The sequence below is a fragment of the Halichoeres trimaculatus genome, unplaced genomic scaffold, assembly GCF_033239565.1.
Source record: "Halichoeres trimaculatus isolate MK-OKI-2021-1 unplaced genomic scaffold, fHalTri1.1 fHalTri1_scaffold_11, whole genome shotgun sequence".
NCBI lineage: Eukaryota > Metazoa > Chordata > Actinopteri > Labriformes > Labridae > Halichoeres > Halichoeres trimaculatus.
The window spans coordinates 19,792,636-19,936,814 of record NW_027437189.1 but is presented as its reverse complement, the minus strand read 5'-3'; the positions used below and the strand labels follow the sequence as shown (position 1 = coordinate 19,936,814).

At 40.2% G+C, this 144,179-nt stretch overlaps 4 protein-coding genes across 9 annotated transcripts in view; 2 read left to right on the top strand and 2 right to left on the bottom strand.

Annotated features, from left to right (window-relative positions):
* The window catches only part of casz1 (castor zinc finger 1), a 175,883-nt gene extending 135,126 nt beyond the window's left edge, over window positions 1–40,757 (top strand). For 3 of the 6 annotated variants that reach the window (XM_074681913.1, XM_074681912.1, XM_074681910.1), the window contains 18 exons: window positions 7,144–7,695; window positions 13,048–13,948; window positions 15,847–15,912; window positions 18,572–18,668; window positions 21,216–21,380; window positions 22,968–23,140; window positions 23,507–24,375; window positions 27,764–27,896; window positions 28,310–28,373; window positions 29,349–29,512; window positions 29,781–29,903; window positions 30,019–30,339; window positions 30,432–30,630; window positions 31,426–31,597; window positions 33,186–33,334; window positions 34,206–34,419; window positions 35,287–35,631; window positions 36,364–40,757. In XM_074681913.1, coding sequence (XP_074538014.1) covers window positions 7,188–7,695; window positions 13,048–13,948; window positions 15,847–15,912; window positions 18,572–18,668; window positions 21,216–21,380; window positions 22,968–23,140; window positions 23,507–24,375; window positions 27,764–27,896; window positions 28,310–28,373; window positions 29,349–29,512; window positions 29,781–29,903; window positions 30,019–30,339; window positions 30,432–30,630; window positions 31,426–31,597; window positions 33,186–33,334; window positions 34,206–34,419; window positions 35,287–35,631; window positions 36,364–37,631 — 5,931 coding nt within the window. In that variant the 5' untranslated portion in view covers window positions 7,144–7,187 and the 3' untranslated portion in view covers window positions 37,632–40,757. The remainder of the gene's footprint in view (window positions 1–7,143; window positions 7,696–13,047; window positions 13,949–15,846; window positions 15,913–18,571; window positions 18,669–21,215; window positions 21,381–22,967; window positions 23,141–23,506; window positions 24,376–27,763; window positions 27,897–28,309; window positions 28,374–29,348; window positions 29,513–29,780; window positions 29,904–30,018; window positions 30,340–30,431; window positions 30,631–31,425; window positions 31,598–33,185; window positions 33,335–34,205; window positions 34,420–35,286; window positions 35,632–36,363) is intronic. The other 3 variants (XM_074681911.1, XM_074681915.1, XM_074681914.1) reach the window with 3 other exon arrangements.
* A 17,015-nt stretch (window positions 40,758–57,772) lies between these two features.
* pex14 (peroxisomal biogenesis factor 14) lies at window positions 57,773–111,593 on the bottom strand. Its single transcript, XM_074682394.1, has 10 exons — window positions 111,499–111,593; window positions 110,255–110,305; window positions 90,810–90,894; window positions 81,520–81,645; window positions 78,607–78,692; window positions 76,590–76,692; window positions 72,815–72,912; window positions 63,109–63,200; window positions 59,508–59,964; window positions 57,773–58,127 (listed from the first exon to the last, which is right to left on the bottom strand). The coding sequence occupies exons 1-10, from the start codon at window positions 111,532–111,534 to the stop codon at window positions 58,104–58,106; spliced, it is 1,158 nt and encodes a 385-aa protein (XP_074538495.1). The 5' UTR covers window positions 111,535–111,593; the 3' UTR covers window positions 57,773–58,103.
* Window positions 111,594–112,033: 440 nt separating this feature from the next.
* On the top strand, window positions 112,034–117,390 carry dffa (DNA fragmentation factor, alpha polypeptide). Its single transcript, XM_074681600.1, has 7 exons — window positions 112,034–112,111; window positions 112,148–112,246; window positions 113,037–113,195; window positions 113,275–113,429; window positions 113,854–114,058; window positions 114,738–114,865; window positions 115,133–117,390. The coding sequence occupies exons 2-7, from the start codon at window positions 112,153–112,155 to the stop codon at window positions 115,358–115,360; spliced, it is 969 nt and encodes a 322-aa protein (XP_074537701.1). The 5' UTR covers window positions 112,034–112,111; window positions 112,148–112,152; the 3' UTR covers window positions 115,361–117,390.
* A 717-nt stretch (window positions 117,391–118,107) lies between these two features.
* masp2 (MBL associated serine protease 2) lies at window positions 118,108–123,954 on the bottom strand. Its single transcript, XM_074680650.1, has 7 exons — window positions 123,866–123,954; window positions 123,571–123,793; window positions 123,305–123,482; window positions 120,809–120,940; window positions 119,533–119,729; window positions 119,148–119,307; window positions 118,108–118,175 (listed from the first exon to the last, which is right to left on the bottom strand). The coding sequence occupies exons 1-7, from the start codon at window positions 123,919–123,921 to the stop codon at window positions 118,108–118,110; spliced, it is 1,014 nt and encodes a 337-aa protein (XP_074536751.1). The 5' UTR covers window positions 123,922–123,954.
* Window positions 123,955–144,179: the final 20,225 nt, after the last annotated feature.

Genomic DNA, 144,179 nt, shown 5'->3' with positions numbered 1-144,179 from the left:
ACTGCCTTGTGTGAGGAGGCTTTGTCAGCAGGGGCTTTATTTAATTTTTTTTAACGGCAGAGTGCCTTATATGCTGTCAAAATGTCTTAAGAGTCTTATTAAAGAAATGCCACAGCTCATTTCCTTGTAATGCAATTCATATGCTGGTGAATGGGGGCATGTCTAAAGATCTAAACAGCTTTGCTTTTTAGGCTTCACATTAGGGGTTATCTTTGAGGGCTTGTCATTGATTGACATTATCTGGCCTGACAGGGCCTCATATCAAGGTTAACCTCATGGACAACAGTGCCACCCGCACGGACACACATACACACTCTGTCACCCACACTGGTAGTCAAATAAGGCACGCTCTCCTCAACTTCCTGTTGATAGGGGTGCTACGTATGTGTACCAGCTCACTGTGTGTGTGTGCGTATGTGTGTGTGTGTATGTGTGTGTGTGAGCCAGGTGGAGATTTTCAGACTTAATTGATAACTAATGGAGCGGCGTGTGCTGAGTTTACCCTGGAGGATTGACACTGTGTGTGTGTGTGTGTGTGTGTGTGTGTGTCCTGTGGAGAGTTAGAGGGGGTAGGTGATGGTAACAGGATGGGGATAACTTACTCAGCAGTGTAGCCCCGGATTCTGGTGAATTAAATATGGCCCCAAAGATAATAACATGGATTGACACACACCAGCCTGGCTGTATCTGACCTCTTGGACGAGCCGGCCATTCACTTTGCCTGGACAAAAAGTGTGTAACCAACACTTAATTCAGCACAATACACACACACAGGCACACACATCACCCCCTCTCCTTCCCAACAAGCCACAAAGGCAAAGAGAGATCCCCGTGACCAAAATACAACTGAAGCAGTTAATCTGTACAGATATTAGCTCAAGAGCCCTTGAGAGGTGCACCGCTGAGCCCCTTCTCCACTGTACTACCCACACTGCCTTGCTGCCGAGCCACGCGCTGCAACCATGAGGGAGGGACACAGGGTCGTCTGCTCATTTACCATGGCGGTTTGCTTATCATATTGCACTCCTGGTGTCTTGAAAATGAACATGGGAGCAGAGCTTCAAAACAAAGCTTCTGGAATAAATTTCCCCTGTTCGGTCTGTCAGGGCATGGGCTTGTGTGCGATTGTGTATTTCTTCGAGCAAAGTTGTAGCCTCCTGCAACATTTATAAATTAAGACATCATCTGGTGCCAGCTGCGAGTCCAGATTTGATGTACAATTTTAACAAGTTAGCCGTGTGTCCCATGAATTACCCTGAGCAGCAAACTCAATAAAAAGTGGCTGTTTTGGTACGTGGCTGTCAGAATGGCTCTTGTCACTCATGTCGGTTTGTTTTTTTTTTTCCTCTCCCTTAGACCATTTTAGGCTGCTTGTCCTCTGTTCTGGAAAACACCATAATTACTCTGTTTGTGATGAAGCCGGAGGGCGTATTTGTCCTTAGATTTCAACTTTCCTGCCTGATTGCCCTCAAGTTCAGCGTCTTTCCTCTTCCGCCTGCACTTGAAATATACATTGTTTTCTTCAGCCATTGTCCTGTGCAGTCAGTGTGTGTGAGTGAGAGGGTGTGTGTGTGTGTGTGTGTGTGTGTGTGATATTGGGGCCATTTGTGTCTGCCTTTGTCCTGCAGCGTCTTCTTTGTGTTTAGCAGCGGTGTGAAGGGAGCGTAGCCCTCAGCTAAAAGACTGTGTTTGATAACAGCCCGTGGACTGAGCTGAAGTGTTATAGTCCAAACGGGTCCTTCAAGGTCGGCACCCCCAGAAAGACAGCACACAATGTGCAAGGTCACATTCTAGACTAAAAGCAATAAGTGCTTTATTGATAGAAAAAAAACAACAGGCAGGCAGATGTGCAACCAACTGATTAATAATAAAATACATTTGTGGGAGAGAGGGAGAGACAAGGGGAGGGAGGTTAGGGGCCAGAGAAGAGGAGACAGCTACCTCCTCACTCTCTGTCCATGTGTTAAAGCCAGATTTGAGCACCCACACGCATGCATTTACAGTACTTTTCACAGTAAAACATTGATCTCATAGTGGAACTTGAAAAATCAATGAGAAATCCTGTGGTTAAAAAAAGAACAAAATCTGACATATTGGTGTTTGTGGAAGTTTCATGAGTGCATAGTCACTCTCTTTATGCCTGGATGATATCTGTACATAACTGCAACTTTCTCAACCTATAAAGTAGAGTGTGAAAAGCCACTTCTCCTGTTTTGATAGTAATCTACGTGTCATATATATCTCATCAGTATCATGTTTTATGACAGAGACACCAGTCAGTGAAGGTTCCTTTTTTCCATTCGGTCACTTTATGAACAATATGCCTTTTGTACCGCACCTACACTGCTATTATCTTTTTATGAAAATAAGCAGAGGGCATCGGACTGTCGTCATCTTTTATGTGCCTTTATGATGCCTCCTCTCATGCTCTCTCTACCTCTTGTTCCCTCTCTTTTCTAACCCGACAAACCTGCCGAGTGAGTAAAGCTCAGAGTGGTTCAGTATGCTGCAGATTCAGATTTGAGGTGGAGAAAGTTAAAAACCTGTTTCCTCAGGAACACTCTTAGGGACAAGAGAACTGGGAGATTTCCATATTCTCTGCCGCCCCCTTCCCCTCAGTGATCACTTACTGTAGTCTACCCCCATCCGTGTAAACCCCACTTTACAGCCCTCTTTCTAAATCCCATCTCTACATAAACTTCCCCTCAGATGTGCCCACCCCTAAACCCCCATCTATCAACTAGTTGGCAATGGCATTGTTTTTAATCATCAGAACCTCAAAATTATTATTATCGCTTCTGATGCGGCAATTAAAACTTCAGGTCAGAGGCACAACGAGCGGTGATCAGCAGCCGAGCTGAGAAGTTTTAATTAGACGATCAGAACCATTAATGCACAAAAAAAAGGTGTGCGCTGGGAAATTAACGGGAACGTCTTAATCAGGGTTAGCGACTCCGAAGAGGAGTCAAGTGAACAGAGAGCAAAAAACAAATCATTTCCGCACCACTGGGACAAAACTCAATTAAATATGCATGCAGAAAAATGGAAATTTCTCAGCATCGGCAGCACCGACTGTTGGAAAACTGTGGCAAAATCTCAGTGCGGGGTTGACGACCTGCTTATTGTTATTCTTGTGTAATAAAAATGAGAGAGGGGCCAGATGCTGGGGTCTGGGTGTCGTGGCGTAGTTGTCCATCAGTGGCTTTCCGCTTGACTTCCTTGCGGCTGCCGCAGCCTCTCTACCGTGCAGTGAGAGAGAGGGAGAGGAAAAAGGGAGAAGAGGAAAACATTCTCTTCCTGCAAGTTGTAAATTTACAAATATAAAAACATGGTAATTTCAACTTTGTCTGTGTATGTTTGCCTGTGTGGCTCAGTGATTTCCCTGAAACACACATGCACACACACACTCACTTACATATACATCTCTCCTGGGAGCAAGAGACACAAAAGGTTCACTGAGCTACACACAGGGAGCTGCAGCCTTGTCGATTAATCTGCCAAAGGTTCATAAAGTTATAAGCAGGCTTTCTGTTTTTTTCTTTTTTTCTTTTAGAAGCTAAAGCAGCTCTGTGTTCCATATTGTAAAATAATCCTGAGCTGAACAGACATCTCCCAGACCCTGTTTGTATTAATTAACTCCTGATATTGCGGGGGGTTTGTCCCTGTGTCAGTCATGTAGGAACTCAGCAGGAATCTACAACAAGCCCGGTACCTGTGTTTGATTAGGTGAAGACATAAGCCACAGTTTAAACAGGTTATATCTACCTCTCTTATTTACGGACCCTCCTGTGTGCTTGCTCCATACAAACTGGAAATGCTGCAGGAAGTCGATGAATTTATGGTGCAGCTCTTCACTTGAATATATAACAAAGTCACATTATTAGTTTTTATTTAAATGTTTATCATAAAATTGTAACATAAAGCTTCTTGGACTGAGGTGCCCTGATCTTGTTTGTGAGAAAGAAGTAAAGTCCCAGCCATTGTTAACTCCCACATTCTTTACCCCAAGCTGCCTTGATTGCAGTCTGTGCACGTTCACACAAATAATGCACTTCCAACAGCGTTATTAGGATTTGAAACTCCACTTGATTGGGCATGATATCATTCTGGCACACAAACAGAGACTCTGCATCAAAAACCAACAAGACCTGTGGGGCTTTGAGCTGTGAAAGACCAAGTTTGTAAGCGGGGAGAGCTCAACTTGAACACAAGCTGTGCTCCCCAGCACTGAGAAGAAACAGGCGCAGAGGGAACTTTGATGCTCTTATTTTTAAGTGAAGATGAAAAAGAACCTGACCTATTCAAAATGGATTCAAAATAGTTTCTTGACTTTTTCCTCAGGTTTTGGCCTTATACAGACAATAAATGGGCTCCTTTGTGGCCCTGCACTGTTTCCAGTAAAAATAGTGTCACAGCTAACATAAGCAGTAGGAAAAATTAGTTTCAGCTGTTGTGCTCAAATTCAAACCTGTCTATTTTTTCCAGCTCCCAGTGCTTACTGAGGTGTCTCCTCTTTGACAATTAGCACACCAGGCTAAAACAGACTGTAAATAATGTCCAATGCGTGTGACAGTGTTGTTTTTCTTTCTGATATTCATTAATAAGGCAGAATGCTTACTGGACTTTCAGGGAGGCGGGGGAGTAAGTCCCAGAGGGAAAAGTTGTTCTTTCATGTAGGTCCCCACAGATTTTATCTCATTGTACGCTATCATGCACACAAACGACTTGAGGTAAACAGCTTAGTGTTACCATAGCAATCCCCATTGTAAGCAATGGCAATAAGCTGCTGTGGACAGAAACCCTCAGCATAAATAATAGTTTAGACAGCTTCCATAAACCACTGAACCATAATATGTTCCTCCTCACGGGAAGCTCACAGTATTGTATTTGTTTAAAGCACATCCCACTTTCAAAAATTAAACACTGATTGTGTGGTAAAGTTGTTAATTCAGTCACAAGCTGGCTTAGATACTTCACTGGTAGCACTTTGCCCTATATTAATGCTTCTTATTGTTCACAGAAAACCATACATGAATACTCAGTAATGGAAAAGAAACAACTGTGCAGAGGTCATTTCCTACAAGGAGCTGGAGATTTCAATGTAAAGGAAATCGGTAGTTAAAGCATGAAATACTGAACGCAGTAAACAGAAAAATGACCTCCACTGCAACACCCAAATGACCTCAATCTTCCTTTGTGGAGTATTTCTGAAAAAAAGAAAAAGAAAAAAAAAACACAACTTGAAAATTTATGTCTTCCACTTCCTAATAGTTTTTCCAGCTGATTCCAAAATTGCTGTCCTCTTAAAGGTGACCCTTTCACCTCCGCCTGCAATTGTCTAACACTAAATTGTACAGTAATGTGCCGCTGATATATGGCCCACTCAAAACTACATAATTCCTGAAGTCATTGTTTCAGGGAGGAAGTGTGCAATGTAAATACAGTAACTGAGAAAGCATGTGTGGAGAGCACGCGGTGCATTGTCTGGCAATGGGGTGATCTGTAAACTCCTTCAGATTGTATATCCTCTAATGATCCCACAGCTTTGCAAAAGAAAATGAAAACAGGATTTTATGTTGCACTGATGTGATTTACATAATGCTGGCAATGGCTCACACATGATTGTGCTGGGCTTTATGGCTGAGGAATAATGAGGAGGCTTGTACTCATTGTTATAGAGAGTGAATCGACTCTTTAAGATAGAACTCAGTTACCTCTGATAACTCATACTTTTTTCTGCTGATATGATGTGTTCATAGCACTGTGTAGTGTATTATCTTTACCACAGCGGGACTGAGTTATATTCAATAAAACTTAAAACAAAAAATATGTCAGCTGTAACATGCTGCTGGAGTCTTTTTCAGTGCCTAGCTGGCAGAGCTTTAAAACTGCTGAGTAAATACAGAGTGAAGTGTTTATATGTAAGTTAACGTGTATCTAGTCCTTTTGTCTCTACTTTTATTTTTTTCAAACCAGTTTTTCTTGCGGTCACCTCCTCCATGCTCGTTTAAAAATTGTTTACTACCTGATAAAGATCTGGCCTTGATTTTGATTCAGCCAAGTGCAGTTGGAAGGTGAACTTTGGTGGCTCTGGAAATAAAGGGAAAGGTACTAGAGTGCAGTTTCTGCCCTAAAAAGGCAGCTCTGGATATGGAATGCCACAGGCAGCTGTTCCTGCCTCATCAGAGGACACGTTATAAAGATAGCCCCACTTGGGTTAAAATAATGCCACCCATTCCTGCCCCAAAGCACACTCTATCATGCTCTATTGTTTAGTGAGGCCGCACTGGGAGAAAAAAATATGTTGAGACTGTGCAGTATGTCTTGTTAAGCAGAGATATGTTTAACAAGGTAACTAGAAAACTTTCTGTTTGGTGTATACTTGCTGCTGTCTTGGCTAGATCAGCGCTAAAACGCAGCATTTGAAAGAAGATTATGACCACATATACATGGTTTATTGTTTTTCTAATAAAGTTAAACCAGCAGCCTCTACAGAACCTGTTATTGAAGCTAATCCCACTTAATAGCCAACATGAGAGCACAGCTCAGAAAAGCTAAAAAAGTGCTCAGCATTTTCACTCCAAATCTTGACAGCTTTAACGCAGTGCAGCCCCCCACATAGTGGCAGGACCACAGCCTCTTGAGGTGAGAGTGAAGATAACATTTCACGGTGTCTCTATAGCGCTGTCATGTGAAGGATTATGTGGCCATGTTCTTAGTGCTTGTAGTACCATAGGGGGTCTGATATCTATCAGCTTGTGATTTCAGCTGCCTGCACTTTTTTTCCTCCTTTTTTTCCCCCCAGTGTTAAACACTGAGCTGACCGAAGAGGTGTGACTTAGAAAGATATGTACAGTATCTCTGTGTGTCCTTCCAGTCTTGTGCTGTTATTGTTAAGTGCCTTTGGATGTTATTAATAGCTGCAGCCACTGTTGTTCTTGGTTGTTTTTCCACCGTCATGAAAGCTGGTTCACACTTTGTTTCTTGTTGAACTGGAAGTATGTCTAAATCTTTGAGAAACTAGCTAATTGTAGAAAAATTACAATTGTATGTTTTTTTTTTCAGGCATTATGCAGATAGGCACGAAACTATCAATTTTTGACTCAACTTGAATCTGTGTTTTTTTTGTTTTGTCTTCACCAGCTGAAAGGAGTTTATGCACTGAAACGACCTCAGGAAAATCCAAGATGGCCGCCAAAAGAAAAGGTGGCCTAAAACTCAATGCTATCTGTGCCAAGCTGAGCCGCCAGGTGGTGTTTGACAGCAGCTCCCAGAATGCAGAAGGAGACCAGAGTTTAGCAGAAAACAGTGAGCGTGGCAGTTCCAACTACGATGACAATGAGACCAACTTCCCCGAGAGCCTGAGCCTAAATCAGAGCCTAGAGGAGGACCAGAAGAGACGCGAGGCCATCGAGAAGTGGGTCAACGGCGAGTATGGTGATGAGCCACCAGCTCCTGACGACGAACAGGAGCATGAACTCAAAGTCAGCAATGACGAAGATGGCCCTCCTGAGGGTGTGTACATGGTACAGCCCAAAGGCTGCAGTGATGATGAAGAGGAGGCCGAGCCTGCGGCGGGGTCTCATGATGGCAGTTTCCATGATGACAAAGAACTTGAAGACAGGCCTTCAAAAGATGACACCTACATACAGCCAAGCGAGGCCCAGAGTCGCCAAGCAACTTTCTCCTCCCCAGGTACATTTTGAGATTTCTTTTTTTTTGTCTTTATTCGTTTCTCTCACACTGGTTCCACTTTTGGCCTTGAAAACACTTCACTCCATAGTATCAAGGGGAAGAGGCTCAGATAGAGGGTCAGTGACTTTGGCACATCTACATAAGCTTAAGTGTGCCCATTATTGGAAAGAGAGGGTCTAGAGTTACATTAAGAATAGCCAGTGACATTATTACCCTAAAGACAGATTCAACTGGCAGGCCAGGGGGGGAAAACATGAACTTGTCAGTGTGTAGTTAACTCTACAAGAAATTCATAAATGGAGTAGGCTTACAACATAAGGCCGTCTCTGCTCCCTCCCAGCAGCTGTGGGCCAAGAGCGCCTGGCAGGACCAGGCTAAGCTTCATATTACACCCAGGATTACATTTTGAGTCTTTGATTTTCCCTAAGCTCACTAAACTTAGCCTCTGCTTCAAGCTCCTCTGTTTCATGGTGTTGTAGTCTGCCGTGGAGGAGCTTTTCGTTTTTTTTCAACAGCTGGCAAATCCAAGAGATCAGATCAGATAAAATCTGGAATAGAGAAGTTATATTGCACGGCCATATCACACTTAAGTGTGTTAATATCTGCTCACAAACAACAGTGGCTCTGTGAAATCACTGTTCGCAAAGATGAACACATTTCAATAAATTCTTCAACACTACGTGCTCTTGTAAATGACTTATAATAACCTCTGTTTAATTGTGATACGATGTTCCTTCGGTATAATACACTGATTATCAAACAGATAAAGCTGGCAGACTTTTAACAGTCGTTTTATAGCAGTAATAGTGTGCATGAACAGCACCCACAATCTTTAAAAAAAAACAGTGTTTACGGTTATATCCTTTGTGACCCTTGATACCAGATGCATTTTCACAATGAGGGGAATTGGCCTTTGTATAGCAGAACTGTAAAAAGAAAAAAAAAAACAGCCTGTTTATATGAATAGATAAAACCCTTTTCACAGACACCCAGAGAAAAAAAACACAGCGAAAAGGTGAGACCGGTTGTTGCGGTACAAAAACAAGTTTTGTTTTGAGGTTGCTCACATCAGTTTAACTGTTTTTTGGTCTTTCATCTAGGCTTAGGTATCTCCCTCAGTGTCATGTTCACATGCTCTTTTTGTCTTCATTTCTTTTTGTTTTCACCAACTGCACAGCAGTGGCTCTGGCCACACACACTATTGGGGGCAGGGGCTTCTGAGAAAATGAAGCAGGTTTCATATCAGAGCTAAACGAAAAAAGTGTTTGTGGTTTTAATTAGTCATTTTGTGTTTATTTCTTGGCCGCGAAAAAAGCCTGTCTGAAAATATGTATTACTGTTGTGTAGCAGGCCTACACCTTTCCCTGCACTGGCTCCCTCACTACTTTACATCTCACAACAAAGCCTGCGTTTGAAGACTGCGGGGAGAGCATACTGCATCAGTTGCAAATCTTGTCTTAAGAGTGTTTTTTTTTCAGAGTTGCTCTTTGTTGATTGTAACTAGGGCATCTATATTGCCATGTTTCTGCTCAGCACACAATTAAAACATTTTTCCCCCGCTCTCTCTCTCTCGCCGCTGTCTTTCAAAGGCTGATGCAGAGTGCACGTAATTATGCATATAAACATAGTGGCTTAATTATCTCTCACAACATCAGTGACAATGTAATTAACAAACATTGCAAGATCAATGAGAGAAACTGCGACCTTCAAAACATTTAACTCCTCACATGGAGGCATCGTGCGGATTTCCTATCAGTACAAAACCCCAGAATACTTTTCCTAGATAATTTAGATGTCGCATTAGAGCCCTCATAAGCAAGCCAATGAAATAACCAATGGAAAAAAAAATATGAAAGCAATGACAGAGATGCTCATAGTGATGGATCAAACAGGCTTGACCATGACTTCCATTTGCAATTCTGGGTTCACTGTAAAAGGTTATTGTTCATTTCAAGTAGTTTCAAAGCCCTCTCTATTTACTGCCTGTTAATTAACTAACCAAACAGAGAGGAAGTTTGAAGCTCCGTACAGTTTTGTGTGTGTCAAATTAGTCCAAACAAATTCACATAATGTCATTTATTCAAAGCAACTCTTTATCAGGATACCACTGTCCATTTAAACAGAACACACTTAACTTAATTCACTCACATGAACACAAATTGCTTTTTAAAACTCTATTTAGATGATTGCTTCAAATGAAATAATCCTGCTTTTCAAATCTTTCTCGAAATGAAATCCTATGAAAACACAGCACGTTATTAAATCATTTTTTAGCCAAATGATTTATATTGTGACTGTGTTGTTCACAACTGACACCCTATGGAGGGTATTCAACTTTAGATTAGTCCATATATAGCCACCAGAAAGCACCTTTATCATCAACGACACCTCTGCCTCTCAGTCCTGTGAGAAGAGAAGCTATGCCATGTCGCCGGCCATGTTTGGTCAGCCAAAAGGAGATAAAATACCCATCTGTTATCATATCAGGGAGGGTAAATGTAGCCTAATTGCCTCAAATATAGACAAGGCAAGTCTGTACTGGTGTTGGGGCTTGAAGTGTCAAGATTAGAGGCCAGTCTTCTTAGATTTACTAGTGGCACCAGAGAAAGTGCAGAGAAATGTCAGGTGTGTTAAAGAACAAGGGGAAAGGCTGGATGAAAAAAGAAAATAAATGGTTTTCAAATAAAAAAAGAAAAAAAAAGAAAAAAAAAAAAAAAAAAAATATATATATATATATATATATATATATATATATATATATATATATATATATATATATATATATATATATATATATGTATCATATATTGGATGGAATTAGTAGTTTGAACAAATCTCTTTAGCACACAGAGTTTCCTATCAGGTGTCACGTGACTTTCATCAAGAGGCAGCCAGATACTTAAGTAGAAAAGTCATTTATACGGTATTTAAGAAAGGTTATCTGTCTTGTCAGTGACAGTCATAATCCTTTCAAGTTCAGTCATTTGTCCTTCACTGATAGCACGTCACGTGACACTGCCGGGGAAATAGAAACTCAACTAACTTTCTTTTTTTCAGAAGAAACTGTGCAACCCAAGGAAACATACACTATATATATTTAAAACCTATACCCTCATACGAAAAACTTCCAGTCTTTCCCACAGTTATTATGAATTCCTGTTTTTGATCTACAGATAATATAGATGTTAAACAAAGTTACACTTAATAAAATAATCTCTTAAGCCTTTTTTTTCAGAGTGTGTAAATTCAACTCCTACTCTGTGTCAGGTCTGTTTAAATATCATTCCTATCCAAGTAACGTCGAGTTTGTTATTTTAATCAGACCAGCATGGGGGTCAGGACTAACTTTAGAGCTATATGATATACTTTGACCTGAGATGTCCCCATAAATACAGTAGCTGTAAAATGCCAGCAACCACTAAAGTTATCAGCACCTGAGAGCCATGAAAAGAATATTAATAGTTACTCAAACAGCCGATGGAAAGGGAATGTCTAAATACAGAACACACAAAGCTGTTCTGTAACACTGGCATGTAGAGTTTATCTGTCTGTGGTTTCAGTGTATGTAAAAACAGATTTGATAGAAGGATCTGAAGCTAACATGCAGGTATTTCATCTCAAATACCTGATCTATTTCTCTTAAATTTTTTATGCCCCTTCAGTCCACCAGCTCCTGTTTCATACTGATCTACCGTGCAGCAAAGCAACCCCAACACAGTGAATGGAAATTTAGGGATTATTTTACATGCTGCGTAGGAGATGTGAAATGCAGGGCACTGGGACTGATTTAGCAATAACTGAGACATTTGAGACAAGAGCAGAAATATTTGTGGATTAGTTACCCCAGTGACTTCTCAAGTGCTCATCTGTGCATTGGTGATAAAAAATATCAAACAAATAGTGAAAAAAAAAAGGTTTAGATCTTGCACGGTTGCACCCCCAACTCTCTGTATTAAGAATTAAGAGGGATAAAGTTTTACATGACCAAGGTAAATGATCATTAAGTGTGTAACTTGCATGTCTGTGCTCAGGTTTCCCAGCCAGCACCAAACTGACACAACCAGGGTGTTTTTTTAATTAAGTTAGATCAACAAACAACTGTTAGCAGAATGTTTGCATCTGACTCCTCTTTCTCTTTTTCCTCCCTCTTTCTGGTAATTCCCCTTTTCATGATGCAGAACTTTTTGCCTCTGCTGCAATCAGGCAAAATAATCTTCCCTTTTTTTCCCAACTCTCTGACCTCTTGCACTAACCTGGATGAAAGTTAATGGGCCAGAATTAATCTCCACATAATGCAATTAAACTATACATTGACGATATTTCGTCCATGTCCTTGGGGAAGTTGTCCAATTTAATGGACTCTTAAAATGAAAGTGATGTTTCAGTTCACAAATGTGTAAAGAGAGGAAAGAAAGAGTTTGTCCTTTACACACTTGGTGGTGACACAATAATCATCTTATTTCCCATTACCTCACTCATGTATCAGTGAGGGGTTGAATGATTGTCCTGAACATAACATAGATTTCATTAAATATTTGTTCTGATGGCTGGTTTAAAGTTTTTTATCATCAGTTATCATATAAAAAATAAAAAGGATAATTAAAAAGAAAAAACATTTTTATTAATTTTCCAAAAGTTGTATGAACAAATTTACAGCAGCTTCTTTTTTCAAAGTTTTTTTTTTCTTAAATGTTGATGAACTCATGCTGCTCCTTTGATAAAGCGTAATTCAGTCTGCTCTGTCACCTGCAGAGTCTGCAGGCCAGACGTTAGTGCACCCCAAACAGGAAGAGCCTTGCCTCAGACTCTCTGTAGATGTATAAATGCAGAGGCATGTACCAAGGTAGTTATAGCTTGCAGTGTAGAATCACTTTTCCTGTTTTTACATTTACTACAGTTGCGAAATTATGAAGACACCTGCTGTACCTAAATCTTTATACCTAATTCTTAAAATATAGATTCTAATTAGTGAAGTAGGCTAGCAGACTTACATTATTTAAATCTTTTGCTGTGTTTCCCCGAAAACTTGAGGTGAGAAGTTACTGTTTCAATAATCAGCCTCACAATATGACCTCTTCACATGCACCAACAATCTACTTTGACAGACTTATGTGTTCATAAAAAATGTTGATTATTCAGTTGTTTATTTTTTCTGACAGAGGAACTGATAAATGATAGAAGTATTGACACTTTAGCTTCTCTAATAGACTACATTAAAAACTTTCCCAGATAAATAGTTATTTCAGTGACCAAAACACTTCTAGTTTCATGGCAGCGTTCTCAGAAAAAAATCCAGTTCTGTGTATAAGACTCATATATACTAAAGGACCTTCCTTTTTTCTCTCTGTACAGGAGAAGCATCTGCCCTGCGAGACTATGCAGCCAACACCATGAATGAATTTTTGGGAATGTTCGGTTATGATGACCAGCAGGTAAGGGATGAGCTGACCAAGAAGATCAGCTTTGAGAAGCTCAAAGCTGCTACCTCAGACCCCTCATCCCTCAGCAGTGAGGAGGCCTCGCGGCGCGCCCGCTTCTCCAAGTATGAAGAATACATACGAAAGCTAAAAGCTGGTGAGACCCTACCTTGGCCCATGCATGCTTCCCCACCCAAACCAGAGGACCTCAACTCAAAACTGGCCCAAGAAAAGAGTGCTGCCATGCTCCAGACCTCCAGCTGCCTCCCAGGGCCCGAGGCACAGATCTACTCCTCAAGCCTGGACCACAAACCACCAGGAGGACCTCAGCTGGGCTCTTCTCAGCCACCAAACCCCTCTCACATCCAGAACATGGCGTCCCGAGCCTCCAAGTATGACTTCTTTATTCAAAAGCTGAAGATGGGAGAGAGTCTACAACAGCAGAACGGTAACGCTTACAAACGGCCCTCCAAGTACGACTTGGAGAACGTCAAATTTCTGCATCTATTCAAGCCTGGCGAGGGAAACCCTGACATGGGCGGTGCAATCGCTTTTAAGACTGGCAAAGTAGGCCGCCCCTCAAAGTATGACATCAGAACAATTCAGAAGCTAATGCCGGGAAATCCAGAAGCTTCGCTGATGCCCAATGTCCTCGCCACAGCACCAGGGAATCCGGGAGCTCCTGGTGTCCCCACTGTAGGTGCAGCTGGGGCCAGCATCGCCCCAGGGCTCACGATGGACCAGACAGGACAAATAAGCTTCAACGCCTCCGACTACCTAAAGTCTAGCTTTTCTAAGACTGATTCCATCACCACAGGCACAGTGTCATCTGTAAAGTAAGTCTGTTTAATTATTGTCTTTTAAAATTTCTTAAAGAGTGAAAAAAACTCTGAAAAGGCTACACAGTACTCAAGTGCTGAAATGCATAGTAATGATTCATTAGGATTTGAATGTAAAAAAAAAACTTGAAACCCTTTCTTGAGTTTAAAAAACATTTATTTTACAAACTCCAAGAAATTTGACATCAAAATCCTTTGGGGCACTGCTAGTTTTATTCATTGAAGGTTGATTAACTTTTGTTCGGTTGTACAAAAACTTTCTTAGCCCTTGAAGGAAAATTTTGGCATTTACTCCTTTGATGTGACGAAACTCCCCCCTTAATCTATGTGAATCAGTTGAACATGAAGCACATTTATGGGCAAGAGAAAACAGAATCCCTGTTATTGATCATCTTCAGATCTGTGCTTCTTGAGGAAACATTGTGACATACTGTAATGACCGAGGTGAACCAAATCATAACTTATCTTTTCTGCATCAGCTCATAAAAAAAAAAACACAGCTTGTCATTAAATTTCCAAATTAAAGTTTATGAGTGCATAGAAAAGATCCCAAGTTCCAGTGGAGCACCTTGGAGCTACTGTGAGGCTCACATACACTTAACTGCTTCTGTGAGTCAGTTAGCCTAACGCAAAGGTAATTGCTACCTCTACAGCAGCCAACAGGAATGTAGTGTGAAATAGCGCATAGCGCCCAATAGATCCACGACATGATGAGTTGCGAAGGCACATGAAGTGTTTACTCGCTGTAGCACTCCATGGAGACTGATTTAGCACAGTCATCGCAAAGTGACTGACTTCTTTCGTTTGGCTAGGGTGTAACAACTCTCCCTTTAATTACTTTGGAGCCATGACTAACCTCCCGGCGAGTCACAGGGGCCGACTCTACACTGCCTGACGAGTGCACTTTAAAGGAAGCAAACGAGGGGTTTGGGGAACTAGCCTACTGTGGTGTGCACTACCAGTAGGAAACAGCTCCCAGAGTCTGTTTGATTGGTTTTGACCTTGTCTCTAGTTAGTCAAGACCTATCAAAGACACTGTTCAAAAGCCCTCCGGCACCTCTCCCTCAGGCTTTGGCCTTTGTCTGGTTGGGACTCAGGGAAGCTGCAAGCTTGGCTAACTGACCTAGTCTGGTGCTTGTGTACAGGAATGAGAGGGGGTCCTGGGGAGAATGTCTGGCAGCATATCCTCCCCTCTGGGCCAGATTAACCTCAGGTCATCCCTCTGTGTGGAACAGCTCACATGGAGCAAAATACCTTTTTTGACAAAGACCAGCAGAACCAGTGCTGTCATTCTACAGACAGTACAGATATCAAGTTCATAAAGGGAATCACATCACAGGTGACAAAAGCACACAGGGTTCCTCAGTGTCCCTCTGTGAGGTGACAAATTGCTCTTGATTTCCTGTTTTGAATCAAATCTGACTGAGCAGACGCTGGTACCACGCTGATTAGCTTCATCCAGATGCATTTGAAGCTGCCGTGTTGTCTCACTTCTTTTATTGTACTGAGTCCAGACTGATTGGAGACAACTTGACATCAGTATTAGAGCCTAGGCCCTTAGAGGGTTCCAGAAAAGACCTTTTCAGAGCTTTTCTTCCACAGCCCCATTATCCAGTTTTGCATATGAGCACTCACCAAAATACCCCATAAAAGATTAATGTCCCCTTGCTCCTGCATTTTGCTGTTCATTGGGAGACTATGCATCAAAGTGTGTGCCTTCCTTCCCTGATTCATAAGGCACATGAAAATGCTGTTATGCTGCAGGAAAATGTATATTGATAGTCCAAAGTTTGGGAGCGGCTTGTAAGTAAATATTGTGTCAGTTTGTTTTTATTAACAACAGGCAGCCCAACCTCACCATTAATCTGTCTCTTTTGTGTTTGCTGTTGCATTAGGAATGGCCTGCCACCAGATAAACCCGCTAGCGACGACATCAACCTCTACCAGAAATATATTGCCAGGTATGCAAATCCTTCAATGAGCAGAACGGATAAAAAATATACCTAAAACAGAGATGAGCTCTTTTCCAATCCACTGATGGTGTGTTTTATTCTTCGACTGGTATGAAAGTGGTACGTGTGAAGTAAATTGATTCAAAAAGGATTCAGTTTATGTGCTTTAAGGAAGTAAAAGGATGAGGGGTAATGAAAGTGAAATGATCTGATGGTAGCTTACTGTAACTGGTTGGGAAAAAAAAAGCTCATGATGTGTATAGCACTAAAACATTAAAGAGAACATAATTCTATCCAAGTCTGTCGAGTTGGCTGTGGCTGACACAAAGAGGATATGAGCTTAGGCTCACAGGGTCTTCTTGTGCTCCACTATTTATTGTTGAACAAAACAGGAACTGACTGATCTAAAAAGTCAGTCATTCACACCAACAGAGACAAAAACATCAGGCGAGGGGAGGTATCTTGTGTTTCAATGGACACAGAACAATGTCCCCCATTCTGGATTCATTTTGAGCCGACACTAGAAAGGTGATTATCACTTGTTTGTTTATTCCATTTAAAAAGGGAGAAAAACAGCATTTGAAAAGCCAAAGTGGCTTTGGCGTTAATGATTACTTCTCCAAGCCATAACATGAAGGGCACAAATCAAAGCCTTGGCACTGACAGACACACACAGACACACACATACACACACGCGTCCTCTTCTGCACACACATACACACACAAAACCCCTTCCTTGGACTGATTACATTTTGCAAGAAGATTTAATTAAGGAATTTTTAATGAGGCTTCTGCTGGCACTGCCAAGAACTGTTTTGATATTTGCGCTGCATAATGCATAAAATTTGTCTAAACATCTCGGCAGTTGATGCACGGGGAGGCTGCAGATAAGCCCAGATACAGTTTCAATTTCCGTGTTGGGGTTGGAAAAAAAAAGAGAGAGGATAGAAGAGGAGGGAGGAAAAAATGGAAAAGGAGGGCTCATAAAAAGGGCAAATGTTGCACTGAGAGGGGAGGTAGAAGTGGGGGAGGGGCCTCTTTTAAGCTGGGGCTAATGAGTGCACACTAATACTAAAACCAGTGTTGTAAACGTGTTCGTAGCAATCTTTGTGAAAAGAGGGGGAAAAGTCAATCATCTCCTCACCATACCTCAGTTTGATGTTTTAAAGAGCTTCTCTCATAGTGGTTAGTTGCAGATTCACTCTTTAAATGCTTTCATGCACTCACTATTGCTTCGGCACTTTGATCTGTGTATCTCCATTGTAACTGGAGATGCGCTGCAATCTCTGTATCGTGGCGATATTAATATTTAATCTGCTGCTGAATAGCAGCGGCCCATTAGGCCCCCTGACGCGGCAAGAGGGAATTGTCCAGAGGCAAAGTGATACAGCTGGGCAATGAGCAGAGGGGTGGGCCATAGTCTCAGGGGGATGGGGGGGCTTTGTGTGTTCATAAGTGTAAATGTGTGTGCCTGTGCATGTATGGGAAAGAAGGGTATAGAAAGCATTAATGGTCGGGACATGTGTCGGCTTTATCATGCGCACACACATAGTTCAACTCCTGGTTTTGTCTTTGCTAAAAGAGTCATCAAACCTTCCCAAAACACCCCTCTTCCACCATCACCATTTGCACACACACACATACAGTCACACAGCCAACTTAAAAAGAGTAGTGGATATGCCGTTCAATTAGCTTAATGAACTCAGCAAAGTGATCTGTAAATGCAGCTCTGGGATAATCCTAACAAGGAAAAAAACGAAAGGGAGAAGGAAAAAATATTACTTAGCCCCCTTTTCCCCCTCTCCTCTACACTAGCAGATGGAGCTCTTGGCAGCAGCAGTGCAAATGTTTATTTGTGTGTTTTCACTGGTAATTGGAGGATTTTAACAGTCATCATCGTCAGACTTATAATCACCACCGTAAAAGTGGCTGTACTGTAGCAGGCAGCAAGCGTCTTTTTTTTTTCTTCTTTTTTCACAAGGGTCCAACTGAAGATTTTTTTGTACTCGCAGACAAGAGTGAGGAGTTTGAGGAAAAAAAAGTCGACAGAGCTTTTCTTACATCTGTTGATACCTGACCCCTCTCCTCACAGAGGATAAAACTGTGGTTAACCTGAAAGAACAGTGCATTGATTTGACAAGGGTTTTCACAGCATTTAGAAACAAAGTAGTCACTGGGTTCTTGATGCCTGAGTGGGTGTGTGTATGCGTGTCAAGGGAAAGGGTTTCAGTGTAATAAGTGTCTCTTACGGCTGCTTTGGAAATAAATGGAGCTAATTTGGCTGAAATTGGTGTGACAGACGGGTAAATTGTTGCAGCAAGTGTGGAAAGCGAAAGCCAGTTTAAAGGTGTTCCATCGAAGGTGAGACGAGCATAATGCCTTTGAAAACTCCTTCACCTGTTTTATTTTAGCTGTTCTCTGTATTTCAAATAATTTTCTTCACTAATCAGTTTTGATTTGCTGTTGATTACTTTTGAGTCACACTGCCGTCTTCCTGAGCGGCTTTATCTCTGAGCTTTTTCATCCCTGTGACTGTTCTTTGTGCGATAAGCTCTGATGTGTTTCCAGGTTGTGAACCAGACCTGACACCTTTTTACTCACTACTCTGAGCAGCTGATGAAATATCTAACTATCACTATTGCAATGTGTCTTTTAACTTGGTTTTCAGGTTTTCTGGAAGTCAACACTGTGGACATGTGCACTGTGCATACCAGTACAGAGAGCATTACCACTGCATGGACCCTGAGTGTAACTACCAGGTGAGCGTGAGTACTTCACTACTTTTTGAGCATTTCCAAAATCCTGCGGTACACTGCAAATGTCATAATAACAAAATATACCAGTTCATATTGTGACTTAATTAGAAAACAAGACAGTTTTGTTTTAAGAGTCAGAATTTCTTAGTTTTAGTTAAAAATTGTCAGCCGAAGTTTAACTGTATTTCTAAAGAACTTAAACAGTCTTAAAGGTACACATCCTCTTTTTCTTCAGGACAGGGCAAAGGGCATATGGGGATTTCACGATAAACAAACAGGAGGATGTGTTTTCTTTTCATTTGTAGTCACACCCAGCCAAAGTCTACTAAAATGAAAAGTGTGTTTGCCCTAAAAGGCTGTGTGTTTACACTGGTACAGTTTGCAGGCGCCTTCCAGGCACAGTTGGTCTTTGATGGTTGGCCTTTAATCACAAGGGTTAATTGTAAATATGTTTGAAATATGGCTCTTTTTTATCTATGAGCTCTTTTTTCTAAAGACATCTGCCACTGACTGGGGGCCTGCCTTTAATCCCCTTTCACGTTATTAATCTTGTCCTGGTCCCAGGAGTTGTCATGTGTGGCAAAGGAAGGAGAAAAAACACAGAGCAGATCATAACACAGGCTTTGTGTTTGCTGTAGCATATGGCCTGAGAGAGTTAGACAAACACTGGAAGATTTGTCAAAGATGTCAAAAATCCATGCGCGGCTAGAGCTGTGTGCTTTCCTTCCTTTCTCAACAATTTTCTGAATTAAGTCATCTTCAGCAGTAATCTTCTTTGTCTGCTCCCGATCAAGAGAGATTACCGCTCGATAAATATTGTTTATCTGGTGAAAAGCATTACAGATCCAGGCTTTTATTTTCTGCATGAATCACACTTCACAGTCTGATGAGACACATTCTTGGAGGAATACAAAGGAAAATCATTTCATGTCATTATTTAGAGTGTTAGTTCAGGTTATCATGGCAATTTCCACGGTCAGGTCCACATTTCTCTGTTGATTTTGTGTTGCGTGGAAACACAGATATGCTTTGGGGCTAGCTCTCAGGGATGTCAATACCCTGAAAAAAACAAGCAGGCAGTGATGAGCAGCCCCTTTCGAAGCGATAACTCATGAAATGTTACATGACACACTCTCCTGGAATATTATCCCACTGCCAGCCTCTGGGCGATTGGCTGAGTCTTAACATTCTCCTTTCATGGACTTGTACATGAGGGAGAGTGTGCATCTTGCCACACTAGTGGGAATCCTAAAATAAATGTAGCAAGTGGCTCCCAACCTTCATCACCACTCAACTGAAAATGAGATCTTTTTCCCAGTCAGCTCTCTCCATGGCCTATTTTGGACGGCTTGATGGATCGAATGTACCATGACCGCAGTTCAACTTTTCTTCCGGTCATCATTAACAGCTAGATGCCAAAAAGCATAAAGGCTCAGAAGTGTGCTCTGGATTTTTCAGGAAAATTATTCAAAAAGTGATAAATCAGAAAAAGTCATTAATTTGATTAAAAATTTTAATGGCATGTTTTCTCCTACAGGAGTCAAAGCTCTCAGAAATGTGCAGTGGGAAACAGGCCAAGAGAAAGGGAATGAACAGCTGTGTGAGATCTTAGCTTTTTACTTGTGCGCGAGTGGAACACATGACACAAAGCAATTACCCTACTTTGTACAGCAATTAGTTGCTTTTAAGAATAGCTCTTTCTGATGTTTTTCCCTCAACTGGAGATAAATATGGATTGAAGACAGAGCTGTCTCATTGATTTGCGCTTCTCCTGTTACAGCTTCTGTAACATCAGCTTAAGCCCAATTACAGCAGATTTGGTTGCTTCAGGTCTCTGTGGAGTGACTTTTCTGTTTTCTCTCCCTGACTCCTTGATAGTTTTTTTTTTTTTTGGTATTTGTTTTTTTATTTTGTAATTTAAGAAGGTGGGTCTCTTAGCATATTCACTCATTATTACAGCCTACGCGTTCACCAAAAGCGAGTGTTAATGCTTTAATTAAAAACGGAATCATATCTCAGCGAATTGAAAGGGAAAATGTTTTTTTGGTTGGCTTGTTTGTTTGTTTGTTTGTTTCCGTTGTCTTCTGTTTTCCCCTGTGCACGTATGAGAAACCATCTGCACGGAACATAATTTTTCCAGAGCCAGAAACATCAGAACTGTGATCTTGCATGTCAATTGATTTGTCTTAATTAAAAAAAAATACATTGTGTTGAAAGGGAAAAAAATAACGCGGAGACAGAGTGTGCATGGGGGAGTGTACTTCATGTGGAAGCTTCTCCGAGGCTCAGAAAGTCCCTGAGCCTCTAGTGCTGCATTTGGATAGGACACAACTTTGAGATATGCAAAGTAAATCAATAACCAAAGAAGACGTCATCATTTAGAGACACCCTGGCCCTCTACATTGCAGCGTCCACAGCCCTCCCCAACTGCCAATTGGCTCCTGCATGTTGCAGCTGCTGCTTCCACAGAGATAAAATGACTTGTTGCTGAATCTGTGACTGGTTTAAATAAACACCAACCTGTTGCCGACATTTTTCCCCCTCCCTTTTTTGCAGAGGTTTACCAGTAAGCAGGATGTAATCAGGCACTACAACATGCACAAGAAGAGGGACAACTCTCTGCAGCATGGCTTCATGCGCTTCAGCCCTTTGGACGACTGCAGTGTCTACTACCATGGCTGCCACCTCAATGGGAAAAGCACCCATTACCACTGCATGCAGGTACACTACTCATAACTACACCTCCTCTCCACCTACACATGTATGCACAATCACCCACAGACACGTACAGTAGACATATGTGCACATGACCACACCTACAGACGGAAACGGAAAACAATCCACAAGTGCATAAGCGTAACACAGTGTACAAATAACCCACAACCGGCTTGTGATGGTAAGAAAATGTGAAATGTAATGCTGTGGATAAATGCATAATTCATCATTCAATTTGCATACTAGAGCCACACAACGAACATGGTTGTTAGAAAACCAGATCACACGAAACCTGAGTAGCGCCTAGAGCCTGGTCTTTATCTAAAAGGAGCCTTAAAAGAACTATTTCTGTCGATGTAAATTTAAAATGGGATAAAGTTTGTGAACATTGAGTTATAAGTACCATTTAAAGGATGATGCTCAGATCACACAGACTTGTTTAAACTCTTTTATTTCAGTCTTACCTCACTGTCTTTCAGTAGCAGTTTGGTCCCATGTGATCTACAGTACATAAAAGATTATTGTAAGACTGAATACACGTGAGGCTGTCTGAGCTTCCCCCACCTCTTTGCTCTCTCGCTCCTTAATTGGCATGGACAAAATTCAGTCAGGTGTTTATATAAACTACACATTTTTCATCTTTTAGTACCAAGCAACCAGTCGAAGATTATTCTCCCCGCAGGATTTGTTTAATTTTTTACATCTGCTTATTTTCAATGTGTCATTGCACCGAGAGCCTCTTCCCAGGCAGGGCAGCAGCACGGCAGAGGATGGTTTAAGATCTATTCTTTTTTAAACCTCTCTAACAGTCTAATTGTTATTGGGATATTTCAGCCCTTGTTTTAACTGTCCCTGAGATTCTGCAGATGTTGGCATCGGGCTGCCTTGATTTAGGAGGGAAAAAAACAGAGTGGCATTTTTTTCATTGTTTGACTCAATATGGAGAAGTTGCCCAGTTTGTAGCAGTGAAAAGTGCCAGGCATGATATACAAGTGCTACTTTTAATTCAAACATTACCTGTTTTTTTTCTTTCTCTTGGCTCTGGCTACCAGGACATTTTAAACTGCAGACAAAGACAGTCATATTACTCCATCATCTCCCCTCAGCCCCCTCCATCTTTGAAATGTATTGTTAGAGTTACAGTAAGTTTGTGGCCGCTGCATCGTCACACTCCATATCTGAATTTCATTTTCTACGAAGCAGCTTTGCCAAGAAGGTACTGTAGTTTCAGCTGCCTAGCTGTGACCACTGCCTCTTTTAGTCACAGTAGTTTCAAATTGTCTCAATGAAGAAGATTGTTTCCAGTTGACAGGTTTGGAACATTTTCATCTCTGGTGTGCAGTAACACAAAGTGAATTATGGATGTTAGAAAACAACCTTCATTCACCCATTTCTAGGCTGCAAGCACAGTCTAAACCACAACGTGCTCATGCTCTACAACCCGTATCATTCTTCACATCTACTGAAGTGCTCTCCCTTTGAAGTTGTTGTTTTTTTTTGTTGTTTCAAACCTGTCACGCTAACTGAAACACTCATATCTGACAGAGGCCACAATCTTGTTTCCGATAGTTGTGCTTTTTCTGTGCTCTGTAGGTGGGCTGCAGCAAGGTGTACACAAGCACCTCAGATGTCATGACCCATGAAAACTTCCATAAAAAGAATGCTCAGCTGATCAACGATGGCTTCCAGAGATTTCGTGCCACTGAGGACTGTGGCACGGTAGGGTGTCAGTTCTATGGGCAGAAGACTACACACTTCCACTGCAGGTAAATTCTATTTATGTGAGGTTATTGTTTTTTTGTTGTTGTTTTGCATCATTTCTTCCTTTTTATCATCTATTCTGATTCCTTTTTTAAACATATTTTTTAGTTTCATTGTTTTGCTAGCTCATCCTTTGAGGAGATGCCTCACAGAGGTTTTGTTGACAGGTCTAAGGAATCTTATGCTTAATTCATCAACTTACTCCTTCATCCTAGCAAAGGTTGCTAGTAGTGAAGAGTCAGTGAGCTGCTTCTGTTACTGGCCCACTTATCATTTCTCCATAGCCTCAACATGACTGTAGCCAAATACCAAAGTAGCTTTGTAACAGAGTTTGTAACAGTGTTTTCCTTTCATTTTCTGTTTGTTTTCAGGCGCCCAGGCTGCACGTTCACCTTTAAGAACAAATGTGACATTGAGAAGCACAAGAGCTATCACATCAAGGATGACGCCTATGCTAAAGATGGCTTCAAGAAGTTCTATAAGTATGAGGAGTGCAAGTATGAAGGGTGTGTGTACAGCAAAGCCACCAACCACTTCCACTGCATCCGTTCCGGCTGCGGCTTCACCTTTACCTCCACCAGCCAGATGACCTCCCACAAGCGCAAACACGAGCGCCGTCACATCCGCTCCTCTGGCGTCATGGGCCTCTCTTCCACCTTTCTGGCACCAAAGGATGAGCCAGAGGAGTCAAGCAATGATGACCTGATGGACTTCTCAACCATCAGCAGCAAGAACTCCAGCCTGAGTGCCTCGCCAACGACCCAGCAATCTACCACTGGACAGCACCTGTTGGCCACACCCACCACTGCAGTCTCCTCCTCCCCTACACCAGGCCACTCCCTTAAGCCTGCATCTTTGCTGCAGAGTGCGGGCCAGCGTATGTCCAACCTGGTGTCCCAGGCCCTGCCCAGCAACATGCAGGTGGCTCTGGCTCTATCCAACAGTGCGCTGACCACCCCCAACCCGTTCTTCCCCCTCATGCCCAGGCTGCCTCTGCAACCAGCTCCGCCTGCTGCTAGCCTGATTTCAGCAGTAACATCTGGGACCCACTCCATGCCTACTGATTCACTGACCCAAGGGTGCACCACAGCGGGGGCAGATGGAGCAATGGCATCCACTCCGACTTCCTTCACTACCACCTCCATCATGGAGAAGATCTCTGCAAGCAAAGGCCTGATATCACCCATGATGGCCAGACTGGCAGCTGCTGCCCTGAAGCCCTCCAGCAACCCAGACTTAGGTCAGTTGAAGTGATACTCAAAAAATCGAGAAAATGTATTTGTGATAGAGAAGTTGAGTCAGCCAAATATTTGGAGAGTTTGTTTTTCACCTACATCATTTTATGAAGTAAGAATCTTAATGTTTGTGTTGCTGTCAGAAAAAGCAGGCAGAACTGTAAATATTAAATATTTCATCAAAATGTTGGTAAACTGTATGGATGAACTCACTCTAGCTAAAGACAAAAGCATTAAATATTTTGATGAACAACATTTGTTAGGGCAGCAACTATAACAGCATCGAAACCTTTTTTTTTAATTTGCTCTGTACCCCAAAAACCACATCCTTTTTTTGTGGACACTCCACCACCGCCTGAGAAGAGAGTGCACACACAGGTCATTTCTTTCACTATCCCACAGTGGAGAAAAAGGCAGAAAAAAACTGCTGCTTTCAGGCTTTGAGGGACATACCAGAGGCATGGTCCTCTGCTCTGGGCTTGTTATTGTGTTGATCGTTTGTTAGATACCCACAATCCATTTGGAGATAAATGCGCTGACAGGGGAGAGTAGAGCCTGTAAAAGTCTCTTATGATGTTCAGAGTGGGGGCTCCTGGGGCTTGTGTCGAACATGTTTCCTCATCATTGGTCTCTTATCTATGTCTGAGCCCGTTCCAAGCAAATGGAGGTGGAATGAAATTAAGTTCAGAAATTGCGAGAACAAAAAAAAGTGTTTTTTTTTCCTCCCTTTTCTGTATCCTCTATGCAAACTGATAAAACAACAGAAATTGCTCAGGCAGAAATGACTCAATGCACCCGAGCTGAGGAAGAGGGTTTTTTTTCTCTGACACAAGAACTCTGACACACTTGCATGCACCAGTAAAGACACAATTTTTGACTTTCTAGAAACCTCCTGTTTGCACAAAAACATGTCAATATCTGTTTAGCATAAACACAATTCACATAAATTTTGGAGGTAATTGCCTTGTCTTTGTTTATCATATGGCTTCAACCAAAGCTCCCGAAAATGAAAATGAAGTTAAAGCATTAAATTGATAATGCACTGCAGAGCACAGTTTTGCATTCAGAAGCAGAGGGGCCTCCTGTGCTGAGCCTGAGCAGGTGGGGTGCAGATTGTAAATGGGGCTGCAAGGGGGAGTGCTCCGGATGTTAGGACTGGGAAGGATTACAATTCCTGGTGGTGTTCCTGGAGCAGGACAGGCCCTGGGAGAGAGCTGGGGCAGCTGCTCCGGGGAGCCGAGCTGAGCGCGGGCTGTCAGGCTCAGCTCCACCTCTGGGCTTCCAGCAGGTAGTCTGAACACTGGGAAGGCCCCCACTGAGGGTGGGGCCTCTACAGATGGTGCTTTCACCACCCCTCCCGTTGTCTCACTGAGAGGCTGCATTTTAGATCTCTCTGCTGGATAACAAAGCTGGCTGAAATAAGCTTCTCCATCGCAAAACTACACTGTGAGCTAAAAGTTCAGTGCACTTACAGCTGTAGTTTTGTTTCTCTTATTTGTTTCATGAGATGTGTGAACAGGACATTTGGGGCTAAAATGAGGAGGAAGTGGTTTGTGCTTCTCTATGAAAAAGGTGTGAGAAAAGTCTCTGTGTTTGTGGCTATTTTTCACACTGCTAATTTTTTTGCAGGGGGTTGTGAAACTTCACCTCTGTTGTGGTGAATTTTGCATTTTTCCTGTTTCTGCTTTCAGTATGCTCTCAGTAGTAGGTTTTTTTTATTATTATTACAAGTGTTCCGCTCTAATTTACCCCTAAGTGTTTTTCGCAGAGATTCAAGCATCTGAAGGGTTTACTAATTAGACACACAGTACAAATGATCTTTCACTGGCTCTGTATCTTATCCAGGGTAATTACATGGTGATACATTATTCCTGGATAATTTCCAGAAAGAAGCTGCTTTGAGTCAAACTCATTTGTTCTCTCTCTCTTTGGAAAGTGAATAGAAGAAAATAACTTGGTGAGAAAGAAAAAAAAAGACTTCTGTGTTTAAATCAACCTTGTGAAATTTGCTCACCATGTGATGTTGAAAAGGCATCTTTTAATCTGACTGGTGATAATACGTAGATCATGAGTGAGTCCTGATATAATGTGCTCTCATTTGGTCTCAGACTTGATTTAATCGTCAATGACAAGGGAGGATCTGTCTGGCTAGTTAATTTTGGGTGTACTCATATGAAGTTGGGGGGAGGGAAAGCACGCTGGACGGAGACTTGGTAAGCATTCAGTGACCTCAAAGCTCAAACCAGACGCAAAATTGTTTGACTGCTGTTTTCCTTTAGCCCCACCCCAACCCCACCTCCAGCCTTTCCAACCTCAGCCTTTGTCAAACTGAAGTGACACTGACACTGACACTTCCCCATCTCTTGGCTTTCAGCTGACAAGGCCCAGGACTGGCTTTTCCACTCCTATTCTCTTTGATATGTCTTTGGGTCATCTTGTAGCAGGGGGAAGTCTGCTCAATTTTCCCCTTACATAGGCTGGTCTTGTTTTCTCTAGAGCAAGAAAAAGGAGAGAGGCCTCACCAGGCTGAGGGCCAAGGGCATCCACTTGGTTGCCCATGACCTTGCCTGTCACTATCCTTCAGCGCCAACCACCGTTCCTTAACAGCAAATTTCTCACCAAACAGAGCAGGGCCGCTGATCCTCTCCAGCCTCTAAGTGTCCTAGAGGCTTCACCACGGTCACCCCTCCCAGCCACACTCTATTTTTTTTAAATAAAACTGCACTTATTGCCAACAAAAGCCCAGCTCTCTCTTTGTAGCCCCAGGACAAATTAATATTTCATCCCTTGGGGATCGGGGGAAGGGGCAGAATTCACCTTCCTGTCAGCATTTTTACCCCAAGTCATCCCCTGGTCTTTATTTATCTCATTTCAACCCTTCTGTCCTCGCACGCAGCATCCACTGAATACCTATTTGGAGGAGAATGTGATCGAGAGGTCACGCTATTTGAACCAATCTGATTGGCTGTCAGCTCCAATCTGACCGACATAGCACCCCTGTTCCTTGTGGGTACGCTCAGTGGCATTGGCTGCCGTTCGTTGTCAGGCCAACGAGGAGCTTGGGAAGGTGGGAAGGGAGGGGGGTGGCCAATCTGAGGCTGCCACTTTCCCTCAGCATTAGCATCTCACTTAATGACCAGTTAAGAGGCAGCCCGGCAAATGAGTTGTGACAAGTGCTGCAGAAAAAGGAGTCTTTTTCCCTCATATCTCCCGCCTCTCAATCACCATTTAAAAGCTTTGACGGCCTGACATAATTTTGCAATAATTATCACTCCGAGTATTCTTTTCGGGCTGGGACAGGAGTCAGATTGGATCTCGTCATAGCATAATAATGCTGACCAACAATAACTTTGTTGTCTCTTCTCTCCTCTGCTTCTCTGGCTTGATCCTCAGGGAATGGACAGCCTTCTTCAGCTAGCCAGTTCAATCTGGTTCAAGTGAAGCAGGAGCCAGTGGATGCCAACTCTGGGGCCTCCCAAGACTCCACGCAGGAGCACAGCTTGGACTTGAGCAAAAAAGACCACAGGTAGACATCTTCAAAAGCATAAAGGGGTGTTTTTGCTTTGAGGAAAATTGACCCCAAATTTACAAAGTGTAGTCCCAGTGCTTAACAAGAAAATACATTTTCTCTTACTGAAATGGTTCCTTCTTTCTTGGCAGACAGCCTAATATCAGCTATTAGTTATCAAAAGCATCTTATTTAAAAATTAATCTTCAAATAATTAGAAAATCCACAACATCTTTCTTAATTTTCAAGCAAGAAGGATGTTTATATAAACCTGCATCTCTAATCTTCCCTCCAACTCACGGCAGATCTTATTTCTTAAGAAGACAGCATTTTTCTTCTTCATTATACAGGCACACCTTGTGTGATAAATAGTAATATTTACTGTTCTCATGCAAATCTTGACTAAACATTGTTCATTTTCCTTGTTCCAGTAATGAATCAAACGGACACCCTGTACCAGGGAATACATCTCTTTTATCCTCGCTTATGAATAAGGTAAGATCCATCCATCAAACGCCTTTCATCCAAAGACAAATTAGCGGGACACGGAGGGGCCTGTTTGTTTTTTAATGTTTCACCGCTAATAAGATGAGTTTGTATCATTTAAATTTTCCAGCCATTTTTCATACAGTGTAATTTTCACCGCACCTCTCACAAATTAATATAATGAAGCAGTAGCTGGGTGCCATGCCAGATATATAGAGATGTTTGTTTTTTGATGAGCTGTTTTGAACTCGCCGTCCATTTTTTCTCCTCCTTTATACTTTTTCTTCCCCTGCCTCGCTCTGCAGTTATTTATAGAGTTTGTAAATTATTTGATTAAAAAGTCAGAGGGGGAAAAAAACAGGAAGGCGCTACACTCATTTTTTACCAAGTCTAAATGGAAGCGTATGAAAATTTAAATGAGTATTTATTTTTTGTGAAGATTAAAATGGACATTGTCCTTATCATAAATCTTTCCTGATTGATACAAATGTGCCAGGTGGTTTCAATCACAATAATGATGTAATGGCATATCAGCCTACATTTTTTTATTACCCCAGCCAACTGATTAAGACCTCCCCCCTCCCCTCCACACATGTCATCTTTTCTAAACTTTCCCAGGGGGAGCTTTTCTTGATAGTTGCTCCCCTTAAAGCAGCTGTAAAACACAGACAGCAAGGGAGAATGTGGACCTGTTGCCCAACAGCTCTTTGTGTCATGTCAGCTTTTGGGGCTTTGATACAAGCCACCATTTTGCACAAAAGGGTTAACTGTTTCTCCCAGAGGATGCTTGGCAAACATGCTTGGCCTGCACTCAAGCAAAACCCTGGATGTTTGTAAATCTGGCAGTGCTTTTTTCGCCATGCCAAATGTTTGTGTGTGTGTGTGTGTTTTTACTCTCACACTCTCACTAACATATGCAACTGCCCAGTTTACCTATGCTCAGCTAACCCAGCAGCTGGTTGTTCATTTCTGTGTGTTTTGTAGATGACACAGGCGAACTCTGCCCAGTTCAACGCCTTGCACCTGAAGACAGAGCTGGAGTCTGGCCAGGGCAGCAGCTCCTCAGAGGCTGCACAGTATCTGAACAGTGTGCTGAAGAGGCCCATTGCGGAAAAACCTACTGAGATCTGGAGAAAATACCTCCGCAGGTATTAAATAGAAGAAAAGCTCAGAGAATTACTGTAGTTTCAACTCACTTATACTTGACTCATTTGTTTTGGTAATGAGAACACAGTCAGGCTTTTGAAAGTACTTTATCCTGACTTCCTTTTTTGTCAATACTGTCAAATACACACTGTGTATCTGGAAACTCCCAGGTATATGAAGAATTAGGGTATACAGGAAACTTTTAACAAGTACACAACATCAATCTGAGAGGCCAGGTTACTGACAGTCTGCATTCTGTCCCACTGTCAGATTTGACACTGATGACTTCTGTGAGGCTCAGTGCGACTTCCTTCAGAAAGTGCACTTCCACTGCCTGGTGGAGGATTGTGGTGCACTCTTCAGTACTGTGGATGGAGCCATCAAACATGCTAAGTGAGTGTCACTCTGTTACTTTTTAGTAATGAGATAACAAAAAAAATCTTCGTCCACATTTAACTTATTGGCTTTATTGATCTTTCTAAAAATGTGCCTGAATCTTGTTTTTCAGCTTCCACCTCCGAGCCACCTTGAAAGTGAAGTCAGAGCCTCAGCTCAGTGAGGGCAAGGACTCCAGTGAGGGAGCCTCACTGCAGCCTGCTGCCCCCGTCTCTATTGCCAGCAATCCCTCTATGGATGTGGCGCATCTCACCTCTTCTGGGGGCTACAGCTCTCCTCCTCCCTCCCTGCTGGCCTGGAAGCAGCTGACTGGCAGCATCCCTCAGATGCCGGCCTCGATGCCCAACCTGCCAGTCAACTCCCCACTGGCCACCACTTCTCTGGAAAATGCTAAGCCACAAGTCAAACCCGGTTTCCTGCAGTTCCAGGAAAAGTAAGACCAACATCGATTTGAGTGATATAACTTGAGTTTACAGTTAGTGTTACTTTTCAATTTGACCATTATTTCTCTTATTCTCCATCCAGTGATCCCTGTTTAGCTACTGACTGTAAGTACTCAAACAAGTTCCACTTCCACTGCTTGTTCGGGAATTGCAAGTATGTATGCAAGACGTCCGGCAAGGCTGAGTCCCACTGTTTGGACCACATCAACCCCAGCAACAACCTGGTCAACATCCGTGACCAGTTTGCGTACTACTCTCTCCAGTGTCTGTGTCCAAACCAGGTGAGTGCAGCTTTATAAATGAGCCAGAGGCAGATTCATGGACTGTCACCCTGCAGAGTTTTCTAAGCATGAAGTATGCTATCTATTAGACCAGTGTTTGAGGTTATTTGACTCAAGGCTTTCACAACCGCTGCTCCACGTCTTCTATCTCTGCTGAAAAAGACAGTCGACTCACCCCAGTAATGCCTGTTTATATGTCAATGATGTCATTTTGACTGCCGCATTCTCCTCTCAGAAAAGGCCAATTTAGCTGATATTACCCAATAAATCATTGTCACTCGCACAGTAAACAAGGCTGTCTGGAATAGGGCAAAAATCAGGGGAATGCTTCGCAAATGAAACCTAAATGGCAGCCCTTGCCTGCTCTCATGAGCCCGTATTTGGAAAACCGTTTAAATGAATTCATTAATGTGTCGAAAATCACCCCACTCACAAAAAGTCCCCCCCCTTCCTCCTCCTCCTCTTCCTCCTCCTCCTCCCCTCGCCCCTTAGTCTCTTCATTGCCTGAACAGAGCAGATCTTATTTTGCCCAGTCCTTTGGGATCTGGGCCTCACAAACAGATGGCGGTGTACAGACATGTTGGGAAGGAGGGGTGTTTGTGGAAAGCCTGGAAATAAAAAGTCATCATACTTAGAAATGTGGGATGTTCCAGCTGAGCTGTTGATGATGTTTATTCGGAGAATTCGTGGGCAGTGTTCACTTTTAGTTTGTATACAAAAAGGGGATTAAACAATCAGTGTGAGGATCGTCACATTTGACTCACAGAATTGGAAATGATGTGTTTCTCTCTGCAGCATTGTGAGTTCAGAATGAGGGGCCACTACCACTGTCTGCGGCCTGGCTGCTTCTTTGTCACTAACATCACCACCAAGCTGCCGTGGCACGTCAAGAAGCACGAGAAGGCAGAGCGACGCGCTGCCAATGGCTTCAAATATTTCACCAAGAGGGAGGAGTGTGGGAGGCTGGGTAAGAGAGAAAATGTGATCCTGTAGTATCAGTGTGTTTTCAACAGTTTTACTTCTATGTCCTTCCCTCTTGTTCCACTACATCCTCCTACCAGGCCTTCACACACGCTCCAGCTTTTCTGATATTTTAGCAGCGCAGAAAAGCTAATCAAAGAGTGTTAAATTGTGAGAGATATAGATTGATTTTCGGTGGCTGTGTTTACAAAGGGACAGAGACCAATGTTGGCAAACAGGGTGTCATGCTTTTTGAGTTGTTTCAGAGGCGTGAAAGGAGTCTGCCTCATAGTTTTGTTGCCGTGTCTTGCATATTCACAGTGGCACCTCGAATCCCAAAGGAAGTCTTGCCTGTACTATATGAGCAGTAACGTCAAAGGGGGCAATCACATCCAGGTTGTTTTCTTCTTCCTTTTGCCCCTGTCAGAAATGAGCAATTAGGTTTGTGTTTGTTAATTATCCGGCTTGTCTGGTTTAGCCTGTTTGTGTTCTGACGCTGCGCCTCACAGCCACCGCTGCCATCACACAGAAATGAATTAAAAGTGATCTGTTTTTTTCAGGCGGTTACACAAGCTTTTCAAAATGCAGAGACAAAGCAAACAAAAACAGGCCCTAAACAGCTGTTTTTTGTCCCCAGCCTGATCTGCCAACTGTATTGTTTGGGCTCAGGGAAAAAAATAGAAAGGATTACCATCGCTCGCACTCCAGTCATAAAGAATTGATGGGTTGCCAGTATCCATGGCAGCAACATTAAACTGAACACTGCTGATGATGTTACCTGGTTTCTGTCTCACAAAAGGCCCTCCGTGTCACGGGGGTTACTGTTATTTGCTCAACTTTGCGTGTTTAAAACGTTGTGTGTGCAAAAGCTATTTGATGACACAGACGTGTTGTGCTCTTAAACTGGGTGCCATGGTTACTGACATGCTAGCACCTGCCCAGCATGTTACTCTTTCAATTATTTCTGCCTGCTTTTATATAATGGTATTTGATTAACAGGCACAAAACGGAACATTCATTTAATTTGAAATCATAAAGCAATTAGAGCCAGACTGGTTAAAACACGAGAAAAAGAACAGAAGAATCAGCAGCAGACAGCAGTACAAGGAGAACAAAAGGCAAAATGACAATGGAGATACTTTGAAAAATGAATTTAATATGGTAATAATTGTATATTTACTTTGGTTTGCAGGGGTGTTTGCATTATTGGCCCACAGAAAATGAGAATTTATTTATGTAAATTCCTAATTGAATAAAGCATGTCAGTGTAATAAAAGAGCTCCACAGGTTTAGTGCACAGAAGCCCTGACTTGCTCAGTGTGACACTGGAGTGATCTAATATTCCTCCTACATGTACACTCGGAAACACTTTGAAACCCGATCCCTCTTTTGTCACAGCTTTATCATGAAATTAAGGAAAACTAAAAATATTTCAGTTTGTGTTTGATCTAATCTCAACAACGTCTTCCTGATGATATTGCCTTTAGTGCAAGACGCTGTTTTTTTTTACACGTCTCTCCATGAGTCACAGATAATCTAATCTGAAGAGTTAACAACTGCTTCTGTTTTTTTTATTTTTTATTTTTTCTTTGCAGGTTGTAAGTATAACCAAGTCAACAGCCACTTCCACTGCATCCGTGAGGGCTGCCAGTTCTCCTTCCTGCTGAAGCACCAGATGACCTCACATGCTCGCAAGCACATGAGGCGGATGCTGGGGAAGAACTTCGACAGAGTCCCATCCCAGGTAAAAATAGAAATCATATGACACCTGCCATTCTGGAAATTTACCTCACACACCCTTTTTCATAAGTGGTGCTGATTACATGGTACATAGATATTTAAGATTGAGTCTCCTGGCATTAAGACTTGATTGTTTTTGGCATGATCTTACTCTAATAAAAAAATTAATAGAAACAGAGATTTATTTACCTTCATTTCCAGTTCTACTATACATTTAACACCACCTCGTTTGGTTACAATATATATATATATATATATATATATATATATATATATATATATATATATATATATATATATATATATATATATATATATATATATATATATATATATATATATATGTTAAGTGAGCCGCAGCTTTTTCAATGCTAATCGTTTTTTTGTCAACAGCTAGATTTTCACACTAACCAAATGCTGATTTTATTTTCTATACAAGTATGTCAGTATCCAATGTCTACATCAATTAATGTAATTTTTTTTTTAATTATTTTTTGTCAATATTTAAAATACAACTTGTGCTCCAAGCCCCAACTTAAAAAGAGGGAACTCCTCATGTACTCTCCTACCAGTCATAAATCATGCACAGCATTCTCTTGATGAATTATGACTTTTTTTTTTACATTGGGCTGTACCTTATTACCCAGAATAACCTCAGTGGTTCATCATGTACCGAACGTGGATCTAAACATGTGGATTTTCTAGTTCTCTCTGTCCTTTTTTTTGTTTTGAAGGTTCATTCTTTCAGATTCCTTTTGTTGACGTGATAAATAGTTGACTCTACGCCAAGAGCCAACACCTGCATTAATGACAAGATTTGTGCAGATATGTTTTTCTCAAACATCCCTTTACAATGAGGATCCTTTGTTCCCCAGGCGATGCCACTTGGCCATAGGGCAGATGAGATGCAGCATGGAGCCGCCCAGCCCGGAATTCACTCCGGCTTCTCCACAGTCATGGATGAGACCGATGATTACATGGACTACATGGGAGGAGGTGGTGGCAGCCCCCTGGGTCTCTCTTCTGAGTCCTCCAACCAGGACCGAAGCTGCACCAGCACACCTGTAGGCCCCGATGGTTCCCCAGCAGGTGAGAGAACGCAAAGAATCTTCTCCCCAAAAATCCCCTGATAGGTGTACAAGTGTTAGCAGGTAGATGCCTGAAGTAGTAAAGTAGATAGAGCAGTAAAAGTTCTGTCAGCCCTCGATTCAGCATCAAACATTGAGCTTCACTCAGCCAAAAACGACCCCTACCAAAAAAAAAAAAAACACAACTTGTCATTTTGTCCATTATTCAATCAAGTACTTCATGATTACCCAGTTTGACGTCCAAGCAGAAGCATAATGACACATCAGTCATATATACGAGCCTGATGACAATGCTGTGTTCTTCTGTTCTGAGTCATAGATAAGATATCTCGCAGTTTGCCTGGTCATCGTCATAAAACATCCATTTTGCACATCAGTACTTTGAGTTATTGCCCTGTGTGTAGCTTATTACATTTGCCTTTGGCCAGAGATCATCCCTGTCGCTTTATGTCTACTTTACTGCTTTTAGTGGGTTGAACTGTGGGACAAAGTGGGTAGAGGAGAACCAGTCTCTTTACCCTCAGAGTTACTAAACAAAAGGGTTCCCCTCTGCATTTTTTTCTCTTAATTGGAGTCTGTTTTTGATAATCACATTTCTCCACGTGTTGCTGGTATTTCCGCTACTCTCATCATTGTTGTTTTGGCCGGTGTTTGGGTTACTTGTCTTGAATGGGCCTCATTTTGTATCATTCTCTTATCTTTTATCTTTCCCTTTTTACCTCCCATCCCTCTGTGTGTGCATGTGTTTGTGTGTATGTGTGCGTGTGTGTGTGTGTGATTTGGCCCCTTGTTTTTGTGTGTGTACCTGGCTGTGTTTCTCTTCCCCCTTGTCTGTCCTTCACCCTCTCTGGTCAACCTGTCTCTCCAGGACAAGGCTGCCCCGCCACCACTTCTGCTCCTACCACCCCTGCTGACACTAGCGCTACCCACAATGCACCTTCTTCTCCCCCTCCTCCTCCCCCTCCTCCTCCCTCTGCTCCTCAGCCTGGTCTTCAGTCCCAGGCCCCATCCCTCTCTCCCGCTCTCCTCCGACCTCCTCTACCCTCACTCCCATACCTCCTCTCTCCATCCTGTCTGTCATACTCTCTGCTCAGCGCCTCTCTGGGAGCCACTCGGAGTGTTGTCATGCCAACCAACACACCAGCTTTCAGCCCCATCATTGCCACTCCGTCTCCGGTTAAAAATGACGTCCCTATAGTGCAGGATGCTGCAGGTACTTATCCCCGGCGCAAACCAACACTGCAGCTGTCACTCTCAATTGAGTCCTGTGCAGCATTAACTGTGTGATCTCTGCACTACTGTTGTGGAAAGATGAGAAACTAAAAGTGGCTTTCCAGCATGCAACAATGATAAAACTAATGTGTTATTGATGAAATGTGCATTCTTACTGAGTAGTTAGTGACTTATCTTCTACTTTTGTGTGTTACGATTAGTATTTTGTGTTTGGCACCTGTAGACTCAAGCCTGGGCCTTGTTCGGCTTCCATTAACAAGGCTACATCAGCAGCTTCTTATTTAATCACGCCTCAAGCTTTATCGAGGCCCACTGCTTCCTGTCTAGCAGAACAGGGATCACATCATTAGCTGTGACCCCAGGGTGTTGCACAAGGTGGGTGCCCCTAATAAAACAACATGGAGATAAGAGGGTTGGTTAAGACCCACAGCTCCGCCTCTGTTCGGAGGCAGGAGACACCCTGTAAAAGTGTCATGTTCCAAAGTCAAGCTGTCATTTTCCCCCTCCTTTAATCATTCCTGGAATTAGGAAGAAAATATTTGTGGCTCTCTCTGCTTACTCAGCTGTGAACCACTTCTGGCTGAGTAAGGTTGCACATCAGACTTTAAACCTCGGCTGTCTCTCTTTATTGCTTGTAGTTTGTGGGTTTCACATTGTGAACCTCCTGATTATATCCTAATGTGCTTCCTTTCTCTGTCTCCTTTTCTTTCAGGCAACACCATCTCCATTCCCACGGCCACTGGTTCGAAGAAGCGTTTCTGGATCATCGAAGACATGTCACCATATGGCAAACGCCGCAAGACCGCATCTTCCCGTAAGATGCTCGATGAGGGGATGATGCTGGAGGGCTTCAGACGCTACGACCTGTATGAGAACTGCAAGGACGCGGGCTGCCAGTTTTCTCTGAAGGTGACCCACTACCACTGCACCCGTGAAAACTGTGGCTACAAGTTCTGTGGCCGCACCCATATGTACAAGCACGCGCAGCACCACGACCGTGTGGACAACCTGGTCCTGGATGACTTCAAGCGCTTCAAATCCTCCCTCAGCTGCAACTTCTCTGACTGCCAGTTTTCAGGCAACAGCACCCACTTCCACTGCCTGCGCTGTGGCTTCCGCTGCACCGACAGCACCAAAGTGACGGCCCATCGTAAGCACCACGGCAAGCAAGATGTGATCAGCGCCGCTGGCTTCTGCCAGTTCAGCTCCAGTGTCGATTGTGAGGTCCCTGACTGTAAATACAAGCTCAAGTGCTCCCACTTCCACTGCACCTTCCCCGAGTGTAAGCACACGGTGGTGGGCATGTCCCAGATGGACTCCCACAAGAGGAAGCATGAGAAACAGGAGCGCGGCGAGCTGCCGTCTGTGTCACCACAACAGGAAGGGGTGCACCACCTGGGAGGAGGTATGTCTGCAGTCCCTCCAGTCTCCATGGGCCTCTCCACATCCTCACCTGGAGGCCTCCACGGGTTGTCCCACACCATCAATAGTACTGCCCGCTCCATGCTCTTCCCAGCAGGTGGCATTCGGGCCGATTATAACCACCCTTACCCACCCTCTTCCATCAGCCTGGACAGCTCCCTCAACCTGGGCACCGACACCAGCAGCTCCTTGTTCTTCCTGAAGAACGCAGCCGGTCTGGGTCTCAGTGACTCTCTCGACCTCAGCAAGAGGATGCATCCAGACACAGGACGAGTCGGCCCCAACCCTTCAACCCCGCTTGGTCTGCCAGCAGCTCAGGATGACACCACGGGAACGTCTGGTGAGGCTGAGGATGACCTGTCCCCTGAGGAAGAGGCACATGCAGAGGAGGAGGAGGAAGAAGAGGAGGAAGAGGAGGCAGAGGAGGATCTTAACACTGACTCAAATGATGATTCAATGGCAGAGGCAGATGGTGAAAAGAACAATGGCGAGAGTTTTGATGCTTCCGTTAACCACACTGATTCTTCCCAACTGGAAAAGCCTGACACTGACCCATGAAAAAAAACTGAGAGTGACTGTAGGAACTGAAGAGGAAGCCTGTGTACTATGAACAAACAACAATGAAAGTGGCCTCATTTATCATGTTTAGAGACAACACATGACAACAAAAAAACAACTGTGTGGAGAAAATGACGGCCCGAAATGATTTATTATGATGTTTACAAGATGACCAACATTATTAATTCAATTATGCATTAAAAAAATATGAACAAAGACACACAGAATTAGGCCCTGTGTAACACACAGAGCAGCAATGTAAAGCATTTTACTACACATCAGTCTTTTTGTGTGCGTGCATGTTTGACTTTAATTTATTTTTATTTTTTCACTTTTTGTGTGTGGATTAAAAAAAAAGTAAGAAAAAAAACAAATCTCTCTATATAACTATATATGTAGGTGTGCGTGTGCGTGTGTGTGTGTGCGTGTATGATAAACAAGAGGAAATTGCTGGCACAGGTGACATGAACTGTGGGGCGGTGGATACGAAGAAAAAAAGGGACATGAATCACTAATGGGGGAAAAAGGACGTGATGAACCATTTGATCTTCTTTTCTGTATTAATATTAAAGATTATTAATATTATTATTATCATTATTATTATTAGACACTGTGAGAGAAAGGGAGTTACATTTTGCTTGTTCCTGCCTCTCTCAGATGTTTTTCTTCGTTCTCAATGACATGTGGAACTGACCAGTAAGTGTTTGGTCGATCTCAGCTGCAGTCTCTACAGTTCTCTCTGACATTCTGCTAGAAACGCTCAACTAGCACCAAAACCAAGCTCAGCTCCTGTAATTAAACCCCGCCCCCTGCGGAGGAATTAAGTTTGTGTGTGGATAGTGCACTTTTCTATTAGCTGACCATGATGATTACCATTGATGATAGAAAACTCATAAGCATATTTAAAAATATTTTTGTTACCGTTTGTAACTTTGCTTTATGATGTTGTTTTGTTGTGTTGTCAGTCAGAAGCATATCAATCTGTACGCCGCTGAGGTCGTGACTAATGACCTACAGGTTGTTTTTTTGTTTTTTGTTTTTTTTTGTTTTTTGGGCAGGGGGGGGTTACTGACCAGAGGAAATGACGAGTCACTCAAATGCAGCGATGGGGTGTTTTAAAGGTTTAAAAAAAAAAATGACAGACCGGTTTTCCATTCATTATGGCTGTGGTTGACATCATGTTGTAACCGTTTTTATTTAATATTTATGTGACCTTCCAATGAGAAATTTTTAGGGTGTTATTGCACTTTTTAGGTTCATTTTTACCGTCTGAAAAAAAACTATGATATATATCTTTTAATAGGGAATTTGCTTTAAAGATGTTTTAGTTCACTTTTGCTTTAATGCACAAATAGATGTTAGTGTGACAAAGAACTGTTGTTCTGTGATTTATTTAAGGACTGGTTTTTATTTTGCTTCTGTGATTGGACAGTTTGAAGAGAAAAAAAGGAAATGAGTGCACCAAGAAGAGTGGTGCTCTGATATGAAACACTAATATGGACTGTGATTTTAAATTAATTCTTAAGAAGTCCATGGCAAAGCTCACTCACTGTAGAAGTAAATAAATCTGTCAAAGCCACCCACTGGTTTATATTGAGCGAATATGTACGACCGACAAGTTGACACACTGATCATGAGTTATCTCCTGAGCTTGACATTGGAAATAAATGATCATAATATAGGGAATAATAATGTGTTTAGATGATATTCCTTCAGATATTGTTTTGAGAAGAAAAAAGGTTGTACAGTATTTTCTTCTGTAAAAATAACTATATATGAACAAAATGCTCTTTGATGAACAGCTTCCTTTAAAAAGAAAACCGTTAAAAGGAGAAATGAATAATAAAAAGTAAAAAATCTGAATAGCCTCATCATAGTTTGCTTGTGTGTGACCTTTTTTTTAAGTTTCACAGATTTTTTTTTTTTTTGAAAAGTTGTTCATATATAGCTTTGACAGATCCCGTCGAAAACTATGTCAAACGCTTAAACGAAAATACACTGATTTTCATTCATTCATTGATTTTGCTCATTTATTTAACAACTTGTTTGATTCAGTGTCATTTTCCATGTGTGTGATTTTGTTTTATTTTGCTCCCATATATTTAATTCTTGGTTTGTATTTCCTCTGCTGTGGGCATGCCTTGCTCACAGACTGAATTGTCTCCTGGGACTCTGCTGCGACACAGAGGCGTTACCACACTTGTTTTGTGTTCCCATTATTTGCTGAGATAACTGTCCGTGCTGGGAGACTTGGTGCACTTGAATTCAGTTTATGTGCGTGAATGTGTGTGTGAGGGTGTACACATAGCAGGATTTGTATAAAGTTGAAAATAAAGAAACTATTATTATTATAACCACACATGCAGTGTTTGATAGTGCTTCAGCCTTTAGTCACATTTGAGGGGGAAAGGTGCTGCTGGACGACGGCAGGGTCAAAGGTCACAGCGGAGACCTCTGTCTCTTTATGTATCTGTCAGGGGCACTACTGAAGTGTGTGTGTGTGTGTGTGTGTGTGTGTGTGTGTGTGTGTGTGTGTGTGTGTGTGTGTGTGTGTGTGTGTGTGTGTGTGTGTGTGTGTCTCCCCCTGAGAGAGACAGATAGGCCACGGCTGTAAGAACACAGACTTGTGGCTCCGTCTCAGCTGCTCACAGCTCCGATTCATATTTCATGACCTTGTGCGTCTTGTCCTTGCTTTGTTCGTTGTAAAGTCAACTTGGGAACTTAAATGTCAAAAAACAAACAACAAAAAAAAAGAAATCTGCATTTTTGCAGGTAGTGAAATCAACAATATTTGTTGCAGGGGTTTTCTGTGCTCAAGCTTGACATTCTGGTGCGAGGACAATATTGGAGTTTAGGACCATAAGAGAGATTTAGAGGCCTGCTACTGCTAACAAGACAGTTCTTTGTGTTTTGTTCAGTATTAACAGGGCACATTTATTTTTTTGTTAACTTTTTTCTTTCTTTCTTTTTTTGCCTTGAGCCATGTGTTGAGTTCTCCTCCCACCTCCCACTCCTTCATGTCACCCAGTGGCCAGTGTGCCGGATCTGTTTGTCCCTTCGTCTACAGCTGTTCCTGTCCTTCCTCCTTCTCTTCCTTGTGATGTTTTTTTTTTTTTTTTTTTTTTTTTTTTTTTTTTTAATAACCAAAAAAAAAAAAAAAAAAAAAAAAAAAGGAAAAGAAATCACGGGTAAAGGCATCACCATCTGTCAGCCAGCTGGCATCCTGTATATAATCTACCAGAAAAAAAAAGAATAAACATGAAAATTATATTACACAAAAACCAGACGGAAATGACCTCCAAATCCCGCATAGGCTGCTGCTGAAACGACAGATCATTTTACTCTTTTAATTAACAGAGTAAAAGGATGGTTCAAAAAAGTGATGGGGAGCTAAACTGAGATGTATTTCCACTCCTGGAGAAATGTAATATGAAAGCCTCCCTGCTTACTGCAGCGTAGTGAATAAACACAGCAACATTCAGACTTTGTAAAATATATTGCACTTTTGGACTAAAAGCCATCTCCGGTTAGCGTTCAATTTGGCGAGATTCATGAGACATTTTATATGAAAAGTAGACAAAGAAGCAATTTTTTAAAAAGTCTCTACTTGAATTTGTTTCCCTCAGCACTACTATTCATTCTTGTGCTATTGCTTTTCTCCACTTGGATACAGTGCTGTTCATCTTCATTGTGCTATATTTATGTTGTTCTTCTGTTTCTGCATGTCTGATGCAAAGATTGAGCTTTTCACTCAGTGAAATAAAAATGTACTGAACGACTTTAGGCCTGTTCTGGGTGTCAGTGTCTTTTTGACTGTCAAAGAAGAGTGCGACACATCTTCCAACTCATGCATACTTTCGATCTTTTCACAAAACACCTCTCAGTCCTTTTAAGATATATTATGAGGTGGGTTTGCATGCACGCAGCCATCCCTGACATGCAGTCGCTTGATGTGCCAGGAACAGGTTGAGTGAGAGTGTGGAGAGACAACAGTCAGGGCTGGGGACAAACACGACAGGTGTGCGCTGCATATGTGGTCACATGATGCCTATAAGGCAGATTAGGGCCCAAACAGATGAAGCGCTGCTTAATGGCAGCTTTTATTAAGTTCACAAAGCGTGTGTGTGTGTGTGTGTGTGTGTATGTGTGTGTGTGTGTGTGTGTGTGTGTGTGTGTGTGTGTGTGTGTGTTGAGGGGTGAACAGAAGAAAAGCAGGTGGCTGCTGGGCCTGTGCTCTCCTAGATGAAGACAGATATTGTACAGTGGAGTCTGAAGAGTGGCAGCCACTGTGGAAGGATTTATGAAGATTTGCTCGTTCTGGACTCACCACCCACCTGTTCCTGAAGCAGGAGAGGCTCAGAGAGACATGTTTGACAGAGAGTGTGGTCTTATAGGAAGAGATTAAACTATACTTGTACCTGTGTGTGTAGTGTGTTACAGAAAGAATTCAACTGAAATGAGAGCAAATGAAAAACCATATATATATATATATATATATATATATATATATATATATATATATATATATATATATATATATATATATATATATATATATATATATATACTTAACATCTTTCAAACAGACTGTCCATTGGTTTGTTAAGCCACCTGTCTCACTCTCAGTCTTTTTGATGCTTCTACACTCAATAAAGTAGATTTTATTTCATCTTAACAGCGATCAGAGCTGATAGTAGCATTTAGAATTTCATAAAAATCAACCTGTGGCGCTCCCTGTGGCTACATGTTGGAAGGTGCTATGATTGTCTCTGCTCTCTAAAAATAACAGCTAATCTACTTGAAGGTATGTTTTTACTTTTGGTTTCTATTAGCTGCACATAAGTTGGTGGAGACCAAAGCATGACTTAAAAGTCTACTTTTTGTGTTGTTGCTAATAATTGCTAATAAGATAATATGTGCTAATGTGTTGACAGTTTTTCAAGGCTGATACCAAAAAATGTTTCTAGTTGGAAATACTTGCTAAAAAGAGCCGTTAAAGTGTTACCAACCATCAAAAAGGAGGACAATTTTAAAAACTGTTTAATAATTACATAAGCCAGGTAGCAAGCTAATACTTTGAATAATGGAGAATTAGCTAGCAGCTATATAAACCAGACAACGTATCCTTTTATTACTTTGATGTTCATTTGGGTTTTTTATTATATGATGACATTTTAATCGATTCTTCCAACAGAACATGTAAATATTAGCAAGGTGGCTAGCTGGCTAATGTAACATATGCTGCTTTGAGTAAATGTGGCTAGTTTGAATGATAACCTTTATTAGTCTTTTAAAAATTTTTCCTCTTAGAGATATTTTCTGTGACTTCTTGTGCCTGTTAAAAGTAAAAGGAATATGTCTTCTACTCCCAAGTCTACTTAACAGTCATGAGAGCTGAGGGACAAGGAAAAAAAAGACTGACTTAGAAAAGCCATATTATGTCATCTCATCTATTTAATATTTAAATGACCATGAGAAATTATTTCTACCTGAAACTGGGTGGGAAAAAGTTTTTACACCAAAGTCTCAAAGTGGTTTGCGTTGAATAAATGACCTGCCATCTCTTTGGTAACATCTCTGTCATCAAACAGTCCAGCCTGCTGCTGATTGGCAGCTTCAGCATATCATGTATCGTGTATATGACATGGCAGCAGTGCTCATTTTACTGCTTCATTGGCCCATTTATAGTTCAGTTTTTTGGATGAGATGTTTTCCCCCAGCCTCTCTCAGCACTCTGCCCCTGTTGGACCTCTCTTTAAGTCCTGTGCCCTTTGCAATAGATGTTCATTTATCTATTTTTGCATGTGTATGGGCTTATTTTGGAAAGACCTCAGTCACACGGCAGAAAAGGGGGCTGTGTGAAAAACTCTGCTTTGCCATTGGTAGCAGCTGTTGCTGCTGAGACACCTCTGAGGAAATGGAGAATTGGACACACACTCATCCAATTTACCATTAACAAGACCTTATTGGATGCAGGGTCAGAGGAACATGCGGCTTTGCCTTATGTGGCTCTGTTTAGATATGCTGCTGCTCCGGTTCTGTGTGTGTCTGGGCTCTGTGATAGACTTGGCGTCTTTGTGTGGATCAAAGTGTGACGTTAAAAGTCACTTGAGCCTGTTTAGCTCAGGTGCCCAGTATTGTTCAATGGTGAGTTATGCAAACATTAAAACCTTAAGTGATTGTAAAAAGAAGGCTTTGAATTAGAGAGAAATACTGAAATTGAGTCTTCTGGGGAAAAAGAAACACACTAGGAAGAAAAGATGAAGAAATGAAGTAACCTATATAGCAAGAATTTCCATGTCCATTCAGAGGAAAGTCTGAGCTGTAACATGAGATAGTTTCAAACATCAAACACCAAAGCTGCTCCACTAAGATCTGCAGAAACAGGACATTTCCATCCGTTTCATATTTCCACAGTAAATCCAGCCACAGCAAGGAAAATAGGCTGTTTTTAATCCTTTTAGCATAGCAACGACTGCTCTGACAAGTATCGACTTCACCTTCCTACTATACAAAAATAAAACTCTTTATAACATCCCATGCTTCTTTAAATGAACAGCAGGTGTTGAATCATATATTCCTCTCTTGTGCAACACCTGTGTGTGTTCTTTTTCTTCTTTCTTTCTTTCTTTTCTATTTTCCATAAACACACCTCACATTCTTTAGAGGGTGGTGTATCTCGGAAATCTTTGTCTCTCAACACATTTTTCTTGCGTCGGGACATAAAGATAACACAGCATTCTTTTCACAGTTTTGCTGGAACATTCGGTTAGTCAAAACAAACACCGTCAGTGTGGTTATTAACCCCAAAAACCTGAAAAACTGGATTTAACGTCAGCCTGTTAACAATGAAAAAAAAGGTGAGCAGCATGTCTGGAAATGACTGAGCAGATGAAAACATTTATAGTCTTTTTTTCCCCCTTTGATAAAGAATCTTTTCAGTTGTCCTTTAAAAAAAAAGGAAAAAAAAACTCTTTAGAGGTCAAGGTTTGTCAGAGGACAGGGATCGGTATCACAGGCTCTTGAGGAGAAATTAATGAGAAAAGTGGTAAAAGCTTCCTGTGAATGTAGGTGTTATGATAGAAATGTGGCTGGATTGTCAAAACTACAGCTTCTTAATATTATGTGCGTTCCATTTAAAGCTCCTGTGAGAAACTTTCTGTTTGTCTTGAATTTGCTGCCCCCTGTGGACAAAGTGAAACACCATACTGTTGCTGATCTCATCAAACATGTTGTGTTTCTAATAATGTCATCTTACTTTTCCTAACGGTCACACATAATAGTTTTTTGTTGTGAAGTGGCGAGGAGAGCTTTTCGTCACTGTGCTACCATTTGTCTCATGTGATTCAGACCACAAAGCAGCAGTTACAGGCAATCAAAAGTATCATAGACAAAAAAGGTCGCCTTTTTGCTTATAGTCGGGTTTGCTTTTGTAGGTCAGAAAATGCATCAGTCAGTACAGTTGCATGCAGGCAGCGCTCTGACTAAGGTCAAACTGCGTAAACATGGAGGAAAGAGAGTCGGACATCTGGTCAAGAACATCTCAATCTGCTTCTATAGCTGTATCAAAGCTGTGTGAATATCAAACTAGTTTTGACACACCAGAAGAGAAAGCAACATTGTAATGACGATAGCAGAAATGGATGCAGCTGTAGCTCTTTAAGGCCGTGTGCACATGTAGCCGGGTATTTGGGAAACCGCAGATATTTTTATACATTTACACCTGTCGTCCACAAGACACTGCAGCTTTATGTTGCTACAAAACAATGTTTTCTGAAAACTCTGGCCAAAGTAAAGATTTTGGAAAACTCCAGTTTCATGGCTTCATGTGGACGTCAGTAAACAGAGTTTATGGTTTTTACCCCAGGCTCACACTGAATTCTGTGCGGGTCCAGTGCGGCTTTCGCATGCATTCTGTATCATTAAAATCACTGTTGTAGGCTCACATTAGCCCTGCGCGAGGTGCGAGTCCGGTTGCAGGAGCCGTACAGCAAAACGGAAAGAATCCACAAGAAGTCAATTTTTCCCGGACGACGGAGAGGGTCTGCGTCAAGCTGAATGAAATATGACAAGCTATACAGGAAGTGAATTGCCAGGTGGCATGAAGATCTGTTGTTTTTCTAAATGAAATCAGTGTACAAACAAATGTAACTTGACGCAAAAGTGAGCAGCACAGTATCTCCTCACTCATTTTGATGAAAACAATGGATGACGAGAGACTCATCCTTGAAGTGGAAAGTCATTTCATTTTATATGACACATCCCATCCTTATTATAAGGATAATACAAGAAAATAAAAAAGCGACGTTATTTAAAATAATAAACATTAGGGGAATAAAGGTTTGTGTAATTACTCATTGTAGAAGGAATTTACAATTCCAAAAGCACTTGACAACACGAGCATGCAATGTTACAGGCAAATACGGTTAGCTGGTTCTCGCGTGAAGTCGAGACAAGAACGTGAACCCATGTGAGCTTCTACTATCCCGAGTGCCGGACCCGGCACCGGAGCCAGCCGCAGCCTCTATCTGGAGCTGATGTGAGTGGCAGCTTGCGGAAAATCAGCACGGAATCTGGACTGCAACTGTTCTGGAGCCAATGTGAGCATGGCGTTAAACGTCACAGCTGAATGACTGGGGCTCACCGGCGGATTTACCTGCTGCGTGTGGACGAAAGTAGTTTTGAAAACAAACAGGGGGGGGTGAAGTTTTTTTTGCCCTGAACACCAAGTGTACAGAGACCTGCTGAATCCAACAGCAGTCAGTAGAGTGTAAAAATACAGAAAGCAATCACATCATCTACCTGTGTTAATGGAGCTATGCTCAGTCTATTCTCAATCTGACTAAGCTGTTTACATGGACTTCAATAGTCTGATCTCGAGTCTGACTAAGCTCATACTCCGATTTCTTGAGCTGCAAGTAATCATACTGACTTTATTAATTTTAGTCTATTCTGTAACTAGGTGATATCCCCTTACAGGAGCTTTAAATACGATTAACAAATGCTTTTGAGCTCTTAAATCTGCTTGAATTAAACTTGCTTCTAGGTCAAGGCAGGAGGACACAGATACTGTATGTTCCATGTGAACACATTTTAAAAAGAGGGAGGGGGGGTTATATTACACTAGAGATGTTATTTGGTAAACACGCAGTTGTCATCTTACAAACACAAACAGAATCCAGGAAAGATTAGCATTGAGGCCCTTCAAACAGCTTGTGAAAAATGAGCCTCCTGTCAACCCTGTTACATAAATGTTTACTGAGAATACCAAACATTGTGTTCTATTTGTTTTACTTTGCCTCAAGTTTGCCTATCGCCTGAGATTAGTCATCCCCAGAGTTTAACAACAGTTTGCCATCAAAGCAAACAACTATTAGCACACAGCAACCAGAAACAAGTGCAGAAAGCGGTTGATCCAGGCTGGCTCTTGGCCATATGGCCATCACCCTTTAAGTAGCTTGCTTCAGAATTGGAGTAGAGGTCTCCACAGTTGAGTGGGAGTGTTTCATCACTTTATGCTGTAAGTCTTATCCAAAAGAAGAGAGCTTGGAGCAAAAAAAAAAAAAAAAAAAAAGAAAAAATCTAATGGGCTGGTGGTCTCTTAGAAGCCAGAGTAATTCTCATTCCACTTGAATTGCCACAGCGCAGCAGCGTTAAACTGGCAACTGAGGCCTGCTGCTGCTTTCTTGGCAAACGGAGAATTCTTAAGTGCTAAGCTGTAAATTTGCTTAATTTGACGTGAGTCCGAGGGGAATGGGATCATTTTCTTTCAGGGAAAAAGCCTGGCATATTGGCTGACAATAAGCTGGAATGGTCCAACATGGTGTTTCTGCTCAGCGATGATGGCTGGAACACACAACGGACAGCGTTTGACAGAGCTGTAAAACCGCCCGACTCTGGCAGCGGCTCCGTGTGACTCAGTGTGTCATTGCTGTGGGAGCCTTTTGAGCAGGAAAATGGTGATTTTCATCTACAGTGTGTTAAAGTGCTCTTTGGTTTGTGCATACAGGGAGGTTGGTATTAACTGTGTGTGTGTGGATGATGAACTCAACAGAAAACAGAGAAAAACATACCTGAAAATGATCTCTGTGAATGTGTGAGTCATGATCAAAGCTGCTTTGCAAAAGTGTAGGAAAGACATTGAGGGGAGTTTACAACTGGTTTTAAAAAAGCCTTACTCTTGGATTAATGCTTCTTTATTGTCGAATGAGGTTTTAAGTTACAAGATTGGTTAATTCTTTACTCTGAGTTTTACTGCTATATATATACAGTCTGCTACATTAAGTTTGGCAGGAAAAAAAGGCATCAAGCAAGACAAGCCTTATCCAGTTTTGTCCTCTTGACAGGCACTGGAGCAGGATTAACAGAAATACACACATTTTTTTTTTAGATGCGTGGTTTCAGACTGTGAAATTCTAAAACCAGGGCTTGAACGAGTAAAAGAGTGAGACGGGGCAGGTGTCACACAAGATGATGGGCATTACACAAAGGACAAAAAAAGTGTTTTTACTTTTTCAAATGAGGACAATCTGTTAGAAGAACATTTGTGCTCAGACATTTAGAAATAAAAGAGGTGTCACAACAGAGAGCACACAGATCCACACATTTACGAGTTCATCGAAGGAGCTTTAAGTTACTTCAACCCACATATCATTGATTAAAAAAACTAAAAGTTATATGACAAAACTAAGGTTTGAACGTTTTGCTACATTTATTCCCCTCCAAACTGATGCCCTTAGCATCAGTAAAGTAAATAAACAGAAGGATGGGACTGTCTTTCTAATAGGTACTCAGATTTACAGCATATCAATCCACTGGCAATTTTCATCTTCATCCAGAGAAAACATTATATATAACTCAGACTGGAGTGAAGTTCTTACTCTTTTATGGATGCTATTCCTTCAACTTGAGCAACTGGCCATTCAGATGAAAGATAGAAAACTCAAAATAAATAAAATAAAATAAAACAAAACAAAACAAAACAAAATAAAATAAAATAAAATAAAATAAGATAAAATAAAATAAAATAAAGTAAAATAAATTAAATTAAATTAAATTAAATTAAATTAAATACAATTAAATAAATAAATAAATAAATAAATTTAAATTAAAAAAAAAAAAAATAGAAAGCTGTGGCTGATTCCTTTTGTTATCATCCGACACTAGCTTGAATAGCTTCTGACTGATTGACTAATTTTTTGGGGGGAGTTCACAGCCCATATTTGCTGTACAAGAGAAGATCCCGTATGGGTGGTGATAAGGGTAGACCTGAAATGATGTCGGCTGAACAGAAAAGTGACAACTGTGGCATTTAAAGACAGCATGTGGTGGGGTTGTTAAGTGCTGGGGTAGTTATTTCAAGAGTTTTAAGCAGGTCTGACTTTTGGTGAGTTTTGTTTTGTCTTTGCTACGTTATTTTGTGTCATAACTGCTGAAACATATTCAAAGTCAGAGTTACCATCAGTTTTATTTCTGTTGGGTGACTCTTGAATATCACCCGTCCCCCCACATGAGCATCATGAGAGCCTTTAAAAAGACCGGTTTCAGTATCACAGCTGTGACCTTCATAAAACAGAGCAGGGCAACAGGTGGGCATCATGTGTGTGCTAATCTTCCACATTATGGTTGTTGATAACAGACGCTGCACAGCCCTGCTCAGTTAAAACTTAGTAATTTAATATGGAATACATCAGCAATGTGATATTTGTAGCATGGAAGAAGCAAAGGTTGAGAAGATTCTGCTGGTGCTAAGAATAGAAAGGGTCCATCATTCACGATGGGTTTCTGTTACCAGAAGAATTTTGTGAGTACCACAGACCCTCCAAAACAAGACATTGGGTGTCCAGTGAGGGATTTTGGGATTATTTTTTTCTCTTGCACTCCTCCTCACTAAGGGCATGAAAATGTGGATTGTATTACGCTGTGACAATCCATGCCAATTTTGGAAGACAAGGTCGCTGAATGTACAGCCTTCCCTCTTTTCACAGACCATCCCACTTTACCATCACTTCTTGCACGTGGCCTGCTGTGAGTGAGAGGGTGTGGGCCTCCGGGTTTCAGGGCGCTACAAAAATGTGATTAAACTTCTAAAGTTAGAAAGCTATTGGACCGGGCTGAGTGCATCTTGGCTCACTTTTGTTTTGAGATCTTAATGTTGTGATCAGTGGTAACATGCACTAAATGCACTAACTTTCATATTAACAGCTCAACACTGAGACAGTTGGATGAATTAAGTAATCTGTGGTAGACAAGTTGGAACTAATCCTAGCCATGGAATGTTGTGACAATCAACTTCTTTCAAATACTTCATTAATCTTGGTTTGGTTTGAAAATTTGACGAGACTGATTCTTCTTTAAATGTAAATGACTGGTCTGGTATCTGACCACAGAGTGTGAGAAATTATGCACAGCACAACAGCTCCCCCAAGGTGAAACCCAAACTTCTAAAGCTCCCTGGCGACTGGCTGCAGTGCAGGTCATAAAGACTGTCTCATCTATGGAAACAAATGAGTTGAACAAGAAAATTAAAATTCAAACATCCTTTATTATTATAAAGTGTGTATAAATTATCACTATTTTTAAGTTAGGTGTGTGAATTGTTTACTACAAGAGGTTTGATTTTAATACAGCAAATCAGTGCCTCCTTAAGGCAGCATTTTGGCTTCAGTTTTCATAATGTTAGGAAAAAGAGGCAGGTTCTCTTTATAAATATGGACACAGTTAATGTATATCAGGGGTGGACAACCAGTCAGAGACCAAGAGCCACAAAAATGACTATGGTACTACAGAGAGCCACGTGACACATGTGGTCATACTTTCTCTCACACATAAACAAAATGACATAAAATGAAAATCAATACATTTCCAATTTTCAAAGCGAGGTTTATTGTGTTTGTGTGTTTAAATTCGTACTGGAGAAGAGAAACTGAAACTTAGGTATCAATCCCAACTGAAAAAAAAAATGTGAGGATACCAACATGCTGGGTTAAGTTCATGGTGTCCACTTTAGCTGCCAAGCATTAGCATCAAAGAAAAACGTTAAACCTCTACGGGGAGGGAAATGACACGTTAAAAAGAAGTTACAAAACCTGTCTGCAGTTCCATCACTGGCCACTAGTTGTCGGCTCTTGAAAATATTTAATCCCCAAAATAAATTATCGTCCAAACAACAACCTGATTGAATAAAAATAGGATATACCACAAAGTGGGAACCAAGATGGTAAACTATCTCATTCGCCACTCTGCTCCACCTGCTCCACCTTCATCCTCAGTTTCAAATATGGTCACACCTAGCTCAAGAAAACCAACAATGTGGCAACTGAAAAGTCAAAGTTTGGGTTCCAAAGAAGCAGCTGACAACTAAATGGGCAAGATTGTTTTTGTTGTTGGTTATTCTTGTAGCCTTTGGTGACACTAGCATCCAGCATCTAGGAGGAAACTGAAATTGTTTATAGCCTTGACTGAAGTACATCTGCCCATTGATGTCTTGGTTCTGCTTGAGTAAAGTGTAAGCTAATAGAACGAGAGGCGCATTCTGACTGTAACAAACATTGAAGGAGACATTAGTTGAGCCTCTTTCCCCCTTTATTTTCCAGTCTCCACCCTATGCTTCCATGAGTGGCTGCTACAATGCTTCAGGTGTTCTACAGTCAGGCCATGTGATTAGTTTAATTTGCACAAACTCCACACCTGTTGCCCCTGCGCCGCCTGCAGCCGCGGTCCCTCAGCAGGCTGACAGGCCTTCCCTTGGATAATCCAATCTCCTCAAATCGACATCGCTGCTTCCCACCAGTGCAGGACAGGGGCATTTGTTTTTCTACCTCTTGTCTTCTTTCATGTTCTCATGGCCACTGAGCTCCTGATGGCTCATTATTGGACCATTCATAAACACACACCAGGGTCCACCTCCCTGTTTTTTACTGCCTGCTGCTATTTTACCCCTTCTGTCCCTCATGAGCACCTTCCTTTACCTGTCACTAAGGTGAAAGGAGCTTTTCCTTCAGGTTGAGAAGAGGCACCACAGCCTTCCACATGACAGCCCTCCAGTATCCACATACTCCATTTGGATTTGAAACAACGCCAGGAGAAAATCAAGTGACACAGGCCACACAGAGTGGGAGGGAGGGAATGTGATCCCACTTGATTGTTGAGAGTTTATATAGCGAGTGATGACAAAGTGCTTTATGACTTTGCAGTGTTTGCTGGGCCCTGCGACTGAAGCCTTATACAGGCAAAGCCCCCTGGTGACCTTGGCTTGTCAAATGTTCTCATTTTCACCAGGAAGGAGCCGACGTTCAGCGCTGCTCACAACTGGCGAGCTGCTTTTAGAGAGACAGGCGCAGAGAGCTTTTGGAGGTGACCCTTGCTTCCTTACTTTCACTGCTGAAAACATTAAGGGAGGAAAACATCAGTCAGAGAAGGCTTAAAGTCTGCTGGCACAATATATATATGAGCCTGTGGTTAAAGTAAACCATAAGTATATTTAACTTAACTTAAAGCGTCGAGCCACACTATCACTCCTGTTATACTGCACAACAGTGTTCTGGGTTAAAGGTCCCATATTCTGCTCCTTTTCTGCAGTTTAATATGGATCATTGATGTCTTCATGAAATGGTAGAAACATGTTTTGGTCCAAAAAGTCAATAAATCAAGCACAGCAGCATTGTTTCCAGGCTCTCATAGCCCCTCTGTTCAGAACGCTCTGATTTAGTGGGCGTGACCTTCATATGTAAATGAGCCACCGCTGATACCGCCCGCTCTTCAGCTCTCCTGAGAGTGCACAATGTTTAGAAAACAGCGAAGCTCATTTACCGTAACATTACAGGCTAAAACAACAGGCTAACCACAGCTAAAGTTAGCATCCTGAAGCTAACACAGAGACAGGGGGGACACTGAGGAAAAGCTCTTACATCTGCTCCACAGCACACAGCATTTAACATACTCACGTTTCCAGGGTCCGAGGTTTGTTGGCGGATGGTTGGTAATGCGCCTGGATTCAGGACCAGTCAGTTTGCTAGCCCTCTGTTGTACTGTCCAAAGTTGGAAAAGAAGTCGGCCGTGAAGTGACTAGCACACACCTGCACAGTTTTACTGAGTGTAGCTGGAACATTTCCTTGATGAATGAACTCTAGCCACTTAGTCTTGTCTTCTTCCGAGATGGGAAGCTTCTGCATGATGGAACGTTGTGGCTGTTTACAGCCAACAACAGAGCAGTGATGGCTCTTCAACTTCAGCATTCTCCTCACTGGGAGGGGAATGGGAGGGGAGGAGGTTCGGGGGTATCTGCTCCGGTGGACCAATCAGGTCAGACTTGCTCCTGATTGGTCAAAAAAGGGAATCGCTGACGTCGGCAAATCCCCAAAATCCAAACAGCTCGTTTTAGGTCAGGATTTTACATTTACAAGCACTACTAAGTACAGGTTTTGTCATTAAATATCACATTTTGTGGGCTGGGAGGAAAGCCAAAGACCCACAAATTGTGGGACTTTTAAATACTAAGTGCAGCATGCTTATGTGCTAAAAATACAGATGTTAGCATGCTAACACCAACATTCGCTATAAGTAATTGAAAAACAAAGTTCAGCTGAAGCAATCATTTGGTGAATGTTTTGACATGGTCATAGAAAGGGGGCTCAGGGCCACATTAAGGACAGAAAATGTTGAGATTTTAAGAATCAAGTCATTTTTTGAGCATGGGGGGTAGTTTTAAATGAAGAATAAAATAAAGTTTTCCTTTTTTATCAAATCGTACACATTTTTCTTTTTTTAATCTGCGTATATTGTGCCGTCATATTTATGGTATGATAAAACAAAAAAAGTTTTCCCTCAAGGAGGGTCTGCAGCTGCCATGTTCTGTCAATTTCATCAGAAATATGGGTAAAAAATGAACCTTTCCTCACTGGGATCTACGATGGACCTAGATAAGAACAACTTGGAAGAAAGCTGAGTCATACTACAGATAGTGATAGCATCAGTCCAAACAAGGATTCCCAAGGAGTAAAAGGATATTTCCAGAGGGGCAAAGCAAGCACTGTAGCTCCACAAGCCCTGTCACACATCAAGTATTACATCAGGATGCTCCCAGCTGCATGCCACATGCATCTTATCTCACAGGGAACAGGAAGGAGAGGCATTTTATCCTCAGGCCTCTTTTTCCTGCATCGTCCATGACCTTTACTGTGCAAATTATGACAGGACACTTCCCTTTAAAGAGAGATTTTTTGAAGCCCTGATAGGTGGAGCATGAAGACCCATAATGCCCGAGTGTGAACTATTCTGAATCAATGAGATGAGGAAACAAAAGCAGGACAAGGATCAAGGCTCAAGGACTCAAGAAGGAGTTTTAAACGAGTAAAGATGATGCGCGTGTGTTGCAGACAGTCACGCTAGCCCTCTGACTGGCTGCTATGGGCTAACAACCCTTGCATTGATCCGAGGAGACACTCAGCCCTCTAACCTGCTGAGTGCTCAGTTCCAGTGAACAATGGAGTTCAGTGCGCGTCAATACACTACCCTATTGAGTGCTCTCCGTTTAGCAGCAAGATTGATGAGGTTAAGGCTCCCAACCGGGGAGCCAAATGGTGTCAAAACCAAGGTGGTGCTTTGCACAAGCAGTCTCTCACTGAATCACCACACCGAGAGGGCGCTGGTTATCGGCTAACACATCCGCAACACCCAGGAAGTGCGTTTGTATTGGCACGCCGTTTCCGAGACTATGCAGACTGTGGTGGATGTTGTGAAGACTCAAAATGCAGATGAGAATATGAGGGGAGGATAGATGGTGCATTCTAGACAGGAATACACTGCAAATCCCCAAAGACGCTAAATGATGTACAAGTGGATTTATTACAGTAGGTCCCTATAAATCTAAGGTTGGCCTGAACTCCAGGGAGAGGTTAATGGATTACAAAGGGATGTGGTATCGAACCTCAGAGAAGTTTATACACCTCATCAATATGTGAAACACTATTGATCATTTAGACCCTGATAAATTAAATTCATACAGTTGATAATGCATGGCAATATTAGGAATGCCCAGGTTGAGAGAAAATGGGCTTTTTTTTCAGACTCACAGTTTCAGGAGGAGGATATATGGTGGCACCTTGAGCTGGCTGACTCGGGCTTATGAATCTGTGATTTGAGAAGCGCTGTTGATACTTGGAACTTGCAGTCATAACAAGCAACTCACAGATACAAGCAGGACCAACTCAGGTTTTCCTCAAATTCTTGAACCTTGCCAGAAGGTTACTTAATTTGCTTGTTTTCATTCATGACAAAACCTTCGGATGTCATCTAGACAAAGAGAGCTGGACATTTTTACAGCTCCGGTTTTAAAGATATCCAGTCTGTGGTTCTATACCATGATCCCACATCTAGCTAGAGAAAGCTTTGTGGCTGGTGGGGTTATGAGTGCTACTCATGCGTCAACGTGTCTGTGTCGTTCTGTAGTACTCCACTGAAACACTTGGGTACTGGTTATTGTAGTCTTAGATAGTCAGAATGCCTGCTACTGGTCCTGCTGCCATTTCTGCTTGCTTTTCACATCGACTTGTGTAAAATCACATCTGACACATGTTGCTGTTGATGATGCAGCAATAATTGAAGAGAAAAAAAGACAGGGGATTTTAGATAGGAGGTAATGTAAGTGCAATGTACAGAGATTCTGGGAATGTTGAAATAAAGGAAACATGATGTGCCCCAGGACTTGTGATATGTGTCGTTTTGATGCTTAGTCATAATGTAGACTTTAGCTATGTGTGCAGGAAAAGGGTTACACAAACTTTTGCTGTGGTGTTGATTTGAGAGGTTAGGTTTAAACTAGGGCTGGGCAACGATTAAAACTTTTAATTGTAATTAATCGCATGATTTCCCTGATTAATCATAATTAATTGCATTATAAATTCAAAATCTAATAATGAATTCAAATTATTGGAATTATTGGAATGTTCTGCCATATGAATGAAAGTGCCATAACATCTGTCATGCAAACACTAAATCAGTACTTGTTATACAGTAATAGTTAAATCACATATTTAGTGCAAATCAAATTTACAAAATGTAAATACAAAATTAAAGCTTATTGCCACTGTCAGGGCATTAAAGTGATACTCTGGGATGAAACAAGTTAGGTCCTATCACAAGGTTTAGGGCAGAAATTTCCCCTACAGCAGTGTTTTTGTGCAGCAGAAGCCCAGAGCGCTCGCACCAAACACCTCCTCCCTGCTTCTACTCTGAAGCTAAAGTTATAACCACTAGCGTATCAATGCAATTTCCCACATACATTAGCATCAAGCTAGCGCTATTTTGTTTATTTTGAATGTATTGAATAGGAATCTCCTGTAAGAGAGTAATGTAGATTTCTTTGAGTGTTCAGTTCCTCAGTAAAATTTCAAGCTATAAATCCTTAAACAGGGTTTTCTTGGGAAATGTTATCTAACTGCCAAGCTAAAAAAAAGCTGCGGCACACTAGTCACATAAGGTCCTGCAGCTCTGGCATAGTGTAAAGAATCGATAAGGGAATGGTTAAGGGAATCCTTGAGCACAAAGGATAACAATATCGATGGATTGAAACATTTCTTATCGATTCTCAACAGGAACCGGTTTTTCGATTCCCAACCCTATCAATAAATGAATACAATCTGTCCTGTAATTTTTGAAAATTTTTTAAAACCATCTATGGCAACAGATGAAAAAAGTTGGTTTAAAAATTTTTCCTTAAGTTCGAATTTTAAAACGTGTATAGATGCACAGACATTAAGGTAGATTTCACAGGGAAACTGTCTTCATAGATGGTAAATTAGCCGTACTTTTAGTCTTTCCAACAGCTAAAGACTTTCTACACAACATGTCAAACTCCCACATCCTCACCGGTCATACACTGATGGCACAGGGTAATACATTAAGTGCCCACCTGTACCAATTCATCCCATTTATTATTACATACACAGCTGGTCATAACACTGGGAGCATTTGGGGCTCACAGTGTTACTGTTTCCTGCTTCAGCATGTGGACTGTTAGAGCAAGAACTGAACTGTCAACCACTGAGCTACTCTGCTGAGAAGCCATAAAAGCCATTTTTCCCTCTTAGTGTCAGAAGAACCCAGCAGATCAACCCATGTGACATCAGATGACTGTGAACAATCACAGCTTACCTTTCATCTCTGCAATAATTACAGCACAGCACCTCTCTCTTCCTCTCATATACGTGTTTTACTCTGCCTCAGTTTTTTTTGTACTGTTGGATTAAGAATAATGTGGTTACTTCAGAATAAGTCATTTTTAAAAAGTTCCAACGTTTCTGAAAATAAAACCAGGTAGAAAAGGGAACCCTAGTTTACTCATACCACAGAAACCAAAAGACACAATGACACCACACCTACGGAAACAAACACGAAGCTGTCATACAGTGTGTAAGCTGTGTCACTGACTCGATTTCATCAAGAAAACTGAAAACAGGCCAAAAGTCCCAGCTCTGTCATGTTTTCTGTGAATTCAGTTTTGGTTACTTCACCGTTCTGGATCGAGGTGACACAAAAACCCTGTATGATTCTAATCAGTGAGAATTTACAGAACACACAAGAAACTGCCGGTTAGAAAATGTGACACATTAATAAAAGCTCAGCAGCCCACAGATATATCAGAACATCTGACCTAGAATTGGTTTTTACAAATAACTGCTTTTGGATTTAGGTCAGCTGATGTTGATACATATTGAACATGCTTTTAAATGGAGAATCTCAATGCTGCTGAAAAATGTGGAGTTTTTCCAACTATCAGAACTAAATCACTCATTATAAAATAAAATAATTTATTGTTTCATTTTATTTTTACCAAAGTCCTTCAAAATAACCTTCCTGCCTCTTTAAATACACACAAACATGTCAGAGAGCTTTGTGAATGGCTTTGTACTGTAATTTTTTTTGTGTGCGTTTGTTCACATATGTTGAAAAGAGTCATGCAACTATATAAGGACACATATTACAACACTGTGTGTTAGACTGGAGACCATATTCAGCCCTCAGGTTAAAAATAAAATTGTGTGTGTTCAAATATTAAGAAAGAAAAGTTTGAGAAATATTTAAGTGCAAGGAAATTTAAATAAGAGACATGGAAATGTGTTAACACCAGATTGAGATATACCAAGTTTATTACACATATTTACACCTTAGGATGTAACCCGGACAGTAATCATCAGTTTAAATCAAGAACCAATTACTACAAAACCATTAATTCTTTCCTACACAGTACCCATCCACACAAATTCATTTATTTTACATCAAAAATACATAGCTTACAGTATACTGCATTGTCGTCCTTTTATCATACTTTGACTGAATCACAATAACTAAAGGCGTTCTTCAGGTTAGGACCAGTGTCACACAGAAAGTGCTTTTCCTCTCTACCTTTTCTGTGTTCCTACGAAGGCCTCGTGACGGAGGTGGAAAAGACTTGAGAGCCGATATCCCTTCTTCTCACTCGTGGACTCTTCTTGTTAACTGGAGACAGAGTGAGTAATTCAATAAGTCAAGTATTCATTTATTACTTTCCTTTTCAATCACGGGGCATTTTTTTTTTTAACTTCCCCAAACCACCTCCACAATGAGAGAGAGAGAGAGCGCGAGAGAAAGAAAAAAGATGCGAGTTCTGCAACTTCCATCTGTGGCAGCCCTCGACGCCGTACTGCAGCTTAATTACAAAATATTGTTGCCGTTTTCTGTAAAGATTACTCACTGTAGGAGGCCCTACATAATTTGGACCGGAGGGTTTGTCACAGAAAATAATACAATGCAACTGGGCTTTCTGTATTAGATTTCCGCTTTTAGCCTCCTTGACATTTCAAGCTGCATGAACTAATACATCTGTTATTTGTTGATCATTTGATTATTAACATACTTCACAAACCAAATCAGCTGCCCTGCTGGAGACACAGATACAGCTCAGCAGACAGTCTGGGGTTTTTCACGCCTGCCACACACAAACACATGCACGGAGATGCTCAATTCAGCCCTCAGTGAAAAAGGAAAGCAAGGGGAAAAACATTTATCTTCCCCTCCTTTGAGCGTATGAGCACTCTGACTCTGGAGTGGAACAAAGCCCGTCATCACATTCTAATCTCGAATTTCAGGGCTTTTATTTCACCCAAATGCCACCCTGCTGGCCTTGTGAATTATTGACAGACTGACACCAATGCGAAAGGACACATAAAAGAGGCTAAAAGCTCCGGCCCTGGAAGAGCTTGTCCTCTCCTATTGCCATCAACAGGGAGACAAACTCTGCTAATGCTCTTCTGGAAGCTCACGGTAACTTTGAGACTGAAGAAGCAACATATGACTCTTGACCTACAGCTGCACTATACAGAAGAGAAAGTCAATGCAAGGCTGCCTCTACGGTCTGCATCTGAGCTTGAGTGCAGGCACAAGCACACTGGGGCATAAAGTATCTGATCAGAGGATGGAAATGAAAAAGCAGAAAGTCACTTGCTTTTACTATTACTGCATGAGCCTTTTTCAGTCATTCTGATTTGACTACTCCATGACATTGCTCTTTCCAAAGAAATGTGACAACATGGTAATTGGCTGGGTATGCAGTCATTTAGTTTGCATGATGAAAAGTAAATCAAGCTGTGTGTCAACTAGACAATCCAATATTTGTCAGTTTTGCATCGTCTCACTTGCACGTTTGCTCCTCATTTTGCTAAAGATTAACGTGTTACAGAACAAGTGGAGACAAACAGCAGAGATTAATTTGAGAAAAAAAAAACAACGAAAAAAACAAACAAAATAATTTTGAGCAGACAGCAGCAGAATGAAACAAAGCTGTCAGCAGAGAGGAGAAGCTGTGTTTGGAGAGTGTTTATGTGCTGTTGTCTAATCCACCTCGTTCTCGTTGCTGGCACCCTCGGGTCGCCTCAGTTTCTCCACCTGTTCGTTAATCTGTCCGTCCCCACCTCGCCGGTCCTCTGTTTGCATGCTCAGCCCATCCTCCTCCTCATCCTCCACATGGTTTACATCCTCCTCTTCCTTCTTTTGCTCCTCCTCCCCTTGCACCTCCATGCGTACCTGGTCTTTCAGGTCCAGAGGCAGTGAAGCACTAATGTCCCCGGTTGCTTCGCCGTTGATACCATGCGCTCCATCAGGCCCCCCCAGTGCATCCTGGGGGCTTTGTTGACCATCTTTAACAGGAGAGGAGTTGGTGGACTCGTTGCTAACGGGAGAGATATCGCTGCTGCTGTTGGAGTGGTTGACAGATGGAGAGGTGGAAGCAGAGGGCGGCTTTAGGGGGATCTGCCATGAAGGGATCTTTGGAACAGAGGGAGTTGAGGGGAACTGTTTCCTGTGGGGGTCGGGGTGAGGATGAGCAGACAAGAAAAAAAAAGAAGAAATTGAAGTCTGATGACATCCTCATAAAAACTTTACTGAGATCAAAATGTGTGATAAGCTTTCCCACGGTGTAGTCAGCCATGAGTGGGTAAAATGAAACCAAAAAGCTACACACAGCTTTCCACGTTGGGGAACAGATGCTCAACACCAGTCTATATTTTAACATGAAGACACACACAAAGGGCTCGGAGTATTTGTCATAATTACGGGAGAGAAACCGGCATTTCCCTCTAAACAGCCAGATGTTCCTCACACCTGGAAAAGAAGCTCCAAGATGTTTTTTTTTTTTAATTACACCCACTGCAGCTTTTAAGATCAAAAAGACATTGTTGAATTATAATGTGATCGGCACATTTTAGAGGTTTAAAAAAAAACAGTTTGAAGACGATTTGGATCATTTGAACAGGAAGGGAACATGACTGAGGACAGATGGTGATACAGAGCTTTTATTTTATGATTCAAGCCTTCCCTCGAAAACTCGGCGTGAGAGTCAGGAACAAGTCAAGAAAGCAAATGACAAAGGGATTATTACTGATTAGAATGTATGAAGGGAACAAAACATGCTCAACCAGACAGTTTCTGAGGCAATTTTGTCCTCGCCGGTCTTCTGATGTACACTCTTACTTGAGGCTTCATTACAGACTCTGATACATAATCATGCATGCTAATGGGTTAGGCTGAGCTGTGCCTGACCAGATAGAGGAATAAAGCAGAAAAGAATCAGGAGAGATCAGGCCAAATATACAAGTGATTTTCAGCAACAGTAACAAAAAGGGAACAAGGAAAGGGGAAAATAACTTGACAACTTTTTCAATTTTTTGAAGTTCACCTTGACTGCACCCACTATGAATCCAGATTTCAAGTTCCATCTTAAAGGCTTGTCTTTATCTATCACCCACTTTGGTGCCTCTTTATTTCAGAGATAAACAACAAAAAGAACAAACTTTTCAGACATTCACAAAAAGGAGGTGGACTCTCATGCAGCTGAGTACAACGCTGAGTATTATTAATGTTTGGTTTTAACTCAACAGAATAGTGAGTGATACAAATCAAGGGGCAGACACTTAGGAACTTGTCACGATCTTTTAGAATGATGATAGTGGTTGAATTACAGACCATAATAGATGGACATAGTTTCTGCAATGCCAGAGGAGTTTTAAAGTCTATCGTCATTGGTTGCCATACTGGAAATGCCGGGCTCAACCAAACATTGGTCGAGGTAGTGTGAGGTAAAGAGGAGGTGTTAATGCAGGGGTTGAGACTCTTTAGTAACAGCTACGATGTGCCTGCCAAACAAGTCATCTGCATCTTTAATTATTCAAAACTGGAAACAGGGTATATGCTGAAATCCTGAGGTTAAATTCAATACCTTTTTAAGACTTTTTAAAAAACCTTTCAAACAGTCTTAAGGCCTTATCGAGACTTTAAGCTGTAGTTAGCAACTGATCTTTGACAGCTGTAGTTTGCATTTTAACATAAATTAGGTAAACTGAGAAAGAATAAAGCCTGAAAGAATAAATGAAACTAAAGACAGTTAATTGACATTCCCATTCCCACACTTAAAAACAGCAGTTATTCAAGACCAAATTGCAGAAAAAAAACAAGAATTTATTTCATCATTGTCAAAATTTAGGACATGTGCTTGAGATTGTGTTATTTGCTTTCTATCAGTGTTACATTCAGACGGCTACTAAACTACTGTACGAACTGAGTTTGTTGTCACATTAGCCTACGGATATGTCGGGCTGCTCGTGCTATGTTTAGCCCGCGCCTCACAAAATTACAACTTTGCTTGTTGTCACGTCTCAAACAACAGCGCTACGTAACTGTATTGATAAATACCTCATCTCTAGGTAAAAAGGTGATTTGAGCAAAGAAAATTTGATCCAAAACAACTGAGATCAGGGGAAGCTAAGGAAACTTTCTCTAAATCTTAAGAATTCAAAATCTCAGGTTCTCAAAAGTCTGAGAAATTTTCTCAGGAGGCTTGAGAAACTCTTATGATCTAAAGTGAAATATTTTGAGATGCTAAAGCTTTTTCCAGATCCTCACGCTGGTCTATGACAAGTGTGACGAGCAGAATGATTGTCCAATCACCAGGTGAGGTTATTTTTGAAGGTTCAGACCCTGAAAACATTTTTGAAACAGATGGACTATTGCCATGGTGGATATATGGAACTGTCTGTCTGGCATGTCAGGTTAGTTTGTAACACTCGCAAAGAGGAAAATAAATATTCATGGATACTTTTGGAGTCAAAGCTTGAATACCAATAAAATTTCATAGCTCATAACACTACGAAAAAGACTTTTTAATACTCTTTAAGGGCCTTAAGTTTCCCACAACTGATTTATCAACTTTTAATACCTTATAAGACCCCACGAACACCCTGCGTAAAGATCTGCTTTTTTAATGTGCGTGTACATCTTTTCTGGTAAGTCCGGAGCCAGCCTCATGCCTACAGTCGAGGACACACTTGAAAGCCATGCAAAAATAAATAAGCTTACTTGTTTCTTTGAATCATTGTGTCCTTGGTTGGACATCATTTTCTCTTAGATTGCTACACATTGACTGCTATGCTTGTTTGATTTTATGACCTGTTTAACCTGACATATGCTTCTTTTAATTTCTTTTCAATGAATAAGTTGGGTAAATAGTTTAAGTGAAAAAAATAGTATTTGTGTATAGTACAAATATTTTTTAATGTCAGTTGTAAACAAAATGTGAGTAAAATCACATTTTAGATGGAAGTTAATGTGCACTAGATGATTTTTTTTTAACAATAATGTGTGAGTAAATCACTTTTTTAATATTTTATTCATAACTTGTTTGCAATATAGACATACAAGAAACACAAAAACACTTGGCAGTGTCACACAAACTTACACATCTCTAAATGTCTAAAAAAAGACAGACACACACAAATACACAGACACACACACAGACACACACACACACACACACACACACACACACACACACACACACACACACACACACACACACACACACACACACACACACACACACACACACACACACACACACACACACACACCTGAGCTGTTCAATGTTAGTGGGGTCTGGGGACTTTGTTACCTGCTGAGCAGTAAGCCCTTCAAAGAGACAATTTCAGCCTTCAGCTCTCCGACTGTTTGGTTGTCCAGTATACGGCTGGTTGAAGACGATGCCTGTAGGAAAACACACACACACAACTGTCACTGACAAACACACAGGCACAGTTCAGGTCACATGCATGGTGGGAACACAAAGTCAATATCGACCTTTCAGCAACTCCTCTGTGCTTACTCTCCACAATATGAAACAAAAAAAGCTTTGATTAAAAAAATGGACATGGGCCACAAGGTAAACAAATATGGCAAATGCAAATGCTAAAAGCCGCCTTTTTGTGTAGTCAGGTCATCCATCACCATAACAACCTCAAAACTGCCAACTGCTGGTGATGAGAGCAAGGAGGACAAACAACCCAGCTCAAACCAGCTTTATGGCCTGCCTGCTCAGAAAGTCCAGTGAGTGTGAATCATGCTGTTTTTACATAATTTTCCATACTATCTAGAAAAGATTAGGCCAGTGTCCAGTGTTTTGGATAATGACTTTGTCTTGAACAATGGCCACATTCATGAAGGCAGACCATAGCTTTGCAGTTTGTTTTGTTCTTTTTGTCTTTTATCAAAGGCATGTGTTATCACACAAACCGGTGTGGCATGAAATGCTACAGGCTATTTGAATGGCAAATTGCTGCCAAAAATCTGCCTGTGCAGCACTTTTTTAGGGATAGGCAGGACTTTGACAGAGGGAGCAGTAAAATGGCAAGTTTAAAGGCCCAGAGGCAAACACCTTAAATGCCAAAAGTTAGTGATTAAACTGGAAACAGGCTGCTAAACATTGGTAAAAACTAAAAGAAGCGCTTGTAGAAAAAACACACATGGGGATTTGGACAAACAGGGGCCTCAAGACAAATCAGCAAGCTTGTGAAACATACAAGGTAATGCAGTTGTTACATGGGTCTTTCAATCATAAAGTTTTTCTCAGCAGATTTCCCAAACCAAGTCCTAAGAATCAAAGTATCTAATTTTAATTGTAAACAAACACCTAATAAAAGCTGAACTCTGGATAAGCATTATACATTCTGAAATAGCCAGGTTTTAGAAACCATGAATTTCACCTTTGGGTTTTCAGGCGACAAACAATATTTAAAAGCCGGTCAACTCAGGAAATCTCTACCCCAAAAAAACTACACCAAAAGCTGGCAAGAGCTTCCTTTTTAAATATTCTTTTTTTTTGTAGTTCTTTGTGTTGTGTTTCTAGCTCCACCTTCTGGGATTGGATCAGTTTAGTCTGGCACACCTATGGCATGGTCACAAAAAGTGGGACCATTCTAGGGGTAGACCGATTATCGGCCGGACCAATTATCGGGCCTGATATTTGGCATTTTGGGGCAATTCGGCATCAGGCCTTTTTTTTAATCTGATGGCCGATATGAAACCCATTCAATGTTGTTTTGTGTCTGATGCTTCTCTGCACAGAATTTCTCCCTGTCTACACTATGGAAGCCTTGAATGGTCATTTACATTCGGTCATGTAAAACCAAACACAAAATTAATTCAACTGCATTACATGCCTGTAAAAGGCAGCACAAACTCAATTCTGTCTAGTTTTATTGCAGTTACATTGAAATTTTGGAAAACTTTATTTACTGTAGAAAACTTAAGCTATTTATTTTTTAAGTGTTCTTCAAACTTTATAAAACATGCTGCTAAGCGTGAGAGCTGTTTGATAAACATATGCTTGAGGGCATTTGAATGCAGTTAAGTGTTGGAGTTTGTTGTGTTCAAAAAATTTTTCGCCAATATTTTCACCTTGACTGCAAATGAATATAGGTTTCAAACATTGGTTATCGTCCCCAAAAAATCTATATCAGTCCATCTCTAGACCGTTCGTCTCGTTTGTTTGGGGACCTGTCCTGGAATTAGTCAGAGGAAAAACCACAAAATATGCACTGTACTGAGGCAAACCCAACTGAGCCCCTTGGTGGAAACAGGACTTTTGTACACAACACACAACTGTCCACTTCACTGGGGAAGAGTTGGGGTTCAGCTTCTTGCCCAAAGACACTTAAACAGCTAAACTGAGAAGAGATACAGACGTACTCTGGTTGTAGATTAATGGACTCCTCTTTCTTTGGATTCTCCTCCATTCAATGGGTGTCTGGTCTCATTGGCAACAAGCTAAAGAAAAGCATTCTGCACATTTCTGTCCAAACCATTTCTACTTAGACCTCTGCAGCACAGCTCCTCGTGGGTTTCTTTGGGCATTTTCTTAAAAGATCCCAGTCCTCCAACAAATTCTAGATATACCCTACAATCACCTGCCTTTTGGATATGCCTGGAAAACCCCTAAAGGGAGGAGCCCAGGAGGGATCCTAATCAGATGCTGGCTCTATTTGATGCTAAGGAGCAGTGGCTGTACTCCCTCCAGATGTCTAAGCTTCAGAAACTAATTAATAAGTTGAGGGAAGACCTATAAAGAGGAAACCCTTTTTAATTTTAGATCCCAATCTTTTTGCTAAATCTCACAACCATCACTGAGAGTTGGAGCTTGGACTGCTGGATAAGTCTGCATGCCTTTCAGCTCAGTTCTTTGAACCATGTAGGTCAAGCCAGTGTCTGCATTACTGCTGATGCCTCACAAATCTACCTGTCACACTTTTTTAAACCACTGACCTCTTGGATTTGGGGTTGCAATTTATTCCAACTGAAATGGAGCAATCAATCGTTTTCTACTTCAGCTTTATCCAAATACCAAAGAATTAGTACAAAGCTCTAATTTTGAGTTTCAAAAGGTCTGCTAGCAACATCACTGGTGCCCTTTTCTGATGCAGTATTCCAACAAGATGCTCAGGAGACACAGTTGGACACCCATGACATATCCAACAAACCTGTCAGTATAAAGTTATCAATAACTGGGAGAATCCTAACACAATTCCCAGGACAAATTACCCTGAAAGGCTTAGCAGAATAATGGACCAATAACTGAAGACCATCACTCTCTCAAAATAGTCCAATATAATACCCAACCCAAACCCTGAGAGGGTTGCAAGCCAAGACAGCCAAACCATGGCAATATTTAAAAAGGAAGCTCTTGCCATGTGTGTGTGTTTGTGTGTGTGTGTGTGTGTGTGTGTGTGTGTGTGTGTGTGTGTGTGTGTGTGTGTGTGTGTGTGTGTGTGTGTGTGTGTGTGTGTGTGTGTGTGTGTGTGTGTGTAGGGATGGCTACCTTTCACATTTGAAACGATACCCAGTACCTGGCAATTGGTATTGATACCGATAGGGTAGGGTAACAATTTTTGGTACTTTTGTGTGTGGTTATGTGGTTATAAATATAAATTTGTTTATTAAAAAGAACTCAAAGTTTTTCAATCCAAAATGTTTATTTTTCCATATATATAACCTTGCAATGCTGTGTTCATGTCCAGCATGGAAAATCACCTTCTCTTCCACTCATGCATTTAGGTACCTAAACATAGTACCATTTGTTTATACGCGAATCGGTACTTGGTACTACAGACCTAATTCAGTTGGTACCAACAAATGTACCTAATTCTGTTCCCATCCCAATGTGTTGGTTTTTGTGCTTGCATGCATGTGTGCGTGAATCCATCAACGAAGTCCATCTTAGAATCCTTCAATTGAAATGGGTTAGTTTTTCACCAAGTCCTCAGGCTGCATTTATCACAGTAAATGTGTTTGTCAGTCCAGTTTGCTCCAAAAGATATCTTTCTACCATTCAACACTATCCCCCTTTCTGAGTCAATTCCAGTTTCTCATCACTTAAGTCAATCTATCATCTGCATTCTATGCCCCCCACCAGCAATGAGATGCACAAGAGATTCCTCTGAGGATTTTAAGGCTCTGTGGGTCTCGTATCACACATCACAAGTTCACCCTTGCTACAAAGGAGGTTTCAAATCTGTCCAACAAACTCAGATGAGGTCTAATTTGAAGCTGGGTGAAGATCAGTTGAAAGCTTTGAGTTTATTTAGCTGATCTAAAAATATTTAGCATTGAGTAAGTACAGGTAGCATAGCCAAGACAAACAATAATAAATCAGACTATGATGCTTTGTATCCTGCAAAAAATAGGTTGTCTTGAACAAAGAAAAGTAGTGTTTAAAGTCGGTTTGATCTCCATTCATTTGCTTCCAAAACAAATGCACGTCTTGGCAAGAGTAACGTTTCTACAACAGTGGGTGATAGTACTTGTGGGAAATGGTGTCTTTATTCCATAAAAAACAGTACTGACTGGTCTGATGGTCTTTAATTACAGATATCTTCCCATAGCCTTTAAGAAAGCTAGTAACTTGAGTTGTGGGTTTGCTTTAGCTCATTATGTTTTTTTTTTTTTTTTTTTTTTTTTAATTGCGGCTAGTTTGATTTGGTATTAGTTATTTAGTGTGAGTAAGTTGTTTCTTAGTGTCACTTCCCTGGCAGCAATAGTGCTTCCTCTGACATTATTTCAGCTCTTTCTCCCCAGGATTACTTAAAAATAGTCAGTGTCACTCTGAAAAAGCTTAATGGACATGCATAGCAGGCCAGCTAGCTGCAGTTTGACAGCCCATAGGAATGAGTGGGTCTCTTCTCTAACCACTGGCCTTGAGCTGTAAGAAGCAAGCAAATAATTTTCAAAACTCACTTTTTAAAAGAAATATTTTATGTCTATCACTTCTAAAGCTTAACTGTGTTGTTTTACAGTCTCATCTATTCTCACTATTATTCACTATGTGAGCTCATTCAACTTCTGTAACTATTTTCCATCATTCATCATTAATTAATGTTATTACATTAACCATTATTACTGCTTATGTATTCACATACTGTTCCATCATTTAACTGAAATAATTGTTCACATACAAGACAAGTATCTGTATATCTATTGATGATCTGACAAGTTCTTGACATAATTATACAATTCACCAACTTTTGTAATGTGCTTGATTATTAGCAAACACTAAATTGTATTATTTCCTCCTTAGATGGAGAAGATGCCCCAGACTCTAAAGTCCAACAGTTATTGTTATTCTCAATCATATTGATCATTTTAAAATGCCAGAGTCTGAGTGGTTGGTGCCTGTCAACTACTCGTATACCGATGCAAACTCTGGCAAGGCATCATTGAAAAATGGTTGCAAGCCAAGAAAAGTAGGAGACCACTAATATTAAAAACTATGACTGAATCACAATCTATCTATACATAAGAAGCACAAACAAGGTGCAGGAAAAGGCAGCCAGACAGATGAGACCAGAGGGAAGGGAGGAAAAAGACAAGGGAAAAAAAGTGGGATTAAAGAAAAGTAAAAACTGTAATTAAGACTCTAGCGACTCACCAGAGGAAGCTTGTTAGGAAGCGTGGACCCCCTATCGAGGGGAGAGGGATAACTTGGACTCTTTCACTTGTAATTAAATCTAAGAGAAATTAATTGAATCACATCTGAAAGGGATCAGACTCATTTACAGTGGAAGGAGGGAGGCAGAGGAGAAGAAGTGAGCAGAGACTGAGAAGGAGCTGAAAAGGGAAGAGGGTTTATTTTTTTTTTATAGCTCTTATCGACTTCTAAACCTCACTGATAAGGAGTGTTTTAGTGGTGGTGCATTGGAGGCCGACTGAAGACACTCTTATTACAGCAGTCACCTCATTAGAACCATCTTAATCCCTCCCCTCCCCAAGGCACCAGTATAATAAGGCTGGATTCTCCTTCTCTCTCATTTTACATCCAAAAAAAATTAATTGCTGTATGGGCTGAGCTAAAAGAACCCAGAGCCACAGAATAAACTTCACAAAAATGTAAATTGCTCTATATGATTGAAATGTGAGGGCTTTTATACACTTGTTTCACTTAACATAAGAAAAAAATCTGTTCAATCGCAAGTGCAAACTGCTCGCTACAACTTTTACATAATGTGCATTATCCACAAAGCAGCGCCATATAATATCGCCCATCAAGACTTGTCACATAACACTACCACTGACATATGTCTTATTAAGTCTGAGGAAACCTAATTAAATGTTCAGCCTGGACTGAATTTCAGCTTTGAGATACATTACTGGTGTACACCCACAATGTGTAAGTGCAAGTGCAAGCTTGAGTGAAGGGGTATCAGTGACTGGAGAGACTGAAAGAAACACAGCTGACTTTAAAAGCCCCCCCAAAGTGCTGACACATTTTCAATAGACAGAACGAGTGTGTTAAGATGTGATGCTTTAACAACCGCTGATCAAAATATTTTACATCAGCAATGATTTAATACTTGTGACTGCACAAATATCATCATCATCAAGAGGATATTTCCAGTCCCTTGTGACACAACATAGCAGTGCAGAATCTGCTACAAAAATTTCTACTGGACTTTTTATGTTTTTTTTTTCTATTTTATTTTTCTTATTTTATGGAAAAAAAAACTTTTTATGGGGGGGGGGGGCCTTACCTTGTCAATGAACTCTGATTGTTTATGCTTATAATAAAGTCTATTCCTATTATTTCTTATATTATATATGTTTTACTCCAAGTGTATTTCATCTGTATAATGGCAAAAACAAAAATATTCAGAACAGAAACCTTTAGTTTTGCTGCATTTGGAGAGTGCTAATGTGTGTGTTTGAATAAAATAACCTTCCGCATTTTCTTTTAGACTTGATTCAAATACAGGCATCTACCTGATTTCATGTTGTTCTTTGTTTCGTAACAGCTGATTTAGTGCCATCTAGGTATGAAGACGCTTAAAGACCTTTAATGTATGACCTTTACTTTAACTACCAATTGTTTGTTCAAGCTCTGTTATGACAGTTTTTTTTAACTGTTTGATTGAAATATTTCTGCCATATTTGCAAAACTGGATCCTACATAATTATGGGTGTGTGCCCCTATTTTTGTTCTCTCTAGTATTTGACTTCTAACATACTTCCTTGTGTACAGGTGCAGGGCTCAAAGGATTCTGCGTGGCTTAAAAAGTGAACAACATCATCCCTGCTCTCCACTGCATGATGCAAAAAGCAGCAGGAGTAAAAAATAAAAAAATAAAAAATAATAATAAAAAAAACTGACAAATGAATAAACCTTCCAAGATGAAATATAACTGGCATTTCAACATTTGGAGAAATACTGATGATAATTTCACCAACCACTGGTGCTCGTTGGATGCGTTTTCCACTGTGTAAATACTGTACTGTTTCTCTAACTGATTTAAAAGCTGCTAATATGTCCTGGGTGGGTGCCTGAGTGTGAAAGGGGATGCCCTATTTCTGCTGGTTAACTAAGTGCTTCCAGAAAAAAAGAGAAAAAAAAAAGAAAAAGAAAAAAAAAAACATTACAAGCAAAGAAAAAAAGACTATCAACTCGAGCAGCACCCAAGGACGGCAATGCATCTGGCTAAATGAAGATAAATGCCTCTGGACCATTAGCAACAAGATAAGATCTTTAACAAGCCTTGTTTAAGAGTGTCTGAAGGCAAATTAATTCACAGTTACTCCGCCGGCAGACAGTGTGTTTTCTTGTAACGCATGTATATTTATGATGGAATTAGTTTCAAAAGGAAGTCCCCAGAGGAGGGTTTTTGAGTGGAAACACTGGTACAGTGCAATTGATTTCACTCTATTTATGCACTTTCCCACTGGCAGTTCATCTCGCGAAAGCAAGGAGGCGGTTTCTAATCTTCAATGTAGTATCCACTAATAAAGAGAACGATCAGTGAGTTGAGACAGCAGGGTAAACACAGTTAACAGGCAGATTTGTAATGATAATAAGGCAGAAATAGACTTGGCTGTTTAACATTGGGGATTAATCGCCCTCAGGCAAATCTATTCTGAACACCAGTGGTGGAATAACGCAGCACATCTCTTCAGAGGCATGATAACTAAGAAAATAGTGAATAAGAAGAGAACTATCTCAGGCTCTGAAGTATGGAAAAGAGCAGAATCAGCTTGTGCTCTGAGTGTGTGTGTGTGGACATGAGTCAGTCTGTCTAAACTCACGTCAATAATGAGGTCCCCAGTTTTGGGACAGCTAAACGCACACAAGCGGTTTCCAAACTACAAGAAATGTTTACTTAGCAGCTGAGGAAACAGAAGTCTCCATGTGTTTTGGGTTAAAGGCACATTTCCGCGTTGAGAGGTATAATTGCTAAGCGTGGCGCACTTTGAGCGGCTTGGTGATGCAAACCCTGAAAGCCGCAAACGGTGAATGATAAGTAGCTCACCAGCTCCAACATGTGTTTCTCATCAAACATCCCCGACCTGAAAACAATTTCCCAATTTCCCTCATGGCCTGGGACAACAGAGGGCCTTGTGTCGACTCACAGGGAAAATTTAAGATCAACACTATAGCTATAAAGCAGGGTTTATGATTTGTTTAATGGGTGTTTTGATGTGAATTATATTTTTTATACACTGCCCCTGTCCAACAAGGCACTCATAGCAAATGAAGTAGACACTTTTTAATCCAATCTGGGATTTGGAGATGACGAATGAGAAGAGAAAAACTCTCGTTGTACCTTAATTGCAGAGGGAACTCATTGTTTAAAGTGGGCTTCCACTTTACCCAACACAACTGTTTGGAAAGTTTGTTTTTAGTCTTGAGAGAGGTCAAATGAGATCATCGCTCCCACATGCAGATTAAGGCCACTGCTCCTTTCTATAGCGCTCAGAGGCTGACACAACAGAGACGTTGAAACTGCACAAACTAAGCGATATGAGCCTGCAGTTTTTGATGAACCTCTTCCAAGGCAGAGATTCACATTTTTCTTCCCCTTTGTGCTGAAGCAGATGTGTCCACATATGTTTTCCTGCGATATCCAGATGCTACAGTGAAACCATGTGCTTAACAAGCTGTGGACATAAAACATTGTCTCAGATTGTCTCTTCCAAGGCACATTTTTAGAGCCCAGTGATCATAAAGCAATTTATGAGCGGTGTTATAAAAGGCAAGCAACATTTCATCTCTGCACATAAGTTTTAAGAACAATCATTCAGTCTGATTCACCTAAACACTTACAATTTCTGAGCCGATTATGAACACTGTCCATAAAAATCAAGGCGAAGAGGAACGACAATATGGTTAAAGATTATGGTCCCATGATGAGATGCACTGCACTTCTTTGTAGCTTGTGTTCAGATGATATACAGTATAATAAGACTGTCCATCTAAGCTAGTTATGACTCAGAGAAACACATGAGATTTTAGCACACAGTCCTCGAGAATCCTCTTCCCTCTCTTCATCAATCTGGAGCTTTTGACCCGCGATGTTACGTTTACTATCCTCTTATGCAATTTCAGAGTTATTGCCTGTCTGTCTTCCCTCAAAAACTTTTAGCGTACACAGAGGATTCAGAAAGCTGCAGTCTGTGCTATAAATGGCCAAACTACAGCAAAGAAGCGCTTATTTCCAGCTTAGTAAAGTTGGTTCATGTCAGAGATGTCAGTTTGCAGCTAAGATACAGTAACACAGGTATGTCATTAAGTTTAACCTCGATGGAAGAAGCTATTAGTTGTTCCAACAAACAGGTGTGACTTGACAGACTAGATTAGCTTTTAAGAGCATCTCCCACCACATAATGTGCCAGTTTCTGCTTCAGATCATTGAGTTTAAAAAAGATCTGTTAAACTCTAGAGTTGTGCAAGCAAAACCAGCAAAAGTAAACATGTTGCAATAGATAGGTAGCTTCTTTTTTTCAGCTAGTTTAAGCTATTTCTGCTTGCTTGTGAGAGGTGCTCCAATGTTGAAGAGGTGGAATACCTCTGCCGCAGCTAGTTCCTGAGATAGCTCCTGGATTTTTTGCTGCTGCTGGACGAGAAGCTCCTGAACCGAGACCAGGGTCTGCTGCAGCTGGCTGACTGTGGAAACAAGCACAATGACACAGTGAATGCAACACACTTCAAGTAAACAATAACAAGACAGAAAGAATATGAGATAAGATTGTTTTGGTGGCACAAAACTGAACATTTTCTCTTTAGAGACAATGACAGAACTGATGAGACTCAACTTGTGTCACTGATCAAAGCTGTCCTCTAAGAATTGTAATCAAAGCTAATACCCGGTAACTTAAGTCGTCCCTTTTTGGTCCGAGGCACTGGGGGTAGAGGGTGGGAAGGGAGGGCACATAGGATGGAGATATTAATCTCTAGTGCCTGAACTTAAATCAAATAACAGTCTCTAACCTTCCATTATCCACCCAGACACTGCCTTCTAATGCATCTTAAATCCTCAAACGATCAACAAAGGAAAAAACAAGGCTCTCATTTGGGAGGAGGCTGCCAGACAAAATGTCCCCCCTAATCCTAATAAATATTGTTCTTTTTCCATTGACTTTGAAGATTGAATTAGTTCAAGTGTTGGTGTTGGACGAGGGTGTATGATTTCAAATAACACCGGGCGCAGTTTGTTGCCCCCTGCTTCCAGTCACGCGTGTATTACCAAACAATGCATTAAGTTTCCCCGAGCTGATTATATTACAGAAAACCAATAAACATTCATATAAATCATGGGCGTGTAAAGTGTTAAATCAAGCCTAATAGGATTAACATCAACAGATATTGTGGCGGTCCGCTGCTGAGGTTGTCAGGCCAATGGTTAAAAGCCTGAGCTGCAGCCGGCTGGTCGGGATGTAAAGAAGCCTCCTCTCATATTAACCCAGGCCAGGACAAAAGACACAGCCCTGCTTGGAAGCTGTTTCTTTTGAAAAAACAACACAGACAAAATATTTGATCTTTCAAAGAAAGCTAATATCTTGTAGTGACACCTGTGTTTAAATGGGTGGGGTTGTATCAATATAGGTGGGGCGCTGAAACGTTTGATCTTTTCATGCTTGCAGAATCCTTCGGGATACGAGTTCGAGCAGGATTGGTGGTTGGGAAAAAAGACCATTGTGCAAACACTTTAAGTTTGTAACCCGATTTGTGATCCAGAGTGGGGACCAGGCTTTCTGATGATGGCAATAAAACTAAAATACCGCAGCCATCCCTGCTTAAAAAGGTGTTACTATGACAGGGTGTGCTCGCTAAACTGAGAGCTGCCATATTAGTCTCTGATTCCGCCTCACCACAGAACAGCTTATCCAGATGTGAGGGTCAGTCTGCCAGCCTGTAATGCTGTGCCTCCTGAATTACCACTGGCACCACTTTTTCAGCCACCTCAGCCAAACAGTCCAACTCTTTTCATGTCTCTCCACAAAGTTTACTCCTTTGTGCTGTTCAGGCACTTGACAAAAAATGAATAACTTTGTATCCCCGGATTATCACAGATATGAAGCCAAGAATAATGAAGTCAATGTCTTTGGCCAGGCATGAATCAAGAGGCTGAGGCTGCAATGTGTGTGTGCGTGTGTGTGTGTGTGCGTCTGAAAGAGAGAACTAGAGACAAGATGATGGGTGAGGCTTGCAGCTGCTGCGAGGAGGGTGCACATTGTGTATTCAGTAAATTATTCAGTAAATACCTCGATATAATGTACACTACATATGTCCAGGCCTGTCTCTGTCTTTAATGGCCAGCTGGTCACCAATATGGCTCCCACCGACAAAGAGTGCCCAAACAGCCGCACAATTCCATTACAGCCTGGGTGCGCTGAAGTAGTTCCAAGATCCATTCATTAATTGTCTGTGTGAAGTTGTAGGCAAATCATAATGGGAGTCAAGGCCCCTACTCTCAAGCTGGGGCTGGCGAGAGAGACTAATGTGGTCCCCATTCAAAAGGATACATCACCTCATTGGGCCCGGCACTAGAGAAATACATGAACTTTAACAAAAGGGGGTTCAAGCAATTGGCAGCAGCGACACAGTCGGTCGCTATTACTCAGTGCAGTGAGGAAAGGAAGAGGGAGAGGAAAGGAGAGAGGAAGACAAAGGGAAAGCAGAGGCAGAAAACTCTCAGTGTAATTGCAACCCCTCTCCCCAACTGTTAACTACAACAGTCATTAACTACAATAGCAGCTTGGCTACTGCAGTCATAGCAAATTAGTTCCCCACACTGGCTGTAGAAAGGACTCATGTTTTTTCTTTTTTTTTCCTCTTTCAGATTTAGTCTTACCTACTCCCTCCTTTACACAGGAAGACTCTTTCTGTGAAATCCAGCCTTTCCCGACAAACAAAACAGGGTTTGTGAGTTGGCAAATCTCCAAAAAGTGATAAGTAGAGCAAGAATGGGCAGTGGAATAGCCTGAGGAAATGTGTTTGCATAGTTGGGAGAAAATGACCATAAAAGAGCATATATTTGTTAATCAGATTCAGAGTGGCACACCTCGCACGCGATCTCACACAATCGCTGTCCTCAGCCTACCTTAGCCTGCCAGAAAACAATAGCATGGGTGTGTCCGGATAAAATGATAACAGCCATATTTTCATCCACACTGTGTTGGTCTGTGACAAGTGCTGTGAAATCAAACAGTGAATGTGTTATAGTTTTGGAAACACACAAAGGTTGCTTGTATTTTAACTGAGAGGCTATGTTTAAGATTTATGTTCAAAATCAGCCTGTGAAGAAATACTTTTTTGGCTCCTGGATGTCTCTCGGTGATACAAAAACAAATAAAGCAGGCATTTGGAAAAAAAATAAAAACTACTTTGGAGTTTTAGATTTGTTGAGTATCTCAGAGAGACAGCTGACACGCCTCGTGAACACTCAAATGAAGCACCAATGACACCAGAAGCCAGTGAGGCATTTGCTATTTGTATTTATTTACCCAAACTTCTTCAACTTGTGTTTTTAAAGAATGATTCTGTCTTACCTGACTAAACATGTCTTGTAAATCAACAAATAATTAGAATCTTTTTGTATAATTATTAACTTTAAAAACATTTCTATGTTAGTGCCAAGCCAACTACATTTAATAGGGAGTGGTACCTTTCAGGTGAAAACACACTTCATTTCAACACTACTGCTAACGAGACCAAACTTTCTTGGAGTGTCTCTCTCATTTACGCCTCCCTGGATTTTTAATTACACTGACAAAGAGCTAGGAAAGCATCTCTCTCCTTGTTTCTCTCTCTCCATGTCTGACAGCCAGGTTGAGATTCCTCACCTGTCCAACATGGGAGCCGCACCTGTCACCGTGCACTTAATCACACTAGGGCCAGTGCTGAGCCCAGACGCCACACAGTGCCATACCGCACGCACATCCAGCACACACACAAACACACATTCCCGCACAGAAAATTAAAATGAACTTTCTCGCCACCAACGGGGAAGAGGGTGGATGATGATGATGGCGGTGGAGGTTTGGATGGGGGTGAGGTTGGTGCAGGGGGAGACGGATGGAAAGGGGGAGTGAAAGAGGAGGGGAGGGGGGGGGTAGAAAAGTTGTCATTTCCCAACTCCTCATTAATATTCCGAGGTTAAGAGCTTTTCAGCGAAACGTAATTAATTGAGCCCGAGCCTGACAGTAAACAAGCAATTTCAAATTAAAGCGAAATGACAGCGGCGTCATTTGTTAAAAACGTGCGGGCCCCCCGATTTTGGCGACAGATAAATGAGGGAAAATGTTAAGGAGGGAGAAAGTGATGAAGATATTAATCTTCACCTGTCTGTGTCAGCGTGCCACTCATTGCCGCAATGTTGCTCTCCATCCTCTGCAGATGCTTCTTGTCCTCTCGGCTGCCCATAATGAGGGGAAGGATGTATTTCTGCAATTAAAAGCATGGCACAATATTACACTTCTCTCTGGTGGGAAGGGACAGAAAGATGAGCAAAAGAAAGAGCCAGCTTAACTTGGCGAAGAAGGGTCAGACACATTGTTTTATTGGACAAGTGCCTCATTGTTTCAACCACCTGATTAGGAGCAGGTGGAAGAGCAAGAGAAATGCATGAAAACATTTCTACATTTGAAAGTAAGCTACAATTTTGATAAGCCACATGACATTTGAGTTATTTATTGAGCATAAATGTCAAATACAAGCTGCTTCTTACTTTTTATGTCACCTTGAAGAAATTATCTTCAGTTAGAATAAAGACAAAAACTTCATATCCTGACCTATCTCCACACTATTGCGACAAGTTAGAAATCAATATGTTTGTCTCTAAATAATAACAATGATCCACAATGCAACTGACTGATGCAGTTCTTGAAATAAATTTGCAGAAATATAAATGAAAGAGAGCTAAGAAGGGACAAATCCAGAAAGAGGCCTAGAGGGAAAAACATGGTTGTTGTGAACACTGAAAATAGTCGTCAGAAACCAAAACAATGTCATGGTGTTTACGGTCTCTCTGCCACTGAATAAACAGAAATCTACCAAATGATATGTATGTCTGACAGCCAAATGAGCATGTTTGTTATCCAGTGTGAGTTTTTACCAAATGAGCAGCTTGTCAGCGTCTGACTGAATCCTTTACATGTGTGCTATGAGCCCAGTTTAGAAAATAAGAAAAAGTCCATATGACCCTGCAAGGCCCAACTCTACTGCATTCAAAATCTTTATTTCATTTATTTTAAAGCCCAATAAGGATGACTTAATCTATTGCAGCCGGCCTGCAGCTTTCTGCTCCCTGAGCCAGGTTTTCTCTCCAACTCAGGTGGCAACCAGCCACACCAGCGCAAGTAATAAACACTTTTTAGAGAAAAAGATTAAATGAGTGTCAACACGTGGTAATTAATAAGTGGGTTGCTGGGAGTGTGGTGTTTACAAGGTGCACCATAACATAAATAAAGTGTGGGCATAAGCCTGGACATATGGTGCGACTGGCGCTACGCTCCAGTGACATGACAGCAACCTGTGCCGTCCCGCCAGGGAATCCCACCTCCCAGACGACCAGTGGCTGGCAAACCCTGCTGCATGTGGGAAACAGTGGACTGATACAGTGTGGGTGTGTGTGTGTGTAGTTAGGGGAAAAATGAAGGGACATAGCAGTAAGGGACAGGGTTTGGAGCTTATGAAAGGTGGAAAAAGTCAGTTAAGCACCTGTTTAGTCAACAAAACGTACTTTTGTTAGCCCTCAAACACACAGAGACGAAAACAGATTGTCACCCAAGCCAAGAACCACTGCTAAAGCTCCTGTCCTCCTCTAAAACGAGAGTAATGGCTTCCACATGCCACTCAGACTAGTACTAACAACCACTATGGGATTAATGTCACCGGGGACAAGGGGCCTCATGAGCTCATGTTCAAGGGCTTCTAAGTCCGATAAAAACCAGGGTGATTATTTTTAGAAGGTGGGACATCAAAAAAATGGTTGTGTGCTGTGTAAGCAACTATTTTTTTTGAAGGAAAAAAATATATGTGAGAAGACGTAAGGAGAAGTTGAAAAGAAGGGGTTTAAATGAGATCATATTTTGACGTAAAGCAGGGTGGCTTTAATAACAAGACCAGAGTGATGTTAGGTGCTGCGGAGGCGCCTTCTTTTCCAGCACCGTAATTTATCAAAACTGATGTACTTGCTAAGCCCACCAATTTAAATGTAATATAAAGAAGAAGCAGCACAGACAGATCTGGGATGCAAACTATAATATGTATAACAAACTTGAGAGAGACACTGACTGTAAATACTACACAAGAGCGGAAACTGAAGGGGAAAGGGAAGACGAACAGAGTGTGACTTACTTTATAAAGCTGGTGAAAGCCGAAGGCGATTCCCACCATAAAGATGGTGAGGGCACCGTAGTCTCTCCATCTGTAGCCTGCTGGACCTAGAACAGAGGATAAATCACTTTAACACAGTGCAATACAGATTTGAAGACTGTTACTCTTGGAGTTTAATAAGGCTGAACACTTGCTCAATATACTGTTTCTACCACTGACCTGTTTGATACCTCAACATATGAAGATATTGGGATACGAAACGTAAAGCTCCACACCATAATTTTTGATATTTTAGCTCAGAACTATGAATCATATACAGAAGATTTTTACTGACTGGTTCTGATTTTTTTTTTAATGTATTCTTCCTAACACTGTAGACTTCCACTTCAGTAAAGCATGGCAATTTTGAGCTGCCATCTTGAAAATTACCTTCGGTGTGTAGATCTAAAATGTCAGTCATATGTTGCGTTCATTCTCAACCTGCTCTTTTAGCAGAGAGAAAGCCTTTTTGTCAAACTGGTGTTACATAAATAAAGGTTCATCAATTATTTGGTTGATTTACTGATTGATACTGACGTTGTCCAATAAAACTGACATATGACCACTTGAACAGAGCAATGTGTAGCCAGCAAAGACACGTGGATGTTATCCTGCAAGGATGACTGAAGGCTGGTGGTGCTAACTCTAACAATGGTCCAACTCAGCAAACAAATTTGACATGGTCTCCCTGCAAACTCATGTTGATTCAATATGATATGAGATTATTTGTTTTGATTTCATTTATTTATTTATTTATTTATTTATTTATTTATTTATTTATTTATTTATTTATTTATTTTCAGTGCATTTTGCTTTTTGGGGATTTAATGTTTTGGAATTCATTTTTTTAAGGATTAGGATTATTTTTAGGCCACAGTTCTTTGTGTTTGCATCTTTACATGATATAAATAAAATGACAGATGAGAAGTACATGAAAGAATAATGTTAAAGCCAAAAGTAAGGGAAGAATGAAGTAAATTTTTGTTCACTTTCAGGAGTAAAATTAAAAGTGTTTCTCCAAATTTTACTAGTAAACTTAATGAGCAAAATATAACACAGTTTATTTCCATACAATGCTACAATTGTTTATTCTACGTATGCAAACTATCAAAACTATCAAGCTACTCCGCAGAGCTCCCTCTTTCCTGCTCTCTCAGGAAAGACATCATTGTCCTCTGCATATTTAAACCACTGAAACAGAAGCAAAGGTGTGAATGTGTATGTGCATGAAAGTGTTTGGTGTGTCTGTGTGTGTGTCTGTGTGTGTGTGTGTTTGGAAGTTGACTGTCTTACTGAGTGACAGATAATGTGAAACTGTGTCATTGTGCAAGCTGTCATAAGGGTAGGCCCAACTGTCTGTCAAAGTGGAAATTCCCCACATAAGAGAGGCATTCAACTGAAAATGTCACTAAACAACAAACAGGTCTAGAGGAAATATACTGTATGAGCTTTTTTTTTTCTTTTATTTACTTTGCTGAGGCCCAAATGAAAAAGAAATTAGAAGAGGCTAGGCCACTAAAGTATACAATTGATATTCTATTACAGGTCTGATTTCACCTAATGGGTTATGTGGTATATGTTTACGGGCTTGAAGTAAGTAAACCAGATTGATCTTGTGCCTTACCACTTGTCTGATTTGACATGCAAATAAACTGAGGCCCACAGTCATATTGCACTATGAGGTAGATTTTCAAGGTGAGTGCTTTTTTATATTTCTTATCCAAGGGCACGTTTCAGCGCTGCAGCAGCATTCAGCGATGAACTTGTAACCTTCCGCATCAAAAATTTTGAATCATTTCCCAGCATCCATATGGTAACCACATAAATTTGGGTCTTCATCAACATTATGGCTGCGATAGACTGTCACCTATCCCAGAACACCCTGCTTCTGAAAGGCCTGGGAGTCCTTGGGAGAGGTGGTTGACCCTGAACAAGACTCACTGCATCACAAGGGGTCTTCACTTGCTCTTTTCCCCCCGTTAGGACCTTTCATTCTTCCTCTGTCTCTCCCGTTTTTCTCCAGCACTTCCACTCTGCCATCTTCCTTTTTTTTTATTTGGTCACTTAAGCTGTGGAACTGTGGTCTCCATCCCCCGTTTTTCCAATCTCCTCTCAAATTTATTGGGTTCAGTGGAGGCCTTCCTGTCCTTCTACCGTGTGGAAATAGAGATCAGAGTATCCATTACTTCGACAGAGATGGATGCGGGTCCCCGTGCACCGTCCCCGTAACAAGGACATCAAAGGGAGGTAGCCCCCTCTTTTCAGCATGACCCCCCATACAAGACTCCCCGCTCTCACCTCATTATGCAGCTCCCTTATAGCCGTTTTGATATAAAACCCCCCACTATGGACGGAGAGCCGCGAGTCTCCCTAACTACATGGCCATCCCATCAACATCACTTTCATTACAAAACATGAGATGCCAGGGGAGTCAAGGACAGTGTGGTAATAAATGAGGGTGGAATACATCTGGAATCATTGTCATATGGGTTAAGCATTACGCGGACTTCATTCTGCATTGGTAAATCAGTGGACAGCACTCATAACCTCCTGAGGTAATAAAGATACAGGTTGCTATGTGGGGTCTTGCCAGGGTGGAACCCCCTGAGAAAGAGCTGCGAGGGATGAGCTTCATGAGCTGCGATGTCATATTCCCTGTATCTGAATCCACAATCAAGGGACACATTGTTTGGCATACATGTGAGTAACACTCATGAAAATGATATTAGTAAGTTCTTAAGAAGGATTTTTTTTTACTGCATTTGAACTTATCAAAAAATGGGGAATTCTTGTGAAGCAACTCCAACATTTAAGATTCAAACTATCCATTTATCAACTGATGTTGCATGCTATATTCACCAGCTATGACAGTGAGGAAAGGGTGTATGTGCTTACTTTGTGGTGCAGGAACCAGCTGAGTTAGGTGCGGAGGGTGTAGGGGCCCTGCAGGGCTCAAAGGCAGGACTTCTTCTGTGCTGCCAGAGCGCAGGATGGCCAATTCTACCTCCACATCCGTCAGTCCTGGAAATCATGAGACACGACTTTAAGACATTTGCAGGGGGTGCAGTGACGTGTTATCACCAAATGGCTCCTTAGCAATCGTAATAGAAGCCTGAATACTTCCCGTGCTCCCCACAAATCTTTTAAGTACAATTTAGAGAAAGTATGTCAAATCTCCTTTCAATTTGACCTACCCTCTGCTCAAAAATGCATTTTCATTTCATAATTAAGAAATTCCACGGAGGGTTGTGTTTCAGGGACATCCATCACAGACAGATAGTGTGAAAAAGTTCACACAATGAAATCTGAAACTCTGCTAGCCTATTAACTGCCACCAAAGGCAAAGAAAATAAGAGTCTGTCCACTTCTCCAGTTATATTTCCCATGTGGAGATTTCATACACCCCAGACAGCGAAAATGCATTATTTTAATTTCTTCATTGTAATGTAAATGTATTACATAATTTTGCAAATGCCAATATAATTTAATCTTCAGATCTTTTTAATGATTTTAGTGATGATTAAATTGCAAAGGGCTCCCTGATGGAGAGTCAGAAGGGAGGAGAAAAAAAGGAATCTAATATGAACATCTCCTTTTGTGGCAAGAAAGGATTTTATTTCAGGCACCATACGCTGCCATTGCTGTGGGTCTAATGTCTTAATGAGCAACTCTGTCTCAACAAAGGGAATAATTACATTTTTCAATGAACTACATTAAAAAACAATATTAGCCAATTTATAGAAAAACAATTAAGGGAAAACTGAGGGTAGAAAACCAAAACCAGCATGAATGCTACTTCTTAGGTGTTATTAAGCGTGGTTTATCTTAGGATGGAGGAACACCAGTATTCAATCTCTGATCAAGCCTGTTGGCATACTGTGTGAGTAGCTACTTTAAATAAAACCAGGTGTATTATACTACTACCTTATTTAGCCACCTTAAATACTTAGTGACAGAAAAATCACCATTGTAGGGCAGCCTTCACAGGTAATATTCCCTCAGGGTCTAGTCAGTGTAAACAAGCTCAGAACAAGCTTCCTTCACATTCTGAGAGATAGCCAATTGGAAAGAGTTCAGTTGCAGTTTTTCAAAAAGTGGCTCTATTTCATGAAAAGTGACCCTACTTTTTTTGTTATTATTAATGACTTTCAGAGTGGCCATCAGAGCAAAACATTGCTACATTCTTGTGGGTTATCAATAAAAAAATTAATTTGAAAAAAATGTACAGCAAGTTTTTCCACTGAAGATAGGATATCAAGATCTTTTTCTTGACCACTCCACTGTTCAAGCAACCTATCAGTGAGTAAAACCTGAATTGCAAGTTGACCCTGGTTCAGAAGTCCCATTTAACCTTTCCTTGTTTCGTGTTTCCAGCCCCAAAGCATCAAGAAATCCTTTGATTATTTGCCACACAGCTAACTACAAGAGGAGGTCCCTCCAGTCACCTATTTAAATGCTCCAGGGACTTCAAATGGCCATGAAAATTGTTGAATAATTGAAGGCAAATATTGGCCGGCCTGTAGTCTGCAGCAGGTCCTGAGTGCCAGGAAGTGGTGAGCGCCATGTGCTGAGTTTGTGCAGTCAGACTGCACTGTCAAATAAGCAATAATGTGTCCCTGGACTCCTGATTCATCTGACCACTGCAGACTTCATGGTGGCAGACTATTGAGTGAGACATGTAAGGATCTCAGTTTCACCGAATACCAAGAAAAAAACGTGCTCCAGGATTTGTCTTTCACCTTGAAATGTAGAGTCGTTTTTAACATAATCTACAATTAGCCTTTTATCAAGCTTAATGTATGTACATCTTAATATCTACTCTTTGATGTTGTTTATACAACAAATGAAAGGTTTTTTTCTTGCTTGCCTTGCATTGAGATAAAATGCATTTAAATTCCTAAAGCTGTTTTCTAGTCAAATTACAGCCTGCAAAGTTGTGTTGTATGCTCTGATCTGTTTATTGTTGAGGGGAAGACAACAGCAAATGAAAGAGCCCTTAGATCCAAAAGAAAAGGGAACAAGGTGAAAGTGAGTTTTACATATAAAAGGAAAAGACAAAAAAGGGATTGTGAAATTTATTATCGGCTGCGAAACCTGTGGAATGACCCCTGGACCCCTATTTCCGATCGACCTGTGGGGAGATGAATTTTTTAAAACATAAATTACACCTAATGACGACACCATAAAAAAGAACAATAATGGAAAGCTATTCTGTATTTCATTATACTGTATTATTTGGTGCACCTGATACACGCAGTGCCTGTTTATGAGTCACCGTATTAGCAGATGCTCAGCCAAAGCATTTGCTTTGACCTTGCCATTCTCATTGGGGCATGAAATTACGGTGCTGGCACCTCGATATTACAGCTATAAATACTGTAAACTGCATATCTGGGCTACGTTTTCTATTGTCTTTCAACATAAACCTGATCGGTATTTATTTAAAGGAAAACCCATTGCTCGTCAGGTTATTTACAGCTCTATTTTCAGCGGCTCATATTCTCTGGGTATTTTTTAAGGGCAAAGAGACAGCAAGGCTCGAACATAAAATCCATTTCTCCAATTCTGGCACTTCTGGACTTTATGGGTCAGCACCTCGGCCGGACAGCCAATTATAAAAATTGCTTACTAAAATATTTTGGGTTGTAAAAGGTGAATGCCTCTCTCTGTGCCCTCCAAGGCCTGAATTATGAAGTTGCCCTTGGGTGAAAATTACTTACATTTTAAATATCATATTTAGAAAAAAAAGAAGCAAGACAGGGGTCATAAATAGATGGAGGTCAATGGATTATTAAGAAGTCGAGTGCAACTTCAACCTGTGCTGGGGAGGGAGATTCTACATGTCATTTGGTTTAGTACAACTGCTCGAAAATAGCCTGCCTTAAATAATGACCACTCTCATAGAGTATTCATTTATGTATTAAAAAAGCAGTCTCTGCTCTCATTTCCCTGCTTTATCGCCTTGTACTGATGACAAACTAGGCAAGGCCTGGGCTAGGTGGCGCCGTGGAGTAATTTATAACCACATCAATCCCTTTACCTTCTACGCAGGCCTTGGTCATTGTCATTTTTGTCCGAGAGGTGAGTCGCATAACCCCACTTACAAATAGCATCCTATTAATATCTGGATGATGAACCTTATCCTTACCCTTACCTTCATACCAGGTATGGTAATAGACCAAAAGCCTACCTGTGTTCCCAGTGACCCTCGATCACTGGCCCTCTAGTCAGGGTGAAATCTATTAGCATTATTTATTCAAGTCAATAACAACTGGGATGGCATAAAAAAGAAATAAGTCAAGCTATCATTTATGTCTCAGTGGCAGATAATGTACTGTGCCTGTTTCACATGCTGAATTCACCTGTAATATAACAATGCAAGTGTGCTCTCTCTGCTTCACTCCCAAAACAAACTGCACTCAGTTTCGCGATCTGGGGGCGCCTAAGTGATGTCAGTTTAGGGGCCACGGTTAAAGTGACATGTTGAAAGCCGGAAAATGTTGTTGACTTTGCCCTGAGAATTTGATTTTTTTGGTAATTATGTGTGTAACTGCTAATTGTCTAGGCTAAATGGTGGTGCCAAAATGGGGCTCAACACTCTTTTAGTTGTTTCATCTGTTAATTGTAGAGGGCATAGATGGCACAATTCACTGGATGAGTCTGCAGCGCATTAAGTTTCACTCAAACACACACAATTTTGTTTTTGATCTTGGCAAGGAAAGAGTGTGACAAAATTGCTCTGAGGTGGCTGTAAGACAGTTTAAATGTCATTTATTTTCACAGTCTCCTAAATAGGAAGGGAAAAAAATGTAACTGCTGGTTTAAATCTTGATTTACGATGCATCTAAGTGACAGAGTTTCAATATTTCAGTCAGTTTATTCAACAAGGATATAAAGGGGCAGCAACATATATTGGACTGCATAATTGCCAATTCATACTCTGAAATTGATGGTTGAAGGGAAACAGAAAATTATATTTTTTGTGGAATATTGAAATAAACCACACGATAAGAACGTCTTTGGAAAAAAGGAGATCTAACCGGAGAGGCATCCTTGAGTGCAGATTAGGGCACAAATGTGGACAGAAATAATATGCACGAGCGAGATTATTGTGTAAAGATTCTGCAACATGCAATCAAAGTGGGCCCTATTTTCCCCTTCATCAGCTGTCCAGCGTAAGTACTGGCAGCAAGAGGAATCCAATTTAAATTCCACTCCACAGGGAGATGGTATTGTTTCATTTTATGTGTGCTTTGACATTTCTAGCTGTTAATATAGAGTAAAATCCAGAAGTATTTACATAAATATGACATTAAACTGTATTAGAAATTAAGACTGACACATTTGCTGTAGTGACAGGGGGAGGAGGACAATGATAGAGTTTCCCAGTCAAAGGGTTGAAGGGACAAAAGATGCTGGGTGTAAAAACAGGGGTGACTGTGAGCACTGGGCAATGACAGTGTGAAGTATACAGTAGTTCAATAAGCTGGCAAAGAATACTGCTATTAACTTTTTGGTAAAAACTTACATAAAGTTTTCATGAAGTAAAATTGAACTCATTACATATTGGGTAATATTTCTGAGCCAGCACCATGTATGTATATATATATATATATATATATATATATATATATATATATATATATATATATATATATATATATATATATATATATATATATATATATATATATATATATATGTACAATACAACAAAATCACTGTATGATACAAAAAAGGAAAATGAAAATAAAAAAATATTATACCACACATACAGATATACTCAATTGCACATGCACACACAAACACACAATACACAGAGGGAATACCCCAGAACAGTGAGGTAGAAAATGAGCCCCTGACTGGCCTTGTGCCAAGCAGGTCAAGGGCCCAGTTCCAACCGACCAATAGCAGGAAGACAACAGAGAGTGCAGAATTGTACGTATATACAACATGTTCACAATTTAGCCCCATAATTCTGTTAAACCCTTGGTTGGGAGAAGGACAACCAGACCTATCTTATAGGAACACCAAATCAAATAGCGGCCTACCACCTCTGTGAATATGCTATTTTGACATAACGGCAAACTTCGGACAGTGAAACAAAAGAGATAATGACATTAGCAATGTGTATATCAAAAGAATAGTTATATGTAACAGTTTATCATTCTAAATGCATATCATTGTGTATCATCATCTGTTTGTTTCTAATTCAATAGTAACATAATTTGAATCAGTAGATTTTTGTGATCACTGCCCAGATCTTGGACAGCACTAAAAAGAATCTTAAAACTACAATAAACATACATATGTTATTATACAACCCATATTTCAAAATAGTTGGAATGCTACGTAGAACCTTAACAGAAAACAAACTGGTTGAAAACAGTGAAAAGGGGGCCTTAAAAAAGCTATAACTAAAAATTATACTTGTTTACAAAAACAACAACACTTTTTAGATATTCAGGAACCAGGAAACGTTTTCAAGAAGTGATAAGTCCAGATAATGCCAGGCCAATTTAGCACTCTAACTCCCCCCTTCTACAGAGCCACACTGTTGGGATGTGAGCAGAAGTAGTTTGGTATTGTCTAGAAGGTATATAAAAGGCGCTGTATGGATGGCAGCATGGGTTGCTCTGAAACCTGTGTATGTTCAGCATTGGGGTTAATCGTAATGGTTCTTTTCCGGGTGTGCAAGGTGCCCATGCCTTGAGCACCTGTTTGTCACCAAACCAACATGGATTGGATGGTAATAATGACACCACATTTTAAATAATTTTAAAACAGTCTACATTTAAAGCCAATTTCAAAGTGGTACAAGACAGGTTATAAAGCCAACAGAGGGAAAGTCGAATTTAAAAGCAAGGCTAAATGAACAAAGAATAAAAGCAAGCTGGACTTGAAAACAATACAATAAAAATCAGCATGGGAGATCAGGTATTTATTTTTTGTCTTACCAGGGATATTCTCACTGAGATTAGGTTTTTAGAAGTGATCTTGACCACAGGCAGTGATTTTCACTGCAGAGTCTGGTTTTTATGTGGTGACAACAAATGGCCTGAACATCACGTCCTTTGAGCATTAGCTTTTTGGCCTCGTCCCATTTTTTGAGATTCCCTAAAATTTTTCTTTACACTAAAATGCTAGAGGTAATCTTACATCGGTATCAAGGGGCAACATCTGGTTAGTAAAAATGAAGCCTATGTGGAAGTGCTAGATGTTGCTGTTCATCGAGAGTCTGCATGAGGCTGGCTGCAGAAAGACCGGAAGTCACGTACACACCCAGCCATAAAAACTGACCTAAGCGTATTTACAGCCTGGTTCAAAATACGGCTTGGGTCTAAAACACTAATGTCACTTTCGGCACACAATGTGCGGTGAGTGAATTCTTTTTTAACTCGGCGGTTTAGAAGTTATTAAGATCGTTTGATTGTCCAATCAGAGAGACAGCTCAGGTCAAGTGACCGACGAGCGCCCTGTAGCTGTCGGAAATGAAACTCACAGCCAGCACCGTAACACATGTGGCTGCGTCTGGGGATTGGCTTCATTTTAAGTGTCAGGAACAGATGGGTGACGTCGCGGAAGCTACATCCATGTTTTACACAGTCTATGATTGGTATAACTTTGTCAGCAGAACTTCAACTTTAATCACAGAAATATGTCAGAGTTACAATTTTACAAAACTGAGAACTTCAAATCTCAAAGTACTTGCAGGCAAATGAAAGAAAAGTTATGTGTTGGCTCGTGACTGGCTTCAGTACTACGGCAAGGTTCCAAAAACTCAAAAAATTAACAGTTTGGACACTAGATGACAGGACTTGTGACTTTCACTTATTTCTTTTATTTATTTACTTCCAGGGATACCCAATTCCAGTGAACAATTACATATTTATTCACGTATAAACTCAACTAAATGCGGTTGACACAGGAAACCAAAAGAAGACTTTTTTTATTTATTTTTTTTTAACAGAGAAAATTCACAAAAGGAATTGATAAGGGAATCGATAAGTAGAATCGATAAGGGCATCGGTATCAATAAAATCTTATCAACACTCATCCCTAGTTGTGGAAGTATTTTGGTTTGGTGAACCTCTTCCCCCCTCTGGCTCTTAAATACTCAGCCTTTCTGTAATGCCTGTTTTATGTTCAGTGACTGTTTGTAAATTAACCCAACAAGTTCTGAGCTGTTCTTTTAGGTGTTTATTCTGCATAAATAAAATTCAGTATTAGTATCCTGGTCCTAACAGTTTCAAGATGCAATGCTGGCATCAAATTAAAATCAGCATGTCGTTTTCATGAAACCATAGCCTTTTACATCTTCATAATTTGATAATGACTGCACTATTTTCAATGAAATAATGGGTTCAAGTTCAAATGCAAATGATGAAACCTGTTTTATCAATAACATATACATTGTAACATTTTGTTTTTGAGTTAGGGTTGTAAAATTAACAAGAAAGTAGGTAAAAAATCTCATGTTCTGTATTCAAACACTTTAAAGAGTGTGAGTTGACGTATTGGAACCTGTTCCAAGTTAACCAGCAGAGAAACCACAGTGGATTGAAAAGCTGTAGGCTGATGAGTATGACTTATGATTTTTCAGTTCTACAAAAGTCACACATTCTTCCACCTGTAAACTTAAAAGACTGAAAGACTCACCCTAACGAAATGACATAAAGTCACCACTAAAATGTTCCACATGGAGCTTTGAAAACTTTCCTGACCCAGTTTCCTGTAAAAGACACATTGAAAAATCTGAGACCGAAATAAGTGCACTGTAGAGTTTCAGAAATGCACTTTCAAGAATCAAAGCTTAAGATCGAGAATGAATGTACAGGATTTCCAGGTTCAATGTGACTACGCCACACAATACGCAAGTTATCTTATGAGTACAGCAGAGCAGCTTCTCAATCATTCTGTGCGCTTCGTGTTTCATTGTTTTCTTCTTTCTCATCTTTACTTTATGACTTTCTGCAATCAATGTCCTCATGCAAATAGAGGGTTCGTGTTTAGATCTACAGTGGAACCAACTTTCCAAAATAAATCTGCATTAAGCATCATACATATTTCATGGACCTAAAGTGCAGTAGGAGCAAGCCATTTTGGATAGCGGTGCTCCATGGAATTTCCACCAAAGGTGGAAAGTATGAAGATAACATGGTGAGGTATGACATCATTTGGTATTGATGAGGCCTTATTACATCTGAGATTGCAAACAGTAGATTACAAATATGCCTTAGTTGTCAATAATGAAACACAAAGACAAAGAAATTTCAAGAGATATCAAGAGTCATTAGAGCCACATGAGATGTGTGCAGTAGCAGCAGGCAACCATGGATTTGGTTTCAAGTTACCTTCTCCTGTCATCGAGCTTTTAGGCTCACTTTTCACTGTTTGGCTACTCTAATGCAGGAGGCAAAGTCCCCCAGCTCGGCAGAGTCCCCTAAGTACAGAACTGAAAAAACCTAAAAGTACCCACCACAAAAAGTTATCCGAGGTAAAGCCACAAACTCTCTGTAAATATTGTCATTGCTCAGCCATGGGCTGACTGGAAGAAGTACATAACATAACACTGCACATTTCCACCTCCGCACAATATTGAACCAACTTAAATGAGTTCAGAGTAATAAAGCTTTTTGCAAGTTTTATTGCACAAACAATATTGTGCCATGTGTCAGAAATAATTTCAATGAATTGCAAGGAAACTGAGGAGCCAGCAAACATTTCCAGCAGCCCTGCTTAGAAAAGCTGCCTGTGTCATGCTTCAAATTTACGATAACAGTTAAATTAAGTAAAAGGGTTAAAATGCTGGAAGGCAATATTGATAATTCCATTGAAAATGCAGAGGGAGTTTGTCAATATTAATTTTCCTGAACCCAAAGGAGCATCCCAACTGGTGTGTCATTTATTCACAGGGTCTGAATCATGCACTCTGAAGCTAAATCGACCTCTGCTAGACCCCCCAGGGCAAAGAGCTACAGCTGCAACCTTTGACCCTAATGGACCTATCTTGAAAAAAAGGGGGCAGTGTGTGCATCTCTTGTCAGCCACGTTTTGTACACAAACAGATATGTACACAATATAGATTATAATATTTGTGTCGTTCTCTCACAGGCATAGTTTTTTTTTCTCAAGGCTTCCTTCATTGCATTCATCAAAAATCAACAGCTAATCTAATTTCTTACCTTTCTTCTTCAAGAAGGCTTTTCTGGTTGCCAGGGGACTCTGCTGTACTTTTGGGTTCTGTAGAAATTTCACAGCAGTGGTAATCTGGGAAGAAACAAATGTGATTTAATTCCTCATAATGTGATCATGTGTGAGGAAGATGTGAAAGTGATGCGTTTAACAGTGCAAACAACAGTCTGGACTTCTTTAAGAAAAAGGTTCATTATAGGCCTTAAAAAACATAAATGGATCCCATTTGAAAGGTGCTTCTAAGCCCCCACACCCTTCAACGAGGAAAAGACCACCTGACCACTTTCCAGCTAAATGTGGGGAATGAACAAATCAGCAGTTATAAAATTAGCCCATCAAGAGTGCTGGACAAATGGAGTATGGAGCTTAATTTGCTATTACGCTCTTAAAGACAAACTTCCATTCTTAAGTGCACAGTGGAAGAAAATCTATACTTAATGCAGAGGTGATCATTTGTATCTAATAACTTGAGAATCCTAGGCTGAAAACTTCTGTAATTCTTCCAGTTAAAAACCTGCCATGATCAAATCACCCCGCCTGAATGTTGTAATGACTTGAAACGTTAATGCACTAGAACGTTAAATAGCATCAGAACATCAGTAGTTTTAAGTGCAGTACAGCGTTCATCGATTCTATTATGTTTTCCTTCGAGATGCACCTTAATTTTCCACCCCAGTATGCATTTCCAAGAATTGGAGGGAGAAAAATATCTCCCCCAAATGGCATTAAAACATAAATTTGAAGTGGGCGCCATGAAGTGGCGCCTCCTAAAATAGATAAATATGTAAGAACACGGAGAAAGGGGAAACACACTGGAGGGGAGGTTTAGATGACTTATTATCGCACCTGTGGTCCCTGTGATTCAATTGTAAAAGTCATCCCTCTAATAGGTTGAAAGGTTTTGATTACTCTTCTTTTCTCTTAGTGTTGAAAGATACAAAGTGATTGAACGCCCTGCCAGTGGTAATTCGTTTTGGGTAATGCATTGCATATACTATGAACCTGTTTTCAATCCAAGAATTGAAGTTGAATTGCAGTTTAAACTTGTCCAATGGGTAGGCATGGCAGGGAAGCAGCATAAAGAGCTAGATTTCTGTGACAAATACACAATGCAGCACAGGATCACACAGGGTACTTTGCAAAACTGATGAGCACATGTTTGTTTCTGTTTAGTAGAGTGAGCTCAGAAGCAGCTAAATATCTCTTGTTTAACTTAATAAAACTGTGAAAAGCATGCAGCCTTGTAGGACTACCACACAAACTTGAACAGTGATTTTTATCAAAATGTACCAGAACCATCCCTGGAGATTTTCCCACAATTTATTCAGACACTAATCCACCACTTCATAGTGACACTACCATGACCTTGATGTACATAAGGGTTGCACAAGGGGTATGGAATTTCCTGTTTCTCTATATGCTGAGGGCTTATTAAAGTCAGTCACCCGGAACCTTCATTGTGACAAGCAGATTAAACCATTTGCATGGTGAACCCCTGACTGATGTTCTGGTCCAAAAGATGCAGTCAAAACACGGAGAAACTATCTGGATGATAACAGCCCATATTCATCTTGCTCTTTGTTATCCCTTGCTCTTCATGTCAGTCAACCAATTGTGGAAGTAAACACACTAAAATCTAATGGACTGATATTTATGGCTGTAAATTTGAGAGTGATGCAGGTCCTGTGAGAGGTAATGACCTAATAGAGGAGGAATATGCTGAATGAGCAAACCTTGTTGATATCCTCTCAAAGCCTGAATAGCACAACATAGACAAGAAAATTGTGTAAACGTTAATAGGCCTAAGTATGACATCTTAGTAAGGATCACAGCTACCTCAGCGGCAAACTAATGAGGCAAATGTCCATTTGGTTAAAACTGTAGTGGTAGATCTTCAGGGAGGGGAAAAGTGCACTTCTTAGCAGATGACATAGATGCTTTGCACAAGTTCCACCCAGACATCTCAATCAATTATAACCACATTGCACAGGTTTCAGTCTTGTCTTGTTATTGACTTATGGATCATCCCAGTTACAGTGTTGGGTAGCACACAACTGGGCTTTTAGGGGGTTAAAATGGATAACACGACAAATGTGGGTTGGCAATCATTATACCTAAAAGGAAATTAGGCGGATTTCTACCTTTGAAAACCTACCAAATCTTTTTTGGTTAAAGGACCGACAGTTTCTTTGGTAAATCTTAAATAAAGCTTTTCTACTAATGCACCAAAGTGCTTCATGTTAAGAGAAATAATCTTTACAAACCTGATAGCCAATAAGGTGTCAGGTAAGGCTGAAAAAGAGGCGAAAACTCAATCACTGAGAGAGATAACATTAACCAACACACTTAAAGAGAGTGAAGTTGATGAACAGACAAGATTACAGATATGTTATTGAATTTGAATTGGACAAGACTTTGCACTGCACTTGTCTGAAAATTACAATTGTGATACCTTGATTTGTGAGAAATGAGAAAGAAACGCAATTATGTTCGAACCACATGGTTGGACGCCTGAGGGAATGCAGTAACCAGTTGTATATTTTTGCTTCAACTAGTAACAGCACTTAACTATAATCTACACAGCTATAAACCTATAGACGTTTTACAGGTTTACATTATAGGGTTACAGGATCTAAGCATTCAGGATATTCAGCCTCTCTGTGCTAAAAAAGTAATGCACTGTGCTCTACAATCTCTCGACTGGTTTCAGAACTTGATGTTACAGTTACTTACAGTGTCTGAAATATGAGTGAGCAACATTTCAACCACAGAAATGAAAAAGAAGAAGACTCACAACTGGCAGGCTGTTTTCAGTCTTAATAATTTAGGTCAACTCAAACCAACAGTTAACCGACTCTATAAACAGAGAGTAGATAATAATCGAGATTTTGCAAACATATTTTTGCATTCTTAGATGTCAGGTAGGTTTATGAACTGTCTTAAAGAGAAACCTTATTGTATTTGGCAAATTCATAATTCATCTCATCCACTTCACATTAAGTACTAATCCATTTTACAGCCAGTACAGCCAGGCAGAGTCAACACATTAACTGAGAATTAAAATAAAATAAATAAATAAAACATGATATTTTAATCTGGTGCTATTTTGTCTCGTGTGCATTCTGCTTCCTGTTGCAACAACACAACTGAAAATGACAACATTTCAGTGAATGGCATGTTTCACTTTAAAGAAGTATCAGCTCAGTGTACAAGTCAAAAGTAAATGTGCACCTTGTCACCAAGATACTTTCAGTTTGAGCTGCCAACTCAGAGTTTAGCATGCAGGTGCAGCTCAACAGACCGTCGTCAATGGAAAAATGCATCACAAAAGCTGGGGTAAAAAAAAAAAAATGATACTGCAATTTTTCGTGATACTTTGACCTGTGATAAAATTGTATTTAGTTGTGTTGGAAGTACAATACGTCCTCCACACCTCCACTGTGGTAGATAGTGCTGAAGTGCTTCTACTCTGTATGTTGCCCATAAACTGTAAAATAAATATAATCTCAAAGTATACTCAAGTCCTAAACTTGAGGACATGGGTTTTGATGCCTTAAACATCAGCGTTTTCTCATTATTCTTGGGTCAGTTAGTTTAAAACCATTTTAGTTTAATTTCACAGTGTAGTAGACTGATAAAATAAATAATAATCATCGTCATGTTTTGCGCAATATCAGATTTTTTACCAGTAATATTGCTAACACCAAGTGACCTTTATCAGTTTCACAAACTGATCACGTCTTTCACCCAATCATTTTTTCGCAGCATAAGTTCAATGTCACAGTAGTTTAAGTGACGAACTCGATGCACTTTTTGTTTTCAAGTTAACTGTGTATGAAACACTGCAACTGACTTTTTTTATTTCGAACACAAAATAATTAAAAGTTGTTTTCAATCAAATAGTTAACTCGCTAAAATATCACAATATATCACAATTTTGTGATATCGTGATATTATAGTATCATGGCCCAAGTATCATGATGTGTATTGTACCGTAAGGTTCTCGCAAATGCTCATCCCTATTTCATACATGGTTTAGCAGAGCAGTATTTATTTGAATGGCACATAAGAAATTAATGATCACTACAACCATTTAATTCCATTCATTTGACTGTAATATCATGACACTGGTAAGAACTTTATGTTGTTAAAAAAAGATGTATAAACTCTTGAGAAATGCAAAATAACATAGTTTTAAGCATCTGATTACTAATGCAATTAATCATGAGAAACTTATGTTAAAATCTAATGATATGATAGCACTTAAAACCTGCAGCAATGAAGACTTTCAAATGGCATGATGGAACCAGAAGTTGGGGGTTGGGATGGGATGAAGGGGCTAAAAGGAAATCATTAGCAAGTATGGGATTCAGTCTCAGTGTGAATCAATTCATTCCAAATTGCCCTGGCCTGTACATTTGTGGAGAAGTGCCCCTGATATAATAAGAGACTGATAGACACGAACAAAAATCGTGTTAGGCTAGTCTCAAATTCCCCCCCCAAACACACCTTATAAGGACCAAAAGCCAGAGAAAGTGAGAGACGGCTAAAAATGAAGCTCTTTATTAATTTGTTGCTTTCATGGATGATTTGCTATCAGGACGGCTGACTTAAACGACTTAACCCAATACCTCTGTGATACCAGAGCCCTGCCAGAAAGGAATGAAGTTTTAATGCAATTACTGTGTTTCCTTTAGTCGACTCACTGCTTGATGTTCCTAACAGCAGTGCTTTTTAATCTTTTTAAAAGAGCGGCTTTAAATGCCCTTCTAATTGTGACATCTTTGCCACCTTAATGTGACCTTTAGTGGAGGAAGCAGAGCCTCATGGGAGGAGCAATAGGGAATTATTGACCCAGAGAGGCATCGGGAAGTGAGGTGTAGACCTGATCATTTAGCTTAACTGCACATCCAGCCACACACTGCAGGACATTCAGAAGCTGAGCCATTCTGAAAATGACTGTACAAAACCAAAGCAATGCATCTCTCTTTTTCTTTAAGGCAGAGAGTCTCATAAAAAGAAAAAAATATATAACAACGAGCGACAAATCTCAACTTTTGCATCAGCAGAATCTGATAAGAGATACTGGTAAATGCAGGCTTATGTCTTTCATTTTCCTGTCAAACTACAAACCTTCTTTTCCATCCATCCGAGTGTCTCTCAGCCTTTTTACAGAGTTTAAAGAGTAAATACAGCGCACTGGTTTTCTGAGTCTTACACTCTCTGAATGTGGTCAGTCTTTATCGAATGATCGTAACTTTTGAAATTTAAAGGTCAGCGTCGACATTTCAATAGATGAAAAAGGGTCATGGAAAACTTCATTGACATTTGCTTTGCAAAGGTTTAAAAATAACATTCAGTGCTGTATCAGTGTCTGTTTTAGAGCCATGGGCAAGGCTACAAACATGACATCAAAAGCGCATTATGCAATTTTCGTAAAGGGGAGGGGGGCTGGTGGACGGAAATCAGGTTTTTTTTTTCAAGACCACGGCATGTGCAGACCAAACTTTCCATTCAGCAACATTTCCCTATCAGAGCTCTGTGATCACAAACATGGAAAAGTTGAGTAGGTTCAGTGGTGTGAAACAGTGGGGCAGTTAGGACAAAATCAAACTGCAAAAACTGCACAGTGGAGAAAAACACACATAACAGCTTCTGACTACATGAGGGCTATCAAAGAAAATAAAAGTTACTCTGTTCTTCTTCCTTTTCTCTGCTGCAGAAAAGGAAATGTTTCTGGTTGAAGCGTTAAGTCAATGTAACAAAGCTGGAGAGAAATACTTTCTTTGATATCATGAGAAGGCACAACAGTATCTTGTGATTTCTGCACTTCCTTTACATTCATAATTTGAGTCACATAATTAAAATAAAAGGATGGTGTAAAGTATGCTTTGCTCATTGAAGTCCAAAAGTGAGATATTTAAAAAAGATGCTCCAGCACAGTGTGAGGAAACTGTATCTTATTGTAATGTTATAACAATAAAATGAAGCAACCACAAAGTGAAGGATTTCTTTTATTCTTTTAAGATACGCAGAGAAACATCCAGGCAATTCCAAACTAGCTTGAGAGATGCAGTATAAAGCTAGGTCTGACATTTCTTAATGTGTGACTGCCAGTCGTGCTGCCTGGGGTCGCCCTTGCTTAACCAGCGAGACAGATGACTGTTTAGATAAGGACATCCCCAGTGGGGCCCCGAGAGCCCTGGTGACTAAAGAGCAGTGACTCTGTCAGTGACACCTCACTTTCACCCACTTTATACAAAAATACTTAGATAGGCCACAAATTTCTTTTAATTCAGGTAAAAGGCCCAAAGCATGAGTGTGGGGCTGCTCTGAGAGATGAGGGTCATCAGAGATTAACCCATGGCACTTTAGCAGTGGGGGTGCAAGAGGGGAGTCGCAGCGGAGCACAACAAACTACTTAGCCACCACAAAACATTCCAGCCCTTCTCAGCTGCAATCCAGTAATGGATACTTCCTCAGCTCCTCGATTGGTCAAAATGTTTTCATACAATAATTTAATTCTGAAACACATTTACAAAGCAGGAGTAATCAATTTTAATTAGTTGATTTTTTTTTTCATTCGCATAAAATTTAATGTACTGCCATCGATCTCCTTTGTTCTTTAATGCAGTGCCTCTTTCCTGTAATTCGAAGCTTTTCTTTTTCTTTTTTTTTCTTTTACAGTCAGTGATGACATTCTGTGACAAGCAGCTTCGTTTGCTTTTTCTGTTTGAGAATTACTTCACACAGGAGTGGGCAGGACGCAACTTAAAATCATGGAGCAGAAGATAACAGTGGTAAGATTTTTGGGAAGGAAATGTGTAATCTTTGAAATATTATTTTTTATATGAAAACAATCAATAGAATTGAATTAGAGTTGAATTTCAATAATGATATACTTAAAGTTCTTCAGGCATGAGCTGCAAAAATTCCTATGAAGTGTTTAAATTACTTATTTTGTTGTTCTATACTAAATAAACAGGGTTTTGAATGGAAAAAAAGAGATGAATACACTAGAAAACTTTATTCATTTGGCAGTGGCTGATGCTTTGAAGAACACTAAATTTCAAAGACTTTTTATATTTTAAGATTAATGCCCAAATTTTAAACCAAAAAAAAAAAAAAAAAAAAACTGTACAGAGGACGATAAAGACTGAACAAACATTTACATTCTTAAATATTAACTCTGGCAACATTAACCCAAGCTGCATAAATCATCTTAAAGTTACTTTGCTTACATAAATTAAGCAGAAGTAAGTGGCCACAGTCGCATAAACAGAACACAAAGGCTATTCTTAAAAGTGCCACTGCTCTCTGTGTTGTCCTTCATATCATCAAGGCCCGCAAGCCTTTCACATTCAATTAGTTGATTGAGGCAAAACGCAAGCGGCACCAGCAGCAAACAACGTGGAGCTTGTGTCCGAGCGACACACCACAGAAGTTGTGTTGTGGTGTCACAAGTAGAGCTGCTTCAGTCACGAACAACTTACAGTGACAAGCCTATCCTCCTCTGTCGATCCAAACTGCTCCTCTAACTGAAGCAGCACCCACCCTAAGACATATATACACGCAGCACCAACACTCCCTGCTCACAAAAAGGCAACTTGAAGTGAACCGCTGCGATAGGCAAATAAAGCAGGGAGGCAGAAGATGCAGTAAGTTGCATGCAGTCCTTCCAGCTGACCAAATTAACTAATAATACTAGAATAGAGGCCGGTGACAATAGAGAGCAAGGTGTCCTTTTATTGATCAAATTATTCCTTCTTGGGTACACTGTGCCATCAGATGAGAGTGAGCTCACAAAGACAACCAGACAGATTGTGACATTCCACTGACATTATAATCGCGCGTCAACCCTTCTCCAGTCAATAGGCTGAATGCACTAATCGTGCGTCTTGGATCAGCAATTTCATGGTCTTCAAAGGGGGCCAGGAATTGGTGGCATGACCCTCCACACGGGGTGAGACCCGTCTTTCCTCTGCGAGTGCCACAGAGGGAAGAGGAGAGCGGAGAAGGACTGTGTTGAGAGAGAGGCATGGAAGCATGAGCACAGCCAGAGAAGATTAACATCGCCATCTACTGGCCAGGGGTGGTACGGGAGAAGTCAAAAGGGGAAGGAAAGCCTGGTAGTTTACCCTTGCGGCCTGTCTTTCACCGAGACCTGTCAGAAACATTTAGACACACTTGCCAAGACAATGGGCCACACATCTACAGCCGCAGATAAGTCAGACTGAAATCACTATCCACGGAGGGAGGAAACTTAAGGCAGTAGACCTTCATTTGGTGTTTGAGAAAGAGAGCAGGCAGAGTCTGTTTCTGATCACACTAAGTGACAAAGAAAAATGTTGGCTAATTCTCCTTTTCTGGAGGCTTCCAACTGCCAGTAAGAATTTAACCTCGAGAGCCGGAGAAGCATGAACGGAGTGTGGTGCTGACAGCATCAGAAAACAACACTCATCAGGGTCACAGAAGTAGCAGTTACTCCTTCTTCTCATTTAACCCGATGCCAGAGAGGATGCAAACACGACAGCTCGTCAGATCGAATAATAACTCTTCGTTTCAACCTTTCTGAACCAGTTGAGGCTACACACTGGAGATTTCATTGGTCATAATGTCATGAAGTGACAAAGTATGTGTGACATTTGTTTTATACACGCCACACCTAAACATAATCCACCCCTCTCAAAGTGCAGACAGAAATTTCAGGTTTTGCAACATGTTTGGCTGATGTAGACTGAAAACAGCATCATAAACTTAAAGCAACATACATTGAATTATGAGGTAATTGCTTTTAAGATTGTCCCATGTCTTCTGTTTTTAAAAAGGAACTTAATGTTCTATACTGTTCTGAGGAAGAGCGTAATTTATCTAAAGTAACAGGCCCCCGTCCCTTTTAGTCTCCTAAAATGGGAAGATTTAATCAGATCCAAATACCAGAAGTAAAAAAAGGAGTAATCAAACAGGAATGTTGCAAGTCAATCCTGCACAGCACCAACACTTTTTGCAACTATGTTAGAAGCAGTGGTCACAGTTAAGGCGTCAACACCCATCTGAACTCTACATCAACTCGTGACAGGGGGAAAAAAATGTGTGTTTTACCAGGCTCCTGCAAAAGAAAGAGGAGAGGAGACAACCCACAGTGAAGCACTATAATGTCACACAGGGTGGCGTGTTACAGCAAAGGGGCTGAGTTGGCAAGCAGCTCAGCAGCAGACGCGCACCTGTTCTGACATTTTCTGTCGACCTTGACACAGAAAACACATGACAATGCCACTCTCTGCATTTCAAAAGTACAGGCTGTTTGATGAAGCCCCTTCCATTCTCCTTTTTTGTCCGCATGATACTTAAAACTACTTTGCGCATAGAAAAGAAGGTGAGAAAAATATGACGTAGTCCTATAAACGTGTGGAGGGACGAACAGAAGGCAAGACACGTAGTGGCAGTAAATAACATAGACAAACAAGGAGTTATTGGGGAGACTTGCTAACATCTCATACCCATATTTGGGGAGAAGCAAAGAGTGTGAGCTCCTGTCTCAGTTACTCCCTAAAAATCCTAAGTTTCCCAGAAAAACAATCTGGAAGTCTGACAAACAGGCATCAGCTTTTCTTTAATTTATTCCCTTTCCCTTATCTACCTCTCACCCTATCTTTTGAAGTTTATGACAAAGCCACAATGCATCCATCCATCTACTATTTTAATCAAAGAGAAAGCAAAGTACTGCTGCCAGGAGAGCAGCACAGGAAAACAAATGCAATCTTCCTGTTAATCACTGCATTAACAAGAAGTCGAGAGTGTTGACGCACATAACAGGGAGGGGAGCCAGTCCAGGTGTTGGATAATTGTCAGTTGTGCCAGTGGCTATGGATGCTTTTTTTTACTGTGCCAGCCTCTGTTTCACTGCTGGTCTACACTTGTGCCCCACCTTAATGATAGCTTTTAAAAGTCCTCTTTCTGCTGAACACTGCTTACAGACACAAAGAAGTCTTGGCAAGGCCTTTTCCATGCTGACTGTAGTGGACTATGGGTGAAGGCAAGAAAGCCTTGCTACAATCAGTGCCAAGTGAAGTGTAGCCCCACTTTAAAGAGACATGAGGAGAATTTAATTTAAATAAAAGGCCAAGAAAAACATAAAAATAAATAAATTCATAAATAAATAAACAAATAAATAAATTCATAAATAAATAAACAAATAAATAAATATTAATTAAAAAAAGGGCTTAATAACTTTTCTGAAACAAGTCTGTATCTCTTTCATGCTAACAACCATGCATTAGAAACCTATCACAGTGGCCTGAAAAACAGCTTGCACACTTGTCAGAAGTTCCTCAAGGTTTCCTCTCGCTCGGAGATGAAACTCCCGCAGGTGATGATGACGTCATACTGAGAGGAGGAGATGAATTGAAACTCAGTTGAACTTCTCACGATAACACACAGAAACTTTACAGTTTACTGCCAACGCACTGTACTTCTGTATCACACATTTCAAGTTAGGCTAATTAGAGTGCAAAAACTTCACTTAAGTACCTGATTTTTTTGCAGGGTTTTGAGACAATTTATCTCACTGTCCTGTTTTCTGTCATTTTAATTTGAGTCTAGAGTAGCCCATTATCCTTTTTTTTCCAGATTCCCCAGATAAAGGCACAATCTCAGGGCGCCACACACAGAGAAACTCTGAAATCCCATTAGCACTTTGCTTTCATTATTTTTAATCAAACCCAGAAAACTGACACGTATTAATTAATATCCATTACCAGTTTTTTGCCCCTCTCTGAGAGAAGACGTTGGGGGGAAAAGAAGCAATTAACTTAACAAAATAATCAAAAAATTCTTTCAGAAATCCCTGATAAATGTCATGTGAGGTCCCGTCTAAATGTAAGAAGTGTAATACATTCTTGCTGTCATATTCCATTAAACTGCTATTACAGTCCTGATAGAACTATTAGTCACTACATTATTAATAACATTAATGTATTTACATTTTGGGTGTACAAGCCTGCTTTCATGCAATAATTTATGAACCCCACTACAGATATGTTATAACGCTCCCCCATCTAGGCTCTTTTGTGTTTATTATTGATTGTGAAAAGAGTCAAAATTCCAAGTCACATCCCCCTCTGCCCTCCCCCAACCACCCTTAATGTATTGGAGTGGGCTGTTTACATTAAAGGAGTGGAATAAAGTGCATTTACATCTGAAGCATAACTTCATAATTTACATTCCAACATTTATTAGAGGTGACAAACGAGCATTTGGTCCACTCGTGCTTTTCCACAATGCAGCACTCATTCAATCCATATAAATTACAGCTGGGCCAGGGAGTGCAAGAGCAAATTATTTTATTATATTTATGCATGTATGACTCTATAGGGGGTTACTAAGACAAACAGGGAATTACTTGATTAGGCCAACTGTGGTTAACAAAGAAAGAAATATGAGGCTGAGAGTTGAACCAATCAAATTTCAGGATTATTTAAATGTTTGGCCCTCATTCAAATATCTAAAGTACAATAATCTTAGTGTAAAAGCTTGAGATCTATAGGACTGCTGGATTTATAACATGAGAAGAGTGCAAACCTAGCCTCAGCTGCACGTTTGAGTAGTTTCCTGTGTATTTTATGCAACACGGCAAGCTATTTTTAGCATTGCTGTTTCAAAAGCTCACTTTCAGTGAGAACTAATATTATTCAATTAAACGAAACTTGCCTAAAAGGCAGTATTACATTACATAATTAGACAGGGCAGCATTTTCAGAAGTGTAGTTACAAATGCACTGAGGGGATCCCAGCATTTGAACAAATATCTAGCGCTGTAGGGGAGCTTGCCGACAAATTAACAGCTAATAACTTACTGGGAAGCAAGATAAAAGGAGAAAAAAATGTTCCCCAAAGTGTCAATTACAAATAATTTTTCCTCTGATTTCCACACTTGTGAAAGCATAGTGTGCTAAAAAGCATGTTGAATAGTGTGCCATGTTGTTCATTTATTTCTTTTTATTCATTTTTACTCTCTGGAATGATTCAGAGGGAAAATAACTCCACTGCTGCAGCGAGATTGTTGAGGATAGCTCTGAAAGCGTGAGCATATGGCTCTCTTGAGAGAGCACTTGCTGGTCAGAGAGGAGAGACACAGACAGACGGGAGCAGAGACAGGGGAAATGAAGGGGGATTCAATCAAATTCATGTTCATTAAAATCAGAGGACATCACAAAAATGAGAAAGATGCTGACAAATCAAAAGGTCTCAGTACCTGAATTACCATAGTCATTTACTTATTAAAGCCAGGATGCTTCCTGTCAATCAAGAGCCATCACATTCTCCATTTGCGGCGGAAAGCTCGCGTAATTGCTTCTCATACTAATCAACACAACTTGTGTAATTATGCCTTGAAAGTGACATTGGAGGCTGAGAGCGATGTGAGCAGTCTTGACAGCGGAGACATCTCAGATTCATCGGGAGATTTCCAGCCTCGCTGCGAGGAGACAAGCCACGCTCAGACCAAGTTACTCACTCGAGCAGTTTACAACCATAAACACAAAGAAAAGACAATAAATCAAGCTGAAGTAATTACAAAGCAGAATAGAGAGTATAAAGGAAGCTCGGCTCAATAAGGCCACTTTCCCAAGTATATTGAGGCAAAATGACTACACTGTAATTAAACTGGTGTCGTATTTCTGTCATTTCTTAAGTAAACATATTATGACAGTTCACTAAATTGTGGGAGAATAGGAAATTACAGCTCTGTTACCATGCTGTTTACATTAATATACTTGCTGAGACGAAAAACCCAACAAATAAGCCCTAAGTATTCATTAAAGTTTATTGAATTCAGCTTAATCACAGACTTTACATGTGTCTCCAAAATGAACTTTGCGTAAAACTAGCTTTAACATTCCTCTGAGCGTTGGAAAAATATCAAAACCATATTCCCAGGCTGCATCTGTCACGAGTCACACTGCGGCCCAGCCAGGAGGGTCATGGCGAGGTCAGATTACAGCTACAAATCAAGAAGCACGGGTCATGACATGAAGCTCTATCTACATAAAATATGTGTGTTATTGGCATACACTGACAACAGCTTCTTCTTCATAGACTACTAATTTTACAGAGAATAAAATGCTGTCTTGAGAATCAAAGATAAGAATGCTATTGTCAGGGAAGATCTGGTCCAGCTCAGCACATGGCAGAGAAACCGCAAAATAAATAAAATGTATAAAATGGGTTGGACTCATCTGTGCTCATCATTTTCAAAGCGATGGGAGGAACCTTAAGAAAAAAAGTCACCAACATCAAAAAGAAGTCGACTGATAATTCTGGCATACCATGAGTAGAGTAAGAGTAATGATTTCATCTGTGCACAGAAAAAAGGATGAGAGATTTATGGCTCATAAAAAAGTTCAAACGACAGAAAAACCAAAAATCTCTGTCTGTGTCATTCCTCGCTCATGACCTCCAAACTTCAAGTCATGTTGAAGACAAAGTCAAGAAATGCTCTTTTGTGGCCAAATACGAGAAAAACAAGCACAGTTACTGACATCGAAATCAGAGCTTTTACAGGAAAAGCCTGTGTGATTCACCCCCTGCGTTCAACTCTAATGAGTCAAAAAGTGTGACCTGCACTTAAACAAGAAGTCACAGCCAGAAGCTGTAAACTCATTTTCCCCATCTGAGCCAGCAACGTCGGCAGGACCTGGAAGATGTGCTCCGAGCATGCACGATAAATCTGACGTGAAATCATAATCATAAAAGCAATTAGCTGACCCTGCGCCACTCGTCCTTGGACATGACAGTGAGAATTCATACAGAGTCCTCTAAGGAGGCTGGCTGCAGGGTTGGGCGAGGAGGGGAAAAAGTGCAACACAGCAACAATAAAATGGAGGGCCCTTCCTGTATCATTAACCACCGTAACAAACAGCGCATGATGCACTATGAGTGTTGTGCTGAGAAAACACAGAATAGAGCTTTTGTGCTTTTTCAAAGTTTAAACTTCAAAACAGACGCAGGGGTCTCACATGCAAACCTACTAGAAAACAGCACTAGAGTGCATTAGCCACGCACAGATATGCTTTCAGAAAACATCCAAAAAAGTTCATTTATATCAAGTTAAACACAGAAGTAAAAAAAACAATCTGTTTTGTTCTGTGCTTCCTTACAGAGCTGAAAGAGTGTTTAGAGACAGTGTTACAGAATCTGAAGCTGTTCAATCTGAGGCAGCAGGTATTCAGATTTATTTAACTTATCTCTTTCAAAGAACATGCCAGAATCACAGAAACTCTTTTCACACATCCTTGCATGCACCCACACCCACTCAAACACACATAGCTTCATCGCCATCACTTCCCACTCAGTAATTACAGTGAGGCCGAACTAGTGGCTGCCACCTAGTGACCGTCTTCTCCAATAATCATGAAATATCTCTATGGCTCGCGCCCCCACTCGGACCATAACTCTCCTTTACTGCAGACAGCTCCAATAAAGGATTACAATTACAATTAAAGTAATGAGCAAAGAGGAAAAAAGGAAAATCTCACAGAAGGTTCCCTTGACTAACTAAATGGTAGCCCTGTTTCTTGACAGAATGGAGTAACCATACCAGACTCATTACTGACTCCCATTTCTTATTCTGCCCTAATAATTAATTTGGAGCATGTTGAAACCTGGAGTCCTCCAAAATTAAAGTAATGGGTTTAAAAGTGATGAATGTGAAATGAATTGAAATATGAATTATCAAATAACAGATTAACTTCTTGTTACTTTTGCTTTATGGTGGTCTGAATGCATAAAAGTTCAAATCACTTAAAATGTAATAAATTCCATTTATTTAAAAAGTGAGAGTTATTTTACCCAGTAGAGTAGCACTCAAACACAGACTGTATTTCATACAGTATTTCACAAACACGTGTCCCATACAGAGTCACTGAAGACAAAAAATAACTGATTCATGAACTCCGGGGTAACCTCTGACTTCCTGGTATCACCACTGTGTTACATTTGTGATACACCCAAGCACAAGTGATAAGAAAAAAACTCCTTTCAGAGCGAACATATGAGGAACATCTGTCTGCCTGATGCACAGGGCTCAGCAGAGAGAGCAGTCAGGGAGGGAGAGGTGAAATGAGGAGAAAAGAAGCAGAGGGAGCAGCCAGACAGTGGTGCCTCCTTGTTGCTTGCTGGACTGCTTACAAACCTGCCAGGTCCCCTACAACTCCTGCACTTATCACACCGCCCCCCCTCCTATAGTATGATGGCCATTGCAGAGGGGCTACGGAAATTTGGAGACTGCTGAGCCAAAACAGATCACTTCAAAGCGGCTTATTTAACGCTTGCTAAATTTTTCATCACAGTCGCTTAATATCCTGGGGAAGGGGAGCTTTTGAAGTTGCTGTGAGACCGGGGATGTTCTCCTTACAATTCTTTTTCCCCTCCCATTACCACCCTCCCTCTGCTGCGTGAAAAACCCACAAACCTAAACACATACACACACTCGGTTAAATCTACGTTTGCACTCATCTGGGTGTGCAGATGGTACATATGCACACAGAAACTGCTAGCATTTCCACGCAGAAACGTGCACTTTTTCGTTAGGGTTTGTGATGTTTCAGCCTGCAGAGAGCGGAGGACAGACCCAACAAATGAAAAACACAAGGAATTTGAGACTTCACTTTGGACTAATACACCACTTCTCATATTACCCATTTCTTAAAAACAATTCTTTAACCAATTGAAAAATGCTCTGAAAATCATCAAAATTCATCAAATTTTAAAAAAAACCATCCCAACTAGAAATGCATGTTGTTTAAAAAAGGTATTACAGGGTTTTAAGGCTTTGTATTCTTCCTATGGTATCCCTGCAGAAGCTTTCCATGGTTCACAGCTGAACAAAAACAAATGTCTCTCCACTGGTGTTTTGGATAACAGTTTCTTTAGCCTATGCCTAAAATACTTCATTTAAGTTACTGTCTCTTTAAGACTCCCTGCTCCTCAAACCCCCTTCCCTCTGATTGACCAGCCCTATAGAAGCCTGTTGAGGGCAGAACTATGTGCTGATCTTGGTTTTTGAGGCTTATCCATCCAACTTGTCATAAACCATCCTTATCAGTAACCTCCTGATTTCAGCAAATGACCATCTTGAGCAGTTAACAGACGGATTCACATTCATGTTCTGGCACTAACCAGTGAGGATAAGTATCTTTAATTATTGACTTACTCTGAAAACCCTTCTTGTTATAAATAAATTATGAGAAAATCACTGCGACTTGATACCATTTCTGTCTTAGGCCACATAGTATGTATGGTGTCATAAAAAGTCACATGATTTTTTCTTACCCTAGTTCAACACAAAACACTGTGAAATACCATAACAAAGCCTATCTTGGCATACATTGCCCATGAAACTGGTGTTATCATGACACAGGGATTCTGCAATTATTAATGAATTCCAATTCAATCATGAGATGATCATGGTGCCAGGAGTCTGAGGTAGTGAGCAGAGTCCAACTAAAAGAAAAGTCTCTTTAGAAAGCTTTATTATTTCAAAATTAAATAAGGATTTTTTTTGCCACAATAACAATCTGGTGTGTATCAATACATTGTATTGCCCCAATCAATAAAGATCTGATTCTGTATTATGTGATCCAGAAGATTTGCGCACGTATTTTTTTTTTTGACAGGTTTGACGTAAGCAGGTGCAGATTAAAAAAGGTGAGAATAAGAAGTCTCTGCAGGAGTAAAGCACAAAGACTAGGGAGAAACAAGCAAGGGGGGACTTAAGGTGGTAGTGGTGGGGGTATAGATAGACAGAGAAGAAACAGTCTGGGGTGAGTGAGCAAAGAGCAGTGCCACAGGCAACAGCAGCAGCTGGCAGAGACTGGTATACCAGTGAGATGGAATACACACTCACAGTCTCAGACTCCCACCCTTTTTTGTTGCCCTCCCTCTTTCTCTCTCTCTCTCTCGACAGGTCCAGACCAGCCCCTTTGGCCTGGACAGGGGCAGAGGCTGTGGCAATGGCCCCTGAGCTGGGCCCTCTTGCCACAGAGGAGAGCCCACGCTGCACAGTGTGCCAGGGCCTGCTGATCTGGGCGAGGTGAGTCAGAACCTGTTAACATGACTGGTGTCCCCAGCCTGACACACTGGCTTGTCTGACATGCACATGTGCACATAAATGTACAATTCAAACGTGTGTGCTTGCTCGCGCTCCCCCTCACTCTCCCTCTTTCTCCCTCTCGCTCTTTTTACCCTCCCAACCCTGCCAGCACTCCCTTTCCTCTCATCCAGATAAAATCCTTTCAGACACAAATTTCAATTATTCACCTCATCCAAATAATGCCATGTGACAAGAATTATCCCTACTGTAATAATCCACTTAACTGGGAAAGAGCAGCTCATCAAAAAGAGAAAGGAGGAAAAGGGGCTGGATGTGGCGGTGGTGGTGGTGGGGGAGACTTGTCAACCGGTCTCGAATCAGGACCCTCATAACAAGAATTTCTTCCCTTTTTGAGGAGGCAGTCTTGAAGCGCACTGGGATGATGAAATTGAAGTAAATTGAAAGAAAGCCTGGGAGAATGCTCCCACAATCAATAACCCCAGGATTAAATTAGCCTTGGCATGAAGGGATGATGGGGGGAGGATGAAGAGTGAATGGTAGTGAATGACATTGAGACATGTAGGCTGAACAATGCAGCACTGCTCTAACCTGAATGTGTTGTCCATACAAGGACAGTGAATGTACCTGTGATGTATTCCATCCCACCAAGCGATGAGACAGTCCTGACTATGATTGTTGTCATCACTTGAATGACTATCATGTCTTATGAACACCTCTTTAAACAAGGACTCATTTTAATTAATGTTTGTATGTCACAGTTTGGACAACTTATACAGACATTAACTTGTGTGACCAGTCAGCTGAAACAGAAACTTCTGTTTTCAAGAATGCCTACACTGCTTTCCTGAATAACAAGTGGGGGACTTTAATTGGCAGAGGAAAAAAATTCTAATAATGTATCTATAATCAGTAAGTAGTTAAGACTGCACTATGTGGATCTGAGATTGTTTACAGATGCTCAGTTGTTTTCTGCAGTTTACAAGAACGAAAAAAGAAACTTTCTTTTGTTTTTTTATGTGTGCAGGAAGGATTTGAAATACCCATCTTTGATGTCCCCAGTGTGCTGTGCTCTAACTTAATGTGAGTGAAAATATTCTAGATCATTCAAGAAATTGTTACTCTTAACAGATAGTTTAACCAGCTAACTCACAAAACCTGTAAGAGCTCTTTCAGTTGTGGCTCTAAAAGGGAAATAACAAATAGAGGTGTCCCAGTCTGATATTGACATCGGATATTGGTTCGATATCGGCAAAAAAACAAGTATCGGCATCGTATCGGAATGCATCTAAAATCTCCGATATAAGCAGTTTCTGTTACCCATTGGTTAATAATAAATGGGTCAGTTTTTCCTCATACCTACTGTTGCTGATTACTGTTCTTTGTTTGAATAATATCACTTAATCAACCCTTTTCTAACTTGACAGACATACTACAAAATAAGTAATAAAAGTATGCATGTTTAATGCTGATATCGTATCGGATTAATATCGGTATCGGCCAATACACAATGCTGTAGTATCGGTATCGTATCGGAAGTGAAAATGTAATATCAGGACATCCCTAATAACAAATTTAAAATAAAAAAGTTCATGACTTTTTTTCTTTTGCTCTGGCTTTTTTATATAAACCTTAGTAAAAACCAAAGCACAAGCTCCATCGCACTGATGATGTTACACAGTTGCCTTCATTTTACTAAGAAAATTAGTCTGTGGTCGCAGTAGGGGAAGTTGGCCCTGGACCATTTTTCTTGCTAGATTGCAAAGTTATACGGTTCAAATAAATGTTCCACAGATGTCCAGTGACTCAAATCAAAACAATTCAAGATCAGTTTTGATCAAACTTGGATCATTATCCAGAATCAGTGGTTAGAACTATTTACTGTTTGAGGGTACACACCTCATGATTAAAGCAACCCTGAAACTACTGTGAAGGCTACAAAAACTTCTCTGCATTCCTTTTTCCCCAAAGACAAGGAACATAAAGTACACTCTCATTATGGGCTTGGGGACATCAGTCTTGCTCTCAAGCTACTCGTTGCTAATTAGATGCTTTTAACACTTGATCTTGCTGGAGAAATGTGTAATACAATCTAAATGGGCAGGAAAAAAGGATTGTTGATGAAGAGATGAAGGCAAACTTGTTCAAGTCAAAAGATCATAGGAATAGAGCTCAGTTCACTTTAGATAATACAGAATAGCTGTTACAGCAACTGAAGTTACTTTTTATCACTCTAGCTGAACACTGCAACTGACCAGTATGTCAAGTGAAGAAAAATCTCTTTTTAGTCCTGTAATCCAGTCAGGTAATCTGTGAACTAAATTCTTACCAACGCTTCTCTGGGGGCAGCTGTCGGAACATCTCCAGGTGGAAGGACAGGCTAAGGAGATAAATGAACACTTATGTTAGAGTGCCATCTAGTGGAAAAGAAAATCTGTGCTGGTTATTGTAACTTATTGGTAAGAAGTAGATTTTTTCTTTGTATGATCTAAATTGTATCAATATAAAAAAGAAAGAAAAAAGAAAGAAAGGAAAACACACAAATATTAAGATACATATCTGAAAGCAACACAACATAATTATCTTGCCAGTCCAGCAAAGAACACAGAAGAAACATTCCTGTCACTGGACAGTCACAAAGAGAAAACATGTTGTTCTGCTGAAGCCATCTAAAAATTAATAATGTAATAATTACAAAATGAAATTTGATGTACAACTTCCTTGTCCCCTGTTTCCACATTTAATGCTGATAAGATAAGGAACTTGTCAGACATAATCTTGACAATTACAGAATAAGGTCTCCATTTTTCAACAGATAATTCAACTTGATGCTTGAGTTAAAACAAATCTTTTGATGCTTTACGCCAGGAATTTGAAAAATGCTGTTCAAATGTAAGTATTTAATTACATACATGACTTAGGTTCCTTTCTTATTATCATGTTTTGTTCCAGTCTGTGGGTTCAACTTGTCCCTGTATAGGATTCCTCACTTGTGTAAAATGAAGCCTGGAAAGCACACAGTGTACTGCATGCTTAAACAAATTCAAAGCATTGTAAATATGGCACCGCGTGCACGTGTGTCTGTCTCAAGCTATGATGTAATATGTGGGCCCTACTTCATCAGTTTGCTTAACTTCGGGTGACCAGTACTTGTCGAGATACATAGCCGCGTGAAATTATACAGACTCAAGTTTCTCAAGCTAACAATGACCTTTCTCAATAATATCATCTCCACACAACTATACAGAGAGAAGACCGACTTATGTTACAAGTCTAAGCATGTTCACTTAAATAAAAGTTCACGTTAGTCGACCGGGTAAGCAACATATAGTAACATAAAAGTGTCAACTCGGCCCTTCGCGTCCACTTTTAAACTCAAGCATGTCTTAGAGACAACTTTTGAAAACGCTGCAAGAGTTAGCATGCTAACTAGCACGCTTGCTAACATTCGCTATCTGAACAATTACAAACGTTACTTGTTGAATTTTATGGGTCACAAAACACTGACGGACTAAATGGCAGCGCTGTGCTAACAGGGCATCGAGACATTTAGAGAATGGCCTAAATGTAGACCTGTGTTGGTGGATCAGGTTGGTCGGTGGATGCCATCTTCCTTCCTATCTCTTGTTTGCTAACTTACCGCTCGAGTGTATCATGCTCGATTGCTTTTCCTGAGTAAGACCCACAGTCCATATTAATAAGTGAATGCAGCAGTTTTACAGTGTCACAGTATTATCATTTTGTTAAAGGTATATCAACAAAAGTAACCAAAATAAACAGATAATAAATAATGACAATAATATGTTCATTGATGTGGTTTTACTTTTTCTAGGTGGTTTACAGGTGTTCAGAATGGCTGAAATTAGCTTTTTTAAAGTTAGCTTTTTTCACTAGCATATCAGAGCATTATGATTGGCATACTGTATTTTATTTAAAGGGGTTTTAAAGGGGCCCTTCGAGCCTAGCCTACAATACAAGGTTTTTATGTAGTGCTGTGTTGTGTTGTCAAATGGGACTAACTGGAAAGTGCAGGAGTAAAATTACTCCAGAAGGTGGCAGTGATGAGAAAGAGGAGATGGCGGCTGCCCTGAAATGTAAAACCAAAGAAGAAGACAGCGCGGCAGTTCCGTGTTCGAAACTGCAGGTACGACAAGAGAGGAGGTAATAGTTTCTGTCACTTTTGCTTTAGAGAAAGGGGAACATATATTTTTGTATTAAAAGTACAGAATGACGGATAGGAAACCGTGCAAAGTATGCAATTATACCCGACAGAAGTCATATGGGTTGGCTGTCCCGTCGCTGGATGAGCTGAAGGAAAAAGGTGAGTTTTCACAGGCGGGTTGTAACTTATAAAATGTCTCAAGGATAAAAGTAAAGAAAGTTTTGCTTCTTTTCAAAATAAGGACTGTTTTTGAAGCAAAAGTTTCAGCATCTTCTGGCATTGACGCGCAGCCCAGTTGATTACGTGGTACATTTTCCTCATTTTATTTAGTTATCTTCATAATAACTCCATCATTACTAAATTGCGGGGTGATAGATGATGAAGATGCATCAAAGATATATCTGATAATCATGAGGTGTGTGCATTCATCCTGTTGCCAACCTAAAACGTTTTCACCATGTTTTAGGTGCACAGTTTAGTTAACTTATCTGTCATGATCACAGACGAACTCTGTGCGCCCACATTTTCGTCGTGTTCAAACTTGCAGGGACAAAACATGAAGAGTCAGGAGAGACCTCCCTCCTCCTCTGCTCATTCTTTGAATGCTCGTCACCAGGCGTTGCCCAGATCATTTCACTCTTCATGGTCTCTGTCCACTGGAGAAGTGTGTTTACACCATGGACTTTAGAAGTATTAAAATGAAGTAAGCAAAAGTTGCATTTAGAGAACTACAAGGATATATAAATAAATGAAAGCAGAATGTGTTTTGACAGGCATTGGGTATCACACCCTTTAAAAGAGCTCCCTGAGGCAATACTCTTTCATAGTGAAATACAAAGTGAATACTTGTGACTAAAAAAGGATGTGATGTTCTATGAATGCTCTGCTTAAGACATGCTGATTGCTGAAATGCGTGAAGTGTACAGTTTCTCCTACTTACTGTCCTTAGGGGGTGAATTTCTTGGCTTCAGCCCCAGTGAACCAGTCACAGTAGTCCTGGAGGATGATGGGACGATAGTGGAGGATCAGGGCTACTTTTTGTGTTTACCTGTAAACACAAAGTTTATGCTGCTACACGAGAGAGAGACATGGTCGCCACTTCGGAGGAGTAAGGAAATTTACCCTGTCTGAGATTTATTAACGACACAGAGTCCTGTAAGTTGGCACTGATTTACCTCTCATTGCAGTGGATGGTGGCACAGCCTGGATGGCAAGGGACTCTCTGTTAGTGGAGGCAGATACTGTGGATACTTCAAGTTCTGCAGCACCATGGTGGGATTTGGCTCAGCAGCTGAGACAGGACCTTACTAGCATCATCCTTATGTCTGAGGCAGATTTACAGGTATTGATGGTATTCTCCTGTTAGCATGAACTGTTAAGACAAAAAAAGTTCTACATGAAAGCATGTTACCAAGTTGTCACATTTTTGAAAAATGGTTAATCGCTTAACGTCTTTAACTTGTTTCTTTTTCTGTTCTGTCGTGTCTTATTAGTGTGACTCAGAGTAAGACATACACACACAGGAGTGCTTTCATATCGTGTGTTTTTGCAAAACTTTTTTAAATGGTTGATCTAACTGGCTAAGTATGAATAGCAAAGGTGTACTGTGCCTTAATTGCAAACTATTGTTATGAAGAACAAAGTAAGGACTCTAACCAGAGAATCTGAAGAACTAACCATAATGAAATAAATCAGCACCAAAGAGGTTTGGTAAATGTACCTCTGTCCTGCTTACTTACCTTATTGCTCTCTAATTGCCATTCCAGTCCTTGGTGGATTCTCCATGTCCTGAGCTAGCCTCTGCTCTGGGCTTCAAAGAGAAGAGGACAGCAGACCTCCAGGAGACACTACAGAGGGTTCTGGACCGACGAGAGGAGGAGAGGCAGTCCAAGGAGTTGCTCCAGCTCTACCTTCAACATGCTGACAAAGAGGATGGACAAGAGGGAGACCAAAATCCATCCAGCCAGGAAGGTACAACTGTGTGTTATGTAGCAATTACACCTCTTGGTTTGTAGATTGACTCAAACCCCATTTTTTTGGTGTACATGGCTTAAAGAGGCTGTGAAGAGTTTCTAAGTGATCTTGCAAAAGGTCTCCCTCCCTCCCTTCTCATCAGCACCAATTTTACAGGTTACAGCTTATACCAAAATGCACTTCTAAGCTTCCAGATCGGGTCGAGCAGAACAAGTTTGATTTAGAAAATTTGTTTCGACCTGATCTCTATTTATTTCCAAAAAAAAAATAGCCCACACACCTCACCTACAAGTAATTTACGATAGTGTGTGTGACACTCTGGGCCAGAAGGTGGCGAGGAAGTCCAATTAAAACAGATCCTCCTCATAGCATCTTTAAGGACAAAGTCAACATGTTTACCTGACTAGATTAGGAACTTGGTTAACAGCTTTTTAAATATAAAATGGTGGTGTATTGTAGTTTGTAATTTAATTTACAGGGTTTTTTTTTTCTGCAAACTCTTGTAGATTAATCAAAAGCTATTGTTCCTGCTTTAGCCTTTAAGAGGAAGGGAGCTGTAACTGTGCCTTTTAGTCACTAGGTGGAAGCAGTGCTGCTGCTGAGTAATATCACCTGCTGTTGTGGTTTATTATAACTTTTACCTCAGATGAAAAAGTAACATGTTTCAATGTGTCAGGAGCTGGGGATGGCGATGTGACAGATTCTATGGATGTGGACTCAGCATCTGGATTCGTGTGTAGGACGCTGATGGTACTGAAAGGCAAAACGAGTCCAGAGACACGACTCTCTACAGAGGACCTACAGGTAATCCACTGATACCACTGATTTAAGAGTGCTTTAAAATCTTTGCATAGCCGCCCTTGAAGAGCCAGTCTTTCTCTGACACTTACACCAGGAACTTTAACTCTACTGTAGTTCTGCCATCCTTTAAATTCAATGTGGAAAGAGAATATGAAACACTTCAGAACGTTTTAAACAGAACCCTTGATTGGTTTGTAAATGTTAATTTAAAAAGAGTTAGTGAGAACTCTCAGGTTCCCTTAAAGTGAAAGCTCATCCCTGTGTTTTCAGATGGTAGTGAGCAAAGGGGTGGACTCCATGATGCCAGTGCTGGGCTGGGACAGAACAAGGACATCTGCTCTGTTGTCGGCCTGTGAAGCTGAGCTGATCAAGCGTCTCCAGCAGGTTCAGGCTGTGCAGTCCATCAGGAGCAACGCACAGCCAGACAGCAGCCAGGAGGCCAATGAGAGGAGTGAAGAGCAGAGCGAAGAAGCTCCAGCTGCTGAGGGGAGCAAGTAAACTGAGACTTTACCTGTGCAGAGACTGATAAGAATGACACTACCTGCCTCAGGGTCAGTGAGATGGGATTTCCTGCGTCAATGATAATATCCATAATGCTGGAATATATGAAAGTCAACTTTGTTGGTGTTTTAATCTGTTTGCTCAACTTGCAAACCACTGGAAGCAGAATGATATGTACGAGTCATGTTCATCAAAGATAAGTATGCAGTTGCCACTTGCATCAAATTTCCAAAAGACTTCTTACCTTTATTTTCACAACAAACTTTAAAAAATACAGACAGTCATATACATTTAAAGTTAGGCAAATGTTTAGAATAGATGTATATTTCTTTTTTAGGCTTATAGCACTACCTTAGCATTTAGAGTAGCTTAGCATTAGGACAGGAAACACAGTAGCCCCTGCTCACTGCAGGGCAACCTCAAGGAAGTCTGTACAAGAGAAAATTCTGAAGGACCAAGGTGTTCTTCATTACCCATAAAGCCACAGTAATGGTTCCCTGTACTTCAGTCTTGGTGCTAAGCTGCAGCTTTATCACAACATTCTGCTCATACTTAAAAATTGCTTCTTTGTTTTATGGAATTGGACTGAATATAAGCTGGAAAATACTTTGACCATCAAGAGAAACCATGTGGAGCTTTATTACTTTCCTGTAGAGCAGAATTTATCATCCAGGCTGATCGTTTGCCTCGTGACATGCTCTCACTTGTTATATTCCTGAGTAACTCCTGCATAAAGAGAGAAATGTGCCACCGGGCTCCAATTTGCTCATTTTTCTATCCGTTTTAGAAGACATTTGCAGACTGGAAAAATTCATTACTTGTCATGGAAATGATGAAACACAGGAACTAAAGTCAGGTTTCCCTTTAGGGAAAAAAAAACAAGTTTTATGAATTTATTAAAATTATGCAACAAAAAGTCGGAGTAAACTAAAATGAAGATAGAAACTGAAAAAAAAGCATTTGTCAGATTGACAGAAATGTTTCCTGGTGGTGTAATCCTACCTTTGTGGTTGGAACACATTGTGAGACTGTGCAGTAAACTTGCTGCCACAAGTTTTGGGGATTTTGCCTTTTTATACAATCAGATCTGTTTGTTCTTGTTTAATCAAACCTGACTTTTTTTAAATTCCCTCAGGTATGACAAAGCTTAAGTTGGCATTGACCTCAAAAGTGATAGAGAAACAGATGCAATTTTAATTGTAATTCTTGTAAATCCAATAGCCTAAATGCCTAGTTACAGGTTTGTATTTATTCAGTTTATATAAAACATTCAGCATTTGAAGCCATACAAAAAACATTGTGGGTTTTTTTTTGTAGTTTTTTTTTTTTTTAACTTTTGTTTTATTTAAGTTTCAACACTGATCTGATTGATTGTCATCAAACTAAGTTGTCATAAGTTACTGAACATTTGAATCATGTACACAAAGTAATTTATCATTCTGACAACTCGGAGACAAGATGAAATGTGTATCTCTTCAGTCACTTAAGCCTCACTGAGCACATCATGACAGATACTGTGGATTAAAAGAGTAAGTTTCATCTTTGAGATACAAAGACTCAGTATTTCCAGATGAGAGCCCATCAATGATCCTTTATTATATATTACTGAAGTTATGTATCGGTCTTGTGGCAGTGTGATGTAAGGTGGTGTGTATGGGCCGATGTGACTCATAGGTCATGCAGGTGATGGCCTTTGTCATACCTGTCATCTTATCTGTCTCTTGAAAGTTTTATCTAAATAGAGTTAAATAGCAGAAGGATCACCTTTTAGTATTTGATGAGAATGACATGTTACAGCCAGCCTGTATTTTTTTTTCCCGGGGAAAGTGGAGGATTCATCAAGATCTCTTCTTTGCTCTGTATAGTGTCACATCTCAAGCTTTAGGATGTTGCACAACTCAAGTATCAGTAATCTGCCGCTCTGCTGTTCTGTAATCATGTAAAGAATCACAATGTGATTGCCCAGAGAAAATCACAGTGTGCAATTGATTTTATCATGTTGAAATGAAAGTTGTATATGTCTGTACAGTATGTGATTAAAGTTTTGATTTAAAAACATGTTGGATTGTGACCATTTTGGTGACCCCTGGCGACAGTGCTGCTTCATAAGCAAATATATTCATACTCATTTTAACATCCAAATTTATTTTGAGAATTAATGCCATGGAAATGTAAAAGAAATGCTGTTTCATGCAGTTAATCACTCTGTCAGTTACCCCCACCCCCACCCACCGACAGTGTTTCTTTTTTTGGGGGGGGACATTAAAAAATGTTAAAATGTAGAAATAATCAGTTTTTCTACTGATGGTCTTGTTACATTGACCAAATTTGGTTTTTAATTTTGTTGGCCCTTTGGGGCACCGATAACAATAATTTCAGTCTGTTTCATAACCTGCTAAAAACAAATCTTCCATGAAGCTTCTACAAATACTAAATGTACGAATAATTAATCAAAACAAGTGCCAGGACTTTAATGTCACTTCTCTAAAAAAAATAATTTCATTTATATCTATAGACAGAAACATTTACCGGTATCAATATTTTTCATTAATATTTGAATGCAAGCCACAATAACCACTTTATTTGTTTTCTTTAAACACGTAACTTAATAAGAAGGGTTTTCAGTGAAATCCTGACTCATGAATTAGTTGTAAGCCCACTGGCTGCATGCTGCTACTTGATATCTTCCAACTGTTGCTTAATGGGTTTCATGGTGTGCGTAATTCCTGTGGAACTGGCGCCAACTAAGCGTAGCAGTTAGAGGTGAGCAGTGTACAGGAGCTGTGGAAGGTGCCATCATGTGTCACAGCGGCTGGTGGGAGAGGTTTTGAGTTGACAGTGAGTGCAGGTTTTCCTTGTAAGCACTGCATTGCCCCTGAGGTCTGTCTGGCCATTTCATGCAGGAAACGAACCGTACCCCATGTGGTCAGATGACTTTCTTAAAATGCTCATCTGCCCGACATGGGTTCACAAATGCCAAGGTGGTGTATGGGTCAGTACACTTCTTGCTTTGCTAAGTTGTGGCCTTCAAAGAAAACAGAAAAACAGCACAACAGTTCAGCCAAAGTCAAAATAATGGTGCTATAAAAAGTCTCTCAGTTCAAAGAAAAGTGGTGTCATCACATCCCATGAGACATCATATAGAAAAAAAGACACCAAACACTGATGCAAAACAAACGTAAATCAACACAAGTGGGTTTCTTTCTACACCCAGACATACTCCTTAGCTCCACTTAAGGGTCACAGATGGAAGAAAAGTTAATGAGCAAATGCAAAAGTGTCAAATGAGAGGCAATTTCAGGCAACGGAAGAACCTCATGATCACTGTTTAGATACGGGAGTGAAGCTGGGGTCGCTGAGAGCAAGCTGCATAATGTATGAGGGTTAAACGACGAGCATTCACTGCCTCATGGCCAGACGGCTGATGCACAAACTACTTTACAGAATTAGTTTACTGGAACTGCCTGCTACTTCTGTGGCTGGTATAAAAAAAACAGCTGCAAAACGTTAATGAGTGTTCTTAAGATCATATACTGATGACTGATCACGTGTGGTTATATTGACAAAAGTGGAGCCTTCTTTCAGCACTTTAACTATCATGCTTTATAAGTGAACATAACCTGTTGGCTTAATTTAGTCTTCTTTTTTTCCCAACAAAATTTGAGAGCTTTTCTCAAAAATGAAGAAAGTGATACAATTGGATTTGAAACCAGAAATAAAAAAAATGCCATTTCTCATGACTCATGATGTCAACAATCCATCAGTATTATTTATCTAAAAGTACTGGATCCAGTCTTGGCACTTGTGTACTTGATCTTCCATCCTTTGTTTTTCCCACTCGCATCTGATCTGAAGGCCACATGCACCTGATAACTTCCTGTGTCAATCTGATTGGGTGCCACAGATCCACAGAAGGGTCCATACTCCTGCCCAGCTGTAGAAACCTTGACAACGAGAAACAACACATTAGAAACAGAGATGTTGATTTATTAAACAGCAGACTAATTTATGACGAGACCAATTTAAATTTGCAGGTTGCTGCCTGGTCAAAGAATTTATCACCACAGGTGGACATGTCAGTAACAAATAGCCTCCACAAGCATGAGCAGGAATACATTGCCTTTTATCCCTCTTGAGTGTGTGTTGAGCTCTGCTGTCTAATGGCTAACCTTCAGCATATCATATGGACAGGGAGCCTCTGGGTGTCCCTCAATGTCAAAGGGTTCCAGGAAGTCCAGGATTATTCTGTGGCCCTCTGGCAGACGGATGGTGTGGTCACACTCACTCATTGGTGGGTAAGGATTTGGATAGCCTGGACTGGTGAGAACACCTGATAGTGAGGTCAGGGTCTGGTTTTTGCACGGCACTGTAAGAAAGACCCACACACATTGTATGACCTATTGAAATCCAGGTAATAGTGCTGGCGAAAAAGTTTTACAAACAAATGAAATGTTAATGCTTTTGATTTAGATTGACATATTTCCTGGCATCATAAATAACATGATTAATTCAGGTTTGCATTTCTGCCACAGCAAGTGTGCAGATGTTGCTCCAGACAAAAATAAATGAGTATTGCAAAGAGGCTGAGTTGCTGTAATTCATATAATTAGTAGAATCAGTGGGCAGATAATCATTTTTGCTCTTTCGTTGCATGATTTGTTTTGTCACCCTTCTTTCCTGCAGCAAAGACTAATAATTTAAGGCACATCAGCTGTTAATTGTGATTAATTACCCAGTGTTAGTACACTGTTAGCACTGCACGTAGGTATCAATTTATAACGCCATTTTTGAAGTTGCTTTTCCCTCGGGAATCGACAGTAATTAACCCTGCCTTACACCAGCTGACAGAGATCAACTACTCTCTGCATCAGTACGGCTTTTCAGTCTGAAATTACTCAGCACAGGTCGGCCATGATGGAATGAAATCCAATCTGGAGAACATTCAACTTTGTGCCCCACATAAAATGTCAGAAAATTGTTTTTTGGAGATTTGTCCGGCAGAGCTGTGAAGTATTGTGAAGTGAAAGGAACACTTAAAAAGACAAATGTCCCTTTATTCTAGTAATTTTGTAAGTTACAAGTGTACAACCCAGCAGTTAAATCTCTGTTTCGTCTGAACCTCTCACAAACTCTGACAAAGCTGTTTTTCAAAGTTAATCGTTTCCTCAAACACCAGCCAGACTTGTGAACTACTCTCTACACAAACAGGTAACAATCAGAGCGACGTTGTCAAAGTAGTGCTCTAAAACCTAAAAGGACACAAACAGAAGATAATGAGCACTGATAAAAATTTGATTTTGCATCATTAGCTGATGCGACTGACTCTAAGGAATTGAGCCGTTGTTAAGTCATGAAATTAAAGAAAAAAAAGTCAAATGTTGCATCCCAAGTTCTTGCATAGCCTTATACTTACGCCTCTTGAGCTTAGATCTGCATGGCTCTTACCTGTGCATGATCTTTTGTTGTCATGTAGGAGGAATCCTTGTCTGCAGGTGCAGTAAAATCCACCAATATAATTGTGGCAAAAGTGATCGCACACACTCTCCCCGTCTATTTTGGATAGGCACTCATTGATATCTGTCAGAAAGCAAAAATGAGAGAGTACATCCTTAGTGTGCTCCAGAGTATTATAGAGCATTTTTAGGTACTGTGTCTTTTGCCACATCATTCATGATCAGTAGACACCAGATGAACTTGGTTTTCTTGGCTGAAAATGAACCAGAAACAGATGAAACAAAGGCATTAATCATGATGTGATCAAGGTCTCAAGTTAATGCGCCACTTTTCTTTTTGTATGTTACTTTGGCCCTAGTGGTACCCCGTAGCCAATCTTCTGCAGTGTTTGTGATGTGGCAATATACAGTGGCGAAAATAAGGATTGAACGTGTCAACTTTTTTCTCATCACATTTATTTCCAAAGATGCAATTCAAACAAAATTTCTACCTGACATTGGTATTAACATTGGTATGAAGAAATCACAACGTTCAGGTCCATTAATAATGTTTATGTGGAATGAAGTGCGATAACACAGGAAAAAAGTATTGAACACACTGAGACTCATCTAATAAAAAGTGGAGAAGCCTTTGTTTGCAGTGACAGCTTTCAGACGCTTCTTGTATGTTTTAACTAATCGCCCACACTGCTCAGGTGTGATTTTGGCCCATTCCTCTGCACAGATTGTCTTTAAATCTTGAATATTCTTTGGTGCCCTCTGGTGAACCCTTTCCTTTAGTTCTTTCCACAAATGTTCAACTGGATTTAAGTCAGGTGATTGACTAGACCATTCTAACAGATTGATTTTCTTTGTTTGAAACCATTTGAGAGTCAACTTTGCCGTGTGCTTTTGATCGTTGTCCTACTAGAAGGTCCAGCCACGTCTCATCTTCATCATCTGGTGGATGGCAGCAGATTCATATCAAGAATTTCCCCATACATGGCTCCATTCATTTCTCCGTCAATTACATGAAGTTTGCCAATTCTATGAGATGAGAAACAACCCCATGCCATGATGCTTTCACCTCCAAACGTCACTGTTGGTGTTGTGTTTTTTGGGTGATGTGCAGTGCCATTTCTCCTCCAAACATGGTATGTAGTATGACAGCAGAAAAGTTCAATTTTGGTCTCACCTGACCAGACAACATTCTCCCAGTATTCTACAGGCTTGTCAAGCTGCTGTTTAGCAAACTTTAAACCAGCTTCAACATGCCTTTTCTTGAGGAATGAAGTCTTGCGGGCTGAGTGTCCATAGAGGCCATGGCGGTGGAGTGCAATGCCTATTGTTTTCTCTGTAACAATTGTACCTGCTGCCTCCAAGTCTTTCTGGAGCACTTTCAGGGTGGTTCTTGGCTTATTGAGTACTCTTCTGACTACTTTTCTGACTCCCTGGTCAGAAATCTTGCAAGGAGCTCCTGTGCGTGGTCTGTTGATGGTAAGGTGGTGCTTCTTCCACTTGCAAATAATGGCCCCAATGGTGCTGACTGGAATATTCAGGTGCTTTGATATACGTCTGTAACCAGCTCCATTCTGATGCTGAGCAACAATCAGGCTGTGAATGTCTTCAGAGAGCTCTTTGCATTTACCCATCATGAGGTGTGTTGTATTTAACTGCTTGGTGAAAAAATTGCCTTTTTTTATAGGACCATCAATTTGCTCTAGCCCAGCTGATGTGGGTTTGCACTAATTGGAAGTTCAAGTAATAATTACTGACAGATTTCAGGTGGTATGGTGCATTTCCTTGCAAAAATATACAACCTTTCCATGGTGTGTTCAATACTTTTTTCCTGTGTTATCATACTTAATTCCACATAATCATTATTTATGGGCTTGAACGTCATGATTTCTTTTCATGTGTGGATTGTTTGAGTTTAGACCAACGCCTGGTAGAAATTGAGTTTGAATTGCATCTTTGGAAATAAATGTAATGAACAGTTGATGCGTTCAATACTCTTTTTTCCCATTGTACTACAGCTCTGTCTTGCCAGTACTTTGTAAATTCATAATTAGTTTTGTTGATAAGTCATAAGAATTATGCACTTTGTGTCAATAAAAATTAAAAATCAACAAAGTACTTTTGGTGTAAGCTGCCACCACAAGCCAAGCATACGGGTGCAGCTGTATGGTTTTTAAACCCTGCTCTTTCCTGCCTTCCACCTGGCCAAGCAGGTAAAAGTGATGTCAAACTACCCAAGTACAAAATTATTGGAAATGATTTGAACCATAAGAGGATCACACTAAAATACCAACCAGCCAATACAAGTGAAATACACAGAGGAGCAATTTTATCTCCCTTTATTCTATTGTTCTCTCTTTTTTATCTGAATTTATGAATAAATGTTGTATATGTAGCTCAGAGAGGATACAACTTGCTTATTTGCATGTTGAGACCATGGCAGAAAAAATATATTTGCCCTGTGGTGATGTGCGTCACTACCCTGCATCACCTTCTGATGTGTAAAATGCTTGGAAGCCAGTGAATCGGCCCTCATTAGAGTAGTCACTCCTAAAGATGACTGACATGAGGTTCCTGGCTGACAGGATGACCGTGTTCCTCGGGCTGCTTTCGTAGTCCTTTTCCTCCTCACCACAGAACCGCAAGGTTTCATTCCCCTCTGCTAGGACCTAGTTTTGGGCAGATTAAAGGGCTTTGAGGTTGCAGGTTGCAGACTCCAAAGCAGATTATAAGAGTTGTAGTTTCTCCACAATGTACCTGAACAAAGTCGTATTCACACTGGTTGGAGGGTTCCATGCTGAAGTGTCTGAAGTAGAGTTTGACCCTGTGGCCATTGGGGACAGTGATGTTCCACACCATGTGCTGGTTGTCAGGGTAAGGCTGGGGGAAATTGGGGGAGGTGAAGCTGCCATATAATCCTGTCATTTCCACACTCAGCGAGACATGGAGGAGGGAAAAAAGGATAAAAACACAGCCCCCACTGGGCAGGAATGACAAGTGAAGACAGCGCTTTCAAAGATTACTCCCACAAATAATACTCGCTGACACTCACCTGGTCATGTTGGCTGAAAAGTCCACGGACAGAGTGCGTGTTTTGGAGTGACTCATTCCAAGTGATCAAAGGGTAAATGAACCCAGCTGGCCAGTCCGACATTTAGGTAAACAAAGTGAGACAAGCGCATGATCAGTTTGTCATCATTTCCTGCCTCCATTGGTCAAGGAAATCTATCACAGTGGTGAATGCCAAAATCATTTGTATCCATTATTTCTGAGTACATCTCTTTTTCTTAATGTTGCAGATTTCTCGGAGGTGGAAAAAAAATGAATGGAGAAATGTTGCTCTGCAGACTCTTGTTTTGCTTTGCCAAAATATCTTAGCCATAAAACAAACTAACATTACAAAGAGGAATTCCAACAGACTTGAAGCAAATCTCTTGGGTGTCTGAACACTTGTATAAAATGAAAAACTAAATCTTGAAACAAAATCAAAGTTGTTGTGGTTTTTCTGTAGTTTTTGTTACCTCCTATATGTAACATTCATGCACCTAATACTACTACTACTAATAAAAATACTATGAATGTCATCTTATCCTAACACAGGGTCTCAGAAAAATATGATGTATGAAATGTATCCCTTTCAGATCCCAGCTTGTTTAAGGTTTAAAAAGGTTTAGTGGGAGTCTATTAAGAAAGACACTTACCTCCAAGCTGAATGGCAGCTCTGTTGACATCGTATTGTGTGTGGATAACAGACAAATTGTAAAGCACTTTGTAAGGTAGAAATGACCTATAAATGTAGTCCATTTACCATAATTATTGTATCAGGGACATAACGCAGTCACGAGTACATCAATGGCAGCTTCCCAGGGAATAAAAACACTTTCACATTTGGTGTGTGTGTGTTACATGTCCAATTCTGTGCTCTGCCATTTGTTTTAGGGTCAGATCTCATTGTTAACGCATTTATAAAAGGGTTGCAAATAATTACGCTGTCTGGCTTGATGGAGTATGTATATTGACGTCATTCAGAAGAGATGGTGCCTTTCAACCAGTAACAATTTGTCATCAGGTAAGCTCCCAAAAACGAACCCCCCAACACTAAAGCACTAATGGCTAGTATTTCAAGTAAATAACAATAATTATCTACATATGCATCAATTTTAATTTTCCTTTGCAAATGACCTTTCTGATGGTCCTTTTTTAAAATGATGCTGGTTGGATGTCGAGCGTTGATGAGCAGATGTTCTCTTCTTGGACATCATCCAGCTGCCACTCAGGCTCTCATAGACAGAAAGATCTCACACCAAACAAAGCACTCTAGTAAATATCTTATTTTGTTATTAAAACAACAATTTAACGATGATTGTCGTGTATATTTTCTCTGTGTAATTCCGACCCAGGGAACCATTTCTGTGGCCCTTGGAGAAAGCTCAACAGATTCTGAGAGGTGAAAATAAAGAAAGATCTGGGGGCATTTCCTCTTAGGCTTGGCCTCCAAGGAGCTGCTCTATCATTTAGAACACCATAAACATCCTCACAAACTCATTACAAGTATTCTTCAAAGATACTTAAGAAATATCAAAAAAAAATTCTTGGTACAGATAGATCTTTTCCGTCCCCAAAGGCAGAATATGAGTTGAAACAGAATAACATCCTGTTACAACCTTTGACCTTATCTAAGAGGCATATTGTCACTTCACATGGGAAAACTAACTGTAGCCTGCTTCAAGTATTTGTCTATTCCAGATGTTTGTGCAAGGAGAAAATTATGTGATAAACACAGCAGCCTTACAGGGCTGCAGATGGCTCTCCCTGTATCAGGAGAGAGCTATGGGTAATGTATTATTTTACATTTAGCTGTATTGTTATTTTTTTAGATAAAGTCTGTAAATATATATATATATATATATATATATATATATATATATATATATATATATATATATATATATATATATATATATATATATATATATATATATATATACACACACACACACACACACACACACACATTATTACTATTACATGAAAATATTTTCATAAACATCCCTTTTTATTTCATTTCATTTATTTTTTATTTTGTATTTTTACTAACTCTTTAATTATAGCTTCTTTCAAAAAAAGAAAAAAAATAGTTTGACCTTCTGGTTTCATAAATCATACCTGAACACCTGGAATTTCCATCCCAAAGTGTCACCTAAAATGTCCTTTGCTGAAATTAGTTATAAACTTTGTGCTTGCTTGAGGTAAACTCGATTTTCTAAATGCCATGAAAGTGACTGGGGTATAATGAGAAGTGCAGAGCTGCAGGAACGCAGATTCAACAAAATGTGCTGACTGTCTTACTAACTGGACTCAAGGAAGGACTTTAATTGAAAAGTTCTGTCTGCTCTGAACATCATAAACACATACATCTGATGATACAGGCTCCTTCTCCACGTCACGTTTATTGCTAGTCAACTTTGTAATCTTTTCACACCTTAGGGTTATCCTCTTCACAGCTTGAGGTCAAAGCTTGTGGTGTGAAAAATCTCTCCTTGCTTGTTGTTAGTGGACTGGAGTCATTATTTAATGATACACTGACATGATATGTGAGGAAGCAGTTTGAATCTGTTGCTTGGACCAATTATATTTACCACCCACAAGCCCAGGATGGTCTATCAGGTAATTTTAATATCCCTTGACACAGTAAAAACACTTTATATGACAAAACATCATTTTACATTGCCCTAAATTTTGTATAAATATGTTCTACAATAATAGAAGAGTAAAGCAACCTTAAGTGCCTTGGTCCTAAGGCTCCAACAAAATATATATAACTAATACACTTTTCCAGCTTTTAAACCTATGTAGTGATCATTTATGAAACAGTATAGCCTATGTAGAGTGGGAAAATGAGCCTTAATTTTTACCCATTGAGAGCTTTGGTGTCAAAGGACTGCCTCTATGGGCACTGACATAAGGTATGTACAGAAGTTATGTGGTGGGAAGGATGTCATATCCCTTGCTTTAACATCCAGATAGAACAATAAGTACACTCAGGAAGGAAGGAGAGAAAGAGTTGGAGGTCAGTCCAGGCTAGAACAGATTTTTAAAATGGTTTGAGAGGAATGAAATGTCTCTTGTGTTTGAGAAACATTAATTACATATGTTTTACCTTGTAGCTTGACCCCCGTTCAAATTCTAAGAAGGGGCTAGGTCTATAGTTATTGTACTGCTGTCAATCAGATGGGAGAGCTCTAAATCATCTGGCTTTACAGTCACCATACCCTTATGACATCAATTTAACAGTATAGTACATAATATTAATAACATAATCAGATTTTATTAAAAAAATCCCAGTTTTCTTGGACTTTGAGAATATGCTTTTCTCCCAATTTGATTCTTTTCAAATTTTGGGGTGCCGATTCAATTCAAATTGCGATAGTCTTCTTCGGTTTTTCCATTTTTTCTTAAACCAGACCCATGACAAAGTTGAATAATGCTAATTATGTCTACAGACTTTGTCAGGAGACATACCCCCCCCAAATGCACATCACATGTGAGTCAGTTTTAAGGATTTATTCAGAGGATGAGACATCTCAACTTTCTCAACAAGATTTTTAAACAAAAAAAAAACATAATTTAGAATTGTTAGCAAAAAATGCTGATACTTCAATACATCGGGGTTTTTTTTCTTCCATCCCTACTGTTTTTTACTGAGAAAGCTCTCAACAGACATGGATGTATTGTATTGGGGTTCTGTCCCAAGTATTTTGTTACTTAATCACTGTGTATCATTTAATTCAGGCTCACTTGTTCTACCTAGAGTTTCCAAAAGTTAAATGGGAGAACAGGTTGTCTTCTTTACTTTTGAAGAGGTCTGCTATGGTTTTTATTTTTTTTTATTTTTTTTTATTTATGCATTAATTAATTAATTTTGGTTTTAGGAGGTGCCTAACATACACTGAGTCTGCTAGTTGCAAGTCAATATAACTTCTGTGTAGTTGTATGTCATCTCTTAACCAAACCTGTTGTGTCAGGTGGTTACCCAAGTAGTTTGTCAAAATGATTAAGCCCCCTTTTTCCTGTTTGCTAGGAGTGACTTTGTCACGTCTCAATATGTTTTATACCATCAGAGACAGAATCATTGAATTCTCTGCCTTAATATCCCATCATGATCTGTGAAGGATAGTCTATAGTAGAAAATAGAGTTATCAACCTACATGTAATCATGATTTGCAGAGTAATTTAAACACCTACTTGGCATTAAAAATAATTTGTCCTGACCTGATGTCATTTAATGAGCACTAATTTCAACTTCTTCCTTGCTTCAACTTGATCTTATGACATTTCAACTTAAAGAAGTTTTAATTTACAAAGCTTCATGTTAATCTGACCTCTTTTTCTGAAGACGCTTTCACATGACATAGATCAACCCATTCTCAAAGCACTTATGTTCATTATTAAGGTCTGGGGTGCATTTAAATATTAGGGCAAGTGAATCCGTGCGTCATGTACGAAGCACATTCGCAAGAGATTGACTAACTCAGTGCAGTGTTTGTGCTTGTACCATGAATAATTTGCTCACTACTTAGAGTTGAGCATGCACTCAAAACGTGCAGACACAAGACTCAATCAGTTGGATTTCAGCATGATCAAATCCTAAGAGTCCATGCGAGCTAGACAGACGCTGTCTTCACTCCGCTGTCTGACCTGCTTGCTGTACCGTGCAGTAATGAAGCGCTTCCTTATAGAAGTCAGCCAGTCATTAAATAAAGAATAGGCCATCTGAGATCAATTGAAAAGACAAAAGGACAGAGATTTTTTGTATGCAGAGGATTAACTGTGAAAAGCAGAGACAGAGACGCAGGGAGAGAGTCATCATCAGATCAATGCATATCAGATGCTGGAAGGAAGCATACAGAGGACACTTGCTTTTGTTTTGTCTCCCTTTGAACAATTTACACATCTCTCAACTGGATCTCTGAGCATCTTCTAAAAGAGACAAATTACACTCCCAGACATGCTGGTCCATATTTGAAAGCGTGTTTATCCTTACAATGACATCCCTGTGCCATCTTTCTGAGCCTCTCATCATCTTTCTCCTCTCTCCTGGCTGCACCCGCCGTAGTTTCAGCCACCCACATGCTCTAAACTGTAATTACGGAGTTGAATAAGTAGGGATGGGTCTTTTGAGCAGAACAAGGAGAGACAATGAGGAGTTAATCCACTGTAATTTGCTTGTCCAGTGCAGTTCGGCAGAAAAGAAATCCTTAAGGATTCCAAACAACACTGCCTGCCACAAATAACGGACGGTTAAACGCTGAACAGGCCAAGATGCCTCTTTGTGTCTCACACTAATCAAGTCATTTGTCAATGTTTAAATTCTAGTCTTATGAAAAGCTTGCAGTGCAAAAATGTCAAATGCTGCATAAAGGAACATCCACATTAGATTCACAGAAGAAAACGGCTTCTTAAAAGTTGTTGCCTTTGGCTGTTTCCGGGATTCACTTTTCTGTTGCCTGAACCTGAGCCTCCAGGCCAGATGTTCACAAACAAAAGACACAGAATTGATGGAATGCCGCCAGTATACATTAACATATTTCTTTGTTCTGCACTGAGTGCCAGGTTCACTCTAATGTTTCCATTAACATCGTCATTGTTTCCCATCATGTGTGGGCGCAGAAGACGCATTAAATGCCTGCAAACAAAAACACACCAGGGAAATGTCGTATATTTCACAACATACAACACTTTCCTGCATGTAAAGTTTGTTTAGGCTTGGGGTTGCAGTGAAAAAGGAATAACAATGACAATTTTTCTAAGAATAGTTTTTAGCCTCTTAGATCTTTAATGAGCAAGAAAACTGTGAATAGAGAAAGAAACCAGGGACAGAAAAGCGGGGATGAAATGTGGCAAAGGGTAATGTATTGAAATCAGACCCAGCACTTAAGCCTCTGAGCAAGTAATATGAGGCTGAACTGAGTAATATACTACAACTACAACCACACATAAGCATGTGCCAATACTTAGTAAATGCTCAGATAATTACGCGTTAATGCACAACTCATTCATGCATTAAAATTACTGCGTCACCTGTCAATAAAGAGTATATATGACCTACAAAAGAAATCAGACTCAGAGCGCAGACCTCCACCGAGCATACTGGGATTCTAACGCAACACTTAAGTCCTATTTTAATGTTATACCACCATTCTTGTGATATGAAAATCATCTGGAAAATTGATGTTAGAATTCTGATTAAAAATATGATTTAATCATGTGATCTTTGGAGTCAGAACGGAACAAAATATAATTTGTTACCTGACAGTGTTGAAAATTATGATGACCCAGTACATATTTCATATTCCAGATCTTACTACCCAGAATATTGCCAGGATCTGGATTGTACTTTTACATTTTTTAGAAATTATGGTGACCTTGTCTAGTATTGTTTTGCAAAGCAATCTGACCATTTATTGTGGAGTTATTTACACATATGGTGAAAACGGCCCTATCTCACAATGATAAAGAATCCTTTAAAAAAAGTCCTGCATCCAGACAGTGATCCAGATCACCTCCAAAATTCAATCACTTCTTCCTTGTCTCATTTTGAACATTGCCTGAGAATTTCATCAAGATCTGTTTGTTACTTTTTGAGTTATGTTGTTCACAGACAGACAAAGTCTCCCAAAAACACAACCTCCATAGTCGAGGTAATAACATACTTGGTAATTACAGTCAATGTAAATTAATTACCTGACTCACAGTAACTATTTTGTTTGTGTGAGTCAACCATCGTGCCCCTCTAAGTGATGTCACAACATGGTTCTTTAGTCATGCATATCTAATACAGACGATGATCGTATTTTGTTTATGAACTTGTCTTTTTCAAAGGCAAAAAGGTATTTTTTACCTTGACATGTTTCGACGTACTCTGCCGTCTTCTTCAGAAACTGTCATCCTGACAGCTGTGACGTGTCTTTTTATCAGCTATTTCCGGTAGTAGCCAGCAGGACAGATTGATCACGTGATCTGTCCCGCCAGCTACGACCCCCGTTGCCTGGCGGCCTCTGGAGAAGTGAATCCCAGGTGTGCGAGAGCTGGAAGGCTCCTTCATCCCAGGTGATGGTGTCCGTGCCCCGTTTCCTGATCTCTATTGACTCTTTTATCCATCTCTTGTATTTGTTGCTTTCTGATCTGAATATTGTTGATTTGTCCCAGTCCATTATGTGGTTTTCATGTTTGCAGTGGTCTGATATTGCTGATTTTAAGTTTTCCTGATTTGCCTTTTCCTTTTCTGCCCGGGTGAGACGTGTCGCTATTTGTTTTTCGCACTCCTTCTGATGTTCTTTACTTCTTGTGCTGAATGGTCTCCTCGTCTCCCCAATGCATGATTTATTGCATGTTTTGCATGGTATGTTGTATATAACATTGCATTTATTGTCCGAGTGTATTCTGTCCTTGGGGTGTACGAGTAGCTGTCTGAGTTTTGTGTGAGGTTTGACAATTGTTCCAATGTTATGTTTCTTTATTGCTCGTTGTATTGGCGTGATCCCGGCACTGTGATGATGTCCTTGTATTGACTGTCCTTTTTTGTTTGTTTTCTTTTCCGTGTTTCTTTGTTCTGTTTGTTGTTGACCTGATGCTTCCCCTTCTCAATTGCCCATCTTGGGTATAGGCAATTTTTCAGAGCTGTCTTTCTGTGGTTTTCCTCCCTCCTCGTGTCCTCCTGGTCCGTGATGATATTGAGCCGTTCATATAAAGTTCTGACAACTGAGAGCTTGTGTACAGTGGGGTGTTCTGTTGATTTTTTTTGTTTTTGTTTTTGTTTTATAAATCAATCCCTAGATGAAATGTTATAGTGATGCTAATTAAATCTATATGAACCTTTTTTTTCCACAGTTATTTAGACATTTAGTTTTGAGACATTAGAATGGATAGTTATCTTTGTGTGAAAGACTCAAAACCTCATATTGTCCCATCATCTCCTCCTTGCGCCTCCTCTTCTCGTTTGTTGTCCCTCTCCTCTCCTCTCTCTAAAAGATGACAAGAACAGGCAGAATACAAACAGGAGAATCAAAAACCAGGCAGGTCATTTTAAGTTCACAACTATAACTGTGATATTGTTACATAAACTTATAATTACTTTAAGTTTTAGAAAGTTCAGACATTTTGCCCTTTGTAGGACTATCAATCAAAAACTTTTGTCTCCTAAACTTCTGCTCTACCTCTTTCCTCATTTAATCTCATCTACATTCTCAACTGTCACCCCCTCTTTCACTTAGGAATTATGTTTTTCAGTAAACTTCTGCTCTTTAATGTACCTTTTTTTTTTTACACATCCAGTAGCCTCCCACCCTTTACTTTAAAACCTTTAACCACTTTAATCACTCCCCCAACCACCACTTTCAGACCTTTTACCAATCCACCTGCCCACACACACATGAACTCAAAGCATTTCACACAACTTTGACATCCAGTGAATTATACATATCAAATTCTGATCAACAAAGTATTTTTTTTAAACAAACAAACAGAAAACCCCTGTAGGCTCGCTGGTCTTGTCTTCCACCAGCTCTCAAATCACCTGAGAGGAACAACTTTATAAATGGAGAAAAGCCAGAAACCAGATACAAATATTCATGTTTACCAGAGATATGAATATTAATTCCATCTTCCTTCCTCTTCCTTGTCTCTCCTACTTTCCTTGTTTTTGGGAGAGTTTGTTTGTCTGTGAACAACATAACTCAAAAAGTAACGAATGGATCTTGATAAAATTTTCAGGCAATGTTCAAAATGAGATAAGGAAGGAGTGATTTAATGTTGGAGGTGATCTGTATCACCGTCTGGATACAGGATTTTTTTTTTAAGGTTTCTTTATCATTGTGAGATAGGGCCGTTTTCAATATAAGTGCATGACTCCATGATAAATGGTCGGATTGCTTTGAAAAATAATACAAGATAAGGTCATCATCATTTCTGATGGATGTAAAAGTAGGATCCAGATCCTGGCAATATTCTGGATACTAAGATCTGGAGTATAAAATATGTACTGGGTCATCATAATTTTCAACACTGTCAGGTAACAAATTATTGTACAAACCTGCAACTAACACCAAATTGTAGCAGACAGTCTGCTGAAAGGGAGTATAACATTAAAGTAGGACTAAAGTGTTGCGTGACAATCACAATATGCTTGGCTAATGTCTGCACTCTCTAAGTGCTTTTCTAGTTCTCTATGCAAATGAAATAAAAGATACAAGAGGTTTTAGTAGAAAAACAATCATACTGAGAGAATATTTATACATCAATAAAGGATTATAATGAGTATTGATTTTACCTTGTAAGTGGAGAGTATAAATCTTTTGCCCTCCAACCCTCTTTTCCTCCACCTCTTTGCTTTTTTCCTTCCCTAAAAGAAGGAAATACCCCAGTTAAACATCAATGAGCAGGTACAAAAAAAGACAAAATAGAGAAAAAAAAAGGAAAAATCAATCAAATCCACATGAAATACTTAACTTGAATACATAGCACATAAAATATCCTCTTTAAACTACTTTTTTTCTCACTACTTATTCTGCTTTCTTCAGGCCTCCAAATTCTTCCTTTCTATCCAGTTTAATGAAAATCTGTCTCTCACTCTTACAAAATCCCACCCTTACATTAACACATCTTTTAACATTTCTTATACATAAATCCTAAGTTCAAATTTATTTATTTATTTATTTATTTATTTATTTATTTATTTATTTATTTATTTATTTATTTTGTAATTCTATTGTTATTTGTTAAATTTGTATAGTCTGCTCCAGTTTGTTCCACTTTGTTTTATTCTTACTCTTGTTATTGTTAAAGTTAGCCTGGTGTATTGTACTTTGCTCTGTATTTCACTGCTCTATACCATATTTCTTATTGGTCTGACCCCCAAAAAAATTGTCTTGATGATTTTTTTTTACACAGGTGCCTTGCTTGTTTATGAAGTTTGTCATATGTATTTTATATTTGTAGTTGTTAATCATTGTTTATTTTTACTGAATTCAGTTCTTAGAAATTATTGTCTGATGCAGCTAATTCCCTTTTTTGTGAATCTGTTGTTTATTTGTTTTTAACCATAGATAAGTACTCTGATGCACCTACACAGATGTGACAGAAAACTAACAGAAAACATCTTTACAGAGTGGATTTTAGGATCAGCTCCAAATAAAATAATGTGTCATCACATGTGGGAGGTCCTTGCAGTTTTTACAATACTAACATGGAACCACTCATGACACTAAAGAGCAAAGGCTGAATAGTTTGGCTGGTTAAATGACTGTTACAATTAACCATGGTTATTTTCAAAGTAAGGGAAAGTAATAGAAAAATGAAGAAGAACTGGCTGATTTTCCCTCATATGAGCACCTTCAAAGATAACAGTGGGATGATGACAGCTGGAGCCACTGTGAGGTTGAATTCTCTCCAGTCTCGGTGCTGAAAACCCAGTGGAGGTGGAGACCTGACAGCAGAATGAGGATGAACACACATAGAGAGAGGTGAAAAGAACACTCTCCAATGCAGCTGAGGGTTTGTCAAATACTCCATGTAAATAACTAATTTATGAAAATATTAGTAAGAGAAATTCTGACCTCCTAATTCCCCTCTAAAAATAACAATTTTTTAACGGCTGTTTGAAGAAGACTGAAGGTGTTCAAACACATGCACCAGATGTCTGTATACTGCACACTAAGTGCAGACTCTGTGAGGGTAGCTTCAGTAATTCTGACAGCAAAATGAAAAAAGGCACTTAAAACACAGGTTTTACTAGTGATGTAATTATGCCTTAGCACGCTTTAATGATTCAAACACATTTATTTGCCAACAGATGATGAACTACCTCTTGATGGTAAAGTTCTGTTGGAGAAACGATACACTCCCCCTCAGACAGATTTCAGGGAGTTACTGCCAGCTCCAGCCATAAGAAGACGGAGGAAGGAGAGAAAGAGAAGTGGGAAAAGACAGAGGTGTCTGGAAAGAAAGAAAAGAACATGATAATAGCCTTCTATCATTTTGAAGGGAGGAGACTAAATGTGACATAAAATTTAAGACTGTCACTGACCTCTGTACCACCGTCAACCACTGTGCAGAGTATGCAGAGACCGTTTTCATTAATGTGCACTGAGATACTAATTGTATATTTTAATTAAGAAGTATGTTGTAACTTTGTGGGGCACCATCATAAGTCCTTTACAACAACCAGTGGAGAATCACCACAATGTGGTACTAAACACAAGAAATGAAGAGAGCAGTAATCAATACTTGACAATAATAGTGAAAAATGAATTTGTTGGAAATCTCAATGAATCAAACTGAATCTTATTCTCCTCATTCACAAATTATCACTCACTTTAGTTGCAATTCAATGACTAACATCCCATTGATATCAACAGTATCAAAGTTATTAATTATAAAAGAAGTGTTATTTTTCTTTCTCTGAAGTGAATCTCTCCAGCTGATGAAGATTACCCAAAATCACTGTGAGGGGGTTTTCACTGATTTTGGAATAGCATCGCTCCTCTGCTCCCTCTTTGTCTTTGTGACCTACCAAGGACATAAAATAATCAGTGAAAGGAATGACTTAGTCTTTATACTGAATTTAAGTGCTTGTATTGTAATGGCTGATACTGGATCAGAATTAGCAAGTATGTTTTCAGTTGAAGCAAAAAAGTTTAAAAGGACTGGCATGCTTCACAGGTCTGTTCGGTCTTTCTCTCCTTTGTCCTGTCCACCAACAGCAGGTGAAATCCCTCCTATGTGGTGTTGGTGTCAGGTGTTAGCTCTGTTAGCATTATCTCTGCCATAGCATGACTGCTGGTATTCCCTATGATGCTGGGTTAGCAGGGCTAGCTCATCAGAATCAGTTTAAATCAGTCAAATCATAGCTACAAATGAATATTTTACCTTCTATCTCCACATCCTGTAACAAGTTGTGTTGATCAAGTAAAGTTGTATTTATGCTGTATCTACCAAGATAAACCTTCATCTGCTTACAGATTTTTTTTTAAACATTTAGAGAACTGTAGAAAAACTAAGACAGCTCAAATTGTAAATACACTGTGAGAGGTTTTTTATGTTGTACTTATTCGACTCTGTTCAACAAAAGTAGCGGCACTTACTCCAGAATAAGTGCATTTTTTTTAATTGCACCATCATCCTCTGTCTATCTTTAACCCTCCTATTATCCTCATATATTACTCACAAATTTTACCCTCGGGGTCAGTCTGACCCCAGGGATATTTGCCCCCAGAAAATGATTTACAGAAAATTGTTTTTGTTTTTGTGTCAGGAACTTTGTTTTTTTGTTGAATACATAAATAACCCCTTGATAATGACACCTTGACCTGTCCTCTAGCGCCACCATCAGGCCAAACTTTTCAATCAGAAATAATTTATCTTGAAAAGTTTTTACCCAAATCTTCTCAAATTTACTGACAACATTAATGACCACAAGAGTATGAACCCTATTGGTTTTCGTGATGATATGACCTTTCCTGCAGCGCCACCATCAGGTCAAACTTTCAGTTTTAGATTTCGTGTATCTTTCAAATCTTTCTTCCAAATCTTTTCTGATTGGGGTGCAAATTCATGACCGTCACAGAATGAACCATATTGATTGATGTTGGTAACCCCCCTTTTACTCTCATAAACATTTTTATTTACTTGTTTTATCTACTTTTTTGTAACATATCTGTGGTCACTATAAAGTCTCACTAACCCCTCATCTTTTGTTATCCAGGCTTGGGACTGGCAGTGGCAGAGTTGAAGAGTTTTTTTTGTTTGTTTGTTTGCTTTTTATGATTTTTTTTTTTGAAAGCATGCAGATTGCAGTGCAATATGTGTACAGCAAAATGAGAATGCTAAATCAATAGTTCCCATCAAATTGGGAAAAGTCATGAAATATGAAGCCAAAAAAAAGTCAACTATTATTTTTTTGAAGGATAAACATTGAATGGGGTCAAATTGACCCCAAAGATAATAGAAGGGGTTAACCTGAATATAGAGATGGCTACCCAATTAGGTACTTTTATAGGTACCGACTGAATTCAATCAAAAGCATTGGGTACTGATTCATGTAAAATTAGAGGTTACCATGTTTAGGTACCTAAATGCATACTTGTGGCTGAGAGATTGGAAGAGTAGGTGATTTTCCTGCTCGACATGAACACAGCATTGGTTATATAGCAAGGTTATATATGGAAAAATCTATATGCTAAATTGAAAATTTTTTAGATTTTATTGTTAAACTAATTTATATTTTTTACCACTTGAATACAAAAAAGTACTGGAAATTGGTACCGTTGAGTCCCGATAGCCAGGTACCGGGCATTGATACGGTATTGTTTCAAATGTGAAAGGTTCCCATCCCTACTTGAATGTATCAGTATAATTGGAGCACCTTTGTCAGGTTTCACAAGGTCATTTCTGTCCCTCAGGAATACTGATTGAAACTGAGTAAAACTTTTTTCAGGTTTTAATGGCTAGCTTCTGAAAGGTTAATCTATAACTTCAACATTCGCTGTTGTACTATTGAATAGATGATCTCTCCAACAACTGCAATGTGTCAGACAGAGCCTGGAGCGTTACCAAAAAGTGTCCCATCGGCTTAACCCACATGTTGAGTGTATAATTCATTGCTCAGCCTGTTTCCCAGCATCCCCTGGTGCAAATGATCAAGAACGGCTTCTGATGAATTGATGTTGAGCGTTTCCATGCTGGAATTCGCTCCTGACGTCAGGGCCATTACTCCTTCAATTTGGCCCGGCGTGGCTCTTTTTCACAGATAACAAATACAGCCGTTTCCTTGCTAATTCAAAAAGGGGCCAGCCTTAGTGATTCTGTGGATTCCCATAAGGCAGTAAAGTAGTCAGTGACGTCGGTGTGAGCAAGCATTGATGAAAAACGGCACACAGGTGCTGCCTTCGGCCCTGAATCTCTGCCTTCATTATGAAGCCTGATTACCAAAGCGCCTTCTCTTCATTATGTCTCACATAGCTCTATTTTACAACAGTTAAGGTCTTTGAAAGAATTTTCATCAAACTTAAATTTAAAAAACGTAATGGAAATGAAAACGCCTGTTCACTTAGTATTACTTAAAATCATCAGTGCTTTCTGTAGATACCATGAAATGAATTCATCACACACATATCACTGATACAGAATTATGTAATACAGCTGACAGGTCATGACTCAATAACTCAGTAGGGATATTAATGGCAGGGCTATTTCTTGTATAATTGATTGTACATTTTCAGCTCTGTTAGGCTTGAGAAAAATGATGGTCAGCTCGAACATTAAACATGGATTTCCAATATGAGTAATGGCTCGACTCACTCCTCGGCAACTGCAAGGACTCCCTATGTCATTAATAAGTGGAAAGCATCACCCACAACACTGTGGCAACATTTAAGACCTTGATGGTTTACACCGGTTTCTTTCTTTCTTGTCTCTGCATTGTGGCCACATCATTTGTCATAAGGGGATTTCGTGTTGTTAGAGTAACTGCAATCAGGTGTATTGCCATCCCACAAGGGCCCAATTGTCCTGAAAATAGTCATAAGCAGCACTACACACTGTGAGAAAATAACATTACTTGAGATCCTCATCTGCTGCTGTGGCAACGACTCTATTACAGGTGCAAAAGGCTGAAGCCAACAACGACTAGGCTATGGGAGTACATCACACAAGAGTCACTTTTGTGATTAGGCACCTATATTGTACGCCTCTTAAAGGACCCATCTGTACTCACACAAGGCAGTCTGTCTCATCTTGTGGCTAAATTATTGTCATCAGTTTCTCCAGCTCATGACTCTGATACTTAGTGTAAATTGAAAAAGAACATAAAAAAAAACAATTTCTTTAGCTTGATCGATCAAAGTTTCGAGATAAATAGAGCACAAAGAGACCTCATGTTGTATTGATGACCTGATGGTGCCTTTTCTTTAAGCACATTAACATTTTATGTAAAAGTTTGATATGAGTTTTAACATTGTCAATATACTAGCATACATTTCCAGTAGGGAAATAAAATAATACTAAAACAAAATTTCTGGATGTTAGGTTGGAAAATGTCTGAATGCGTTTGTAAACTTTAAATGGGTCAGCTTTTACCAATGCAGACACCGAACATAAAATTCACATCTACACACACTTGCTCCACCACCGCACACGTCATGCTTGTCATGGTTAATCTTGCCTTCAGCAGAGCATTCACAATTCACCCAACCCAGGTCTTGATACATTGTGTATTGAGAATAGTAAAGTCAACCTCTTGTTGTTGTTGTTTTTTTCCTTTAGCTGGAGATCCTGATTAATGTCTGTGACAAAGTTAGCAACAGGTCTCATGAGTTAGTTAGCATCATAAAAGCACACTAATGAGCCCCATTTTAAGACATCTGATAAGATTTCAGCTTTTTGCTAAGATACATGTAACCTGTGGTTTGCTTCCTTCAGCTCTTAAAGGTTATCTCAAGCCAAATCAGTCAAAACACAGCATTTTTCTGCTACCCACAGACCTGCCCAGCCTCCTGAAGACGTGGCATATGCAATAAATAAGGTCACTTTTGTGAACAGGGTGCTGCATACCTTCCTCTTGTTGCTGACAGCTCATTTTGTAAGCCGCGGCTTTACTGCGGGGAGAGCAGAGGGCCCTGTAATGATCAGCTTTTAGCAGTGGCACTGGGCGGCAGAATAAGCCATCAGGCATCATTATGCCCTGCTGCGGAAAACAATCTTTCCATTCCTGTCAGTGCTCCTGAACAGGAAAACTCTTTGATAGAAATACACCAGCAGTTTAGCATGTGTGGTATGGGCTGTTGTGCTTTTCTTGGTTACTATGAACAATCATTAGTCGTGGTTAACCTTTGTGTGTATTATGTAGCTCTTTAGGATCAAATAACTAATGAGAACAGAGTAAAAAAGAATGTGAGACATCCTGTCATTAGTCCATTTGTTAGGACCAGACATATATCAACTCAAGTACAGGTAAGTAACAGTTTCAGTTACTGATTGATTCCAGGAAGAAATGGAACTCAGACCTAAAAAGAGGAAAGTCACTGTCGAAAAAGCACTAACAATCTCTCTCGACAGTGCAAGGCAAACCTGCTGCAGGGGGGAGAGATGTTTGTTACTCTGACTGGGCTTTGCCTGTTTTTGTATTTATTCAGCTTCAAAGACCTAGTCAACCATACTGCATTAGATCAGTGCTCCGGACAAAACTAAATCTAAAATGTCACCACTAAACAAATTGAGCCAGGCTGACAGAGATGAATAAGGCTGCCACTGGCACTGTGCTCAGAGCCACTGGGTTAATAAAGAACAAGTACATGTCCACACACTGCATTTCATCTCTGCTTTTCAAACCAAAAGCGTACCAGCCACTGGTTAATCTATTATTCTACAAATAAGGAAGACAAGGCAGGAGGTTCCTGTTCTGTGAGTTTGCCAGGACAGAATAACTTTCAAGTTTATGTGCTCTTTATGCTTTTAGATTTTACGAAGAAGACTTATTGTATTCAAATTATGCCTCTCTTAGTGATCTGAATCCTATCCCTCACTGAGAGGATCTCTTTTCAAGAAAAATCTACACTGTGAGTGTCACCCAGAGGAAACAACCCATCCTCTGAGACTTAGCCACACAACCTGCTCTTTCTCACCTGACCTCAGGATCATTAGCACCTGGTGGGAAAATGACCTTTCTTGACCAAATCAGACATGGCTGGAGAACAGTTTATGTAAATGGAATTAACATCTTACAGTCTTCTTAATCACGTGTCTAACATTTCATTCTGACTGGCCAAAACTCCTAGACAGGGGTTGTTAATTCTGAATATCAACAGCAATGCAAGGAACAACATGATCGTATTTGTAGCAAATATCAATTTCATATGCAGGGCAATGGCACATTCATGATTTCATAATGTTGTTTGTTAATATCTGACTAAAACTAATACTAAAACCAATTCTAATACTAATACTGATGCTTGACAGAGTTTCAAACCATGAGACACAGATATGTGCACGATCCCCTGACATGTTTTTCAGCTCTTCACACCAGGTTGTTTTAAGATCTCTTTGCGGCTTGGTCTGAAACTGATGTCGAACTCTCTCTCAAGGGGTAACATGTCTATCTATGTATAGGTGCTAAAAGTTGCAGTTCTTTAATATGCTGCTTGAGGCTGGCTGCATAGAGACCGAAAACCACGTACACCCCCAAGCCAAAACAGACTGTTATGGCATTAAAAATCATGTTTACAGCTTTGGATCTGAATCGCTAATTCCATAATCGGCACACACTCTACGAGGTGTGGCACCTTTTTCAAACTCATTTGTTTAGAAGGTTGCAATTTGTCCAATCAGAGGTGCAGCTGACGTCTGGTGACCTACAACTTTCAGTAAGGAGGCTCAAAGCCTGCCTGATTTTCAACATGGCCTCCACCAATGATTGGCTTTTGTTACATCCCAACTAAAGAGTGGCCCAATGGGGCTAACAACAATCCATAAATGATCCATATAAAAATACTGCAAAACACCTTTGATGATTACAAAATGGATTTACAGTTTACAGTTTCATTTAGCGCACTCTTTTGTCCAAAGTGACATACAACACAAGCAAGAATTTAGACAGAAGGAAAAGTTATTTGGCTGCAGGTGCTGACATTGAGTGCAAGGTTTTTTTTTTTGTTTGTTTTTTGTTTTTCGGGGGGTACAATAATTAACAAGCCAACAAACCACAAGTAATTGCTACAACAGTATACTTCAATGTTCAACAACATTCAGTAGTTGTGCTAAAAAATCATTAGAGCTGAGTCTTAGGCCCCGTTTACGCGGAAACTCCCGCAACGATTCTTCCTTTGCATTTTCAAAAGCCACCCGCATTTACATGAGGACGGCGTGAAAACGATCCGTGTTCATACGACTCCAGGAGGACAAGTCTCCTCTTCTGTTCTTTCTTTTTCAGCCGTTTTGTTGTGTGAGACGGTCGGCAATCTAACCATAACGCGCATTACTGCCACCTACTGGCTCAACTGGAAATGTGGCTGAGCGGGGAGCCTTCACCTGAAACTGCGAGTGCGCATGCAGTGGCGTTAGCGTTTCACCCTGAGACGCTCCGCTCTGTGTTTACACGAAGCCGGATGGAGGAGCGGATTCAGATCTTTCCACTCTGGGGAGCGTTTTCAAAAGTTTGCGTTTTCACTGAAAACCCAACGTGGTCTCGTCTAAACGGAAGGCCAAAGCGCAACGAAATGTTTGTGGAATTGACCGTTTTCGGCGTCATGTAAACGGGGCCTTAGACCTTCTGGCTCATTCTACCCCTGAGGGCAAAGAGGAGAAGGATCAGCTCAAGTGCACAAATGTTCCCTGAACAGATGAGTTTTCAGACATCTCTTAAAAGTAGAAAGGGACTCTATGGATTGTATAGAGTTAGGTAATTCATTCCACCATTTGGGCACAACAGAGGAGAAGAGTCTGGCTAGTGATTTGGAGCCGCGCTGGGCTGGGAAGGCCAGGCGTCTTTCACAAGCAGAGCGGAGTGGGCGAGAAGGAGTGTAGACCTGGATGAGGGACCCCAGGTAGGCAGGAGCCATTCTTGTCAATGTTTTGTAAGCCAGAAGAAAAGCTTTGAATTAGATTTGAGCTGCCACTGAAAGCCATTGAAGCAAGATTAACGGCTGGGTGACGCCTTTAAGATTTAACATTACAAAGACAAGAACCAAAGAAAACACAACACTAAATGAGAAAACACAACAAGAATCTCTCCTTAGAGACAGAAGGGCAGCAGCCCCCAACTCACATACCTCTAAGACCAGGTTAGGTTTCCAGGAGAAGACCAGTAGCCTCACCTGGAAAATGAGTAGGAGAGAGACAGGGAACACACAAGAACACACAGAGCTGTAACATCTTTCAGGAATGGATTGGTGACATTGTAGAGACTGTATTCGAGTATAAGACAGTCTATGGTTTTTGTAGCTGTAAATCATGCAGACTCCTTCTGTAAGTGTACTAGATCAAAATATGAAAGGTGAAACTGAGAATAACAGGTCATCTTGAAGGTAGTTAAAGGGATAGTTCCGTTTTTTTTTAAGTGTCTGCGGATGTTTCCTCTGTATTCCTTTCAGCCGCCATCTGCAGCAGCTCCTCTTCTGTGTACTCCGGTTCATACAGGTATCCTTTTGGTTCCAAAGTGAATGAAACTTCATCGTCGCTGTCATAGTCACTCATTTTGAATTTCCTACGCTGCCTCAAAATCCTTAGAGTACAAACAAAAGAATTACGATACTTGATCAAACTTACACGAGGCTACAACCGGCGCCCGAAGCATAGCTTGTTTACATTCCCTACAGCTGAAAGGAGGAGGGGGGACAGAGCGCACTAGCGCTGTGCGGAAGGATACATGACCAGTTAGTTAGGTCCAGATAAATGTTTATATTTCTGAAGACTTGATGCACTTAAAAATTATTCTATGTAGCGTACTCTTAAACTGTGGTATTACTTTTTGATTTAAATTCTTGTATGCAGAGAAAATAGCCTTTGAATTTGGTACGGTCTCTCCTTGTTAGCGTCTATTTCCTCGTCACCATCGATTACAGTCTGTGTCTTACTGAGGGAGAGGAGACACCTTTCTACTGTATCTAATGTCCTTAGTGGTCACATAGAGCTCATACAACCCCACTTCAAAAAAACTGAACTATCCCTTTAATGGCTGACCAGTCAACATGAAAAAAAAAGAAGATGCGAGTTGGGAAAAAACTTTGCAAAAGATTTCAAACCCATAAAGAACTGCATAGAAGGAAACAAACACAGAGCAACCACAAAGTGATACATAGGCTGGGCTTGGAGAGTGCTACCTAACTGGATGAGAGGACAGAAAATACAAACAGACCTTAAGAGTTCTGGGAAGGAAAACCTTGTACAGACAAATACTGCTGTTACTCTCTGAATCTGCTGAGAGTGCTAACAGAAAATTTTCAGCTCACTGCAAAAAGAAGTTTAAAGTTCAGTGTGATTTTTTTAAATCTGAACAGTAAGGCCATGTCAACACTTAACCATGAGTTAAAATGTGAAGTTTAATGTTAATTCTTCAATGTTTGATTGGTAAAAGTAGTAATGAAAATTCTGCTCCAATAGACAACCTACTATGGTAAAACTATTTCTTGTAGTTGTAGAACATTTCAAATCAATTGAATTACCTTTAGATCAATACTTCACCATCAACTTGTTTGTATGTTAACTTGGTAGCTTGGTAACAAGTAGGTTAATGTGGTAATGCCAAATTAAATCCCTTCGGAATAGGACAATACTCCTTTGTGAATAACAACCAACTAATTTCACGAATTACCTCAATG

Excerpts from the sequence above, each read along its gene's own strand:
- pex14 (XM_074682394.1), bottom strand. The coding sequence starts at position 111,534 with ATGGCATCCACCGACCAACCTGATCCACCAACACAG. Across the intron at positions 110,306-111,498 it reads AACCTGATCCACCAACACAG|CCTGTCCTTCCACCTGGAGA; the intron begins GTCTACATTTAG and ends TTATCTCCTTAG. Across the intron at positions 78,693-81,519 it reads GCTGGTTCCTGCACCACAAA|GTCCAGCAGGCTACAGATGG; the intron begins GTAAGCACATAC and ends CCTCTGTTCTAG.
- dffa (XM_074681600.1), top strand. The coding sequence starts at position 112,153 with ATGACGGATAGGAAACCGTGCAAAGTATGCAATTATACCCGACAGAAG. Across the intron at positions 113,430-113,853 it reads TGTCTGAGGCAGATTTACAG|TCCTTGGTGGATTCTCCATG; the intron begins GTATTGATGGTA and ends TTGCCATTCCAG. Across the intron at positions 114,866-115,132 it reads TCTCTACAGAGGACCTACAG|ATGGTAGTGAGCAAAGGGGT; the intron begins GTAATCCACTGA and ends CTGTGTTTTCAG.
- masp2 (XM_074680650.1), bottom strand. The coding sequence starts at position 123,921 with ATGAGTCACTCCAAAACACGCACTCTGTCCGTGGACTTTTCAGCCAAC. Across the intron at positions 123,483-123,570 it reads GTGAATACGACTTTGTTCAG|GTCCTAGCAGAGGGGAATGA; the intron begins GTACATTGTGGA and ends GCCCAAAACTAG. Across the intron at positions 119,730-120,808 it reads CAACAAAAGATCATGCACAG|TGCCGTGCAAAAACCAGACC; the intron begins GTAAGAGCCATG and ends TCTTTCTTACAG.